This window comes from the organism of the source record quoted next, unplaced genomic scaffold (genome assembly GCF_019419815.1).
Source record: "Pyrus x bretschneideri cultivar Hongxiangsu unplaced genomic scaffold, Pyrus_bretschneideri_v1 Contig13, whole genome shotgun sequence".
Lineage (NCBI taxonomy): Eukaryota > Viridiplantae > Streptophyta > Magnoliopsida > Rosales > Rosaceae > Pyrus > Pyrus x bretschneideri.
Window position 1 is genome coordinate 4,525,266 of NW_025999424.1, and position 125,935 is coordinate 4,651,200.

Below are 125,935 nucleotides of genomic sequence, written 5' to 3' on the forward strand. Positions count from 1 at the left end.
AAGAAAACATACTAACAATCTTCAGTGCTAGGTGTTACGACAAAACCTAGTGTTTGGCCGGCGTTGCTTGAATGACTCAAAAGTTCAAAACACAATCAGGGAAGGGGCGAGAAATCTCCGGGAGAAGGGGTGAAGGGATACCCGTTATAAAGCATCCCTTCACCTTTGCTTCTCACAGGGAAAGAAAGCTTTTCCATACAATTTTGTATCTCTTCCCTGGCTGGACAAGTCTTATTCGTAGCTGAAAACCTAAAACCGGTGCGTCTCTTACCTATCTTTACTTCCATAGCAGAACATAAGGCAAGTTCGATGTCCTCTTTTATTGCTGATGATTTTCAGATGAAGCGAGGAAACGTCTTCGATCAGCTCCAGAAAATGACTAGCATTGTAGACAAATCAAAGTTTAGGAGTTCGGCATCTTACTCCCTACATAAACATTCGCCACTGCTTCTCCCGCAACCTCTTAAAGAAGACCAAGAGCTTCAAAAGCATATCTGGAAAATATAAGGGACGCTAAAGACTTTTGCAAGAAGTAAGCATTCAACAGAGATGTAATAGCCATACATGTTATCATAAGAAAAGAAAAAGGAAGAAAATCCTGGAAACTTCAATACCATTGATTTTATTTTCCAGCACCAGAACAGTTGAAAATACTTCCATGAATCATTAGAATATTAGAGGAGCAAAAGAAATATTCAAAGCCAAAATTTTTTGAACAAACGCTCTGCTACACTATCCTCGCGAAATACATTACAAGATACAGTCTAACAAAGCCTAAGCAACCCCCGCGGAGGGTGCACCACGTTCTCCAGATTTAGCAGAATAGAATAGATCTAAAACATCAGCATGGTTGCGGATGTAGCCTGGGCATTTGGAAAGGAAATTTTGTGCTTCACTGAGCCGTCCAGCCTTGAAATAGGCTTCAAATACATTGAGAAAGACAGTGGTCGATGGAAATCGCTTTGACGTCATCGCCTTCAGAAAAGCTAAAGCATCATCACCTGTTCCAGACTTTGATACATACTCAACGAATGGATCTATAAAAGGAGGAAATCCGTGGTTTTTCATAATACCCAGAATATTCAGAGCATCTTTAAATCCACCCTGAACCATTAATTGACTGATCAACAATTTGTATGTGGTATGCCATGGCTCGAGCTGCCTTTCATTGACCGAATTGTTGAGTAACTTGTATGCATCTATTGCCCTGTTCTTCCTGCAATACGCATTTACCAATAAATCAAAAGCATAACCAGCAGAGGCAGCCCCCTCTTTCTCAAGCATCTTTCGGAAACAATCGGAAGCCTTGTCGAGAGCACCAGCTACACAGTGACCCTCAATTAAGGATGACCATATCTTGTAATCCGAACTACGCCCAGAAGCTTCCATATTACTAATAAATTCACTTGTTGCCCCCTTTTTGCCAGCACTACTAAGCCGGAATGCAATCCTACTCTGCAAACCACCACTAGCTACAAGCCCACCTTCCTCCATTGCTTTGAAAACCTTATTGCACTCTCCATATCTACCAACACCATTCAGAGACTTAAGGACTGCATTCAGCATTGAATCTGTCAACACATTCCCGTTATCTGCAAAAATCCTCACAACTCTAGAAAATAGACCCATATCCAGCTGCTTAGCACCTGCTATTTTCCTCAACAGAAAGGTACAACAATGCACCGAAGGTTTATTTGAACCAGCCATTGCGAACTCATACAAGTCCACAGCATCCTTCATCATTTTCCTCTTACAAAATCGACCTAAAACTTTAACATATGTCTCCTGCTCCAGTTCATACCCATTGCTCCTCATTTCATCAACAACTTTCCAAAACCTATCTATGCAATCTTCCCTTCCCAATACCCTTGCCATAGCATTATAAGTCCGTTGATCATGTTTCAACAACCCACTCTCCTCCATCCACCGAAAAAAAATCAGTGCTTTTGCCGGCTCTGTACTAAGATTTTCCAACACCATTTTAACCATATCGCTAGAATACACCATACTCAAATCCCGTATTTGCCTCTCAATATCATCACTCCACACCTCATTTCTAACAATCTTACACACTCTCGAACAAATCTTATCCGGGGAATTGTCAGTAGACCCCGATGCAAACAACGCTCTCAATTTCTCAGCATCACCGTCCAACCCATCCTTCTCAAACTTTTCCAACGCTTTATCCTGCACCCATTTCGACACACCATACCCTTTCTTCTTCATAACATCAACCAAATCCCAAAACTCATTCACAAGCCCATTAACCCCCAAAACACTCAGCATCGAATTATACGACTTGGAGCTCAATCTCTCACCTTCAAACGACAAAACCCAATCGAAAAACCTCCTTGCCACATCAGGGCTCGACTCGAGGCTCTTCAAAACCTTCAACACCAACTCATGGCTAATTACAACATTGTTCGACTCCAATTCTTTCCTAATCTCATCCGAACCCCTAGGACTAGCGAAAATATCAGCTATAACTCCTTGATCGGAGTCCTTAAGCTCGAGTGCGGGCTCAGATGAGAGGCTGCGGGACAAGGGGTTTCTAGGGTTTATCGATTTTGCGAATCGGGAATTGAAAATGGGCAGCGAAGGTGAAAGCTTTGGGTCGAGAGTGTCAGTGTGGAACGAAGTGAAAAAGCTACGTGAATGGAGATTGGGTTGGGAGTTTACCTGAGAGTACGACGGCTTTATGAATTCGTGCGGCGGAGGGCGGCGGTGAGGTCGGAGGAGAAGCAAACGCCATTGCTGTCTCATCGCTTGGATCAGGGTTTTCCGGCCGAGGTAGCGACGATGGATGGATTTGCGCCTGTGACAGATTAGGGTTTTTGGAAGAGTGTACTCTTGATAGAATTGTGGAGTTTGTTAAATACCAAAAATAACCTCGTTTAGTTTTCAATTGCCACTCACATCGGTGACTAAAAAATGAGCCTCAATTTTTTAAATTGGCCAAAATGGTCCATGTGAAATTTTATTTATTGAACTGTGACAAAATCAAATATGGATCACATATTAAAAAGTTGAAATTAAAAAATTAGGTTAAATTGTAGCAAAAGTCTCTAGTCTATAACACGAGTTTAATTTTCATTCCTAAACTCTATTAATAGTTTCTTCAGTCCTTGAATTACGTCATTTGTTGTATTAGTAGTCTTTTTCATTAAGTTCGTCAACTTTTCTGTTAAGTTAAATGATAAAATAGAAATTCAAAAATATCTCGTGACATTTTCACACTTTGCGCTTATGATCAAAACTCCTTAAGAATTCACTAAATGATTTTAGTTTAAGTGATTTTTTTTTTGGCAGAGGTGGCCTCATCTGGTGATTTATAATAGAAGCGGTTCCCATTTGAAACTCTTCAACTACCAAGACTTAGATAGATAACCAACTGACCAGAAGCAATATTGTTTACTTGTCCAAATTGAATGTGTTGCTGAATCATTTGAATCTACGGTCCCAGTGATGTTTACGTATCCAAATTGAAGATGTCATCAGTTATCAACATAGTGTTGGTTACTTATCTAAACTGAAGATGTGTTGACGGAAGGGTTAGGTTAGTTAGTATTTTTCTTAGGTGAAAAGGGTTTCACGTAGAGCAAGGGTTTTCGCGTAGAGCGTTTGAGTTGAAGGACTTTTCATGTTGCAGAATCTCGTATATTTATACAATGGTTTCCAAGATAAACAACTTTGCCAAGGTAGAGTCCTAATGAGACTGTGTTTGCACGGCATTTACCTAAATATTCTCCCCTTATCTCTTTAATTCCATTTTAGCCAAGACTTCATCTTCATACAGTCTCGGCCTCTTTAGTTCCAACAAAAATTCTGAACTTTATCCTTTTATGGGAATGAATTAATCTTATTTGATCAATAATGAATTCCGAAATTCAAAATTTTGTAAATAGGCCGCAAGGAATTTTGAGAAGGAACTCCTCCTTAACTCTAATGAGCCAAGCTCTTTTCTTTTTTCAAATAAATTAAATATTTTTTTCTATATGAAAAGACCACTATACCCTTAAATTTGGTGGAAGCGAAGATAGATTTGATGGAAGGACCATTCATGCAGGTCATGGTTAAGTTAGAGGATGGTACAAACTAATATGAGAGTTCAGAGACGAAAATTAAATATGAGGTAAAGTTCAAGGACCTTTGCTACCACGTACCCTAATTGATTAGTTATTATATGGTTTTGATCATTTAAATATCAATTGCACAGCAAAAACATCACATAAATTAATCATTTAGCAAATAAAATCTATATTTTATTGTTTCAGCCAAAATCAGCCACCAGATTAGCCAGTGACTTTGCCAACTTTTTATAGACAACCTTCAATCTTAGTAGTTAGTTGAAGACATGAATTTTTGTTGCTGTAGTATTTGCTTAATTCATTGTGTTTGGTCCCAATTTATTGGTTTCTGACTTTCACAGTTTCACTCATGAAAAAAGGGGCATAAGGTTTCAGTTTTAATATTTTACGTACTGAAGTTTTAGAGTTTGTTTTACAAATCATAAGAATATGTAGTTTAATTCATAGGGGTGTGTAAACTTAAAAAAAAAATGATATTAAATTGTTCATTTTTTTCATTTTCTGGGTTTCTAGCCTCACAATTCTTCACTCAATTTCAATTAATTGAAGATAGCTTTGAGGTTTCAATTAATAAAATTTATTTGTACCATCCAGCTTTCTATCTTCTAAATATCTTTGCATATTTAGAAAACTATTTCACAAGGTGAATCCAGCCACCCAACTTTGAATATCCTAACTTTGTCCCTGCTTGTGTCACGTAAGTCATTCTCCTTAAGGTGACTTAATTCTTAAACATATTTTATGTCAAATCTTAAACCTTGTAAAACACATGTTTAAAAAGAATATTTATATAGAAGTGGCAGAACTGCAGATGTACCCTTCACATAAGGAAGAGGATCCTCTCCTGAGCGCACAGGATGGGAATCTTTCTGACCACGAAATCTGGGCCGTTCAAATTTAATTTAACGGTTATAATTATTATAACTTTTAGAGGACCCCCTGTTTGGAGCCGTTGGATTAATTTTGAACGGTCCGGATTTCGTGGTCAGGAGAATCTTCTTCCTTCACATAAAGCACATAACTCAACATGAATGAAACAAAATACATCACTTATCACCCTTTCGTCGCTTGTAGGGCCGTCTATTTTTGAGGTCTTGTGTGAAATTTGTAAAATGGGCCCTCTTTAAGATAGTTTTAAATTTTAAAAAAGTATGATAATGTATTGTCACTAGAAAACATTCACTTAAATTAAAACAAAGCCACTTAATACTACGATCAAATGGTATTCATCTTCACTTGTATGTGAGAGGTCTTATGTTCAATTCTCGCCAAAAGCGAATTTGAACCACATTATTGTTAGCCTATTGTGGGACTTAACCCACTCCCACACCCTCTTAGCGTAGATAATATCGTTTATTCAACAACAACAAAAAATAAAAACAAATTTTAGCACTCACTGATTGTATGTTTACAAATGTCCTTAATGATAAATAAAAAGAACTACAAACAAGAACCTTCACTAAATAATCAAAAGCAGTTTTATCTTAAACAACCAAACATGAAGAAAAAAAAAACATCATACCTCTAACTTTAAAGTTCACTTGAATATATAACATTGTTATATTATAAAATTAAGAAATTATCGCTTTTCAGGGTGTTATTATTGACACTCAAAAAATCTCATTGTACTCCAAGTTCTTATGTTTAGAACGAAAAAAAAAAAAAAATTTATGAAGAGTGCACAATGAGGTTTAAAGTGCTAACAAAAGCAATTTTTAAATATAAAACATTATTACGTAATATTAAATAGCAAAAATTTAAGGGATCCTCCAATTTGAAAACCTGTGCGATTGCACATTTTACTCTCTCTCAACGCCCCCCTCTGATCGCTTGATTGCCGTTAAATTGACTTTTATAAGCAAAACACCACTGCTTTTTAGCAACACTTTAATTATTTTAATTATCTTAATATCATGAAATAATATAAAAGTGAGGATTAAAATAATAGTAAAAGATGAAGATATAATTCTAAAAAACCATCACATAATGATGAAAAGTTCATGAATTAATTGGGTGAGAACTACAACGAACGGAGCCACCCTACGTTCTTCAAAAGAGAGACAAACATTAACAAAAGAAAAAAGAAACGAAAACCGAACAAGTGTGAAGCACACACCCAACTGAGAGCTCGACAACTTCCCTGCAACTGAGACGCCGAGGGGCTAAAGCTCTCTTTGTTGCAAACAAGAAATTAAAAACAAACCACTAAAAATGCTGTCGAAGAAGAGGCTCCATAGTTCCCTAAGACCCAAAAAGTTCAAGAACTAAATGCGAAAACGCTTCATTTGTTCATGCCGGTGGCGTTCTTGACTGCATCGGCAGCTCCCTGTGCCTTGGCCTGCATGTTCTGGCCAGCATCCTGCATTGTTTCCTTGGCAGACTGGGCGGCATTGTTAGCCTTGTCCATCATTCCACTGGCCTTCTCCTGTCAAATCCCAAATCATCCAATACAACACGCACACCTCAATCTCAATGCACAATCAATATTAAAGCAAAAGAAAACGTAACGAAAAACTGTTATTGACGCTCCAAAATAGTCGATCATGCACTAGAATCATAAGAACAAAGAAGAAACGAGTGCAGTATATATGACTATTTTAAAACGCTAGCAACATTTTAAAACGAAAAATGGAGATGAGTGAGGGTTACCTGAGCTTGGCCCTTGGCCTCTCCAGCGTGGTAGCTCATCTTCTGGGAGTTGTCAGCCATTTTCTTCTTGTTGGAAATTGGAGTAAAAAAACACTTTGAAATCGATTGAAGTTCTTAGAGATGGTAGTTGATTTGCTTGATGATGAAATACATACAGTCGGATAGGTTTATATAGGGTTTTGGACCAGCTGAATGCTCGACACGTGTGATGCCAAGCGTAAGTCACTCCCGGACTTCCTCCGAGTATTGATAAGGGGACCAACCACGTGTCGCGTTATTACTTGGGATGGGCCTTTTGACCAGGAAGCTGTTTATCTCCAGTGGTAGTTGCTAAACTTTTATCCCAAAGGGATCAATATACCACTAATTTTTTTTTTTTTTCAAAAAAGAAAATAGTTGTATTGATATATATTTTGATAATAATTTCATCAATGGGAGATTAAAAAACCAGACTTCAGTTTATCAACCCACCTCTTTTATTACAAAAATTCACTATTGTCTCTTAGTACGTCATTCGTGTAATTGTCACGTGATGCATAATTGTCAATAAAATCACGTCAAAACCCATCAAATATTAATAATTACAGTTTCAAATTGTCCTAAGTTTCCAATTCATAGAAACATAAGCTAAGGTTCTCTAAAACTTAAATGAGAACATTTCAATTTTCAAACAAATACATGAATGTCTAATCAAAAGACGAATTACATAAAATTATGTTACACAAATACGTCTTTAAAAAAAAATCTTTCAACGTGAATGATCGTGTCACTTCACTTAAAGTGCTAACAAAAGCAATTTTTAAAAAGAATTGTTATTAGCACTCCAAAAATATCATTCTACACTTCAAACTTTCTATATTAAGAAAGAAAAATACACTTGTGAGGAATGTAGAATAAGATTTTTAGAATGCCAATAACACTTCCATTTTTAAATATATAACTTATTACATAATGTTAAATGGAAAAAATTTAGGCGGCCCTTCAAATTTGGAATCCTATGTTATTGCACATTTCGCTTCCCCCTCAACGCCACCACTAGTCGTTTGATTGCCGTTAAATTGACTTTTATAAGCAAAATACCACTGCTTTATAGCAATATTTTAATTATCTTAATATCATGATATAATATAAAAGTGAGGATTAAAATAAAAGTAAAAGATGAAGATATAATTCTAAAAAACCATCACATAATGATGAAAAGTTTATGAATTAATTGGGTGAGAACTACAACGAACGGAGCCACTCTACGTTCTTCAAAGGAGAGAGACAAACATTAACAAAAGAAAAAAGAAATGAAAACCGAACAAGTGTGAAGCACACACCCAACTGAGAGCTCGACAACTTCTCAGCAACTGAGACGCCGAGGGGCTAAAGCTCCCTTTGTTACAAACTAGAAATTAAAAACAAACCACTAAAAAAGCTGTCGAAGAAGAGGCTCCAAAGTTCCCTAAGACCCAAAAAGTTCTAGAACTAAATGCGAAAACGCTTCATTTGTTCATGCCGGTGGCGTTCTTGACTGCATCGGCAGCTCCCTGTGCCTTGGCCTGCATGTTCTGGCCAGCATCCTGCATTGTTTCCTTGGCAGACTGGGCGGCATTGTTAGCCTTGTCCATCATTCCACTGGCCTTCTCCTGTCAAATCCCAAATCGTCCAATACAACGAACACACCTCAATCTCAATGCACAATCAATATTAAAGCAAAAGAAAACGTAACGAAAGATTGTTATTGACACTCCAAAATAGTCGATCATGCACTAGAATCATAAGAACAAAGAAGAAACGAGTGCAGTATATATGACTATTTTACAACGCTAGCAACATTTCAAAACGAAAAATGGAGATGAGTGAGGGTTACCTGAGCTTGGCCCTTGGCCTCTCCAGCTTGGTAGCTCATCTTCTGGGAGTTGTCAGCCATTTTCGTCTAGTTGGAAATTGGAGAAAAAATACACTTAGAAATCGATTGAAGTTCTTAGAGATGGTAGTTGATTTGCTTGATAATGAAACTCACAGTCGGATAGGTTTATATAGGGTTTTGGAGAAGCTGAATGCTCGACACGTGTGATGCCACGCGTAAGTCACTCCCGGACTTCCTCCGAGTCATTGATCAGGGGACCAACCACGTGTCGCGTTATTACTTGGGATGGGCCTTTTGACCAGGAAGCTGTTTATCTCCAGTGGTAGTTGCTAAACTTTTATCCCAAAGGGATCAATATGCCACTAATTTTTTTTTTTTTTTCAAAAAAGAAAATAGTTGTATTGATATATATTTTGATAATAATTTCATCAATGGGAGATTAACAAACCAGACTTCAGTTTATCAACACACCTTTTTTATTACAAAAATTCACCATTGTCTCTTAGTACGTCATTCGTGTAATTATCATATGATGTATAATTGTCAATAAAATCAGGTCAAAACCCATCAAATATTAATACTTATAGTTTCAAATTGTCCTAAGTTTCCAATTCATAGAAACATAAGCTAAGGTTCTCTAAAACTTAAATGAGAACATTTCAATTTTCAAACAAATACATGAATGTCTAATCAAAAGACGAATTATATAAAATTATGTTACACGAATACGTCTTTAAAAAAAATCTTTCAACGTGAATGATCGTGTTACTTCACTTAAAGTGCTAACAAAAATAATTTTTAAAATGAATTGTTATTAGCATTCCAAAAATCTCATTTTACACTCCAAACTTTCTATATTAAGAAAGAAAAATACACTTGTGAGGAGTGTAGAATGAGATTTTTGGAATGACAATAACACTTCATTTTTTAAATATAGAACATTATTACATAATGTTAAATGGCAAAAATTTAGACGCCCCTTCAAATTTGGAACCCTATATTATTGCACATTTCACTTCCCCTCAACGCCACCACTAGTCGTTTGATTGCCGTTAAATTAACTTTTATAAGCAAAATACCACTGCTTTATAGCAATATTTTAATTATTTTAATTATCTTAATATCATGATATAATATAAAAGTGAGGATTAAAATAAAAGTAAAAGATGAAGATATAATATAATTCTAAAAAATCATCACATAATGATGAAAAGTTCATGAATTAATTGGGTGAGAACTACAACGAACGGAGCCACTCTACGTTCTTCAAAGGAGAGAGACAAACATTAACAAAAGAAAAAAGAAATGAAAACCGAACAAGTGTGAAGCACACACCCAACTGAGAGCTCGACAACTTCTCAGCAACTGAGACGCCGAGGGGCTAAGGCTCCCTTTGTTACAAACTAGAAATTAAAAACAAACCACTAAAAAAGCTGTCGAAGAAGAGGCTCCAAAGTTCCCTAAGACCCAAAAAGTTCTAGAACTAAATGCGAAAACGCTTCATTTGTTCATGCCGGTGGCGTTCTTGACTGCATCGGCAGCTCCCTGTGCCTTGGCCTGCATGTTCTGGCCAGCATCCTGCATTGTTTCCTTGGCAGACTGGGCGGCATTGTTAGCCTTGTCCATCATTCCACTGGCCTTCTCCTGTCAAATCCCATATCGTCCAATACAACAAACACACCTCAATCTCAATGCACAATCAATATTAAAGCAAAAGAAAACGTAACGAAAGATTGTTATTGACGCTCCAAAATAGTCGATCGTGCACTAGAATCATAAGAACAAAGAAGAAACGAGTGCAGTATATATGACTATTTTACAACGCTAGCAACATTTCAAAACGAAAAATGGAGATGAGTGAGGGTTACCTGAGCTTGGCCCTTGGCCTCTCCAGCTTGGTAGCTCATCTTCTGGGAGTTGTCAGCCATTTTCGTCTAGTTGGAAATTGGAGAAAAAATACACTTAGAAATCGATTGAAGTTCTTAGAGATGGTAGTTGATTTGCTTGATGATGAAATACTCACAGTCGGATAGGTTTATATAGGGTTTTGGAGCAGCTGAATGCTCGACACGTGTGATGCTACGCGTAAGTACTCCCGGACTTCCTCCGAGTCATTGATCTGGGGACCAACCACGTGTCGCGTTATTACTTGGGATGGGCCTTTTGACCAGGAAGCTGTTTATCTCCAGTGGTAGTTGCTAAACTTTTATCCCAAAGGGATCAATATACCACTAATTTTTTTTTTTTTTTCAAAAAAGAAAATAGTTGTATTGATATATATTTTGACGATAATTTCATCGATGGGAGATTAAAAAACCAGACTTCAGTTTATCAACACACATCTTTTATTACAAAAATTCACCAGTGGCTCTTAGTACGTCATTCATGTAATTATCACGTGATGCATAATTGTCAATAAAACCGCGTCAAAGCCCATCAAATATTAATACTTACAGTTTCAAATTGTCCTAAGTTTCCAATTCATAGGAACATAAGCTAAGGTTCTCTAAAACTTAAATGAGAACAATTCAATTTTCAAACAAATACATGAATGTCTAATCAAAACACGAGTTACATAAAATTGTGTTACACGAATACGTCTTTAAAAAAATCTTTCAACGTGAATGATCGGGTCACTTCACTTAAGAATCTAAAAACGCAAAAATATCACACTCGACCCCTTTATAGTGGGCCCAGTCGGCCCATCCACCCCCTCATGCAATCAAACTTGAAAAACTTTTGGAAAATAGAAAATAAAGGGCAGAGAGTAAACTTGAAAAATATTATGGGAGTCCCTGATATTTTCAAAATTTACACTACAAGCACGTTAAATTTATCAATTTATATTCCCGCCACACCCACCAGAAAAAAGCCACCCTAAACCCACCCTCAACCCGCCGCTGGAGCAGCCTCCTTCTCCCTCTTCATTCCATTCGTGCAATCACCGGAGCTCCAAAGTTTTCAACTTTCTGTATATTTTTGTTCGTTCTTCTCCGCCCAAAAAACCCTTTTCTTCTTCTTCTTCTTCTTCTTCTTCTTCTTCTGCATTAGTTTCCAGCAGATTTACAGATAAGAAGAGAAAGGAGTCTGAGGAGTAGGAAAGTCGGGTACTTGAGATAATTGGGAACCGGGTTCGATACAACCCGAAACGATCACGGCTTTCTAATCTGCACACAGAGTCAGTGAAAAAGATGGGAACGAAGGACAAGAAGAAGACCCATAAGAACAAGAAGGTTGCCCAGCCAACTTTGGAGCTTGTTGAAAAGGGTTTGTCACTTTTCATATAATCAATAAAGTTATATTTTTTTCTTACCCGTTTAGTTTGCTTCTAACTTGGGTTTTTGATATTTTTTTGGAATTAAATTTCTGGGTGGTTTGAACCTAAAAACTAATTGTTGAGAAAATTTGATTTCGATGATGAATAATATGATATAAAATAGATGCTATATACTTTGGGAAATTGAAAAACTATGCATTTAAAATGTAGTGGATGTATGTATAATTGTTCAATGTTCATCATCATGGAGGCAAAATCCTATTTGATAATTGGATTTGGCAGAATTTGGCTCCCTGTATCTGTATTGATACGGCGAAGAGTTTTACCAAGTTGTGATTTTGTTGTTTTTATCTGTTTCCAGATAAAAAATTAGGATCTGCCGAGATTAGAAAGAGAAAAAGGGCAAAGGAAAGCGATGCTGATTCTCGAAGGTTGTTCAAGTCTTTATTGAAGGTACATTGGATTTATGTTTCTCATGTGTTAGGTACATTGTTAGGGCTATAGATTTGGATTGAACTCAATGTTCTCCGTTTGCTTTTGTTGTTTCAGTAGACAATTCAGCCAAACCAGCCAAAGATAAGAAAAAGGCAAAACTAACGAATAAAAGGAAAATAAAGAATGCGAAGAACTATGAAGCTATGGAAGGCAAGAATGATTATCCAAATACGGACACTGATGACAATTTTTATGAAATAAATGGTAAGTTGCTTCTAGTTGGGTAGCATTACACTGTAATAGTTTTCAGGGGAACCACAGTTATTGTGTAATTTGTTAATAGTGTCCTGGTGCATTCAAGTACCTTTTTGGGGGTGAATATTGAAAATTTACAAATTGCCAAAATCTTTGCCTGTCTGTGTTTTGTTTTGCTTTATTTGTAAGTCGGAGTTGTTTTCTTGTTTTCTTTTTCTCTAACCTAAGGTCTCTGCTTCCAATTTTCTCTCTCAAGCTGTATGGAAATGCATTTATGCTTTTGAAGTGTCGACCATAGAATCCTTTCCTGCTTTTAACTTAATTAAAAGAATTTTCTTTCTATTAGATGATGGAGTTGCGGATCAGAGCCCATTTGAAACTCAGGAAGAGATTGAAATTGGTGAAGTGCTCACTAAGGCTGGTAAGGAACCAAAATTGGAAATTATGAATAAGTGGCAGCTTTTGTTTGATCTGAGCAGAGTCATTGGATGAAATTTTTATTGCAATCACTTATAAGGTCAAGTGCTCATTGAGGTTCTCCTTTTATTGTAGGTAAGTCAAAGAAAGCTAAGAAAAAGAAAAAGAAGGATCGTAATTCGTTAGAGTTGGTGAAGTCACCTGAAAAGGAAGTAGAAGCTGGTCAGGAGAACAGCTCAAAAGGGATATCAGGTATGATTCTTGAATTTGAAACATCGCTTTGTATCCGAGTTATCACTATTTCATTGCAATCAGTACTTTTCTACTTTTAGTAATGATAAATTGTCAATGTAGGTGTACCCAAGAAGGCTTCAAGAAAGAAAAAGAAGGATCTTGATTCGTCAAATTCTAAGAAGACACTGGAAAGGGAAGTAGAAGCCGATCAGGCTGATGTTTTCCTTATTTCTTCTGGGGATGAGGACTCTGCGAAAGGAATGAAAAGTATGAATTACTGAATTCAAACTACTCGTTGGTGTATATTTTCATATTCTAAAGCCAACAAACCTATTAATAAGTAAATACCTATTGATGATAAGCTTAAAATTATTTGATTTTACAAAATTCAACATATCTGATATTAATTTCCCTTTTTTACACTGTACTCCTCTTATTGAGATTTTCTGAATCCTCAGAATGGATTATGGAATACCATCAAAGTAGACCTGGGTTAAAGGTACTGCAGCAAAGAATTGATCAGTTTATGGTTGAACATGATGAAAAACTGGAACAGGTAATTTTCCTCTTCCATGCTACAAATACCATGCAACTGGAGTATTCAAACCAGCCGTTTGGACCTTCGCTCTTTATAACACTGTTCATACTGTCTTAAATGACATATTTGTACATGCTTGAAGATCTATAAAAACCGGTTTCGTGTATGTTGCGCCATCTATAAACACATATGGTATTAGCTGATGGGCTTTGTTTTTCCTTGTTTTGAAATTTGGCCCGCATGCTTATTCTTCATGGAAGTATGCTACATATTCCTGCCTCTGATCTCTCTTCACATTTGCCCATGTAATGTGGGAATGTATAATCTATATTTTATTGGTGTTGTGTGGTTCGTGTATGTCCATCTGTTTATATTCACTGTGCGTAACTTTCCAGTTGATCAAATGTGTACTAGTTCACATATATGCATGGCACATGCAGGAAAAGAAAGAGAAAGAAGCCCGTGCTGCAGATGGAGGATGGACAGTTGTCGTACATCATAAAGGAAGGAAGAAGACCACGGATACTGAGAGTGGAATTACAGTAGGATCTGTTGCCCAGGCTGCTTTGGAGGACAAGGTGGCCAAGAAGAAGCGCACAGAAGTTGCTGGGCTAGATTTTTACCGGTTCCAAAGGAAAGAAGCTCAGAGAAACGGTATGTTAATCTTACATATAAAGTTTATCTTGTGTTAACCTGAAAAACGACACCACGTTGGTGAAAATGTTGCATATGCTGAAAAGCACTCCAATTATGAGCATGCAGTGGCATATTACATATGTTTATGTTGTCGTTTCCGATGAATTTTATTTTCATAATTTACACACGAAATAGTTTTGATTTTGAGAATAGTATCATATGTATTCTTGTTGTTTAAAGTTGTGCAAATACAGCAAAGCGCTAATAAGATATGTCCCTGCAGAAATTATGATGCTCCAGAGCAAATTTGAGCAAGATAAAAAGCGGATACAGCAGTTAAGAGCGGCTAGGAAGTTTCGACCTTACTGAACGCCTGAAAGTTTGTACGAAGAAAAGCCAGGAATCTATTGTTCTTATTCATAATGTTGAGACATGAGTAGTAGTAGGCATGTTGCGTAACAGTTTTGCACCCTGTATTTATTTTTCCGCTTGTTTCATCAAACGTAATTGATATCCATGGCGATTCTTTTTCTACCAGAGAATCCACATTCTTCATACATTAAGCTACGGATTATCATCGAATGGCAACGACATATTCGCTATTTTTAGACAAATTGGCCTCTGCTCCCTTTTTCTGTCTTCCTTGATGCCTTTCGGCTTTCCTTTTTAGGTCAAATCTGGCGTTCCTTGGATTTGTACAAATCGAATGCCCAATGCCCAACAAATTTCTACCCAAAACAAGAAGCTTAGTAGCGAGGATGCTTCCTTGAGGAAGAGACAGTTAGTCCTCACCCGTTTATATTCGTTTCGTGTACATCTTATGTTTATCTTCGTTTCATGTTCATGTCAACCCAAAGATCGTCCGTTTTTTAGACCTAAGTCATTTTCGAAACGTATACGTTCATGAATAAATGTACATCACTGAATTTACTATCACCGTGACGTCTCTGGCCATTAATATGATATGATTCACATATGAACATGTGATGATGATGATCCTTTGATTCATATTCTTTTCTAGTTGGAAGAACAAAAGGTGCTAAACCAATGCTACATAAATAGCATAATCCATGGTCATAACACAAAGAAATTATATAGATAATAACATTCATCTTATAGAGGTAAAAAAGTAGATCAACAAAGACTCCTGGCATCCAGGAAGTCCGAGAACGACAACGGATCTCGGCTGCCACCCGAGATCCGGTTTATTGACAATATCAGAAACTAAAACTGCAGCGACACAGCAGGCTGCATATCATAATACTAATACCCTACTATAATTGCAACATAACCCCCCTGTCACATTTGTTTTTTCTTTTATTTATTACTACTAAAAACACGAACAATAGAACGCTAGATCTCGGCCAGATCTATCTCTTCAACTTCCTCGTCCTTCTCGTCCTTCTCGTCCTCGCTCCAGCAGCACTTCAGAATCGACCTTGGAGACTGCGAACCAGAATTATCCTTGACAAAGCTGTGGCAGACGACTGCACCACCCAGGCCTAGACCCTCATAGCTGCTTCCTCCGCAGCAGTATCCCTTTAAGTCCAGAGGGCCCTTAGCATCAAGATCTTCACCTGCGGTGCTGGTGGTGTGCAAGGCTATGGAGAACTCAGCTGGTTTGAAGCAATCCAGAACCCTGTAAAGCAGCTGGGTCAAGTTCACATCATTGAAATTATATCCCACCGTTTCAAAGCTAGCGTAGCTGAAACCGTCTTCTGGTGTCACGTGGATCGTAGAAACTGCATTGCCTTCAATTGAGTTCATGGAGTAACCGCAAGGTTCGAACTCAAAGTCGCATATATCGGATTGTGGGAGGATCTTCCTGATGCCAGATTCTTCTGTCATTCCAGCAGCTGAACTTGCGTCGGATTTGTAAAACACAGAAGCCCTCTTCCTGTCTAGACCGGTCATGCACATCTCCAGAGTGTAGGTTGGGCCTGTGTGGCGTGAACCCCACAATAAGCTTGCCAGCTCCGCCGATGCAGAGTAAATATGCCATTTCTGAGTTTTGTCAGGGCTTCCCATAACATATGCCTTGCTTGCCAAACCAAGCTTTCCAAAATGGCCGTCAAGTACAGCTACCTCCTCCGAAAAGCTACGATGCGGCGAGGGCTGAGCACCAGGAAAGATAAAGCTCCCACGAGAGTACCTCACAGATTTTACAGCTAGAGAGAGGGAGTCAGCCAGCTTGAGGATGGCAGGGATTGATCGAAGCAATTTCGTTGTGCCACAGGTTTTGATGATCACTTTGTAAGGGTACACAAAGAGGCTCGACTCGGATAGAACGTAAGAGTCAAGATCATCATTCGACAGTGAAGAAACAATGGTGCACTCAGCTGGTGTCAGAATCTCATCTATTTGAGCTTTCGATAGAGAACGAAGACCCATGCCTTTAGGGTCAGCAAACAGTCCAGGCTCGAAGAAAGAGACCTCGAGCCTCTTTTCATAGCCTTCAAATCCAATTGCAGAGACCGGTACAGCCATCTCGATTTAAGTAAGCAAATGAGTTGCAGCAGCAGATGAAATGACAAGCGAGGGAACGAGAGAGCGAGAGAAGTAGGGAAAAGAAATAGACTAGAATAACTAGAGTAAGATTGCTGTATTAATGATCGCACGGGGTTATGTTGGGACTTAACACAAGTCAGGATGGCTTCCGAACGCACTGCACACAGAACAATACAGTATAATTTTAGAAGGAAGTCCATACAAAACAATCGAGGAATTACAAGCACCATGAAACACACAGTAAAACTTACGTTAGAGTAAGCAGCTGATCTGAATTTCTTGATTCCACCGTGAGGCCTGACGTCTTCAATGCTGTAACCGAGGGGAGCTTCGTAGAATGATGATTTACTACTACTAGAATCCTTTTTGCCACCCTTTGACTCCATTAGCTCATTCAGTTATTTTCCTACAGAAAGGATTGACCAAAAAGGGATCAAGATCACAAGTAATAACCTTACAAATCCAGGTTAAAGGAGAAATCTATGCAAATTAAATGAGAATCCAACTGCTCATAACAATAAAGAACAATTAGCGTAGACCAACTCTAATAAACCAATTCTGCTAGGAAATTAAATAAAATCATACATCCAAGCACCAAACGGTGCTATAATTATGTACACAAAACAAATCAGTGTTTAAAAAATTAGAATCAAACCAGCATTGTAATTTACCGAACAGGGATAAGGGGTTTATACAAAGCCGAAAAAATATAGTAAGGCAGCAAGATCCCTCAGTGGCAGTAGGCCGTGTCTGAGGAATTCCCAGTCTTGCGGAAGATGGAGTATGCATATGAGATTAAATAAACGACCAAAAATACCGATAATACGCATAGAATCGGCAACTACAATTGCCACCAAACATCGAAAGCGAATAATGCATTCAAGTTCTAAACCAAATCATTACGTTTTCCATGAGAATATAGAATAAACAACCCCAAATCAATGAAATTCAACAACAAAAATAAAACCTTGACCCTAATCAATCAACGAACACAATTTCTTCCTCATATAATCATACCAATAATCAAATCAAACAACGAAATAAACAACCGAGATTAAGGAAACAAACTTACAATTTTTTTTTTTTTTAATAATCCAAACGGAATCTACAATCTCCTTCGAAAAATCCCCTTAAATCTCTATATCAACACCTGAACGCAACAGAAACAAAAAAAAGATCAGATATACATAAAAACGCAAAATTGAATCAGCAAAATCCACAGAATCGAGAACCGAAGGCGAGTAATGGAACCTAATCGTACCTGAAGATTTGAAAAGTGGGACGAAGGAGGCGAAGATTTTAAGGACTCGGCGAAATGCAAACCCTAATTATACCGCACAGAAAACCTAAAACTGACTGAGGTCACGAAAATTTTGGGAGCAGAAAAATCGGTGCTTCGTTGTTTTCGTAAGGGTTGGAAACCCAAGGGACCGTTGCCTTATATCGTCAGAGAGTGCCGTGTGTCGCCACGGAATTTCCCTTTATTTACGGTCATGCCACGCTGTCAATCCGCTTCATGTGGATTTGCTCAAACAACTCGCAACCTCCCGTGATTTTATCATTCGGACGATTCTGCCCTTCCTTGTTTGCGTGGATGGGAAGGTATGGACATTTAGTCGCGGAATCGATGTTTTGAAAAGACTGCGATGCGAAAGCGAAAGCGACGGCGCGAAGAGGTTCGGGAGATTTGAGGGCGGTGATTGGCTGCGGACGAATGCGAGTCGTCGCGACACGTGGTGAAAGGATAAGAAAGTGTGTTTGTGAATTGGCTCCACGTAGTGAGAGAGGGACCAGTGTGACTGCTGTGAGCTGGTTATTTTTGTAGCTTTCGTTCTCGACCCTTCGCGCTTTGTCTTGTATGGCTGCGTGGGCCCGATTCTTACTTTATATCAAAATCAATTGCGATTTAGTCCGTGCGACCTGGACCCCAAAGCAAAAAGAATAGTACTTAGTGCTGCTTTCAAGAATGCTAAAGAAATTCGTTTAAAAGTAAAATTATTCGTAAGTATTTTGACATTTAATGTTTTTTAGTATAATATTTTATAATATTAGTATAAAAATCAACGTTAAACGGTAAGATAGTCGAAAGTACATAGAGAACATTTTCCACCTTACAAGAGTGCCCCCTTGCATTTCTCATCAAAATTTTACGGGTTCATGATATGGATGCCAAGGCCAAGTTTTTGAAAGAATTTGTTTTTGGTCTTTGGCGAATTTGGAAGGTTAGAAACGATATGGTTTTTTTTTTTTTTCGTGGAACGATGTGGAATCCAACGGAGGCTTTGGAGTTGTGGAGGGGGCAGGTGAGTGAGTTTAGGGATGTGATGGTTAAGATTGATAACCAGGGACCGTGGCATCCTGGAAGTATTCCATCGGCAAGGGGCGTGCAGGGAGGTTAGAAGGTCATCTTCAACCGAAGGCTGGTCAGAAGGTTCGTTTTAGCCATCTAGCCCTTCAAGATATTAATATTTTAATAACAGTACATGGTCATATTTGCCTTCGTCTCCAACTGAGAGCCAAAGGGCCATATGACTCTTTTTAGCCCTGTCACAAAAAACCGTCTCCAACCGAGGGCCAAAGGGCCAAACATAATTTATTATTTAAATTTAAAAACTACAACAACTCAAATTCAAATCCAACAACAACTTAAATTTAAAAACGACGAATTAAATTTAAAAACTACAAATTAAATATAAGGGAATGATGAATGAATGATTTAAGTATTTATAGGAAAAAAAATTAGAATTTTTAAGAATTAAAAAAAAAAAGGCCCAAAAAACCTAAAAAAAAAATATTTGAATCCAACGGTAACTGCCACCAGCTAGCCGTTGGATTCAAATTTTAGTTTAAGCATTCATGTCGGTTATAACTGATATGATTGGTGTTTTTTCTGACCAGCACTCCAGCCCTTTGGCCCTTTCAGATTCCGTGGGGCCCTCTCAGATTCCACGAACCCTCTGGCCTAGCCTCGGTTGGAGACGGTTTTTGGGCTATTTTCGGTCATTTGGACCTTTGGTTAAAGATGGCCGAAGAAGCCGGAATTTGGAACTTTGAAAATTAATTGCAATGGTGTTTGGAACTCAAAGACGAGGTTGGGTGGTTTTGGGTGGGTGTTAAGAGACTTTGCTGGGATTTCAAAGCGAGCTAAATTGATTTTTTGTCCTGCCATTGCTGCTGAGTCTGCTGCCGTGAGGGCAGCATTGATGTTTTGTAGAAACAGCGGTTGTACAAAGGTGGAGGTGGAATCTGACTCCCAATCTTGGATTCGTAGGATTATTAGACAGATGGAAAGGGATGCAGTATTAGAAGGGGTGCTGTTTGATATTGAATCTTTAGTTATGCAATTTGATTTTGTTAAGTTTGGGTTCATTCCGCGGGAAGGTAACTTGGCTACTCACGAGATAGCTTCGTTTGCTACCAAGCATGGTGGCGAGTTTCTTTAGGATGAGATTGGTCCGGATTTTTTATTTAATATTCTTGCCGCTGATAAACCTTGTCATTCAGCTTTCATAAATTTCTATCTTTTTGACCAAAAAAAGATAAAAAACTTATTCGGAACATCTCACATGCAATGCAACACCATCCAGTTCAACTCTGTATTCATTTAATTTGGTATTTTAATCAATATAGTTTTTGAAATTAACATAACTCTTTATTATGGTCTTTAACATTTAAAATTGATAAAATTGATTCCTAAATTTTCCATCGTTAATCAATTTAGTTTTTTTTTTTTAATCGTTATTAAATGTTTAATTTTGGAATATAAAGAGGGGCGAATGGTCATCCAATTTTTGTGCCAATGCATGCATCTCTCCTAATATCGTGATTCGGAGGTTAAGCATCTTCTAAATTTCTTTCGTTTCTTGGAAAGCATCTTCTAATTAAACAAATGCATGCAATTAATGCCTACTCACCAACGTAAAAGCAAGTTGAAAAAGTAGTATCACCACCAATGCCAAAGCGTATACACAATTTTAAGTTGGAAAAACTTACATGTGTATCTAATTGTCATTTTAATATTCATGTTTACTCATTTAAATGCTAAGGTGATTCTTTTAAAGTGAGATTCTCTATGAATTATTTGTCACCTAAGGTTTTTGGCACAATATTTATGATGTTAATACGAAAATTGACGTTAAAATATGAAGTGGAAGAGAATCTTTGAAAAGTCACTTTAAAAGAGTCCCATTAACATTTCTTTACCTATTTATATTCTGTCATACTCATGCCATGTTCATGTTTACCTAATTATGTTCATGCTAAATTTGTGCCAAACCACACAAATTTGTGTCAAACCGTACGCTTCTTAGCAAGTAAAGTAATTGAATGCTTGCTTTAAGTCGTGTAACGAGTCGTGGCTAATATTACACTAGGTTGGAGTAGGACATATTCCAACTTCTTTCGAGAAGAGATTCTCTTCGGATCTCTTCCACCAAAGTCACCAGATCAAATAATTCGGAAATTTGAAATTTCATCCCACGATCTAAAATTATTATAACTTTTAAAATTTCAAAACAAGTGGACTGTTGAATGAAATTTTAAAGGTACAGATCACTTGATCCGATAGTTTTGAAGTAACATATTCAGATACGATTTCTTCTCACTTCTTCCCACCTCGAAAGCAGGCTTTGATGCCTCTCGTTCTCTCTCGAGGCAGAAAATGAGGAGGAATCCTGCATGCATGCCAATTGTCAATGGGTGCCGTTAGCATGTGGGTCAAGTAATGCTGTGCAGCTGTGTCTGTCTGTGTATATGAATTCTGAAAACTACTCTTTGGTCTTTTCTGCCACAAGCGCATATTTGGCATCAACTTTGCTTATGCTCGATAAAGAAAGTAAATTATTGTTTTAGGCTTTTAGCTTCTATGATTTAAAAGATTGTGTGTCCCGTCCCGATTGGTATATCTTTTAGGTTTACTCCAACTCTTGAGTAAAACTCACATTTTAAATTCTAAATCTACTCTAATTTGTTCTAATTCTTGAGCCAAATATAAGTTTTAACTCAAAATTTATTTTGGGGCAAGTCGAGGCCAGAATTCCTCCCTAAGTAGTGGGTTGGCCGTCCATACATGTGTATTTTTTTTAGTTTTATGTTTATAAATTCATTGAATCCAATGACTAAGATTTAATATGGTCAAATCCAACGGTTAAAAAAAGTAGATCTAACTGTCCAAATTTAAATTCGACAACTTTAATAATTAAAAGAAAATTGTTCATGTATTTCACATTCAATCATAGTGTTGAGTTTTATAGTGACGATTTAGTGATTTTTTTCTTCTATATTTATTGGAATCTAAATATTTTTAGGTAAAAATGTTCATAAAATTAAATTAGGATAGTCTATATATTTCTATAAGTTACTTTAAGAAAAAAAAAATCCTAAATTCATTCTTTAATCATCTCGAGCTACAAATTTAACCCAGATGGCTTAGAGCAAAAAAAATTGTTTCTGTGTTAAAACTTAAATTTTATGAGTTATAAATTTTAAGTTTTAACTCAAGGGATAAATATGATCTTAGTCTAATCAGAGATATATTTCATTTCCGTCATTGTATGGAGATAAACAGAAGGGGTATTTATTCTTTCTTGTTGTATGGTAGAATTTTTCTTAGTGGGGTGGAAAAATAAAGAAGTGAAATCAACGGCTTAAATCTCTTTAAAGTCGTTTCAAAGAAAATCTAGATTCATTGTAGTTGAGTAGATCAGGGCTTTAATTTGGAAAGTTACGAAATCTACGGATTAGATCACTCAATCAGATTTGATTCGTAATTTCATTTCACTAGATCGATCGGGCTTTAGACTACGGAGCTGCCCTCTTTCACTCTCGGACCGAAGGTCGAATGATGACCCCTAGACTGAGGCCTCATATATTTCAAAATAATCCCGCTCCTTTGTACCGGCCTCGTGCCAAAGGCTTGACAAAAACTCAAAAGCACGGCCTAGCTACGTAGAAGGCCGGTACATAGGAGCCGGGACCCAAAAATCCTTGCAAACATCGTCAGTAAAATTTAAAACAGGAGTTCATGTGGATGATGGAATAGCTGCAGCCAAGATTAATGCAAGAATTACAAGATTTATACACTTCCTTTAGGTTTTCTCATCTTAATATACGTTAACAAATCTTCACATCTAACAACGTTTGAGCTTGTAACATGAATAGGGGAGTTCATAAACAAGGACGCAACTATCAAACAACGATCGATGCCAAGTTGTCAATGATACATTCTTCTGGACAATAGCTGCAATGCCGGAAAGATGATGAATGACATGTTAATTTATATGGCGCTCCGATGAGATGAGCACAACCTTCATTCCAACCGCTTCTCACTCTCTGGCAACTGACCTCCCTTTCCATTCTTCTTCTCGTACTCCTGCCTCGTTTCCTCCAAACCCCTTGATACCTAGTGAGATCATCGAAAGACATTTGAGTGTGAATGATGCAGCAAATTACAATATTGGAACTTCAACCATCAACGAAACAAGAAATTATGATGATAGAAGCAACGAAATGGATATGGAGAAAAACCTTGATTGAGTAAGCCAATGGAAGTAAAGTATCCGGATTCATTGCATTGTCAGGGAAGTTACGCAAAGCATGAATAAGTTTCTCGAAGGGTAATTTTATCTGTCAAAAACAAGCAGGAAAACAGAGTATGAGAAGGCAATAGTTCTAGTTATCATGGTGCGGAGCAGACAGCCGTCCTGATGCACTCACCAAGTCGTCGTGGCAATACTTTAATAAGGCTAAACCAACTTTGAAAACGATTCTAACACCCTGTGAAAAATACAAACTGATTTATTTTAGAATAGACTCCAACCACCAATTGTAATTCGAAAGAGAGGATGCAAGACATTAAAAATCACTAACCTCGTAGAGAAAGACATCCCAAATTCGAAGAGCCAAATGGAACGGGAAAGAGTAGGAGAAAACGGTTATGAACCACTGGCTTGCATACATGCTTGGATTTATCATTTCTTGAGTAAAATGCTCTCCCAGCTTTGGCAAGTGCTCCTTTACTAACTGGTCAAACTGAAAAAGGTATTGTTGTACCAGTGGTAGCCCTACCTACATGACAAGCATAAACTAACATTTCTAAGAGCACCGAAGCCATTTTATCCTTTTCTCGGCCTTCAATATAACAAACGAACAAACTAGGGATAACCCATATAGATAAGAATGAAAGTGAACAAGGTGATCAAAACCACAAATAGATATGAGGCATACTTAAGACAACAACAAAAACATCATAACAGAATTAGAGCTCCAGAAAGCTCAGAAAGCCACCAAATAATATAAGAAAATCCTTCACGTAAAACAAAGGTGTAGGCACTGGAAACAACAGATAAAGTATAACGAAGGTGTAGGCTCTATGCTCAGATTGCGTGTCCCTTGAAAAGAAAGAAAAACATGGATAAAACTTTAATTTGCATGAAGAGAAACCAATGCGCTTTGCAAGTAGCCTAGAAGACAAAAATAAATTATAATAAAAGATAAAATAAAGGCCCGCCACCCTAGAGCATAAGGTTATAGTTTCGAAACCTAGTATATATTACAACATACTGAGTTAACAACAATTAATCCTTCTAGCAATATACTCCTTCCGAAACTCGCAAGTTTACGTTAAAGTCTCACCCCAATTAATTGTAATTTACCACCTAAATCAATTTGACCAATTGCTTTATCTGATAACATCAGTTTCTTTTGTTTTTGCTGTTGCTTTTGACTATAGAAAATGGACCAGATGATAAAATAGCAGCTCTAACATTCTTCTTTTTAGGTAAAGTAATGGCGGGCCTGATTACATCTAATTAGTCTACAAACCGCCAAAGATAAGATCAAGATGTTCATATAGAGTAAGAGCTATACCTGATATAAACCTTCCATTGGTGCATGAACTGCTCCTTTTAGTAACGCAACTAATAACCAAAATGCATCCTCTTCACTCATATAAAGAAGTAAAAGACCAGCCAGAAATCCCATTCCCTGCATTCTTTTAACCATTTAAAATTATCCAGTGTCTGACATAAACTAAGTGCAAGAGCAAACAAAAAGACAGTGTCAAACCTGAACATATCCAACTTCTCTGTCAAAGACAGAGTATGCCTTCAAAACATTGTAGAGGGACCTTTGACCAGGGCCGTGTCTCTGCTGGAAGAAAACATGTGAAGGGAAGGTTCGCGAAATATCTCGAATTATATCCAGCTCTGAAGCTGACGTCTCATAAATCACTAATTGCTGCAACAACCACACCACTTCTTAGTTTAATACTATGGGTGAGTGTACACAAAGAAAGAAGAGCATAAGATGATAGACCAACTTGGGATGCAAAAAGAATAATCACAAATAAGGAAGAGCAGTGTAATTAAATTTGTCTAGCCACAATCAACCTCACCTAAATAATCCCAGACCACGTAGTTATCCATTTTCTACACTAACGACTCAAACGGTATATCTTTAAATTCAACTAACATGAACCCAGCTAATGCATGAAGTGCTCAAGGTGGAAAGATCTTAAGCCTATTGCTTGAACATTGACTTTTGGCATTACTTTTCAGTGCTGGTCAACATCAAACCATGTCAAAGACTGGCAGCAGGTTTGGAACACTGTAAGATAGGAATGATAACTTCGGAAGTATTTTTTCTACAACCCTTTGCTACATTTTAACTAGCAACACCACCAGGTACGCATCAAGGTAAACTCAGTTCATAATCTATATAAAAAAATTTCGCTTCAGAAAATTGTGATTCTCCAACTGGAGCCCACTTAGAAAAAGGTTTAACATAAGGTTTGGTTCATAGCTCATATTAGAGATGAATCTGCATAAAACATTTTACTTTGCCAAAGTGCCATGTCAAACTTCTGTAATTCGCTAGGATTTTGGCAGCGGTGGTCTTCATTATAAACTGCTAAAGCATTTAGCTTTTCATTAAAGAACAGCATTTTAATATATTTTCCAACCCCAGATTTACCAGATGGTTCAGATGAAGCCACATAACATTTATTATGCGTTTCAAATGATTGACTATGTCATCCCCAGTGAACCATCTGATTTGGTACACAGTACCTTCTGTCATGGGTTGATATTTAATATAATACTAAAGCGTAAGTATTCTATAGCAGAAGTAAACAAAAAGGGGGGATCCTTCCCTTATGAGCAAAACAGAGAATCATTTCTTGCAAACTCATAAAGCAATGACATAAAGATATAACTACTGATAATAATATGTACCTCGTAAACCCCAGGGTTCATCAGCAACAGATCCCGACTTCCAGAGATCAACTGCCAAACGAGACCTCTTAAACAATCAGGAATTCCTTTCCTTATTCTCCTTTTAACAACAGTGAGGTTTTCTCCTAATATAATGTTTCCAATCACTCCCTCCCACCCCAATCATCTTCCTCCATTTTCTAACTCTTCTTTCCTCTCTGAAAAAGGTGAAGAGCCACGATATACGATTAGCTTGAATGAAATGTTAATTTGCTCGAATCTCATATTCATTAAGTGAACTTTTTATGACCAAATACAAATGGTAAAGCAGAAAACAATATATTGGTAAGCTTACCTATCATATTCAAAGGCTGACCTGCTCTTGGTTAAACCTTCAGGTGAAATTTCTGGCTTTAAGAAGCCAAATCTGTCCAATCTCAGTGGAGGAACTGGACCTGGCTCATGGTCATCATCTTCTTCTAGTTTGTTTTCCATTCCACTATCTCAAAGAATCTCTTGCACGCCACATTGCATTGTTTCCTTGATCAATTTCGTGGACCAAATAGACCGGCAACACTGAAAGAGGTGAAATGAAGGAAAAATGATACTGCTTACAATCACAAAAATCTACCACAAATACACGAATACAAGCAAACCCACTCCATAAACATTAAAAAGCATACCAACGAAAACTTGTGGTAGGCCTTTAGCCATTAATATAACAGCAACCTATTGCTGTCGAATTGCTAAGAAGACTCGCAAGTTAGACGGCTCTAAAAGTATCAACTGAAAATAATCTATCGAACCATTTGGCAGATAACTTCCATTAGTAAACAAATATGACATACCCTTTAGCTTTTAAATATGGTACAACAGCTGAAGAGACAACAATGTATATGGACAGAAACTGGGTAGCATATCAGGAGAAACAACAAAGACGCGCACATAAGAAGATGATCTAGCAAATGATACCACAATACAACAAGAGGAATATTATCACCCCATCGAACAATCACAACACAAGTTTGCTCCCAACCTATCATTTAACATATAATCCAAACGAGTCTGTTAGGTTTCTAAAGATTTATGGTGACCCACCCTTGAATATAATATAAGGGTGGAGATAAAAGCACTAAATGCATATTCATTTATTCTCCAGCCTTGATATTAAATCCAAAGGTGCGTGACCATACATTCCTTGGTCACTTGGTGACAAAGAGACCATTCTGAAATCCAAGCACAACAAAAATCTCATCTGGACAAACAAAAGCATACCCAATACCAGGAAAATAAATCAAATTCAGAACCAAACCAAAACAAAAACAAATCAGATGGGCAGAGTGGAAGATAATCAAACATCCACCAATCTCCATAGAACCACCAATCTCTAAACGCAATGAGGAAAAAAAAAAAATCAAAAACCCAAATCGAAACCACAGTCAAAAGCAGGAAAAATTGAATACCCACCTGGGAAATTGGATAAATTTGATGGGTTTTCTTCTGCTCGTTCTTCTGCTCGTTAAAGTTGCTTCCTTTTCTCTCAAATGGCGGCTGTTTCTTCAGCTGCTTCCAATCAATGAGATTCAGACAGAGGAGGGTCTAAGAATGGTAGTTTGTGTCATCCACCAAAACCAAATGGAGCTTTACGCGTGTTTGCATTGTGAGCGAAAGAGTGCGTCCTCTCTTTCTCTCTCTCTCTCTCTCTCACTAGGATCAAAATATCATCGGATACGATTGACTGATATTTCTACATCCACCATAAATTCAGGAAGTATTGATGCCTCGGCGTCAACGGACTGTGACGCACACGGAACCGACTTGAACGACGCCGTTTAGTGAACCTGAAGCGCGATGGCGGCGTTTTGGAGTCCTCGCTTAATGGCAAACCAACGACAACAGAACGCGTGGTTTGTTAGATATCACCCGACATCAATATATCCGTCGTTTGTTGGCAGCTGCCCCGGTTTCGAAATGATTTTGCGATGTTTTTTGAATGATTTATTGGAAGATTATTTCTTGTTAGCATTATAGTTTCGTACTAATGTAAAATTCATCGTTTTACTTCGAACTTATTTGATAAATTAGACTAATAACATTAATTAAATAAAATGACAAGAATGTAAGTTTGCAGCTCAGTTAATAAAAAACTTTCACCTCATCCTTTCTAGCTCCCGAGTTCAATCCAACCTTCATGGGCATGTGTAAATTGAAAGAAACCTATAGGATGAAAATGTAAGAACACAAACCCTTAGGATGAAAGTGAATATCATACTAAAATATGGGGACTACTAGTCCAACTTAGTAAAAAAAAAAAAAAAAAAAAAAATCCTTGCACAGCCATACCCAAAGGTAGCGACCAAAAGTACCAATCACAGCACATAACATGTAATAATATAGGGGTTATCGTGAAGTTTGCGCCACCTTTAATATTTTCGTCTCAATTTCATATCTAAAATTACAATTTGGTCCAAAAAAACTAATCTGACTGTTAAGTCCTTCATTATAAAATGACATGGCAGACCTTTAGCCCCAACAAAAAATTTAAAATTAATCAAAAATGTTTTTCTATACAAAGAAAAAACATAAATATTGAAAAGTTAAAAATTATCACTCTTTCTTTTCCCCATTATAATGGAGACCTTGTTTTGGACTTCAAAATCGTACTAATGTGGAATCCATCATTTTATTTTGAACTTATTTGATAAATTGGACTAATAACGTTAATTAAATAAAATTACCAGAGTGTAAGATTTGTAGCTCATATAATTAAAAACATTCACTTCATCTTTTCTAGCTCCCGGATTCAATTCTACTTTCATGGGCGTGTGTAAATTGAAAAAAAAAAAAAAAAAAAAAAACTATAGGATGAAAATGTAAGAAAACAAACCCTTAGGATGAAAGTGAATATCATACTAAAATATGGGGACTACTAGTCCAACTTAGTAAAAAAAAGTTGAATCTTGTGCAGCCATACCCAAAGGTAGAGAAACAAAAGAACCAATCACAGCACATAACATGTAATAATATAGGGGTTATCGTGAAGTTTACACCACCCTTAATATTTTCGTCTCAATTTCATATCTAAAATTACGATTTGCTCCAAAAAACTAATATAATTGTTAAGTCCTTCATTGTAAAATGACATGGCAAACCTTTGGCCCCAACAAAAAATTTAAAATTAATCAAAAATGTTTTTCTATACAAAGAAAAAAACATAAATATTGAAAAGTTAAAAATTAAATATAAGAGAAAAATAGTTTCTCTACCACTCTTATAAATATTGAAAAATTAAAAATTAAAATATAAGAAAAAATATTTTCTCTACCACTCTCATTCTCTCACGTGCAACCTCGTGCACGTCATCCGCACCACCAAACTCTCCCCCACCCCACACCAACCCGACCCACTCCAAATCTGCACCAACGCAACCTCCTTTTATCTTTAAGCCGGTGGGTACACCTCTTACCTGCGTCCATCTGCGCGACGAACATGTTTGTGAAGTTCATCTCCGTCATGTTGTAAAAAACGTTGCATTTGGCTTGAACATCTTGTAGCCGAGTGTTGGGTACAAATCTAAAGCGGGTATGTATTGATTAGAAATGGGAATTGGATTTGGTAGTGGAATTTGAGAATCGAAGTGACAACGACTTGGTCGTAGCTAGTCTGAAATCAACATTGGCTTAGTGTGTGCATGGGGCGAGTATGCCTATAGAGTGAGGTGTTCAGATCAAATGGTGGAGATATTAACGACTTTAGAGTTGATGACAGATGTTGTGCTGACTTTCTTAAAAAAAAACGAATGAGAGGAGGGTAAAAAGACCTGGCAATTTATTACACGACCCGTTAACACGACACGTAAACGACACGAAAATAACGGGTTTCGGATCAACACGATAACTAATCGGGTCATTATCGGGTCACACGATAATAACCCGTTAATAACGGGTTCTTAACAGGTTTACACGAAAGTGACACGCGGGTAACCTGTTTCGACACGATAAGAAAATTGCTATTTTGATGATTTTAATTTTTTAAACTACTAAAAAAAAACTTACTATAAAATGCAATAGATATAATGAATATGTATATATTGTTTATTAATTATTATTCTATTATTATTTTATATAAATTTTAAATTTTAAGTTTTATTTATTTATTTATTTTTATAATATATTATAGGCAAAGATTGAGATTAAAAATCATAAAACACATTAAAAATAAAAATATCAAGTAATTTAAAAATACCAAAAACATAAAAAAAATATAATAATTAATTTCCCGCCTAATATTTCAAGAGTTTCATCCATTTCCCACCTAATGTTTGGGAAATTTTGCAACCTATATCCATCCATTTCCCGCCTAATGTTTAACCCAAAGAAAAAAAGTAACCAGCTTTTTTTTTTTTTTTTTTTTTATCTCTTATAACATTTTAACTTGAATAAAAATAAAATACATAATAAAAAAACATAAATGTAATTTTATTATTAAATATCATCACATACTAATTGAAACATAGTCTAATTAACACTTAAAATATATAAATAATTAATATATTTATTCCAAGTCATCAAAACGATAAGATTCACTAACGCTTAAAGTTTATTTATACTTTCATTAAGTATAACATCAATGCGTATCCCATCAAAATGATGAAAGTATGAATAAACTCTTAAGTGTTAGTGAATTTATCGTTTTGACGGGATAAGTATCCTACAAAACTAATTTCAACAATCCAACCGTCAAACTTGTTTATACATGCTTCGAGATCGCATACTCCAAAAATTGCAAAAAACAAACATTCAGAGATGAAGTAATGAGACAAAACTTTTCAATGGTTGTAAACGAAAAATCACGATTTAACGGTTATTTTAACTCCGATTTTGATGACTTTTTACAGCTACACTCCTTGACCTTATATGAATACAATGAATGAATTCGATCTTCAATTTAAAATATTTACACTAGTGTATACCACAAATCTTATGTTATACTTAATGAAAGTATAAATAAACTCTTAAGTGTTAGTTAATGTATCGTTTTGATGGGATACGCATCCTATGAAACTAATTTCAATGATCCAACCGTTAAATTTGTTTATACATGATTCGAGATCACATACACCAAAAATTGCAAAAAAAAAACATTCAGAGATCAAGTAACGAGACAAAACTTTTCGACGGTTATAAACGAAAAATCACGATTTAACGGTTATTATAACTCCGATTTTGATGATATTTTACAGGTACACTCCTTGACCTTATATAAATACAATGAATGAATTCGATCTTCAATTTAAAATATTTACACTAGTGGATACCACAAAATCTTATGTTATACTTGATGAAAGTATAAATAAACTCTTAAGTGTTAGTGAATCTATTGTTTTGATGGGATACACATCTTAGAAACTAATTTCAACGATCCAACCGTCAAACTTGTTTATATATGCTTCAAGATCGCATACGCCAAAAATTGCAAAAAACAAACATTCAGAGATCAAATAATAAGACAAAACTTTTCGACGGTTATAAACAAAAAATCACGATTTAACGGTTATTTTAACTCCGATTTTGATGATTTTTTACAACTATACTCCTTGAACCTAAACAAATACAATGAATGGATTCGATCTTCAATTTAAAATATTTACACTAGTGGATACCACAAAATCTTATGTTATACTTGATGAAGGTATAAATAAACTCTTAAGTGTTAGTGAATCTATCGTTTTGATGTGATATGCATCCTATGAAACTAATTTCAATGATCCAACCGTCAAACTTGTTTATATAAGCTTCGAGATCGCATACGCCAAAAATTGCAAAAAACAAACATTCAGAGATCAAGTAATGAGACAAAACGTTTTGATGGTTATAAACGAAAAATCACGATTTAACAGTTATTGTAACTCCGATTTTGATGATTTTTTACAGCTACACTCCTTGACCCTAAATGAATACAATGAATGAATTCGATCTTCAATTTAAAATATTTACACTAGTGGATACCACAAAATCTTATGTTATACTTGATGAAAGTATAAATAAATTCTTAAGTGTTAGTGAATCTATCGTTTTGATGGGATACGCATCCTACGAAACTAATTTCAACGATCCAACCGTCAAACTTATTTATATATGCTTCAAGATCGTATACGCCAAAAATTGCAAAAAAAAAAACATTTAGAGATCAAGTAACGAGACAAAACTTTTCGATGGTTATAAACGAAAAATTACGATTTAACGGTTATTTTAACTCCGATTTTGATGCTTTTTTACAGCTACACTCATTGACCCTATATGAATACAATGAATGAATTCGATCTTCAATTTAAATTATTTACACTAGTGGATACCATAAAATCTTATGTTATACTTGATGAAAGTATAAATAAGTGTAGATTTTTAAAAATCTCATGAACAATGTTATTATTTAGTGAAAATTAATAATATAATGTGATATATCACACGTAATTAAAACTTACAACTTCTTAGGGGTCTCCAAATTATGTATATATTATTTAGGATATGTTTTACTTTTTTTGGGCAAATATGTTTTCTTTTCATTTTTAATGATTTAAAATATAATTTTCTTACGGTACGGTCGGGTCAATTCCTGTATATTAACGGGTGATTCGGTGGTCAATTCCTGTTTACTTTAACAGGTATTACACCCCCCCGTTAGCTATCGGGTTCAGAAAACCACGAACACAGAAACACGACACGAATGCCGGTTTGTAGTGATAGTCGAAAAATGTAAGTAAAATTTTTCTATTTTATAGTGTTTTTTGTTTAAATATTTTTTTTTGGATTTATGATAATTTTGTTATTGCCCAAATTTTTTTTTTTAGGTATTAGACTTTTATGAATGACAAATCGTAACTTTAGGTTAGAAAGTGAAAGGAAAGAATTAAGGATAATAAAGTGTAAATTTTACAATAAGTTGTAAAGTGAGAATTAACTAATGTGTTAGCAAAACCTTCGAGATAATTTATCTCAGTTCTTAGCAAACTGCTTTCTTCCTTTTTTACTCCTCATTGATGGACCCAACCCACAAAGACTTTCACTTTCATCTCCCATCTTCCAAAAAATCACTAGCAAACACTCTTCCTGCTCCCACAAACTTCCCCTGCTCTGAGAATTGTGAGTTCTAAAGCAGCTCTGACAGGTATATTTTTCTGAATTTTGTTCATTTTTCTTGCCAAATTACACAAATTTATGAGTTTTTCTGTGTTAATTTTGCAATGGTGGTGATAAAGTTAGTGGGTTTTGCTCTGTTGTTTCAGTAGACAAGTGTTTTTGTAGAGAAAAGCATGGCTTCTTGTTTTTCTGTTGTTTCCAATACTGGGTTCTTATCTATCCCCAACAAATTAGAATTTCACGGCGACAAGTCCAAGTCTTTGGGAAGGTTCAGAGGTTGCTGTAGTTCATTTGCTTTTCGTTCCGTGGGTTTTCGTAAATTGCGAAACTTTCAACGTGGGTTGTTCTTGAACAATGAGCTTAGGCCACTGATGAATGGAAACAGTGGAGTTTGGTTAGAGGGATTGAATAGTTGTTGTAAATCTAGACATGGGTTGTGTTGTTACAATAAAATGGAGCCATTTATGAATGCAAATAGCGCGAATAAGCGGGTCCATTTGGGGAAGAAAGGAGACACTAAGTTGAGGTCTTTGAGGAGGAGATTTTCTTTGAGATTGCGCCCGAGGTTGCGGTGGTTAGCTATGAGAATGAAAAGAGTTACAATTCAGTCAGTGTTGAATGGTGTTGGGACTTTCTTGCGAATGAACATGAGAAGAGTGACACTTGTTTCTTTGGTTTCTGCGATATTGGGGCTCTGCTATTTGTTTCTGAAGTTCACAGCTGTGCCCTCTTGGAAAATGGTTCCATATTCAGAATTGATAACAAGCCTTCAAAATGAGTCTGTTACAAAAGTTCTACTTGAAGAGGGGTCTCGTCGGATATATTATAACACAAATTCTCGCGTTGATGGGGGTACCCAATTGTCTGAGGGAGAATTGCCAAGCATTGAAAGTGAGAATGTGGCTGATAAAGTCACAAGTAATGATGGCTCTCGATCTAGTCAAGCACTGAATAGGAATGTATTGAGAAAATTATCACCGACTCAAGCTTCTACGCCTGACTGGCAGTATATGACCAGAAAAGTAGATCATGATGAGAAATTTTTACTTAGTTTGATGAGAGAGAAAGGAATTACATATAGCTCGGCTCCTCAATCAGTTTTGATGTCAATGAGGACTACTTTGATAACTATAATATCTCTGTGGATTCCTTTGATGCCATTGATGTGGCTTCTTTATCGTCAACTTTCTGCTGCTAATAGCCCAGCTAGAAAGCGGCGACCTGATAAGCAGTTGGTTGGATTTGAAGATGTTGAGGGAGTTGATGCTGCGAAATTGGAGCTTATGGAGGTACACATCTCTTCTCTAGAATAGATTAGATATGTTGCATGCTTTATTTCTATGCATTGATACTTTTTTGCATTGCTAACTTGATTATGTAGTTGATAATGAGGTAACTTACTTTTCTTATCTCGGAACTGTGGATATCCTTCACTCTGCTTGCTACAATTATGTACTCCGTGAAAGCTTGGAAGCTTGTGGCTTAAACATTACTGATACAAGTTATAAACACTAGGAAGACATATTTATCAGTTCTTAGATAGAAAGATAGAGCATCACAGCCAAAACAGTGCATCTTTTGCTTGTTGTTGGAATGTTCTGATGTCTGTGAGCTTGAAACACCAAAGGCTTGAACAAAATATATATACTACGGAGAAAGTTGTGCATTTCTGTTAAATATAAAGGCTGGTTCACATCATGAATCGAAATTTGTATCCAGAACAGTGCTGGGAAGGTATCCCAAGGCTTGCAACAAGTCCTATCACACATGGCGATGAGCCTTTCAGGGTGCATATCTTTTATTGAGATATAATCTTGTGGATGTTTCTCGTTTTATTCAGAGGTGTTAGACAAGTAAGTGAATAACATAAGTCTTGTATAACGGGATCTCTTTAAGCTTTATGTCCTTCTAAAGTTTATTATTGCCTCTCAAAACTATGATGTTTGTTACCCTAGTGGATTTTACGACCTGTTTGTATACGTGATTACAAACAAAGGCACTGAAATATATTCTTGTTATTTAATTATTTATACAATTTTCTTCCTTTATTTTCTTGACATCTTTCTTGTTTGTAGATAGTTTTATGCTTGCAAGGAGCTATTAACTACAACAAACTAGGAGCAAAGTTACCCAGAGGGGTATTGCTGGTTGGTCCTCCCGGAACAGGGAAAACATTACTTGCCCGTGCAGTGGCTGGAGAAGCAGGTGTACCATTTTTCAGTGTTTCTGCCAGTGAATTTGTGGAGATGTTTGTTGGAAGAGGAGCAGCTCGCATTAGAGACCTTTTCAATATGGCAAGGAAACATTCACCTTCAATTGTATTCATTGATGAGCTTGATGCAGTTGGAACGAAGCGTGGCAGAAGTTTCAATGATGAGCGTGACCAAACATTGAATCAGGTAATTCAAGGTTCAATTCTGGCTTCAATCCTGCATTTCTCGCATCCATTCAAAGTTTAAGCGGTCACATTCTGAATGTCTTCTGGAATTGTTAGTATATAATTTCATCCGTGGGCCATTATTTGTATTTCCAAACTTTTTGAAAATTGTCAAATCACTGTAGTTGGGAAGACTCTTGTTCTCTCCTGTTTGATTTTGTATGATGGGAAAATAATATTGGTCTCCTTTAAAATCTTGCCAACTTTTCTTGCTTATTTACTGTGCGTTTAGCTTAATACTTTCACCTTCAACCTTAGAACATCGAGTATTTCCCTTAATGTCCTTAGTTTTGTTTTCAATTTTCAAGTCTAAATAGCTATCAAGTATCAACACGTAAAATTAGCTTATTTTTTTATTCTGCTGTTATGTACAATAGTAGAAGGCGGTATTAAGGATAACCACATTATTGTGTCGGTAGATCTTAGATATGGATTTCAGTGGACATCTTGTCATCTGTAATGTATGTTTGAAATTTATTTTAATATCAATTCAATAATGTTTTTTCATCGAATTTTTTTTTCCGTTCTTGTAGTTGCTGACGGAAATGGATGGATTTGAGTCAGACTCGAAGGTGATTGTTGTTGCAGCAACAAACAGGCCCGAAGTACTGGATTCTGCCCTTTGTAGGCCAGGCCGCTTCTCAAGAAAAATAGTTGTAGGAGAACCAGATGAAGAAGGAAGGAGAAAGATATTGGCTGTACATTTGAGAGGAGTTCCTTTGGAGGAAGACACTAATCTTATTTGCAATCTCATTGCTTCACTGACACCAGGTTTTGTAGGTGCTGATCTTGCAAACATCGTCAATGAAGCTGCTTTACTTGCTGCTCGTAGGGGTAGGGTATACAGTACATCCAAATTATCTTTTGGTTTTCTGAAATTGTACACGGATCTCAACTTCCTATCAATCTATGGTCTGTTGCAGGTGGTGAAACTGTGGCCAGAGAAGATGTAATGGAAGCAATTGAAAGAGCAAAATTTGGAATTAATGATAAGCAACTTAGGCCGAGTACAATAAGCAAGGAGCTTGGGAAAATGTTCCCGTGGATGCCTTCTCTGATGGGAAAGAACACAAGGCAAGACGGAGTGCAAGGGCCTCTAGGATATCAAACTCTGAGCTGAGTATGTCCATACATTCTAGTGGTAGTGATATGAATGATACAATACAAATTTTTTACGAGTTAGCAATTTTGATTTATATTTGTTATTATCATCTAATATATAAATTCAATTAATTTGAAATGGTTAGTTTTTGGTATCCCATATATGAAAGCTGAACTTACCATCTATATCCGTGCTCTAAACTTTGTTCCGTCATGATCTGGGGAGTTCAGTGTCATCTATATCCATATGAGTGAAAGTTCATAGCTATAGTCATGTCTTGTCTATAGAAGCTCAAGTTCGTATACAGGAAAAATAGAGCACAGGAGCAAATATCAATTTTAGGTTGACATCAATCGATATTGGTAGAAATGTCCAGATTTGTAGTTCATGGAAAATTGTCAACTTAAAAGATGTTCGACAGCAGTTCATACTGAATCAAATCCTCATCCACGCATATCTATTCCAACTTCAGTGGTCACACTGAAGGCGGAATAAGTAATAGTAACACTAACTTGTCCACATTTTCTTGGTTCCGTTATCTTCATATTTTCGAGAATCATCAGCTGTCTTGATTTTGCAATTTTACATCTTCTGTTCCTTGTACAAGGTTCCATTGTTAAATTGCTCTTGTTTTTTAGTGATGATATTAGATTCTGTGAGACTGTCAAGGTACTGTACATGCATTGATAATTGGCTTTTTATCCAAATGGTCCCTCAGATTTAAAACCGAAAGAAGTGGTCCTTGAGATTATCCACCATCAATCATTTTGGTCATTTCGTGAGAAATCTCCATTAAATGGTATTTTTGTCAAATCAACTCCTCCCCTTGAACTGGTGCTTTTTTCAATTTAAAGAAGATTTTTCATAGAAGGAACAAAATGATTGACAGGTGGACAATCTCAGCGACCACTTCTATCGATTTTAAATCTCAAGGACCAATGTGAGGAGTTATGACAATCTCATGAACCATTTTAAGCTTAAAAGCTTGGATAATTTGATATGTTTATGTAAATCTTGCTTATATCATGGGAATCATGGAATCCATGAAATGATGGTTGGCGGGATGTCATTTTCCAACTAGGATGTATTGCTAATCTTGTCAGCAACCTGAACTAAGAGCAGGCCTATAGTTTCCCAGTTTATTGGAATAATATGTGTGATTTTGACACCCACTAATATGCCGTTTTCTCATGATTTTAAGATTCTCTTGGACTCTCTCATGTCTTTCAACTCAATTTTGTTTCGTTTTCCTGTGTGATAGTGAAATGATACCATGACCGTTTACCAGAAGGCTGAATCTACACGACGAGGCTTCTCAGATACAGGTCCGGCACTGTATGAGAAGCGATATTACTGCAACGAGTTGGACAGCCGATATAGGATCGTACTTGCACTGTCATGAACTTCGAAGAGGCGATCAGGTATCGAGTAGATTCGATGCCAAGATATTGCAAAGCATACCGTGATGATACACATGAACTATGTTTGCAGGTCAGAGGCAGCATTAGGGTTTCATTTTTGGATTCACCCGTACCCATAATATTGGTTGAAGCACATTGCTGTATCATTCCAATGTATTAAACTATGATATCTACAGGATTATAATTATTTGACTTATAATTATTGACAATAAAAAGAATTAAATAAATGGAATATTTTATGGTTTGGAAACTTGAGACCCCACCGCCCATGCGTTCCCCATGTTGATCTGAGAAACGATGTTGATTGATAACCACCGCAAGGCACTCCTAAATGTCTTTGATTGCAAGTATTTGGGAATTTGAGTCAAGGATGTGCTTTTATATTGCAATTTGCAGATTTAGATCATAATGCCTGATCACGTGACCTTTCCGACCACCTTCACAAAATCATGGAATTCATTTATCTCGTGTATTTTAGTTTTGTTCGACTCCATGCTGGTCCCACCCGTGTGAGAAAGGGTAGCCTTACCTAAGTTCCTCTTTAGTTACTCCTAGTTATTCAAACATTGTCCACACATATTGAGTAATTTGGAAGCAACATGAACATTTTATTCATATTCCTTCTGTTGAAGGAAGCCACACGATCGTAAACGCGGTCAATAGGGCGCCGGCGCTTGTGGTGGATTGCCATGGAAGTAGACCTAGGAAGCAAATATGGATCTGTTGCCCAGTAGAACAACCTAATGTAATGTGGAAAACAGAACCCAGATTTCCTAATACCTATATGCACATTTTAATTCAACTAACTTACGAGCAATCCACCACAATTACAGATCATCCTATTTACAAGATTGTTGATGGATCAGCAAGCTTGCTGTTCCACAAAGGCTTTGTTTTCGCGTTAGATGATTGCGGCCTTAAGTCTCCTCATCAGCTCCTCCCTGTATTCAAAGGAAGAGTTCAAACCGGCGTTAGAATAAAACTGATCCTTTACTGACCTTTTACGCTGCGAATATACAAGGTTTTATCCGATTTTGAAATTACCTTGTGAGTCGTCTGTCTTGAGATGAAGCAGATAGGAGTCCCCTGTTCTCTTCAGCCCTCCTCAAGAGGTAAGGCAGCACCAACTGTATCGGTCCGAATGGCATGTACTTGCTCACTTGAAACCCTGAATTTTTCAGACCGAAGGAGAGCGATTCTGCCATTCCGTACAGCTGTGCAAATTCGAGCTTTTGGTGCACCTTCCCTACCCCGATTTCATGTGCCTTTGCCATTGCCAGTCTCCCTACATTTGTATTCAACATTTCACGTCAGACATACTACCGATACAAAACTCTAAACCAATGTAGTGGGCTTTTCTGCAAGTTTTATTTACCTGATTCAACATTATGGGTTGCAAGGACAACTGCATCAGAGCCATTTGCAATCCTCTCGAGCATGAACGAAGCACAATCGTTGTAGCACGCATGCGTGTCCTCAATGCAATCGTGGATAGGAGACTTATAGCCCAAGGAAGAAGCTAATTTTCCTTCACTTGACATATAAGCTCCCCTCACCACTTTGAACCCCATTGAAACGCCCATCTTATCTGCGGCCTTTGTTGCCAGCAACAATCTTTCCTTTGCATCTTTCAAGTAAGCTTGAATCGTCCCGTAAACAATTGCGTTATCATCTTTGTTGTAGATGATCGCAGAGGAGTAGGTCAAGTAATCGATGGCCGGTTGAATTGAAGTGTACTCTGCATCGACGGATAGAGGCACATTGGCTTCTGCGCACTTTTGGGACAGTTTTAGTAGTCTCTGGTGGACTAATTCGAGATCACACTCTTCTTCCGGAGTCAAAGGCTCCGGCTTTTCGAGGGTATGGTAGAGAGGGCTCGATTCGGAGAAAATGGGAAACGTATCGCGCTTCCATGGAAGATTGAAAGACGGATCTTGCTGTTGCCATCTCAGCAAGTCACTCACTCGCCGAAGCAGATTGGTGGGGCAAATTGCAGTAATTTTCACAATGACAAAGCTCACCTGTTACAAGCCAAAACATCACTTTCAGTTTCAGTTACCATCACAAATAAACTTCACGAGCAAGTGGTGAAGAAAAACAAATCGCAACAAGAATTGCTTTGCTTGAAAGTGCTTTTTTGACAAGTCACTGTCAGAATCAAACTCAATTGGCGTACAAAGCTTTCACATGGTTTGCAAATTGCGCTAATCAAGATTCAATTAGTGATAATTGTAAAATTAAAAAGGGCATTGTTATTGACAATCCAAAATTCTCAATCTACATTCCAAACTTTCTATATTTAGAAAGAAAAATACATTTGTGAGAATGTAGAATGAGATTTTTGAAGTGCTAATAACATTTCCCATTAAAAATAATATTAAGAATAGTAAATGGTTGATTGATGTTGGAAGATTTGTCGGCAGCAACTAGGGAGCCAAATCAAATGTAAACAGCCCTGGGCCTAGATGGAAGATTCAAGGTTGGGCAAACAACTTGGTGGTGCATGCAGAGAGGATCCTCACCGGATCATCTTTGTAAGCATCTCATGAATTTCTAATCACATCCGTTTATTATATATCGTACAGTCAATTTTTGTCAGATACTGTTTATATTCAAGTTTAAATAAAAAAAAATTACAATAATTTTTAACGATACAATAAAAGATACAATTAAAGGATGTATTTGAAAATTCTTAGAATCCGGCAAGATCCTCATTCCATGCAACGAACCAAATGGCATAAAGCGAAAGTAGGACCCGCAATCCTACATGTCAACTGTATGGATTCAGACTCGTTCATGTGACATGTCGAAACAATATTAACATTGAGTAACGGAATATTTTAACCATTAAGTCTTGTTATTTTCTTTAAGTAACGGTATTGCAAGAGGGGATGAATTAGCGGTAAAAGTTAGTAATAATGTAGTTTAAATTTGTCTTTTTGATAAAAATCGAATCTAATATTTTTCATTTACACTTAAAAGAATATTACTATAACCATAAATCTTATTTTACATAAGAAAAATCAAATTTTAAAAGAGATTTTTTTAGCATTTCTCGGTTAAAAATAGAAAAGAAAAACAGAATTTCGATATGATCAAAGAAAAGTCAAATCGACTCTTGAATCTTTGATTTTGGAGTGATGTGGAGAACTACTTACCGAAGAAGGTGGCAGGGATTTGGTAGATTCAGCGGTGTCCAAGAAGCCTTGCAAGTTCTTGTCACATGCCTCGTTGTCACCGGCGTACTCCAAAGCGTAAACCAGCATCCCTCTCAGCCCCGCCTCGTTTAGCTCCAGCACCGACTTTCCGGCGGCTACGGCGTCTTCGCCGGCGCAAAAGTGGTCATAAATCGTGGACCGTATCATCCCCAAGATCACGTCTTTGATCAAGGGAGTCTGCATGAGCTTGGAACGCATGACCCACATTCCAACATCCACCATCGGCTCCACCGCCACCATGTGGAGGTTCAACGCCGCCCTCAACAGCCGTGACGTGGAGACCGAGGCAAAGAGCTTGTCCGCGTCATCAAAGCTGGAAAGGCTGGGGTCGGCGTCGATGGTGGTGGCTGTGGGGTGTGGTGCTTTTTCGGCATAGCCGATTGGCTGGGAAATGGCGGATATGGTGGTGGAGGAGGCGGAGTTAAGTGGCCTGACATTTTTCAGGAGTTTTGATGCTACTGGGATTACACGGTTTGCCATTCAATGGTGGGTGTGTGTCTCGAGTAATTCACTAATTCTCTGGCTCTCTTGCTCCTAAATCTCTCCTCTCTCTCTCTCTCTCTCTCTCTCTAGCACTCCCTTCTCTCTCTAGAATTGTTCTTATTCCTGAAGCTTGTTTGAACCGCTGGGGTTCAGTTAATTATATAGGCAGTTCAGAGTTTTTACAGTGAGGTGTGACCTGGTGTCGAGTAAATCCTGTCAGATTGGATCATACGTGGCTCCATGGAATCCTCATCTATTTTTATTTTTATTTTATTTTTTGGGAGAATTTTTCTCAGGTAGAAAGTAGGATCTTTGTTTTTCCTTTCCCTATAATTAGGGTCTAGAAAGATAAGTATGATTGACTTGGCTAGTAACTAGTAGGATTATCAAGTACGAATCCGGATCATCGCCGGATCCTATTTTGATGATTTTAAGAATTCATGAATTATATCTGTTTATTGTACGTTATACGGTTATAAATTATTTTAAATATTTTTATTTAAAATTAAATACAAACGGTACTTAACAAAAACTAATTGCACGATATACGATAAATAGACACAATTTATGAACCGTCAAGATTCTCACTAAGAGGATTAGGAAATGATCCTATTGGACCAAGAACCTAATCCTCGCAATTAAGCTAGTCTTCAATGTAGGTGATTATCTCCATGCGAACTTCATGCAATGTATAAACCTAACTCCATTTTACCTAAATCATAGGAAAGAACTGAAAAAACTTAAATACCTAGCAGCTTGTTCGGCAACAATTTTCAGTTTTATGGCGGACTGAAAACATAAAACAAAATACGTTTTGAGAAGTTTAGAAGGAGAGACTTTGAATACTAACTATTTTTATATGTATTATTTTTTTTTTTTGGAAAATTGGACATAGTATTTCAGGGCCCAAGGCCAAACAAAGATACAAAGAGGTCCACAAACGACATAAGTACAAAACAAAACTAGTGGATCTGAACAGTACACACAAAAGAGCCCAAAACAAGTTTTGGGGCCTAATACAAACATAGACAAAGCTACAGAACTCCCTAGAACCTTGCAATCCCCTCCGTTGCCGGAAATGACGAGAGCCACCATCACAATCCGTCCAACACTTCGACCAAGCAAAGCCCCATGCATTAAGAAACCCAGTGCTCCAACACCGCAGAGCATCCATGCCAGTGCAAACCCACGCCCTGAACCACCAACAAGCAACCACCGCCTAGAAACGAAGAATCTAGTGTCTCCTACAACTTGCAAGAACCCCTGTGCCGATCGCAACCAGTAGATGAAAGAAGCCGGTGGAGAATCCACCGATGACAGTGCCAATAAAGGCAAACAAACAGAAGGTGATGGTGTGTACACCCAAGTAAAAACTCTACGCATCTTCCAAAGGAAACACAGCTGAGTGCTGTGAAGAAAAGAGGTTGCAAATCGGGAAAGAGGAAGCCACAAGGAAGGATGGAGCCCACCCGAATTGGGACTGGAAGGAATTGGGAAAACACAGTAAGAGGGATAGATGAGAGACGTGGAAGTGGAAGGAAAACCAAGGTGAGGGTAGATAGAAACGGAGGAAGGGTGGAAGAAGGAAGAAGAACAAGAAGGGACAGCAAAGGACGGCCACCGACCCTTGTCGGAGCTCGGGCCGGCGGCTAGGGAGAAAAAACGACGATGAAAAAACTCACACACAGAGGTGAGAAAGACTCTCAGAAAGAGAGAATACTTATTTTTCTTAACTATTTTTATTTTCCTAGTTAAAAAGAAACTATAACACGACGTTGACCTCTCTCTCCCCGAAAAAAGAGAGGAGAGGACAAATGAGAGGACGTAAAGCGTTTTTTTTTTATTTTTGTGTGCTTTGGTTTTACAAAATGATATTTTAAACTATTTTAGAGAAAATTGAATTCAAATGCAAAAATGATGGATACACTCGCTAGAACGTCTTACGTATGAGATTTCTCAAATTTTATCATTTATATATACAGCAAAAATGCATGAGCTAAGTTATGAGAAGTAGAGCGATTAAGCCAACCGGCCTAACTGATTTTTATATTCAATTATTCCTTTTCTTAACCAGGCCGTTCATACTTTGTTCAATTATTGTGCTTAGATGAATTATACGTGATAAACTTCATTGATTTGCTACATAACATGTACGAAGGCCAAAAAGGAAGGGCATCTAAATCTCAGCCACTATATTAAATATTTGAACAATTCTTGATCATTACTTACGAATGAGTATGAAATTATATTCAAAATTCTTTGTGCATGAATCACGGATTTTTATGTATATGATATTACTTAAGAATGAATAGGAAATCCTACTCAAAATTTTTATTATTTGAATCACAGAGTTTTATGTACATGATAAAAGCTGTTCATATTATAAATCACTCTGTAAAGATTAAATATGCAAAAATGGAATTAAAACTAAGATGTTTGAGTTAATTTATTGTAGCAAACACATAAACGGTTTGTAATACTTTTACTAATTCTGTTTATCTGTTTTGTACCATTCCATGACTAAACGACATTAATTTTAATTGATTTTTTTTTCAGATGCGATCTTTATGAAGTGATTCTAGTATGAACAGTTCTAATCCTAAAAACGAAGTCCTATGAATTGACAACGAACAATTTTGAATAGGAACTCCTACTCATTCTTTAAGTAGCCAAACATTATATTCTTACCCAAGTTATCGTGCGAAATAATCTCATCACAACTTAACTGCACATTGCACGTATAAATGAGAAATTTCAAATATGATTTTAATTAATGACGAATTTTGTACTTAATTATTACTAACTTATTGTGTAATTTTGCCAAACCACCCCGGGGTCATCCCAAGTACCGTTGTCATATTAAAATAAAAAATATTATGAACAGCATAACTTGCCTCTTTGCCGTTCATATTTCGTGTATATAACAGATTAAAAATTATATTCCAACAAAACAGAGGAGGAGCCAGCTTCAACTCTCTCTGACTTATCTGTCATATGCAACTCGGAAAATGACTGCCACTGTTTCAGTATCCGTTGGAGGCTTCTAAATTGTTCTTATGGGGCCATTTGAAACCCTCAAAAGTTGTATTGTACTGGTTTTTTTCCACCTTAAATACTTAAAGATTAGTTTTGTATATAAATCCCATTATGTATCTATCACAAGAAGCAAGAAAACAAAACCCCACTTAAATATCAAATCATTTTGTTTAAATGTATTTTAAGATTTCATCCAACCTCTCAACCTCTCGCTTTCCCATATCAATACAATTATTATTTTTTAATACAAAATCAAATATATAAATATATATAATTATTGTTCTTATGAAGCTGGTATAATAAGTTTCTACTCTTACATTCTATTAAGTATCTGAAAGATTTTTCAGTGTGTTCAAAACAAGAGGTGAAACATCACATGATCATATTTATACCATTGAAGGAAAGTGTGTTATTTTTTTAAGTGTCTTGCTAATATATAACATGTTATACATGCACCTTGTTCGAAAATCTCAACGTATCGTATATTAGATTAATTAGTAGCTCCTAGATTATTGGGTAATGATAAAACGTCCACGTCCACGTCAGCGTTTCGTGTCCTCCATCATCTTTCTCTATCTTGCACGTAATCGGAGATTCGGAGAGACGAAGAAAAATGTCCTGAAATGAAAGTTTCAAAGCCAGTCTAATGCACTACTACTCATATTATCTAAGTTAAGCACTTGCACAATTCATTAAGATCTCGTTTGACACGTAATGTTAAAGTTTCAAAGACAATCTATTAAATCAGCACTCACACAATTTACTAGTCTCATTTTGCATGCTGTATAAAGTATTGAATAAGAATAATAATACGAAAGCGGTTGTTTGGTGCACTTTCATACTAAAAACCCACCCGCTTAATTGACTGGTCCACCAAATTTTATAAGGCTAATACAAGATAATTAGAACCCGAAAAGCTAGTATAATTAGTCTGGGGGCTAACCGAAAAGAAGGTCGTTCTCTCTTCGGTTTCACGCATCTGCTCCTTGACGAATCATCTCCATCTTGACGAGGCCGTAACGACTTCTCAGCCACTCCGCGAAACTACCATCACCTACGTCGTCAAGAACAATAAGGGAGGAACCCACTCCAGAGAATCGATCAAGCAAGAATTATTTCATTTCTTTTACCAAAATCGCTCAATTTCCATTCGAATTGTAGAGTGTGAATTTATCATGCAAGAATGCAACTTTTTTCTCTCCCTCCTCTCTGAGCCCAACTACTTGTAAGCACATGCAATGTCCCATTTTCTTATCAACGTGAGATTCATTCTCAATATGCCTCATCATGTGTGACGAATGTATAAGTCTAACACGTGGACAACACAACATGGTGACGTAGAGTACGAGTGGCCGTTTGGCTTCACATGGAAACAATATGCTCTGATACCATGAAAAAAGTTGAGGTTCCACAATAAAATTAATTGGCAATACGAGGAGTAGCTCAACTACTTATAAGCACATGCAAAGTCTTTCATCTCATCAACATGAGATTCATTCTCAACAATCAGTACCTCAATTTTCTTTTTCGTTTTTACAATTTCTTTGATTAGTATTCTTCTCTCTTTGGGTTGTTTAATTGACTGTATAATTTAGGTTGAATACAAATTAGGCAAGATTTTTCTGCATTTTACGGCAAACGTTTTTAATTTATTTTTTCCAGAATCCCTTAAGGCAAGTTTTTAGGGATGAAAATTAAATTTGAAATAGAAAATATATAAAAAAAAAACACTAGATATGGCTTGCCATGTTCTGTTCATGTGCGTGTTGGTTTGCTGTAATAGCTTCATATTCATGGCAGGCAGTGTGGGTGGGGCTTTGCTGTGGAAGGAGGTTGTTGCTGGTGTTTATTTATTTATTTTTAAGTTTCCAGTGACCTCTTATCCGGACTGTATAAATAATCAGCCTTTTAAGTTTTAATCTACTCAATGACTGAAAGAATAGTACTCATTATAATCCGATGCACATATTATCTTATCTAATTAAAATAGTGAGTACAACAAACCAACCTAAGTGTTAAGTTTATTACAAAACGTATTGATGCAATCAAAATAGCAAAACCATATAACATTAAAGAGAATTTAACTTAGGTTTTTTATGCCGGAAATATTTTACCTAGCAAAAAATAAGAGTGAGACACTTGAGAAGCACAAATAGGACTTCCTTGTAATCTATGAAGAGACAACCATACTCTCCTGCCTTATTAAAAAAAAATTAAATATAGAGGGAATCGAGCCTTGAATCTGGAACTAAACTAATTTAACTAACCCGAAATGACGCTCTCTCTTGTTTTTGCCATTACTAATTAAATTCTGCATGGAAATGTGATATTTTATTTTACTTTGAAAGCTCCCTATATTCAACTCAACGTCGATAAATTAGCCACAATTTAGCCTGCCTACACAATCCTTTAAATTTGTAACTAATTAGCTTTGTCATGAGAGAATGGCTCAAACCTTAATCAAAGCAACCCTGGTCTTTAGGGTTTAACTCCAAACTTTGCTCAACACGTGTCAAGCAATGAATGGAACCGAAGAAGCTATAAAATCCCATTCACTAACTTCAACATTTCATCATCAAAAAAAAGTTATACGCACTTTTCACCTGCCTCAAATTTTCTTGTGTGTGTTCGTGTAGAAAGAGAATTACTTCATCAAGATGAACCAATCCCAGAACATGAGCCACCAAGCTGGCCAGGCCAAGGGCCAAGCTCAGGTGCGTCTAAAAGCAGCTGTCTAGAAAAGCAATTTGGTTAAAAGTTTGTTGGTCGTTTTGGTGGTTCATGATCATGTGTTTTTGCAATTTTGATATACAGGAAAAGGCCAGTGGCATGATGGACCAAATGAGCAATGCTGCCCAATCTGCCAAGGAATCAGCCCAAGGGGTTTGAACTTCTTATTCTTTTGTTAATTCCACGTACATTATGTCCTTTTTTTTGTTAAGGGATGATTTTGTATGAATTACATGTCAATATCTTCTGTTATTGACATGTTATGTGCAATAACCTCAACACCTTATCGACACTATATTGACAGTCTGTCCCTTAATAAATTACATACGTCTTTGCTTATTACTCGTTACATATGCATGTTGTAATTGCATATGTGTTTTTGCAGGCTGGTCAGCAAATGATGGAGAAGGCTCAGGGAGCAGCTGACTCCGTCAAGGATGCAGTTGGCGCCAACAAAAGAAGCTGAGATGGGGATCTCATCCGTCCAATTCCTCCAAAATTTTGTGTTCCCGTTTTTGTTTTGTGATTCTTTCTTTTTTGGTCGATCTTTTACTTAAACTTGCTGTTTGAAGCAAGAACAAGGTCTGATCATGCAACCACTTACTGTTCAGAGAACATTTTGCTAATAATCTCAGTGATATTGTTTCTCTAGCACCAATGTTTCAGAGTGGTTATTTATTTATTTTTATTCCAAATTGATGTCGAGAATCATTTCTACTTAACTGCAAATCACAATGCAACGCATACAAAAACCCAAGAAAAAAAGACATTTTTGTTGAAACCAACTACATATGGCTTCAAATGTCTTCAAGACGATTAGCAAGTAGAGAAGCAAAAGCCTCCATACAATGTTTTTCCAAAACCAAGCCAACCTCAACACCACCATCACCATTCTTGCTCTCTTGAAAAGGTATCGCTCATGTCCCATCTATCAAAACTATCTCGTGCTTCGTCGGTCTTCCCCATCCGAAATCAGCTGCACCATAAAAATCAAACCGGTGTGAACCGGAAATGGGAATTATTCTATCAGTACTATTGGTCTGCAGTGTGTTGAGTGTTCTTGAAACCCAAGTCTCTGCCCCAGCCAAAAGGGTATTATCCAAACTTTTTATCACTTCACTGATTGCTTTCAAGGCCACAAACAGGCCATCTTCTCCCAATAGGTCATTTGCTTCCACAACTTCTCGATGTGTTGCAACACAATTCCCAAAATAGGTAACCTGGAGAGGAGGGTCTAAGCGTGGCCTGCGGTTCGTGCTAACCGCAAAAATACTTTATTTGTTTTGGTATGGCCTGTTAAATTTTAGGTAGATGGGCCGATGACCCACTCCAACAAAACCGATACTGTCCCCACTTGACCACCTGCTTAATCCATCAAGTGTAGGGTTTTATCACAAAAGGCCTCGGTGTAAGTTAGAGTAGGGTAATTCTATATAAATGACATGTTCTCAAGCCTTCTAGCCAATGTGGGATAGAGACAGTGGAATTCTAACATCCTCTGCCTCACAAAGCAAGCCCATGTATATACGCATGGTAGCGAAAATGTTGACAAATGCAATAATTTCGAATCATGATTAGCTTGTTTCTTCTTTTCCTCCACCATCATAGCTGCCATCACTGAACGTTCTAGCATTTGGATTTTCACGCCTGTGAATTCGACAGTGCCGCGAATTGAGTCTCCTGAACCTTTAACCTCCAGAGGCATTAAGCTTCTATTGTTTGAACCGCCCAATCTTAACTCCACTCGTTTAAGTAGATTGCTTGGAGCCTTGCAGGGTCCTTGATGACCCTTCTGTCATAACTTGGTGAAGGTGGTGATCCTTCTCCTTCCCCTCCTCCATGTTTGCATAGGTAACCCCACAATTTAAAAAATGAAAATGCAGATAAGTCATCTAGGACAACATGGTGCGGGCTGATCCAAACCAACCTAAGTGTTAAGTTTATTACAAAACGTATCGATGCAATCAAAATAGTAAAACCATATAACATGAAAGAGAATTTAACTTAGGTTTTTTATGCCGGACATGTTTTACCTAGCAAAAAATAAGAGTGAAACACTTGAGAAGCACAAATAGGACTTCCTTGTAATCTATGAAGAGACAACCATACTCTCCTGCCTTAAAAAAAAAAAAATATATATATATATATATATATAGAGGGAATATAGCCTTGAATATGGAACTAAACTAATTTATCTAACCCGAAATGACACTCTCTCTTGTTTTTGCCATTACTAATTAAATTCTGCATGGAAATGTGATATTTTATTTTACTTTGAAAGCTCCCTATATTCAACTCAACGTCGATAAATTAGCCATAATTTAGCATGATTACACAATCCTCTAAATTTGTAACTAATTAGCTTTGTCATGAGAGAATGACTCAAACCTTAATCAAAGCAACCCTGGTCTTTAGGGTTTAACTCCAAACTTTGCTCAACACATGTCAAGCAATGAATGGAACTGAAGAAGCTATAAAATCCCACTCACTAACTTCAACATTTCATCATCAAAAAAAAGTTATACGCACTTTTCACCTGCCTCAAATTTTCTTGTGTGTTTGTGTAGAAAGAGAATTACTTCATCAAGATGAACCAATCCCAGAACATGAGCCACCAAGCTGGCCAGGCCAAGGGCCAAGCTCAGGTGCGTCTAAAAGCAGCTGTCTAGAAAAGCAATTTGGTTAAAAGTTTGTTGGTCGTTTTGGTGGTTCATGATCATGTGTTTTTGCAATTTTGATATACAGGAAAAGGCCAGTGGCATGATGGACCAAATGAGCAATGCTGCCCAATCTGCCAAGGAATCAGCCCAAGGGGTTCGAACTTCTTATTCTTTTGTTAATTCCACGTACATTATGTCCTCTTTTTTTTGTTAAGGGATGATTTTGTATGAATTACATGTCAATACTTCTGTTATTGACATGTTATGTGCAATAACATCAACACCTTATCGACACTATATTGACAGTCTGTCCCTTAATAAATTACATACGTCTTTGCTTATTACTCGTTACATATGCATGTTGTAATTGCATATGTGTTTTTGCAGGCTGGTCAGCAAATGATGGAGAAGGCTCAGGGAGCAGCTGACTCCGTCAAGGATGCAGTTGGCGCCAACAAAAGAAGCTGAGATGGGGATCTCATCCATCCAATTCCTACAAAATTTTGTGTTCCCGTTTTTGTTTTGTGATTCTTTCTTTTTTGGTCGATCTTTTACTTAAACTTGCTGTTTGAAGCAAGAACAAGGTCTGATCATGCAACCACTTACTGTTCAGAGAACATTTTGCTAATAATCTCAATGATATTGTTTCTCTAGCACCAATGTTTCAGAGTGGTTATTTATTTATTTTTATTCCAAATTGATGTCGAGAATCATTTCTACTTAACTGCAAATCACAATGCAACGCATACAAAAACCCAAGGAAAAAAAGACATTTTTGTTGAAACCAACTACATATGGCTTCAAATGTCTTCAAGACGATTAGCAAGTAGAGAAGCAAAAGCCTCCATACAATGTTTTTCCAAAACCAAGCCAACCTCAACACCACCATCACCATTCTTGTTTTCTTGAAAAAGTATTGCTTGTCACATCCCAGACCGGGCGGGACCACTTCCCGGGCTCGACTCCACCGTAGCACAATATTGTCCGCTTTGGGCCCCGACCATGCCCTCACAGTTTTGTTCCATGGGAACTCCGAAGTTAAGCGAGTAGCGCGTGTAGAGCATTCCTAGGATGGGTGACCTATCGGGAAGATCCCACGTCGCCCATGGGAATGATCCTTATATGTATATTCCCATCCTTACCTAGCACAAGGCATTTTGGGAGTTCACTGGCTTCGGGTTCCGTAGGAAATCCGAAGTTAAGCGAGAAAGGGGCTAGAGCAATCCCATGATGGGTGACCCACTGGGAAGTTCTCGTGTGAGTTCCCAGAAACAAAATTGTGAGGGTGTGTTGGGGACCCAAAGCGGATAATATCGTGCTACGGTGGATTCGGGCCCTGAAAGTGGTCCCGCCTGGGCTGGGATATGACAATTTGGTATCAGAGCCTAACCCTGGTCGCGTGTGTGCTGACGAGGACGTCAGGCCCCTAAGGGGGTGGATTGTGAGATCCCACATCGCCCAGGGGAGTGATCCTTATATGTATATTCCCATCCCTACCTAGCACGAGGCCTTTTGGGAGCTCACTGGCTTCGGGTTTCATGGGAACTTCGAAGTTAAGCGAGTAGCACATGAGAGCAATCCCATGATGGGTGACCCATTGGGAAGTTGCTCGCGAGTTCCCAAAAACAAAACTGTGAGGGAAAGGTAAGCCCAAAGCGGACAATATCGTGCTACGGTGGTGGAGCGGGCCCGGGAAGTGATCTGCCCCGGGGCGGGATGTGACAATTTGCTATCAGAGCCTAACCCTAGTCGCGTGTATGCCGACGAGGACGTCGGGCCCCTAAGGGGGGTAGATTGTGACATCCTATATCGCCCATGGGAGTGATCCTTATATGTATATTCTCATCTCTACCTAGCATGAGGCCTTTTAGGAGCTCACTGGCTTCGGGTTCCATGGGAACTTCGAAGTTAAGCGAGTATCGCACGAGAGCAATCCCATGATGGGTGACCCATTGGAAAGTTGCTTGTGAGTTCCCAAAAACAAAACCGTGAGGGAATGGTAAGCCTAAAGCGGACAATATCGTGCTACGGTGGTGGAGCGGGCCTGGGAAGTGATCTGCCCCGGGGCGGGATGTGATATTTATGATTAATTTTCATAATGTTTAATATTTTATTTTCAAGTACAATTATTCACTTTCTATATTATTTAGTGATATGTGACATTGAATAAAAATCTTGTTGCTTAAACGAAGTCTATAAAAAGCATATAATACTTACACCCCTTAAAAATTATAGATTTAGAAGCGTTTTAGAACCAGTTTTGTTTTTAGTGTTTGTTTTTACTTATTTTGAAAAGTAAAAACTTGTTTGGTAATTACTTTTGGTTTTTCATAATCAAAAAATAAAAACTATTCTCTTAAGTTTTCAAAATTTATCCTTCAATTTTCAAATAGTGGTATTCAATTTTCAATTTTTAATAATGAAAACTGAAAGTAGTTACCAAACAAATTTACAATTTTAAAAAACCTGAAAACGAAATAGTTTTAAACGACCCTTAACCAACTGTATGAAAAAACTTTCAAAAAAATTTAAAATTCATTATTGAATACCTCAAAACTTTAAAAGTCTTTAAAACTCTACAAGAGTCTTAAGTGAATACACCTCTTAAGTCTGTATATATAGCCAGTAGGGTCCTCACTTAAGCTGTTCACGAAATTAAGCTTCTTTCCATCTCCAATGGCAGAACCAGCCTCAGTCAAAGTAGTTGAGGTTTGTAGCATAGCTTCGAATACCAAGCTCCCCGGACTCCGCCACCCCGGAGGATTTGTCTCTTCCTCTAACCTTCTTTGATATCTGCTGGCTAAGGTTTCCACCACCTCAACTCCTTTCTACAAAATACCTTCACCTGGCCTCAAGACTCCTCCAGACCCCTTCTCAGTTATGTCACAAGCAATGCAATTTCGATCACAATCACTGAATTTGATGCTGATTTTCACCATCTAACTTCAAGCAACAACTTTGACATTAAAGCCAAAAAGCATCATCCTCTTATACCTCAATTGGCAGTGTCTCATAAAAAAGCTGCGGTGTTGGCATTACAAATAACCGTCTTTCCCAATAGTTGTTTTCAATTGGATCAGCCTGCACCATGTTGTCCTAGATGGCTTATCTGCATTTTCATTTTTTTAACTTATAGGGTTACCTATGCAAACATGGAGGAAGGGAAGGAGAAGGATCGCCACCTTCACAAAGTTATGATAGAAAGGTCATCAAGGACCCTGCAGGGCTCCAAGCAATCTACTTAAACGAGTGGTTAAGATTGGCGGTCCAAACAATAGAAGCTTAATGCATTTGGAGGCTAAAGGTTCAAGAGACTCAATTCACGGCACCTTCGAATTCACAGGCGTGAAAATCCAAATGCTAAGACGTTCAGTGATGGCAGTTATGATGGTGGAGGAGAAAAAGAAACAAGCTGATCATGATTCGAAATTATTGCATTTGTCAACATTTTCGCTAACATGCGCTTATACATGGGCTTGCTTTGTGAGGTAGAGGATGTTAGAATTCCTCTGTCTCTGTCCCACATTGGCTAGAAGGCTTGAGAACAAGCCATTTATATAGAATTACCCCACTTTTACTTACACCGAGGCCTTTTGTGATAAAACTCCACACCTGACGGATTGAGCAGGTGGTTAAGTGAGGACATTATCGATGTTGTTAAAGTGGGCCCTCAACCCGTCTACCTGAAATTTAAAATGGTATTAGAGTTAGGAGACGGGCCCGTACATCCACGTGAATGGGTGGGTCCCCTTTGACCCCGCGTAAACTGGTGAGCCCGAACTTGGCTCCACGTAAGCCAAGAGATGCCACTTGAATGGGTGGGTCCCCATTGGCCCCGCGCGAACAGGTGAACCCCGGTTTGGCTCCACATGGTTGCCGATGTGTGGAACTTCACGTGTGACCTATAAAATGAGGTCTTACGTGCGAGGGAGTGTTAGAATTCCTCTGTCTCACATCGGCCAGAAGGCTTAAGAACAAGCATTTATAGAATTACCCCACTCTAACTTACACCGAGATCTTTTGTGATAAAACCCCACACCTGACAGATTGAGCAAGTGATTAAGTGGGGACAGTATCGATGTTGTTAGAGTGGGCCCTCGGCCTGTCTACCTGAAATTTAACAGGTCATACCAAAACAGATAAAGTACTTTTGTCATTAGCACAAACCACAAGCCACGCTTAGACCCTCATCTCCAGGTCATCTATTTTCGGAATTGTGTTGCAATACATCGAGCAGTTGCAGAAACAAAGGACCTATTAGGAGAAGATGACCTGTTTGTGGCCTTGAAAACAATCAGTGAAGTGATAAAAAGTATGGACAAGACCCTTTTAGATGGGGTAGAGACTTAGGTTTCAAGAACGCTCAACACACTACAGACCAGGAGTATTGATAGAATAATTCTCATTTCCGGTTTACACCAGTTTGATTTTTATGCTGCAGCTGATTTCGGATGGGGAAGACCGATGAAGCACGATAGTTTTGATAGATGGGATAGAAGCGATGTGACATCTCACGTCGCCCAGGGGAGTGATCCTTATATGTATTATCCCATCCCTACCTAGCACGAGGCCTTGTGGGAGCTCACTGGCTTTGGGTTTCGTAGAACTCCGAAGTTAAGCGAGAAAGGGGCTAGAGCAATCCCATGATGAGTGATCCACTGGGAAGTTCTCGTGTGAGTTCCCAGAACCCAAAGCGGACAATATCGTGCTACGGTGGAGTCAGGGCCAGGACGAGACCACTTCCTGGGCCCGACTCCATCGTAGCACTGATATTGTCCGCTTTGGGTTCTGGGAACTCACACGAGAACTTCCTAGTGGGTCACCCATCATGGGATTGTTCTAGCCCCCTTCTCGCTTAACTTCGGAATTCCTACGGAACTCGAAGCCAGTGAGCTCCCAAAAGGCCTCGTGCTAGGTAGGGATGAGAATATACATATAAAGATCACTCCCCTAGGCAAAGTGGGATGTTACAATCCACCCCCCTTAGGGGCCCAACGTCCTCGTTGGCACACCATGACGAGGGTTAGGCTCTGATACCAATTGTCACATCCCGTCCGAGACGGATCACTTCCCGGGCCCGCTCCTACCATCGTAGCACGATATTGTCCGCTTTAGGCTTACCATTCCCTCACGGTTTTGTTTTTGGGAATTCATGAGCAACTTCCCAGTAGGTCACCCATCATGGGATTGCTCTCGTGAGCTACTCGCCTAACTTCGAAGTTCCTATGGAACTCGAAGCCAGTGAGCCCCCAAAAAGCCTCGTGCTAGGTAGGGATGGGAATATACATATAAGTATCACTCCCCTGGGCGATGTGGGATGTCACAATCCACCCCTCTTAGGGGCCCGACGTCCTCGTCGGCACACAGAAGACTAGGGTTAGGTTCTGATACCAAATTATCACATCCCGCCCCGGGGCAGATTACTTCCCGGGCTCGCTCCACCACCGTAGCACGATATTGTCCGCTTTGGGCTTGCCATTCCCTCACAGTTTTGTTTTTGGGAACTCGTGAGCAACTTCCCAGTGGGTCACCCATCATGGGATTGCTCTCATACGCTACTTGCTTAACTTTGAAGTTCCCATGGAACCCGAAGCCAGTGAGTTCCCAAAAGGACTCGTGCTAGGTAGGGATGAGAATATACATATAAGGATCACTCCCCTGAACGATGTGGGATGTCACAATAAAGGTTAAAGCTAACATTAAATTATAAGTAACATTGAAGTCAAGTAACATACTTTCCTAGTCTTTGCAAGTTTTCAATGATTTTTATACACATTATAGACTTGTCTTATAGACATGCATAGAACTTTCTATTGAATTTATTGAACTCTACAAGGCATGCCCTCACACAAAAGTCTAATTTTTTTTTTTTTAACTCTATAGAAAAGTCTATAAAATTCTATAAAAGTCAGAGTGTGTAGGGGCATATTACCCAACGTGTTATGTCCCCTTATGGGGACTTACTTGTCCATCCATTTACAATTAACGAATTTTTATTGTTCATACATCGTAATCAAAACCGTTCATTTTTTTATCTTCATCTAAAGATAACATATGCAAAAAGTTATTCAATTTGACATTCATTTGTATACATAAAACAAACTGATAATTTATCATGAGAATGCTACTTGTTATTGAAACTGTTGAATGATTTAACATATATCGATGATCATTAAACGATCTCCAAATTGAATGATTTTTTTGTAGATATAATATTAGATGATGATAAAAAGAATGAGTGATTACCAATATAATGTTCAGACAGTAAAAATTTATTAATCGTAAGTGGAGAACAAATATGTCTTCGTAGAAGGACACAAGCATTATTCTTATATATAACACAAGCATTATTCTTATATATAATTAAACTTACTTTTTTTTTTTTGATCAAGATAAACTTTTCTTTATCAAAGGGTTTAGGAGCGGAGTTGTATGCGTGAGGTTTTATTTTTGTGTTTGTTTGTGTCCTCAATAATAAAAACTAAAGGTTTTTTTTTATTAAAGTATTGTAGAAGCTTTTGATTACAATTCTCTAATTATACGTTTCTTTCTTTGACAAATAATATATAATCTACATTAAATTTATCTAAACTAAAGGGAGTGGAGTTCGAACTTGGGACGCAGAGAGTTGAAGAAGAAGACCTATCTATTAGAGCAATCCACCACTTACCTCTAATCATATGTCACTATTAGGGATGGCAACAGTTCGGTTTGGGGACGGAAATGCTATATCCATCCCCATAACCATGAAAATTAACCATATCCATAACCGCAAATTAACCATTGGGAATTATCCATAACCATATCCACCGGGTAACGGATTTTCAATTGGTTATCGGTTATATCCATCTTCGTCAAAAAACAAAAAAAAATTATATTCATCAAATTGACGCATTATAAATTTGAGTAGATACTAATTCCGTCATTAAATAGCAACATCCAATTACAAAAAACATAACAATATATTTGAAGTTGTTTATGATAACATGCATCAATTTCTTGACAGTGAGACTCTTAAAGAGAGATGAATTGATAAACTTGTAACATTTGATAATTGATATATAAAACGATTCAATGAATTAATTTGATTGAGTATAACAATAAGAGTATTGAATTAATGAGGTTGTTGGTATGCCCCATGCATGATGTTTGGTGCATAATAAAAATAGTATAGGGTTTGATGCATGCATAATGAATTAATATAGGGAAGGTAAAATTATATTATATATCAAATATATATATATATATATATATATAATATTCGGGTTGGATTTGGGGATGGATATGGATTAGGGACCCCTATAACCATATCCAAAACCATAACCAAATAAAGTTCACAGTTTTTCCCCATATCCATACCATACCCGAATTTTCATATTCAAATCTAATCCATTCGGATGGTTATCCACGGTTGTCGGGTTTAACGGTTAGAATTGTCATCCCTAGTCACTATGCCCCTTAGGGAAAAGACAACGTTATTCAAGAAAGGAACCCGTATCCTATCATACATGACATGAAAATTTAGAGAAATCATTCATTGAGATATTTTTCGATGTACTTGCAACACAACGGATACATCATGTGTCATAATATAAGTACAAAGAAACGAAAAAAAAAAAAAAATATATATATATATATATATATAACTGCTCTTCAGTTATATTATGACACGTGGTGTACCTGTTTATATTCCGTGTATATAGAAAAACTTCTCTCATTTATATCCCTTAGATTCGCTTTTGAATTCCATTTTTTTGTCTATCTAAGTTGTTCCTTACAAATTGTAAGTTACAATCAGATGAAAAAAATGTTGTTTTACATCAACAACACTACAATTTTTTGTGTTAAAACACGAGAAGGTAAGTTTAGATGAAAAATATACAATATGTTGTACTGAAATTATTTTTATTTATTTAGTTATATAAACTCAGCGATAATACTTGTACCAAAAACGAAGAAATATAAACTCATTGAAAACTTCATGACCTACTATGAATCCACCACAAAAGATTACTGAGGGAGTTTCCATCGTCGAAACCAGTCAAGCTCTTAATCTTCTCCAAAGCGCCTGCTTTGTCGTATAACCCTTGTAATGCATACACAAACCCTTTCCAGGCTTCCGTGACTCCCGTTCTACCGAGCGCTGGCAATGCCCAATTCACCAGCTCGCTAGGAAAGCCAGTATCGGAGAACAACACCTCAGTGATTGGTGAAATAGGCATCACTTGAATTCCAAGTCTAATTTCTTTTGCCTCTGCAGCAGCAAACCAAAGTCCGCTGTCTCTCTTGGTCGACCATAGAACTCCCACTACCCGATTATCTTTTGCAAAATCTTGCTCGTAAGTTTGATTCTCTCCTCCCTCTCTCACATGCCACCACATTTGCGCTGCCTGAATTTCCAATGTGGTAAACAATGAACCGGTGGCCTCAAGTTGCGGATCATTATACGCTTTCCCCATCAAAGCAGCTGCATAGTAAGCATTGACTGCCTCACTCGTGCTCTCTTGATTCCTCCCATCTGCGAATTCCGTCACTCCTCCTGCCCACGAGTGCAATTTATAAAGATCAAAACATCTCAGACGCGTATAATTTGGATTTGATTGCTTGTCCTTGTTGAGATAATCTGCCAGGAGCGAATAAGCTTGAGCCTTGTACTTCTCGCCCCATGCAGGGTCAATCTTTGCTAGCACTGAAATACCATAAACAAAGTACCCCAGGTGGTAATGGTGATCGGAATAAAGACCAAACCCAAAATCGGCACCTTTATCAGTTGATCCTTGTTTGGTAACAAGTCCACCCCACTTTTTATCATGCAAAAATCCATTGCCGCTAAAAGTACCATCCAGCCACGGCTGGATTTTCTCTGTCAAGAATGTCCTAATTGCCGGGATCACATCGGGACAAGCTACCTCCTCGGCAATCAAAGCCAGCCTTGCTGCTTTAGCAACTAGTTTCCCATAAAAATATGATGCAGCAGATAATTCTGTTGAACTAAGTGCGTCTACATCTCGACGAAGCGCAGAAATGATTTCAGGGAACAAATCTATTTTGACACCTCCAATAGAATTCCAAGTGACCGGAATAGGTTTCGAGTTTAAAACCCACGTATCGCCAACAACGCCAACCAAATTGCCATCAATGCTTTTGTATTTAAAATCTTGCAAAACAGTAGCATTTGACAGAAGCATAAGATGGAGAGGATGAGCTACAATGAGCAAATCTCCACCTGTCTTTTCCCATTTATATGTCAAAGTATTGGAGTTTTCGAGCACAGCTGCCCCAGAAGTTGGGTAAGAAGAACTGAATTGGTCAAGAATTGCCTCGGATTTGGGATTAGCATCTGGCATAACAGCAACTCGAATGTTCCCAGAAAAATTGTTAAAAGTTAATGAGGATGCGCCGCTGGCAGTTAAATCAGTTGGGGAGGATGTGTATATTAGCCATGTCTGACCGTTGCCAAGCTTGATGATGAACTTGGTGTTTGAGCCACTTGCGGATGATGACGATACAATTGTATGAGAGGTTGATATAGAAACCGGTGTGGGTTGAGAAACAATGCATGTGAGATAGGGGCTTCCACGGATGAGGAAGAAGCGGAGGTTGGAGGAGGGAAAGTCCAATGTCACACTAAGATCATTGAAGTCGGAGACTACATGGTGGTCGTTGTTTGGATCTGGGATGGTGGTGGTTTTCGAGCCAGATATGGTGAGGTCGGGTTGAAACGGAGTTGTGGATATGACGGTAGAGGTGTAGGAGAAAGACGGGTAAGCAAGAGATAGGGAGGAGTTGGATGATTTCATGGTGTAGGGATGGATATACTCAGGTTGGTCACCATTGTTGAGAACAAAGTTTTGGAAGAAAGAGTTGGTAGGGAGTGGAGATGAGAGGAGGTTTGGGGCGAAGAAGGTTGAAGGGTCGGGGAGGATGGTGGATTGAGCTTCCGGGAAGAGGAATGATTGGGAGGTGGCCTGCGGAATCAACACGGAAAAACAGACTGCATACACAACGAGAGCAAGAGAGCAAATGTTTGCCATGATTTGGTCGTAAAATTGCTGTGAATAAACGCATTTCAATCGGCCCTTTAATCATAGCCTGGTTCGGATGTGTTTCCATTTTTTAAGGGTTTCCATGTTTACGTGGGGAAGTTGAGAAAATCTTGTAAGATTTTTGCTTTTCTGAGCAATAATATCGGTTTTGGTACCTCCTCGTTTTGAAAACATAGGAAACTTTTTAAGGTTGTTTTGATTTCCGAATGGAATTTGATACCGATCCTCGGCTTAGTTTTTCTCGGGTCTTCTTGCCTTTTATATTTAGCAGCCACCTTATCTAAATTATATCCATAGGATAGGAAATTAAATTTTCCCAAATCTGTCTGATATTCTTCCTCATACTTCAAATATCATACCTTTATTGCATGCAAACATTTTGAGAGTGTGATTCTCTTCTCTCCAAATTCTTCTCCCTTCTAATCCCCTCTTACTTGAAAGATCGCAATTAAGCCACATCAATATCTTTTGTTGACTTCTTTATAGAAAGAGAAAGATAAAAAAGAAAGTGATTGAGGGGACTGTAAGTATCGGAATATAGAAGGGGGAGAATCCTACTCTAATAATTTGGGTCCATACACATTTTTTCGTGCTGTCATGATACCAATGAATCTTGTTTTGCATAACCATGGCCCCCAGATTAAATTACAACCGTCCGTTTTCAAACAAAAAATTGAGTTCTAGTATACATTGTAAAGTAGAAAATGATATATTTTGAAACCTAAGATAAGATTTCTATTTAATTACACCCTCAAAAACCCTAATATTTTGTCATCGTTTATCTTCTTCTCCAAAAACGTAGTTCATATTCTTCCTCCGACAAAAAAGTTCTATTGGAAATTTTCTCATGGAATTATATTAAAGCTGTCCTTTGAAGGAGTAAAGTCTGATCATGTAATCACTTACTGTTTAGTGAACATAAGCTAATGATTTCACTTGTTTTCTACTATAGCACCAATGTTTCAAGAGTGTTTGATATTTTTCAATCAGAAGACTGGACTTTTTTATGAATGTCTCAATGATAAATAGCACGTCATTTATTTTTTATGTGCAAATGAATCAGAACTCATTTCTACTTAATTGCAAATCATAGTGTGATACATAAAAACAACGAAGACTGAAGACACTCGTCTTCAAGACCTTTAACAAGTAGAGAAGCAAAAGCCTCCATGTAATGTTTTTTCAGTACCAACCCAACCTCAACACCACAATCACCATTGTTGCTATCTTGAAAAGATATCCTGGATGTCGCATCTGTCGTGGGGATTATTCTTCAGCACGGGGCTGCAGTGTATTGAACATTCTTGACACCTGTCCACCTCCAAAAGGGTTTTCTTCAAAGTTTTTATCACGGCACTAGTTGCATTCAAGGCCACAAACATCCCCGTCTTCGCCCAATAGGTATTTTGTTTTTGCAATTGCTTGATGTCTTTCGATGCAAATCCCGAAGTAGGTTGGCGGTAGAAGAGGGTCTAAGCACGCTGGCAGTCCACATGAATGATGAAAAATACTCTCTCTGTTCTGGTCTCCTCATACTTGACTAAGAAACCCATGTATTGTTGTGCTCTGGCCAGTCAGTGTGAAACCAAATTCAGATTATTTCACCAAAATACAAACTCACAGTTGAACAGTTTAAAAAACAAGAAATAATGACACTAAGAGAATTACAAGGTTCAGCAAAATCCTGCCTATGTCCCCGGAGAGATATTGCTATTCACTATGAGAATAACTAGTACAAGATACACTTGAGTTAAATCGACATAACCCAAACCCCAATCCCTTGTACACTCACAAAATTTTCCCAAGAGTCTCACTCTACCCCAAGAGTTTCTCACTCTCACCCTCTATTTTCTCTCCTTTGTGTTCTCCTCCGGATGCACACACTTGCAGAACTATTTCTCCATTTGTGTTCTCCTCCGGATGCACACACCCTTTTCTATACCTAGCCTATAGAGTACAACTTTTTCTCCATTTGCCATTTAATGCATAGAAAATAAAACATGCACAATTGCATGCAAGCAAACACAAAGTCAAGACTTGCTTGCTTCCAACTTTGCTTGTGGCAGTCACCATGTCTTCTCTTGAAACAAGACTTCCATGCCACAACCAAAAGCCAAACACAAAGTCATAAATGGCTGTTGCCATTTCCTTGTAGCATTCATAAAGTTACACTATCAAAATTGTTGCCAACATAAGTATATGAGCCAAACACAACATGTATAGGCACATGTTAGTGAAAATGTCGACAAATGCAATAGTTTTGAATGATCAGCTTGTTTCTTATTCGTTGCCATCACAGTCCTCATCACTGACCGCCTTAACATTTCAAATTTTGCGCGAGTGTATTCGAAGGTGCCTCAAATTGAGTCTCCTGGACCTGTAACCCCAAAGGCATTAAGCTTCTATTGTTTGGACCATCCAATCTCAACCACTCGTTTGAGTAGATTTCTTGGAGTCCGGTAGGGTCCTTAATGACCTTCCTATAGTAATTTGGCAATGGTGGCGGTCCTCTCCTTCTCCTCCACCATGTTTGCATAGGTGACCCCAAATTTGGAAAAAAAAAAAAAAAAAAAAAAAAGATTGCAGGTAAGCCCTCAAGGACGGCATGGTGCATGGCTAATCTAATCGAAAAACCGCCTTTGGGAAAGGCGGGTATTTGCCACCAAATTTTTCACACTGCCAGTTGGGGAACAAGAGGGTGGTACTCTTTGGCTTCAATGTCAAAGTTGTTACCTGAAATTAGAAGGTGGAAATCAGCACCAGACTCAGTGATTGTGAGCGAAATTGCGTCGCCTTTGATATAATTGAGACGGGGTTTGAGGGACAAAATGTTGGATGGTGGCGGAAAACGAGTTTTAAGTTTCAGAAGTATGGAATCGAAGAAGTGTGATGTGTCAAATGAAGGCATTTCGTTAAGAAAAGGCTTTGAGAAGGTGGAAACTTTAGCCAGCGGAGGTCAAAGAAGGTGAGAGGAAGAGACAGATCCTCCGGGTGGGTGGAGTTCGGTTGCGAGATTGGTTTCGGAACTACACTTCAAACCTCAACTACTTTGACCGAGCCTGGTTTTGCCATCGGAGATGGAAAAGAAGCTCATTTTAGTATGTAGTTTGAGTAAGTACACCAGATAAATTTTTTAGTGTGACCGGTACACGAGATGATACACCATGTGTCACTATATAAATGGTGGGATATGTGTGCTAAAAAGTTAATAACTTAAAAAATTAAATTTCCCACCACTTATATAAAAACACGTGTTGTACCCTCTGTTAACAGTTCTGGACGATTTGAGGTAACCAAGATCATCACTTCATTTCATCAATATTAGTTTTGGTAATTTATATTTTTATTTGTTTGAGCAATTAATTACCTACAAATCCAATTAAATTTTCACACAAAAACTTCAATTTTGTTTTAGTTTTAATATTTGGGGTTGGTAATTTATATCATTGCTTTAATTTCTGCAGGAATTCTGCCCTGCTGGTTTTGGAAATCCCAAGTCATACTTCAACATTTCAGCGATGACATTATTGAATCTGCCTTCAATGTAAGTTACAACTCTTAATTTTTGTTCTTTGCCCTTTACTTGATTTACTTTGTTCACATAAATTAATTAGGCTCTAATTTACAACTTTTAATTATTTGATCAGACCCCAAGAAAAGAGCTAAGAGCAGGACTTTAGACAACAAGGGGGCAAACAAAGGGGTCAAGGCATAGTCATGAGCTCCCCAAAAGAGCACCTTGAGGCACTATTTGGCTGATCACCTAGGATTGGTACCTTTAACCACTGCGCATGTATAGTTTCTTTTTATATTACCTTGAATTGATGACAAATAATGTTTTTTTTCTCTGTCACGATTCTTTGTGGTTCCATGATTTCCAGCATCTACAATGCCATCTCTGTCATAATTAATTCATTTACACTTGCCTTCTATAAAATGGAATCCACGTTATGAAAATTGCCTTCGCTATAAGAGTGTAAATTGTCAGGTTTTTTTTTATATTTTGGAGAATGGCTATTTTTCAAACTGGTTAATTACACAAGAAATTAACAACTTTTGGCCAACTAACCTTATTTTAATGCTTTAATACGCTACTTCCCTGTTTCCAATCCTGCTTAAGTATTGAAGAATGACTATTCTTGCATAGTTGTATTGAACAGAAGCTATCCTCAGAGTAGCACCTGAGAATTGGAGGCGATCCCATCGGAGGCCATTTGCACCTAATGATTCTCAATTTCTTGAGTGCACCAGTAAGTCATTTATCTTCATTTCTCATTGACATTTGTTTTCCTTGATAACATAGTTGACAGTGCTTTTAGCCTGTTATTATAATTACTGTTAACAATTACTCTTAGAGAGAGAGATGGATATACCAACTCATGCATTTTTAAGGAGTACTATAACAGCATTATTGGAATTGGATAACAATATTTGCTATAACTTTGGTAAGGAATCGGTTCATAGTGTGGGGTTCATGGATTTGGATTTGGCATTCTCTGATATTAACCAAGGAGTGGAAATTTTGATTGGTTTGACAGGTAATTTGGGTATGCTGTTTATATTCAACATTTTATAATTATGAGAGAAACCGAGATCATTGTATTATATGTTTTATTAGCATTCAACATTTATAATTGTGAACCATCTTTGTCTGTTTATCAATTTATTTTTTATGGTTTTCAGTTTCCTAAATGAAGTTTGATGTGTATGGAATATCACAATTTATCTTCATTTGCATTCTTGCATTTGAACTTGCAAGTCAGTTTATGCTAAATGCTATTTAATAATTTAGAGAAAACGTTTCAATTGATTGTCATGCAATGCAGTTTCAAACTTGATGATTTAGAATTAGCTTATCAATCTTCCATACAATTTCTAATTCCGCAGCAATGCGTGGGCATCAATTTCTAGTTATATATACTAAAACTCAATTTATGGGTTACATTTGATCTATAGTGTGCGGACGGATTTGCCCCTCATTTTCTTCAGTGTTTTCTGATTTTGATGTGATTTTATAGTGGGGTGGCGATTTTGCCCTTGGTTGGTCATTGTGGAAAGCTTTTCTACTGCTTCTAGTAGAGATACTTGGTCTCTCCAGCTCTCTCAAAAAACCCGGAACCAAAAATCTCTCTCAATTCCAGCAGCCACCGCCACCACTCAGACGCCCCTAAAGGTAGATTTCTTCTCTCTTGCTTACATATGGAATCTTGAAAATCCTCGTTGATATCGTTTGATTTCTACACAGCTCTCGGCCAACCAAGCTCACTCATTTGGGCTTCCACGCCCACCCAACAAAACCCCTAATAACAATCACAACAATCCATAGAGGGGTTATGAACATCATCAACTCGCCCAGCACCTCCACTATAGTGGGTCGTCTCAGAATCTCCATAAAAGAGCATCTATATATATATATATATTGGGAAGTGTATTGACATTCCAAAAATCTCATTCAATCATAAGTGTATATTTATTTCTCAATATAGAAAGTTTGTAGTGTAGAATGAGATTTTTGGAGTGCTAATAACAATTCATTTTTTTTGGAAACGGAAAATTTCAAGCTCTCTCTCGCTCTCCTTGGTTGCTGACAGAAACAGATGCTAAAGGGAATCAGGAGATCAAAACTTGATTGGTAATCTGCAAATCCATGAGGTGCGTTTTTTCGAATTTTCAAATTTTATTAGTTTGAACTTTTGGTGTTTTGAGGAAATTTCTGTGATTATTTGGTTGTGAAATTTAGGATTTTGGCAACATGGGTTGGTCCAAATCTGATTAGGGAGGGCTCTTTGATCAAAAGGGAGCTGTTTTTCTGTACATTTGAGAGAACCCAGAAGGTAGGATTTGATTATTGTGGACAAGTTAATATGTGTTGCAGCTGCTTTGTTGCTTCGGTTGCTGAGAGGAAAAGGAAATCTGGTTCTGGTTCTGGTCGATTTGGCCATGATCTTGATGGTACAGACACGGTTAAATGTTCCCACTTTCTGGTTTTGTTATTTTTTTACCTCCGTACTGTGGTTTTTTTTTTTTTTCATGTGATTCTGCCGGATCATCATTGTTATTGTGATTGATTGATTGTTTTGTGTGTTGCATAGAGAATGTGCTGGAAAATATCAAGGCTTTCTCCTACAATGAATTAAGATCCGCGACTTTCATCCGAGTAGTAAGATAGGTCGAGGCGGTTTTGGAACTGTATACAAGGTACTCAAGATTATGCATTTGTTTTTATTATTTATATTGGGAAGTTTGCACCAGTTATAGAGAATTCTTGATATCTGTGGTTCGAAAGATGTTTCAATTCCAAATTTGCTGCAATGACTAATGAGTTGGCAGCCTCAAAACATCAAGCAATTGGGTTTGCGTTTTAAGAACACTTCAAGTTCTATCCGCATGTTTTTTTACACATAGATGCAATGTTTGGTCAGGTACCAAGTATAATAAAGCATTTATAAAAGGATGATTACCCTTTTTTTTTACATTTTTTAAGATCTTATAAATCTTTTCCTACATCTATGCATTTGTTTTTCTCAGTTCACAATTTAGCACAACGAGAGTATATTTCTGTTTACTATAAGATGTGAATTCTAACCTTTATTCATACATGCAGGCTAAGAATTGTGGTTAGCTTAGAGGAAAATGTGAGATTAGCAATTTGAAGAGTCTACTTTCTCCTCGTATGTTTGCTTTAACATGTGTAAGTTGTAATTATTATTTTTCTCTTCATGGCGTACTTAAAATTTGTAGATCAGCATATATTTGTTTTTGACATTTCTTATTAAATGTATTTGAAAACTAACTGAAGAAAGTATCCAATTTTTTAGCAATTAAAAAAAATCACCTCAATAATTACAGTTTTATTCCAATTTCTAAGCAAGGGGAAAAAACCTCTGAAGTTTCAATGAAGAGAGTCGGAAGTTCTGAATAGTATATTTGTTTAAATGGGATTGTAAATATGAATGTACATATTTATACAAGTAAATAGAGATGTAAACATTGTTGTTAGTGTGTCTAAACAGAATTGTAAACCTGCAGCAACGCGGGCTCTTTTGCTAGTATGCAACTAGATGTGATGACGTGCACACTGATAATGTTCAGTATAGTGCATCTTCAAAGGAGATGTCAAAATTGCCATGTAGGCATACAACAGTAAAATATGGCAGCAAACTCTCTCCAACCGAGCTTTCAATTTCTTAGGTGGCGCTGAGTCATTTGAAGACAAAGTCTTTTGTTGTCAAATTTGACAGCAGATGTTAAATTTATTAAATAATATTTTAATAGATTAATATAATATACAATAAATGTTATTATGTTTTTTAAATATTTGATTGGTCGCAGTAATCATTGGACTTCACAAAAAGATAAAAAGTTTATGAAATAACATTATTATTTAACATATCAGGTGGAGCAAAATATTATACAAAATGTCAAATTGTCACATAAGCTATTAACTATCATGTTTAAAATTTGACATCTCTTTAGAGATGTTCTTAGCTGTAGGATAATAAAAAAAGGTTACAAGAGTTACAAAATATGAAAAGCTACTTCATCTTAATTTCCTAGTAACAACAAATAATGACAATTATAATTAATTTGTTTAAATATTAAAAGTGCACTAACACCAACTCAAGGGAAGGTTAGTATCTTACTCAAAATCAATTGAAAATAGGTGGAGAAATTCAAGATCTTTTAAGCACTTAAAGAAAAAGAATTCTAGTATTGGATACTCAAAACAATTCAATTGATATAGGATGTTCCTTTTGGGTTCCCGTTTTTGTTCTGTGACTCTTTTTTTTTTGGTTGATCTTTCTTAAACTTGACATTTGAAGCAAAAACAGGGTCTGATCGTATAATCAACGACTGTTCAGAGAATATTATGCTAATAATTTCAATGATTTTTCTCTAGCACCAAAGTTTCTTCAGAGTGTTTATTCATTTTTTTTTATTAGAAATGAAACTTTGCAAATCACATGACGACACATAAATTAAACTAAGAAAAAAAAATGAAATTTGCGTAGAAACAAACTTTAGTAGTATGCTACTGCATGTGGGTTAAATTTTCTTCAAGGCCTTTAGCAAATAGAGAAGCGAAAGCCTCCATGTAATGTTTTTTCAAAACCAACCCGGCCTCAACTCCACCATCACCATTCTTGCTTTCTTGAAAAGACATTGTCCCTGTCTTATCTATCGAAACTAACTCGTGCTTTGTTGGTCTTTCCCATCCGAAATCAGCTGCATCATAAAACTCAAACCGGGGTGAACCATCAGCGGGAATTATTCTGTCGGCATTAGGCTGCAGTGTATTGAACATTCTTGATACCCAAGTCTCTGCCCCCTCCAAAAGGGTCTTGTCCAAACTTTTTATCACGTCGCGAATTGCTTTCAAGGCCACAAGCATCCCATCTTCTCCCAATAGGTCTTTTGTTTCCGCAACTGCTAGATGTCCTGCGATGCAGTTCCCGAAATAAGTTGGCGGTAAAGGAGGGTCTAAGCGTGACCGGCAGTCCACAGGAATGATGAAAAATACTCTCTCTGTTTTGGTCTCCTCAGCCTTGACTAAGCAAACCCATGTATAGGCGCATGTTAGCGAAAATGTTGATAAATGAAATAGTTTTGAATGATCACCTTGCTCCTTATTCTTTGTCATCATAGTCCTCATCGCTAACCGCCTTAAGGTTTCGATTTTTGCATGCGTGAACTCGAAGGTGGCTTGAATTGAGTCTCCTGGACGTTTAACCTCCAAAGGCAGTAAGCTTCTATTGTTTGGACCACCCAATCTTAACCAGTCATTTGAGTAGATTTCATGGAGCCCCGCTGGGTCATTGATGACCTTTCTATCGTAACTTGGCAAAGGTGGTGGTACTCCTTCTTCTCCTCCTCCATGTTTGCATAGGTGACCCCAAATTTTGAAAAACAAGAGTGCAGATAAGCCATCAGAGGCAGCATGGTGCATAGCTGATCCAATCGAAAAACCGCCCTTGGAAAAGACGGTTATTTGCAATGCCAGCACCGCAACTTTTTCATGAGACATTGCCAGTTGGGGTACAAGAGAATGGTACTCTTTGACTTCAATGTCAAAGTTGTTGGTTGAAATTAGATGGTGGAAATCAGCATCAGACTCAGCGATTGTTAGCATAATTGTGTTGCCTTTGAGATAACTGAGAAAGGGTTCGGGGGAGTCTAAAGGCCAGGTGAGGTTTCCTGCTAGTGGTACAAAATGTTGGAGGGTGGCGGAAAGCGAGGTTTTGAGCTTTGGAAGTATGGAATCGAAGAAATGTGATGCGTTGAATGAAGACATTTCGTAGAAGAAAAGGCTTTGAGAAGGTGGAAACCTTAGCCAATGGAGGTCAAAAAAGGTGAGAGGAAGAGACAGATCCTCCAGGTGGGCAGAGTCTGGCCCTGAACTTGGTTTCGGAGCTACACTGCAAACCTCAACTACTTTGACTGAGCTTGGTTTTGCCATTGGAGATGAAAAAGAAGCTTAATTTTGTGTGCAGTTTAAGTGAGGACATGATGGCTATAAGAGCACCTCCACCATGCTAAATAGCCCAATGGTCAGGCTTCCCCACCAACCCACTAGCGGCAACATTTTACGGACTGTTGGATTTCCAACAGTAAATTTTTTTTTTAAAACCTTATAATTTTGATGTTTAAAATTTGACATCTCCTTTGGAGATGCTTTTAGCTATCATGTCTCATCTTCTTCTTACACGTTCTATGCCCCACTAGAATTCTCCACAGGAGTGATCCATTGTTTTCTTTGTACACACTTAATGGTGCCTACTTTGAGACCGCAAACTCATGTAATATGGTTGATGGAGTAGGTGGTCGGCTTAAAAATCATAAATTCATACGGCCCTAGCAATTAAAACCATGTCCTGATGGTCCAAAAGAAGATAGTCATCAGAAAATCATGACAACCGATTTTAAATGAAGCTCTGGAAGTTAAAACTTGAAATGCAAAATTAAAAATTAAAAAAAAACAAAAAAAATTGTTAACGGGTGAAGCGGGTTAAACAAGTAACCTATTAGATTAACAAGTTGTGTTCGGGTGACCCGTTAATTTAAGAGATCAGGTTAAAACCGATCCAAACTCACTAAATCCGACTTGTTTATAGGTCTACCAACAATTAAGTTAAAAATTATGCATTGTTGAAGATAGTCATTAATTGACGTCCCTTGATCATAGCTCGTATACTTGTATTCCAACGACCTAGTGGCCAAGCAGCCGTAATTAGTTGAGTGTTCAGCTTTGGTCCTGCACCCTAACCGAGGTTCCGAAACCAAACCACATACAGCTTAGAAACAAGAACTGGAAGCGTAAGCGACCCGTTTGGACTAATTACGCTAGTAGAAGTCTCGTGGTCGTCGGCGTCTCCATGGTAGATTTTTATTCTAATGGCCTTGTTTTATTGACACAAAATGTTAAATGGCAGTACACCCTAACATTTAGTTGTTGCCATTATAGTCACACCAATAAAATCTGCAACGAAATTAATGGAAGGTGTGATGACTTGCACACTGATTATGTTCAGCTTAGCTGTCATGTACCATCTCCTTCTTAAACGTTCTACGCACCACTGGAATTCTCCACCAGAGTAATCAGACATTGTTTTGTTTATACACACTGAATGGTGCCTACTTTGAGACAACAAACTCGGGTAATATGGTTGATGGAGTAGGTGATCGGCTTAAAAATCATAAATTCATATGGCCCTAGCAATGAAAACAGAACAAGTCAATTTTTGGAGGCTTCGTCAAGCGTGGTCCACAATCTCTCCATTTTATAAAGGCAGAGTATACTGTACACGATGCAGTGTGTGGTGGAGTTATTGATAATTTTCCATTTTATCGAGCATATGTGAAGAAAAAAAAGCAACGAAAGTAAAAAGGAAACAAAGTAAGTCTAACTAAAATGATATAAAATTATTGTATGGGGATACAATTATACTCAAACATAACACGGTAAATATACTTTATAGAACTTTCATAAAAAGAGTTTGAACTAAGTTTATTTTAATAAAAAATCATGTCGTAACTTTATTTAGGTCTAATTGGATAAATGGCTTTCGTGGTGATAGAGTATTCGGAAGATCACTCATATGGTAAAAAAATTCAGATTTAAATCCTTGTAGTGAAGTCCATTAGAAATTAAGCCCAAAATTAAAATTTATGTTAGCTTCTTCGTTAAGTTCCTTTTTTCTTTTTCAATTAGAGGGAATTCGCTTCAAAGTTTGTCAATTCTAGAATGCCAGAAAGTATTACTAGCTGCAAAGCCAGGTGGAGAATCTTTGCCTGAGGGTCTTCTGTGGCTACTTCTAACCAGGAAGGTATTGGTGTTGGTGCTGGGGATAACTTTGGTGTTGGTGCTAGGGATAACTTCGGTGTTGGTGGTGACAACAGCTTCGGCACCCCTGAAGCTCCATTTGGAGAGAACAAACCTGGCTTTGGCCTGGATGATACATTGGAAGGAATCGATAGGGACAACGATGAAACGGGTGACTTCGCCAAAAGGACCTGATTATAATTATTAGATTTCAGGGGCAAATTTAGTTTGCTTCTCCGGCAGTGCTACAGCCATCTAATCTTCCCTTCCCCGTCTCTCATAACTATTTTATTTCATTTCATTTTATGTCATATTTGTCTGTCACAAACTTCATGCACCTTTCTGTGCGCTTTGTTAATGGAGGAACTTGAATTGTCCAAATAATTGTTAAAAAAAATAAAAATAAAAAATAAACAAGAAAGGTACCTAGCAAAGAGAGTAGATGCATGATCCAAGGAACTGAGGACTCGTGCCGTGGTTTCAGATTATGCGTATAAGGCCATTGATGCTCTGCCTATTACAGCACATTCAATGACCCAGTTTACCACTTTTCTTATGGCCCTCCAGAGTGAATCCCAAAGGGCATATGAAAAGCGGATACATAAATCAAAGTAACAGGAAGCCAACTTTTGAGGATTCACTTAGCTTGATTGGACAACTGCCATTAGTAGCTGCCTATATTTATCAAGAATTTTCAAGGATGGAAAAGTAAAAGCCATTTCTCTGGATTATGGTGCAAGTTTCAGTTTCTTTGGTTTTAGTTGAAAATTGTTACAGGAAACCTCAAAACACACACTCTTGAGCATTTTTCTGTACTTGGAAGAAATTTTGAAGCGAAATGGGGCACGGTGTTTTGCTGCTCTATTAATAAACACTAGCATATGGGCACACACAAAGTGTGTGAGAAATTTTTTTTATTTTTGTTTTTGAAATAGAAGGAGAGAGGAAGAGAGTAATACAGAATGTGGGAGTAGGAAGTTTTTTTTTTTTTTTTTTAATTAGAAATATGTTAGGATTATATGTAAGTGAGGTTTTGAAAAAAAAAATAGTAAAATTTGGTTGTGTGAAATTACATTTATGCCCCATATTTCTTATTCATGTTATGTTTTAATTAGAGGGTTAAACTGGTAATTTCATAAGATTTTGGTTAACAATGAGTGTTTTATTAATTAGTAGAGATATTGGAGCTATTCAAATAAAAAAAACAGTGCAAACACATGGAGGCAACAATCAAGTTGATTTCAAACTTTCGTTGGGTGCTTCGTAACTGGCAGTGGCAGTGGAGGAAATTTGGTCGTTGAGTGTGGAGCCATGGCTAATGAAGTTAACGGAGAATTAACGGAAATTTTGTTTTTGGGCTTAAAATCCTAACGAACTTCACCACAGGGTTTTAAATTCGAGTTTTTTTTTAACACGGAGGCTTCCTTCCGAATACTCTATCACCACAAGGACCTTTATCCAATTAGGCCCTTTATTTAATGAAAAAAAAAACTTAAATTTTAATGAAAAACTCTTAAATTTAACAAAAAGGACAAAAGAACTTAATTTAATGAAAAAAAACATAATTTTAATATTAAAAAAAAATTTGACGCGCAGACCCGCACGACCTCATACAAACTGTTTATGAAACTTTCTACACTGTTTATAAAACTTAGAACACCGTTTATGAAACTTACTACACTGTTTATGAAACTTAAAGGTACTACACTGTTTATGAAATTTAACAGCACTACACTATTTTTGAAACTTAACGATACTATATTGTTTATGAAACTTAACGGTACTATATTCCTCTCTCTCCTCTTCTTGAATTTTCTTGGCACATTCTCACCTTCCAAACACATTTTCTTCTTCTAATTTTCTTCGATACTCATCAAATTTTCTTTGTATCTCTTCAATTTCTTAACTTTCTACACCAATTACTTAATTTTCTTCAATTGTCCTCCCATTTGCGGCTTCCTCTTCTCCTCCACCCACAATCTTAACTTTCTACACCATGTGTTATTATGTAAATGGTGAGAAATTTATTTTTTAACAAAAAATCTCACCACTTGTATAGAGATGTGGTGTATCATCCCGTGTTCCGAACACATTGAAAAATCTCTCGTCAGCTTGACTACTATTGGGAAACGACACTACAGAAATAAAACTGAGAAATGTAATTCACTTTGAAATCTTTTCTTATACCAAGCAAAATAATAATAATAATAATAATAATAATAATGTCTTAATGGATGTGTGGTGGGGTGTATGCGCTGATGTGGTGTTTTTTATGTTTTTATTTTATTTTGTTATTTTGTCATAATCATTAAATAAAGTTAGTAAATTTCTTTTGATTAAAATGCAAAGATTTGAATCTCTTTTTATTGATTTTTCTTATACTTTATCCATCGTTTTATGTGAGCAAGATATAAAACAGAAATGTTTTATTTTAAAAATATAATAATAATAATAATAATAATGTCTTAATGGATATGTGGTGGGGTGTATGCGCTGATGTGGTGTTTTTTATGTTTTTATTTTATTTTGTTATTTTGTCATAATCATTAAATAAAGTTAGTAAATTTCTTTTGATTAAAATGCAAAGATTTGAATCTCTTTTTATTGATTTTTCTTATACTTTATCCATCGTTTTATGTGAGCAAGATATAAAACAGAAATGTTTTATTTTAAAAATATATTAATAAAAATAAAATTTCACAGATTTTTAGGATGCATTAGTTTTATTGCTCGAAAAGGAAAATCAAATGCACATATTGTAATTTAAAATAAGATAATAATCACACGCGATGGTGTTTAAGTCGAGAATCTGATACGAAATATTTTTCTAAGGATAGTACTACCCTTAGGGTATTATTATTATTGTTGCTGTTCATCAGAAGAACAGAAGGGAAATCGAATGGGGTGGAAGGCAGCATACGGCGTCGTATTTGTCGAGGGAGAGAAGGTGGATGGGGCAGCCTCTGCGCTCGGCGACGTCCAAGGCGTTTCCGGTTTGGGTGGCGTAGAGTATGAGTAGTTTCTTCATCGGTCTGTCTCCTCCATCTCTCTCTCTAGAAGTCCAAAGCTAAAGAAGCTGCTCTGTAGGTTGGAAGGAGAGGAAAAGAGTTTCATACCGTGCCTTCGTCTGTGCAGGAGTGAGAATGAAACGGTGTCGTCCGTCCTTTGGGGTCAAGTTAACCTATTTCTAATTTTTTGAGTCGTACGCTACGGTGGACTCGATTTTAATGCTCTCGCAAAGTTGGGTTCATACATGAATTTGAGTTGTATAGTTAAGGGGGAGATCTCACGTTTAGAAGATATAAAATTTATGTTTGAACTCTAAAAATTGACAATTCCATATTTGTTGTAAAATCGACGATGTGTGTACAGTGGAATAAATAAAACAAGACACAAAATTTACGAGGTTCCTCTACAGTCAGTGTGACTGGAGTACGTCCTCGGGCAGTAGTGGTGCTTTCATTATAATTGGAATAATAGGAGTACAAAGATAACTCTGTATTCTCTCCTCTCCTCTTCCTCTCTTTCTTTTTCTGCTCTCTATTCGAAGCATACAGAGTGCTCTATTTATAGAGCAACTCCAAGCACACATCTTTGACAAATGATCTCCACATATCAATATTTTGCCAAGGTTTTCAACCCTTTGGCAATGTTTTCAATGTTGTGGCAGGTATTCAATACTGTGGGCATTCATTACCCACTAGTATTTTCAACACTCCCCCTTGGATGCCCACATATCAACATTAGTTGCCTCGTTAAAATCTTGATCTATTTTGGATGCTTCCCCTTGATGAGTATCTCCCCCTGATTTCAAATTCTTTAGGCTGATCATTGATCCTGCTGCTTTAGTCTTTTAGCGGTGATAGTTGCCGAATGAGGTGTTTCACTTGTTGTTAACTTTCCACAGACTTGTTCTTGAACTGGGTTAGAGGGTCTTCTGCTAGACTTCCTCCAAAGGTCTGAATTTACCTATTTTATCTGGAGCTGAATTTGATTCAAGGGTGGTGGACACTTGATCTTGAATGAAATTGGACCATGAGGAACTTCATGTGATAAGTGATCTTAGACTTTGTCGGGGATAAACTGACATGTGTTTGTTGTGGTTGTCTCCACATGCTTCAATGTATCATTTTCACTTGCCTTACTTGCTCCCCTTGCAGAAGTGGTATTTTCCTTATGCAGGTTTGGCATCTTCTCTTGTAGTATTTGTCCTCTGATACAGGAGTGGAATGCAAACCTTGTATTTGAATGGACCATCACTTCTTGGTGGCAGCGAAAGTTTGAGTGGAGGTTCCGACATATTGCTTTCTCTGTCCTTGTCTTGGCAGGTAAGAACAAGGACAAAGGAAAGGACAGGGAGATTGCATGATATGAGATACTCTTGCTCTCGTCCCTGATGATATGAGATACTCTTACTCTGGTGTGACTTGTTTGTAGAGATATTCTCAGAGAGGAAGAAAACTGAGTATTTCGAGATACTTTGTGAAAGATGCATTCTCGGAAATGAGGAAGAGTTAGATATTTTTCAGTTCTGCCTTGCCGTGGAGGACAGAGGTTGACATATATATGGATTTCCCAATAGCAGGTAGTAGTGCTGTGCCTTTACTCTTGTCAGCAACTGTGGTGTAATTAGAACAGTAAGATTCACGCGTTTTCAACTTTATCAGAGATCTTTGACAAAGTTGCACGTGATATCCAAGAGCTGAGATTGCGTCTGAGAAATGTTGACAGACGTCATGCAGGGAAATCCAGCTTTTGAGATTCGAAAATCGGTGTCTCTTCGATTTTTGAATAAGTGGTCCTGTTGTCCCTCCTTTTATAGAGATATCAATTTTGTTCAGTAACACTCAGAAAATTGTTGTCTGCAGAAATTTCCCTTTCTTGCACTTCTGAGATTTTATCTAACTTCCTTCATCATTTTTGAAAATGGCTTGCCCATCTAACATTTGTTTAGATTTGAGTCTCAGGATTGATACAGACGAGCAGCGTCAGGATAACATTTGGCGCCCGTCCTTCTCAACTTCTAATGGTCCTCTTACGGTTGGGGACTCTGTGATGCAGAATAACATAACTGCTACAGTGGTAGCCAGGAATCTTCTCACTCCAAAGGACAACAGAATCCTTTCAAACCGGTATGATGAGGCGGCCGTTCAAGACTCATTGGCTCTCAGTGTTCAATGTGCGGGCTCTGTATCCAATATGGGCCAGCGTCTACTTGCTCGAACTCACCAAGTTGAATCATTAATGGCTGAGGTGGCAAGTCTTAGACAAGAGATTAGAGGGCTCAAGCATGAGAATAGAGTGTTACACATGCTTTCAAATAATTACTCTACGAGCATGAAAAGAAAGCTCGACCAGCTACTAGAATCCGAAGGTCGGACTCAAAATGACAATCGGGGGTTCGAGTCTTTATTCCAAAGACATCCATTGTCATAGCTGTCTGGAGTTCCACCAAGTATTGAGACTCCAAATAATCAACTTCTGGTGTTTTCCCCTTCTGGGGTACTTCCGAGTACTGAGGCTTCACATGAGTAACCTTTGTGAAGGTTCCCTTCTGTTTGTTTGTTTTAACTCATGTGTATGTAATTTCTCGGAGATATTAATATATAAGCTTTATTTCATTCAGTGTATTGTGTTAAATACAATAAAGCATATATTTCACTAAGATGTGGTACTTCTGGACCAAATATCAATTTATCTTTACCCTCGCGAAGATAAATGATTATTCTTAGTTTCTAAATCATTTGAGTATTCAACTCATAATCTTCAATCCATATGATTCTTTAATGTCGTAAACATCATGGATAAGATTCGTGTTGGCATATTGTTCGATTCTGCAGTTCGAGACAATATTTCTCTCAACACTTTATAATCTTTCTTGACTCTTCAGGAGTCCCAATTTAATATTATCAACTCTTGCAAGAGATTTTAGTATGTTGCAACAATACCATAATGAAAATACTCACTAAGGTAATTTATACCATCCATTGGTATTGAGTACATATTTTATGCTTTACCCTTCTGGGGCTTACTTCAAGCAATTTGAATCCTTCAGGGATTTTCTACACTTCATGACACATTTTCTTTTAGAATTTATACAGAGCAATTCGCTTCCATGTATATTTGAGGGATTTACTCATGGAGATATGATGTGGGCGACTCATAACCCTTCGTATATAATTCTCCATTCATATGAACTCCTTTACAACCTTGTGTCATATCATGTGAGTGTATTTCACAGTATTACAAATGCCCATATGTAACCTTCTAGGTTCAACATCTTTTGGCTATTTGTATTGTATTCAAGTATATAGGTCTATTTTTCCACGTTCTTACAAAATTGTAATGGATTTGCCTTTATCCATTTTGGCCCATAATTTTGTTGATGGAAAAAGAACGGGACTCAATATCACCACAGCTCATTGATGAATTTAGTAGCTACTTGTAAAAACCAAAATTACCATTGGTTATCATCAATTTGTGATCCCATATTCTCATGTGCATGCGCATGCATAAAAACTTTTGGGATATCCATTGCCTCTTCAAGGGCATTACACTATCTCTTCCAGGATAGTTATAATTTAGAGAATGTGGATCATAACCTCCTCTTGAGCGTTATAGAGCTTGAATTTTAATCTCTACTTCGAGAGTTGAGTCATTGGAACTTATATATCTATCATGCTTCATGCATGAGACATCAATATTTCCATGTCCGCGGAGTGACCTTTTCGGGACAAGTATCCTTGCAACAACTGTTATGCGTCTGGCATGTGACAGTTATGCAATAGTTCAGTAGTGTCATATTCTTCTTCTTTCGAAGGACTGAACCTTTTGAGTCTGAGGATCTGCCACGCTTCAGGCGTGTAACAGATAAATCATTTGCTGCCATATTATTTTGTTCAACAGGGACATTAATTCTTGTAGGCACATTTGCAGCAAGCATATGTGATTTTATCACTTTCGTTGCATCATTAAATGCATCTAGCATTTGATTTGCATATCGTTGCATCATTCAATTATTCTCACTTTGTTTGTATATTGATTGCTTCATGAATCAAAATACGACAAATTCTCTTCGTTCTTCTAGAACGGTTTTTTCTCATCATTCTTCTGGAATGATATTTGCTCATCGTTCTTCTGAAACAAAGTTATTTTCTCCCCCTAGCGGCGGGAAAATTGTCTTATCAAAATGACAGTCCGCAAACCACGCGGTAAATATATCCCCAGTCAAGGGTTTTAAATATTGAATGATAGATGATGTTCAACATCAATGCCTAATCCGCAATGATGCTTCATTTCAGTATGTTGTAGCAGTGCAATAGGCACATAGATAACACAACCAAAAACTCGTAAATATATAATGTTTGGCTGGTTCCCAAACACGAGTTGTACTGAGAAGTATTGATGGTTGTCAACAGGTCTCAACCAAATCAATAATGCATCATGTAAAATGACATGTCCCATGTAGAAACTTTGGCAATTTCATTTTCATCAGCAGAATGCGGGTAATTAATTTCATTCGCTTGATAAATGCTTCTGCTAAACCATTTTTAAGTATGGACATAAGGAACTTCTGGTCCTTATTTAATAGTCTGTAGATTGAGACTCTTATAGCTTTTATTGCAATTAAGTTGAGGCACTGCGACACTTCAAACTTAAGGTACTTATCAAAGAACTTCATGTCTTGATCTTGAGGATCAAGGGACTTCATGCCCGATCTTTTTGTTTGATGGAACTTCAGGTCCAATCATTTTTATATGATGAGGATCAAGAAACTGCAGGTTCTGATCTGATCAAGGAACTTCGGGTCCAGTATGTACTCATCGTAACAAAAAGAAGTACAATAAATTAAAGCAATATACGGTAATTCCAGCCATAATGAATAAATTGCATTTAAGTAAATAAAGCTTGTGACAAGGGCTTTAATTCAGCACCATTCACATAAATCAAAACTTAAAGCAGTAGGCGGTAAAACCGTCCATGATAAATAAATTGCTTTAAAGTAAATAGAACTTGTGAAAGGGTTTTAAACCAACACCAATTCACATAAATAACAAGAAGTATCATACCTCCTTTTATTTATTGTTTTTCTTTCTTTTGTCAGCATTTATTCAAACTTTACTTTTCTTATTTCTGTAGCATGGTGCCATGCACCAACAGAAACCATTTATATCATTTTGACTAAATGGTGTCATGCACCATTCTGCACCATTCAAATCCTTTTTAAATATATATTTTTTTAGGTTGCAGTCAACATCCTTTTTTTTTTTTCTTTTCTTCTTTTCACATGTGCCTTGCCATTCCATCAATCCCCCTTTTCTATTATTTTTCTTCCTTCTCTGTCTCTGCCAGTCTCGAAACACAAGGCCAGCTGGGTAGTTATGAAGGTTGCTCAACTTCAATTCAATCCAAAAGGCTACTAGAGACTGGCGTTGTTCTTGCATGACCCAGGGAACATGTCATCGTTAAGCAAGAACCTCCTTACAGAGACATAGATGACAGTGGGGTTGACAGAGGCACAAGAGAGGGAGGCCTGTGTGGATTCATTCTTGCCATCACCATCTCAAACAACCAAGTATTCATGGGAGTTCTCAAGATCCGTCGAAAACAAGGTGATCTGGGTTTCCAAGTCTGATGAGATTCTTCTGGATCTCTGGAAACCAGTTGTCAAGTACGAGTTTTCTCATCTCGTGACGACTTCAGGTCGTAAATTTCAATTCTCACCGGAATTCGGTGGGGCGCTTCTGGCGCAGTGGGAGAGACGAAAAATGGACATACCTTTTATTCTGTGATATTTTAGATGACGGAGGTGAGAGGTGGATAGTGCTTCATCGGATTTATGGCGTTGTGCTTTCCACTGACATAAGAGCTTTTCGTGCTGATAACGTGTTGTAAAATCGACGATGTGTGTACAGTGGAATAAATAAAACAAGACACAAAATTTACGAGGTTCCTCTACAGTCAGTGTGACTGGAGTACGTCCTCGGGCAGTAGTGGTGCTTTCATTATAATTGGAATAATAGGAGTACAAAGATAACTCTGTATTCTCTCCTCTCCTCTTCCTCTCTTTCTTTTTCTGCTCTCTATTCGAAGCATACAGAGTGCTCTATTTATAGAGCAACTCCAAGCACACATCTTTGACAAATGATCTCCACATATCAATATTTTGCCAAGGTTTTCAACCCTTTGGCAATGTTTTCAATGTTGTGGCAGGTATTCAATACTGTGGGCATTCATTACCCACTAGTATTTTCAACAATATTAAATTTTAAAAGTTAAATTTGACCAATGCTTTATACATTGATATTACGAGATAAGGATTTGGGGCAACATAGTGGGTCAATCATAATTATGAATCAAACTCGTCATCTATGGTAATCTAACTTTTTTGATCTATGGTGATCTAACTTAAAATCTCTTTATAAATGGCTAAACAATCTCTATTGTATGGTAATATTATCATGTTGTGAGTGCCAGTAATGACATCGTTTTATTTCATGATATGGTAATATTATCTTTATTGTATCACTAGTAGGAAAAACACTATGCGCGACGTAGGGACCTTCGTCATGCAAAGTCAAAAATCGTTGCCTAAGGGTTTGTGCGACGCAACCTTTGTCGCACGCTAACCGTCGTGCCAAGGTAGTGACAATAAAGTTTGCACAACGAAGAAGTAACATGCGTCGCGCAAAGTCACTTTGAACGATGCACGTCCTGCGTTGTGCAAAGTGGCCTTGAGCGACACACGTCCTCCGTCGCGCAAAGAGGGTTTGCGTGACTCACGTCCTGCGCCGCGCAAAGTGGCTTTGCATGACACATGACATGCGTCCCGCAAACCCTTTTATTTTGTTTTGGGCAAAAATAATTTTTTTTTTTAATTTTTGATAAGTATTGTAATTAAATTCTAAAGAATAATTAATTAACCAAGCAAAAGTATTTAATTATAAAATATATGAAAATGTACATACAAGATGTCCTACAAGTGAACTAGGTTTAATACATCAGGCTACTGGGTATCGGCAGGGCGAGATGGCTCTGAGGTCGAAGGTGAAACAAGATGAGGTGCTGGTAGCGAGATTTGGAGGTTGGACATTTGTATGGCTTGTACAAGGTTCTCACCATCCCGGCATAGGTCCTCATCTGCTCACCTTAGGCCCTCAGTTGCGCCCTCATCTACTCTTCCTGGATCGCAAGCTGACCCTTTAGGGAACAAAGAGAACAAAGAAGGTTTTACCTCATTCAAAAGAGAATCTGAATCACACTGGCGAATTGAGCACAATTGGTTCGTATATCTTGATTCTGAACTAAGGGACAGAGCAACATTAGGATGAAGCAGAGTTTCAGCGAACAGAAGCATTAAGATAAGTGTTTGCAACAAAAAATAAAAAATAAAAAATTGACTTCGTAAATGAATACATGAAAAGGTAAATGGAGAAAATTCATTTTATGACTACAAATAGTTGCTTTCATATGCAGATGTATGCATGCCAACTGTCCATGGGATGCCGATTCCTAAAGGAAATAGTAGTTCTGATAGATAGCCATCATTGGGCATTTGGATGGAAAACAAATGAAATGCTGAAGCACATCGTTGAAAGGTGAGCGTTTCAAACAGATTATATGTGATTTTCTGGATAGAGTATCAGCAGCAATCTCAAGAACTCATTGTCAGATATCAAAATAATGAGTTATGCTGATCTTAAGAACTATTTTGGTTTAAAAAAAAAAAAACATTTTATTTTTTGAACAAGAAAGTGTTCTAAACTTTCCTTTATATGTAATAGAGTTCATATTACAAATTATACATGCTGAACATGACTTTTTTGGTCAGATGCAGAATAACTTCAAAAGTTTGAAATACTTTAGCCGACAGAAACAGAAAATTCTTTTTGATGTTTATATAACTATAAACCTACTGTTGAGAAAATTACAAGAAAATTATAATATTTTTATGAAAAACACTTAGACAATTAGGTTGAGGCGCATGTATCTCGCTTTTTTTAAGAAGATTCAAGTCCACTACAGTTTGACAAAAGTCCACAAACCGGTGCAATGATATCTCTTAACTTGTCCCCTCCAGAATACAACAACCCAACTGAATTGTTGTGTGACTAAAACCTATCTGCACAAAAAAGGAAAAGTGTAAAGCTCCACCACACATACACCCTTCTTTGGCCAATAAGTCAAAATAGAAAAGATGGAGAATGAAGAATAATTGTTGTAGAGGAAATTGCTAGTGGGATAATAAAAAAAAGGTTACAAGAGTTACAAAATATGAAAAGCTACTTCATCTTAATTTCCTAGTAACAACAAATAATGACAACCATCTTAATTTTCCAACAACAACAAATAATGACAATGATAATTAATTTGTTTAATATTAAAAATGCACTAACACCAACTCAAGAGAAGGCTAGTATCTTACTCAAAATCAATTGAAAATAGGTGGAGAAATTCAAGATCTTTTAAGCACTTAAAGAAAAAAAATTCTAGTATTGGATACTCAAAACAATTCAATTGATATAGTATGTTCCCTTTGTGTTCCCGTTTTTGTTTTATGATTCTTTGTTTTTTGTTTGATCTTTCTTAAACTTGACATTTGAAGCAAGAACAGGGTCTAATCGTATGATCATTGTTTGTTCAGAGAATATTATGCTAATAATTTCAATGATTTTTCTCTAGCACCAAAGTTTCTTCAGAGTGTTTATTCATTTTTTTATTACAAATGAAACTTTGCAAATCACATGACGACACATAAATTAAACTGAGAAAAAAAAAATGAAATTTGTGTAGAAACAAACTTTAGTAGTATATTACTGCATGCGGCTTAAATTTTCTTCAAGACCTTTAGCAAATAGAGAAGCAAAAGCCTCCATGTAATGTTTTTTCAAAACCAACCCGACCTCAACTCCACCATCACCATTCTTGTTCTCTTGAAAAGACATCGTCCCTGTCCTATCTATCAAAACTAACTCGTGCTTCGTTGGTCTTCCCCATCCGAAATCAGTTGCATCATAAAACTCAAATCGGGGTGAACCGGCAGCGGGAATTAATCTATCAGCATTGAGCTGCAGTGTATTGAACATTCTCGATACCTAAGTCTCTGCCCCCTCCAAAAGGGTCTTGTCCAAACTTTTTATCACGTCACTAATTGCTTTCAAGGCCACAAACATCCTATCTTCTCATAATAGGTCATTTGTTTCCGTAACTGCTAGATGTGATGTGATGCAGTTCCCAAAATAAGTTAGCGGTAGAGGAAGGTCTAAGCGTGACCGGCAATCCACAAGAATGATGAAAAATACTTTCTCTGTTTTGGTCTTCTCAGCCCTGACTAAGCAAACGCTAGTTGCGACTTCGTCTAATTATGCTGAGATTCTCGCCCTACATGAAGCATCACGTGAGTGTTTTTGGCTGAGAGAAGTTATGGGACATATTCAAAGCACTAGTGGTCTTACATCAGTCGTTGACTTTCCTACGACGATCTTTGAAGACAATGCAGCATGTATCGAGCAGCTAAAGAAGGGATACATCAAGGGAGACAACACCAAGCACATTGCGCCGAAGTTCTTTTACTCACACCAACAGTAGCAACATCAGAACATTGAAATCAAGCAAATCTGTTCCCAAAACAACTTGGCCTATCTCTTTACCAAGTCATTGCCCAAGTTTACATTTCAGAAGCTCATCCAAGGAATCGGTATGCATAAATTATCCGAGTTGAATCACCTCTAGTTCTCTTATTTGGAAGTTGTGTTTAACTTAGGGGAAGTATCTAGAAGTATACTCAAATGATCTTAATGTACTCTGTTTCCCTACGATTAGGAGCATTTTTCCCACTGGGTTTTTGCTACCTAACTAGGTTTTAATGAGGCACCCATCCCGGGATGATTATACTCCGTTGAGTTCACTACCTTCGTCCAGTTTGACGAGCGTTGCTAACAATTGCTGAGTCTGATGCTGATTTCCACTGTCTAATTTCAAGCAACAACTTTGACATGGAAGCCAAAGAGTACCATCCTCTTGTACCCCAACTAGCAATGTCTCATGAAAAAGCTGTGGTGCTGGCATTGCAAATAAATGTCTTTTCCAAGGGTGGTTTTTCGATTGGATCAGCTATTCACCATGATGTCTCTGATGGCTTATCTGCACTCTTGTTTTTCAAAATTTGAGGTCACCTATGCAAACATGGAGGAGGAAAAGAAGGAGGACCACCACCTTTGTCAAGTTACGATAGAAAGGTCATAAAGAACCCAGTCGGGCTCCAAGAAATCTACTAAAAAGAATGGTTAAGATTGGGTGGTCTAAACAATAGAAGTTTACTGCCTTTGGAGGTTAAACGTCCAGGAGACTCAATTCAAGGCACCTTCGAGTTCACGCGCGCGAAAATCGAAACCTTAAGGCGGTCAGTGATGAGGACTATGATGACGAAGACCCCCTCCAAATGGGTATTGTCCAAACTTTTTATCACATCGCTAATTGCTTTCAAGGCCACAAACATCCCATCTTCTCCCAATAGGTCATTTGTTTCCGCAACTGCTAGATGTGCTGCGATGCAGTTCCCGAAATAAGTTGGCGGTAGAGGAGGGTCTAAGCGTGACCGGCAGTCCACAGGAATGATGAAAAATACTCTCTTTGTTTTGGTCGCCTCAGCCCTGACTAAGCAAACCCATGTATAGGCGAATGTTAGCGAAAATGTTGATAAATGAAATAGTTTTGAATGGTCAGCTTGCTCCTTATTCTTTGTCATCATAGTCCTCATCACTGATCGCCTTAAGGTTTCAATTTTCACGCGTGTGAACTCGAAGGTGCCTTGAATTGAGTCTCCTGGACGTTTAACCTCCATAGGCAGTAAGCTTTTATTGTTTGGACCACCCAATCTTAACCAGTCGTTTGAGTAGATTTCTTGGAGCCCGGTTGGGTCCTTGGTGACCTTTCTATTGTAACTTGGCAAAGGTGGTAGTACTCCTTCTTCTCCTCCTCCATGTTTACATAGGTGACCCCAAATTTTGAAAAACAAGAGTGCATATAAGCCATCAGAGGCAGCATGGTGCATAGCTGATCCAATCGAAAAACCGCCATTGGAAAAGACGGTTATTTGCAATGCCAGCACCGCAGCTTTTTCATGAGACATTGCCAGTTGGGGTACAAGAGGATGGTACTCTTTGACTTCAATGTCAAAGTTGTTGCTTGAAATTAGACGGTGGAAATCAACATCAGACTCAGCGATTATTAGCATAATTGCTTTGCCTTTGAGATAACTGAGAAAGGGTTCGGGGAAGTCTAGAGGCCAGGTGAGGTTTCCTGCTAGAGGTACAAAATGTTAGAAGGTGGCGGAAAGTGAGGTTTTGAGCTTCGGAAGTATGGAATCGAAGAAATGTGATGTGTTGAATGAAGGCATTTCATAGAAGAAAAGGCTTTGAGAGGGTGGAAACCTTAGCCAATGGAGGTCAAAAAAGGTGAGAGGAAGAGACAGATCCTCCGGGTGGGCAGAGTTTGGCCCCGAACTTGGTTTCGAAGCTACACTGCAAACCTCAACTACTTTGACCGAGCCTGGTTTTGCCATTGGAGATGAAAAAAGAAGCTTAATTTTGTGTGCAGTTTAAGTGAGGACATGATGGCTATAAGAGCACCTCCAACATGCTAAATAGCCCGATGGTCAGGCTTCCCCACCAACCCACTGGCGGCAACATTTTACGGACCGTTGGATTTCCAACAGTAAAGTTTTTTTTAAAACCTTATAATTTTGATGTTTAAAATTTGACATCTCTTTTGGAGATGCTCTTAGCTGTCATGTCCCATCTTCTTCTTACACGTTCTACGCCCCACTAGAATTCTCCACAGGAGTGATCAGACATTGTTTTCTTTGTACACACTTAATGGTGCCTACTTTGAGACCACAAACTCATGTAATATGGTTGATGGAGTAGGTGGTCGGCTTAAAAATCATAAATTCATACGGCCCTAGGAATTAAAACCATGTCCTGATGGTCCAAAAGAAGATAGTCATCAGAAAATCATGACAAACGGTTTGAAATGAAGCTCTGGAAGTTAATACTTGAAATGCAAAATTAAAAATTAAAAAAAAAAAAAATTGTTAACGGGTGAAGCGGGTTAAACATGTAACCTATTAGATTAACAAGTTGTGTTCGGGTGACCTGTTAATTTAAGGGATCGGGCTAAAACCGATCCAAACTCACTAAATCCGACTTGTTTATAGGTCTACCAACAATTAAGTTAAAAATTATGCATTGTTGAAGATAGTAATTAATTGACGTCCCTTGATCATAGCTCGTATACTTGTATTCCAACGACCTAGTGGCCAAGCAGCCGTAATTAGTTGAGCGTTCAGCTTTGGTCCTGCACCCTAGCCGAGGTTCCGAAACCAAACCACATACAGCTTAGAAACAAGAACTGGAAGCGTAAGGGACGCGTTTGGACTAATTATGCTAGTAGAAGTCTCGTGGTCCTCGGCGTCTCCATGGTAGATTTTTATTCTAATGTCCTTGTTTTATTGACACAAAATGTTAAATGGCAGTACACCCTAACATTTAGTTGTTGCCATTATAGTCACACCAATCAAATCTGCAACGAAATTAATGGAAGGTGTGATGACTTGCACACTGGTGATGTTCAGCTTAGCTGTCATGTCCCATCTCCTTCTTAAATGTTCTACGCACCACTGGAATTCTCCACCAGAGTAATCAGACATTGTTTTGTTTATACACACTGAATGGTGCCTACTTTGAGACAACAAAATCGGGTAGTATGGTTGATGGAGTAGGTGATCCGGCTTAAAAATCATAAATTCATATGGCCCTAGCAATGAAAACAGAACAAGTCAATTTTTGGGAGGCTTCGTCAAGCATGGTCCACAATCTCTCCATTTTATAAAGGCAACGAAAGTAAAATGGAAACAAAGTAAGTCTAACTAAAATGATATAAAATTATTAGATGGGGATACAATTATACTCAAACTTAACACGGTAAATATACTTTATAGAACTTTCATAAAAAGAGTTTGGACTAAGTTTATTTTAATAAAAATCATGTCGTAACTTTATTTAGGTCTAATTGGATAAATGGCCCTCGTGGTGATAGAGTATATGGAAAATCACCCATATGGTAAAACAATTCAAATTTAAATCCTGTAGTGAAGTCCATTAGAAATTAAGCCCAAAATTAAAATTTATGTTAGCTTCTTCGTTAAGTTCCTTTTTTCTTTTTCAATTAGAGGGAATTCGCTTCAGAGTTTGTCAATTCTAGAATGCCAGAAAGTATTACTAGCTGCAAAGCCAGGTGGATAACGTTAGCCTGAGGGTCTTCTTTTGCTACTTCTAACCAGGAAGGTATTGGTGTTGGTGCTGGGGATAACTTCGGTGTTGGTGCTGGGGATAACTTCGGTGTTGGTGGTGACAACAGCTTCGGCACCCCTGATGCTCCATTTGGAGAGAACAAACCTGGCTTTGGCCTGGATGATACATTGGAAGGAATCGATAGGGATGACGATGAAACGGGTGACTTCACCAAAAGGACCTGATTATAATTATTAGATTTCAGGGGCAAATTTAGTTTGCTTCTCCGGTAGTGCTACAACCATCTAATCTTCCCTTCCCCGTCTCTCATAACTATTTTATTTCATTTCATTTTATGTCATATTTGTCTGTCACAAACTTTCATGCACCTTTCTGTGCGCTTTGTTAATGGAGGAACTTGAATTGTCCAAATAATTGTTAAAAAAAATAAAAATAAAAAATAAACAAGAAAGGTACCTAGCAAAGAGAGTAGATGCATGATCCAAGGAACTGAGGACTCGTGCCGTGGTTTCAGATTATGCGTATAAGGCCATTGATGCTCTGCCTATTACAGCACATTCAATGACCCAGTTTACCACTTTTCTTATGGCCCTCCAGAGTGAATCCCAAAGGGCATAAGAAAAGCGGATACATAAATCAAAGTTACAGGGAGCCAACTTTTGAGGATTCACTTAGCTTGATTGGACAACTGCCATTAGTAGCTGCCTATATTTATCAAGAATTTTCAAGAATGGAAAAGTAAAAGCCATTTCTCTGGATTATGGTGCAAGTTTCAGTTTCTTTGGTTTTAGATGAAAATTGTTACAGGAAACCTCAAAGGGGTGTGCTATCCACACATCCCTTTTTACTTCTCACACATCCTTTGTTAATTTTTGTCCGTTGATTTTCTTCAATTTATCCGATCTGACGATCGAAAACCAAAAAAGTGTGGAAGAAGTAAAAAGGGTTGTGTAGATATCACACCCCAACCTCAAAACACACACTCTTGAGCATTTTTCTGTACTTGGAAGAAATTTTGAAGTGAAATGGGGCAGGGTGTTTTACTGCTCTATTAATAAACACTAGCATATGGGCACACACAAAGTGTGTGAGAAATTTTTTTTTTTTTTTTTTTTGAAATAGAAGGAGAGAGGAAGAGAGTAATACAGAATGTGGGAGTGGGAAGTTTTTTTTTTTTTTTTTTAATTAGAAATATGTTAGGATTACATGTAAGCGAGACTTTGAAAAAAAAAACAGCAAAATTTGGTTGTGTGAAATTACATTTCTGCCCCATATTTCTTATTCATGTTATGTTTTAATTAGAGGGTTAAACTGGTAATTTTATAGGATTTTGGTTGACAATGAGTGTTTTATTAATTAGTAGAGATATTGGAGCTATTCAAATAAAAAAACAGTGCAAACACATGGAGGCAACAATCAAGTTGATTTCAAACTTTCGTTGGGTGCTTCGTAACTGGCAATGGCAGTGGAGGAAATTTGGTCGTTGAGTGTGGAGCCATGGCTAATGAAGTTAACGGAGAATTAACGGAAATTTTGTTTTGGGGCTTAAAATCCTAACGAACTTCACCACAGGGTTTTAAATCCAAGTTTTTTTTAACCACGAAGGCTTCCTTCCGAATACTCTATCACCACAAAGACCTTTATCCAATTAGGCCCTTTATTTAATGAAAAAAAACTTAAATTTAATGAAAAACTCTTAAATTTAACAAAGAGGACAAAAGAACTTAATTTAATGAAAAAAAACATAATTTTAATATTAAAAAAATTTTGACGCGCGGACCCACACGACCTCACACAAACTGTTTATGAAACTTTTTACACTGTTTATGAAACTTAGAACACTGTTTATGAAACTTACTACAATGTTTATGAAACTTAAAGGTATTACACTGTTTATGAAATTTAACAGTACTACACTGTTTTTGAAACTTAACGATACTATACTGTTTATGAAATTTAACGGTACTATATTCCTCTCTCTCTCTCTCCTCTTCTTGAATTTTCTTGGCACATTCTCACCTTCCAAACACATTTTCTTCTTCTAATTTTCTTCGATACTCATTAAATTTTCTTTGTATCTCTTCAATTTCTTAACTTTCTACACCAATTACTTAATTTTCTTCAATTGTCCGCCCATTTGCGCCTTCCTCTTCTCCTCCACCTACAATCTTAACTTTCTACAGCACGTGTTATTATGTAAGTGGTGGGAAATTTTATTTTTTAACACAAAAATCTCACCACTTGTATAGAGATGTGGTGTATCATCCCGTGTTCCGAACATATTGAAAAATCTCTCGTCAGCTTGACTACTATTGGGAAACGACACTACAAAAATAAAACTGAGAAATGTAATTCAATTTGAAATCTTTTCTTATAATAAGCAAAATAATAATAATAATAATAACGTCTGGATGTGTGGCGGGGTGTATGCACTGATGTGGTGTTTTTTATGTTTTTATTTTAAAATATTATTTTGTTCTAATCATTAAATAAAGTTAGTAAATTTCTTTTGATTAAAATGCAAAGATTTGAAGCTCTTTTTATTGATTTTCTTATACTTTATCCATTGTTTTATGTGAGCAAGATATAAAACAGAAATGTTTTATTTTAAAAATATATTAATAAAAATAAAATTTCACAGATTTTTAGGATGCATTAGTTTTATTGCTCGGAAAGGAAAATCAAATGCACGTATTGTAATTTAAAATAAGATAATAATCACACGCGATGGTGTTTAGGTCGAGAATATGATACGAAATATTTTTCTAAGGATAGTACTACCCTTAGGGTATTATTATTATTGTTGTTGTTCATCAGAAGAACAGAAGGGAAATCGAATGGGGTGGAAGGCAGCATACGGCGTCGTATTTGTCGAGGGAGAGAAGGTGGATGGGGCAGCCTCTGCGCTCGGCGACGTCCAAGGCGTTTCCGGTTTGGGTGGCGTAGAGTATGAGTAGTTTCTTCATCGGTCTGTCTCCTCCATCTCTCTCTCTAGAAGTCCAAAGCTAAAGAAGCTGCTCTGTAGGTTGGAAGGAGAGGAAAAGAGTTTCATACCGTGCCTTCGTCTGTGCAGGAGTGAGAATGAAACGGTGTCGTCCGTCCTTTGGGGTTAAGTTAACCTACTTCTAATTTTTTGAGTCGTAAGTTGCAGTGGACTCGATTTTAATGCTCTCGCAAAGTTCGGTTCATATATGAATTTGAGTTATATAGTTAAGGGGGAGATCTCACGTTTAGAAGATATAAAATTTATGTTTGAACTCTAAAAATTGACAATTCCATATTAAATTTTAAAAGTTAAATTTGACCAATGTTTTATACACTGATATTACAAGATAAGGATTTGGGGCAACATAGTGGGTCAATCATAGTTATGAATCAAACTCGTCATCTATGGTAATCTAACTTGAGATCTCTTTATAAATGGCTAAACAATCTCTGTTGTATGGTAATATTATCATGTTATGAGTGCCAGTAATGACATCGTTTGATTTCATGATATGGTAATATTATCTTTATTGTATGGTAATATTATCATGTCGTGTGTGTCGGTAAAAAGGGATCGAATGCCAGACCATAACGCCCATACTTACGCTTGGACTTGGACTGCGGCAATCGATCTTCTTCTAGACATGGTGGGAGTTTTAGTGTTTCTCCCCTAATAGGATTGGCTACGAGTAATGGTCTCGACTTTTTAAAGCAAAGCAAACCGCATGAAACAAACTATAGATCGTATCTGTCTTCAAACGTTGGCAACATGATTAATCTATAACCGTTATAAATCATAATATGAGCCTCTGTTTGTAGGACACTTTGCAAGTTGAATAGTGATTTTACAGGCACTCCCAGAAGGATTTTGGAGGAGGATTTCTTTTGGGAAATCCATCAACTACGTTGTATTTTTGCTGTGTGATGAGTCCACGTTATACCATATATTTTACCCTAATTTTAATTATTTATTGGTTATTTTGGTATAATTTTGATACTTTGAATTATATTTCCAATGTATGACATTCGACTTCCTCTTGAAGTATTCAAACGGATGAACTTTGGAGTGATTCCAATTGGAGGATGTTTGTTAGTCTTTCAACATGTTCGTATCAAAGTTTTAGACTTTTATATCAAGCGGTTTAATTATGGCGATTAAATAAAGAAGCAGCGTGTAGTGTTGGCAAATTGGGCTGCAGAGCTTATTTGTGACTTTTGGGCTGGAAGATGATGGATTGTGGATTTGGGTTCTTCTTAGAACTTGAAGAGGAGGTCCTAATATTTAGTTTGAGTCATTTTGGACCTGTTTTGGAGCTCTGAAGATTCAGAAACGTGGCTATTTCTGTGCTGGGTAGATTTCATAGTCAGAATAGGAATGTAATTTATAGTTATCCTTTTGTTATTTTATTTCCTAGTTTTATTCTAAGACCTTTTAGGGTTTTATATTTTAGTAATATAAATAAAGATATTTAGCCATTAGGATTTTAGGAGGGAGAAGGAGGCGCATTATTTTGGAGAACTTCAGACTTTTTATCTATAAGGTGTTTTCAATCATTTTTCTATTTAATGATATTTTCTTTAGTTTTTATTATGATTGTTCATAGTTAAGTTCTTTTGCTAGGGCGATGCCTTTGAGCCGTTGCATGAATATTTGATTTTATTAATTTGCTTATGAATGGATGCATGTTTACGTTGAATTATTAATCACTGCAGTTAAACGATTTAATTGTCTTAGTGATTTGCGACCATTAGGGTTTTTAGACAAGTAATTTGATGCAATTTCTGTTGGAACATCACCTTGAAATTGAGGAGGGCTTCTTGTGATTAGTAATTGTAAGTTTACTTAAGGCAAACATCATGCTCTTAAGGGTTGCATGGTTTTTCAAAGGGTTTTCACAAAACTTAATGAGTCTTGCATGTTTATATTTGATTTGAACATCATAAACGGGTTGCATGTTAAATATACGTTTTCGCTTGAACATCACGAGGAAAATATGTATTAGGAAAGCCTAACCTTCAAAGCATGTATGTAGAAATTCATAAGTAATTGATAAATTGCGTAGGATTGTTAATGGTGACGGCAGAACCCTAGTGTTTAAATTGTTTTCCAAAACTATTTTCTTTTGTTTTCTTTACTTTGCCAATTTATTTAATATTTTTAATTAAATTCGTTTTTAATATTTTAGGTCATAAAATTAACCTCTTCCAAACTTTGTTTTCAAATAATTAATTAAGATTTGGTATTTACATAAATTATTCATTCAATCCAACGACCTTGCTTGAGCCGTTTATACTACAACAACCTTGTTCTCTTGCAAGTATTTTTAAGTGTTTTTATCACTACTTTTGCAGGTGGTAAAAATCCTATCACTATGGTTCTGCATTGTGGTTCTCTTGGTCCTCCGTGTCTCCATAGTTCAGTGTGGTTCTCTTGGTCCTCCGTGTCTCCATAGTCCAGCGCTTCGTTCTCTTGGTCCTCGGCATCTCCATGGGTTCTAGATTACCTGCTTAATCAAACAAATTAAAGATTCAACTCCCAACCTCACGCGTACGTATGATAAAGTACACCGAAACTAAACAGGAGAGGAAGGCAGGCAAGTGTGTCGTAGGATTGAAGAGTTGCCTTTATGTAGAGTCTACAGAGAGGTATCAGGATATCTTTTACTACATGGGATAGGACTTTGCCTTTACTACTTGAATTTGAGTTAACGAAACTGGAGTGGATTTGATTGCTAAACCTCACTTCTAAACCAATTGGGAATTTATAATTAAGAAGTTTCACAACATAAGGGGTAAATTGTTTTTAACATTTTACGTTTCTGCTTATGTCTCTCCAACTTAACATATGAAATACATATGGAATACCACTTGTAACTAAAATTTGTTACGAGTTATATGTGTAAAAATTAGTGCAAAAATAATAGTTTTTGTCCCACATCGACGAACTCCATAAATAATACCACCTATAACTCTTATATTTACTCCACTTTAGAGATTAATGAATATGTCAAAAATTCCTCAAATATTGTTTTATATATTTGATATTTTCCATATTTAATTCAACTTGGCATTAGAGCAGTTCGCTCTTGGTGACTTGTGTGCCTTAAATTTGTGTTCACTTATTTTTCTTAGTGCCATGCCCTAATTGTTCAATTAGGGTTTGTGTTGTCGTGATTTGTTTTGTTCAAGATTAAAAAAATAAAAAAAAATTGCCACGAAAAAAAATGACGACACTACCAATGAACAATGATCTGCTATAGTGCCAATGAACAAGAATTATGCTACAGTACTCTGACTTTATCACTGGTCTATGCTCTATTTGTCCATGACGTAAGTGCAATCTTTGTTGGTAACTGTTCCACTCACTTCTACCCCACGTATTGTTATTTTCAAGATCTTAAAACTCAGAAGATAATGAGTCATGGTGAAAGAATTGGGTGTTTGTATATTTTGACTATGGAGTATACAGTTCTTTCATATTCAAGTAATTATCAAGTTCTAAGTAGTAAATAAATAATATCGGGACAGAATATCACACAAACAAACATTGTTTATCGACAAAAAGATAGAGCCTATATACAAACATTGTCTTAGTAACTAACTCAAAATAGAAATTCACAAAAAAGAAAACTCAAAAATATAAATTGAAGTTGGAATTTTCTTTTAGGATGGAATGCACATAGATCATTGTCAAGTTGAAAGCGCATACATAATTGGCCAAATAGAAAGTGCATACATTGGCTTCTCTTTACAAGTTTCTTAAAAAATAGCAAATTCAAACCTAAGTAAAGATAACATGGGAATTCAAAACAAATTTTTCTGCTTCCCTTCAAATATTCCCCTTCCAAAAGTAGAAATTGATAAATCTACAAGCAACGGAAATTGCATTCATATGAAGGAGGCAACTAGAACACCGGCTAGCAAAATGCTTGGAATGACAATCGATGATTTCCCATCAAGACTAACGTAAAGGCCACAAGAAAAGACATTCATCATGATGGCGATAGATAAAAAGAGGGTGAAAAGGCCTATTATCATTTTTGTGGGCAAGGATTTGTGGAAATCATCTTGTGAATAATGTGACGTGAAAATGCCTAAAAACATGATAACCGAGGTTATTGAAGAAAAAACCGAGATTGCATTTGAAAGTATAAAAGTTGTGAATACCTTAGGAAGACATGTAAGACTTGTCTTTTCATCATTTCCACCAAGAATTGTGAATGTTGTAGTAAACATTATGGTGACATTAAGAGCACCTATAACTGTACAAGAAGTTATTGTTTCCTTCATTAACTTCTCTGCCTCTTTCTCCAATTCTTTGTGATTCTCTGTAAATATTTTTGGTGGTGTCTTATTATCTATGTTTGTAGATTTACAATCTTTGGAATCTGCAATACTCTCCATCCCCTGCATTTTTTGCGACAAAATTATTTATGGACGTGACTTTGGAATCTTTATCTCTTCATATAAATCGTTGAAATTTTGTTGTTTGAGACACCACATAACCCAAAGTCAATAGTTAAGCACATAGGATGACATTACAATACATAGTTAAATAATAATATTTCCCTTTTTAATTTCAATTTTTCCATGTTATGCTTCTGCATGTCGACAAATTTCTGTTTTTATTTTTTATTTTTAAAGAGAGTAATTTATGCATTCTCTCTCTTCTTTTTTTTTTTTTTAATTTGAAATTGAATAAATAAACTAACAAAAACATGTGAATGAGCAGAAAAAATGTGAGTAAAATTATAGTCCCAAAAATATATAGAAACGACATATAGGCAAAATATTTCATAAATATAAGCGTATATAAATAGATAAACAGATAAATAGTCACCTTAAACCATTGTAGTTCTATTTGCATTTGCAAAGCTGCACCTTGAATGTGATCAATTGGTGACAATGGAGTAATCCTTGCTACCATGTGTAGCATATTATTGAGAATGCGATCTTTATTCCCCACTATTCCTTTTAGTTCATCCAATTGATTGAGGCCATATTTATCTTGTTCTTGGAGCAACTCACATGTTAGATTGTAAACATTATACTGACGGCATTCAGCGGCAATTTAAAACAGGCTCTGACATTTTTTGTTCCTAACTCTAAATATGGGATATGAAGAATGTCTAAGCAGGTGAGTAATATACTTCGCATACGCTCATTATGCTGTCACGCATAGTGCTTCTTTCAATTTCTCTATTTGATAATTACTCATATCTGTTTTGTTCCTCACTGCTTTACACATAATAGGTAAAAACTGATAGACCCTCTCATGCACCAATTTCATCTTATATATACGATTGATTCTTAAGTTCATTAAAAATTTATTTAAAAATAATATTGACTATTAATAAAACTATCATTAAAAAAAAAATTCAATTAACAATATAAATGTGTATGTGGCCCACCCAAAAGTGTCCGGAGATTCGTCCCTAGTTTTCGGAATAAACCCATTCCTGCATTACAAGTCAAATTCGATCAAAACACACCAAAAAAAAAAAAAAAAAAAAAAGGAGAATTACAAGTAACACCATTTCCCTCCCATCAGTTATTTTTCCATTAGCTGAAGGATTTTTACCATTAGTTGAATTTTACCTTATGCTGTCGGTCTTATTACCTTTATTTTTCATTTCCATTTTAATTTATTTCCCTTCCTTTCCTTTTCTTTTTGTCGCTTTCTCTCTCTCTCCTCCCTCCCGTACCTCTCACTCCCTCACTTCCCTTTCACGCTACAACAACAGCGCCGCCGTCCACCGGTCACCAACGACCGTCAAATTCTACCTTCACAATCCTCTTTCCGTCCTCTTTTCAAACCCCAAGATAGTTTCTACAAATTCGTTGCCGAATTTCCTCGATTTCAGATATAAGAAAGGGTGACCGCGGGATTTCCGGCTAATCCTGCCGAAATTGGAGCTCGACCCAAGAGGTAAAAATGATCCACTCCTCGTGGGATGTCCTCCAATCGAAAATCAAAGCTTTAATTTTGAATTTTAATTCCATTTTGTGTATGCATATGGAAGATTGGGGAGGAGGAAGGTGAATCAAGGTTGTTTCCAAGATCGACCGAGAAGAATGGAAGGTTGTGGGTGAAATAAAGGTGAAATCCGAGAAAAATCCTTATTCTATTTCGGTTTTAAAGGGTACTATAATCTGCCCATTTAGTTTATGTTTTGTGGTTTAAGAATTTTGCTAATTCAATGTGACCATACTTAAATTGCATTGCATGACTCTAGCTAACATTCTATCTGCTGATATCATGAATACAACCCTAAGTAGGAAATATGGAATAAAGATGTTGATATATTTTTGTAGTAGCATTGGCATGGCATTAACAAAAACCAAATTGGATAGCAGACATGTAAATTACCTGAGTAGATGAGATGATGCCTTTTATTATCTTTTTGTTCTGCGTGAGGCCCTTGATCAACATTTATATGACTATCCTTGTAGATGGAAGGGAGTGGTTTTATGCGTATACCTATCAAGATAAGAATACAAGCCCAATCATTAATTCAATGAAATATTCCTCTCAAGCAAGATTTTGACTTTCGGTTGTGTTTGTCGTGTTCGTATCGTTTTTGTGTGAAACGGTCTAAACTCTGTTAACTTAATGGGTTTTTAAATGTTCTAACAAATCGAGGTAATGTTTGGGCAAGTAAATTAATATTTCAGCAATCTTGATATTCAGAATCATGACAATTTAACAAAAATTTTAGTAAAAATTAAACTAAAGATAAAGAATATCAAGATTGTCATGATTTAATTAAAGTTGAGGAACCATTGCTACAATTAACTTTAGATTCTATTCGTGTTTCACTAAGCTCCCATATTTTGCTTTCAAGTTCAAACCTTTATCCAAATGGAGGAGAATAAAGTGGCAGAGAGTAAGTGAGCTTCCGCCACAACCAATTTGCTCTGCAAATTTCTCAGTGAAATCTGAATCACAAAAAAAAAGCAATAATCTTTCTCTGGGCTTCTTCTTCTAGTTAGTGGGGCCCAATCAAAATTGCCATTGAATCAATCTCAGAGGTAAAACAATTAAATTCTTGTTGTTTTGCATTATTGCATGCACTTATTGATTTGTTTCTGATTCCCTTATTAATATTATTATTGATTTATAATCATTTTTTTATTATGTTTAGAGCTTTGGATTGATAGGAGATGGTATTTATTAACTGCTTGATCAAATTTTTGAAGCTCTAGTTGTATCTGGAGAGATCAATTGGATTGTGGAGAATTGGGTAAATTTTGTGCTCATGTTTTATTTTACCAGTGCCAACCAGCTTAAAAATGGTTTCTTGTTGCATTTCTTTATCTTTAGCTTGACTAAAATTTATGTTAAATTGTCATGATTCTGAATATCAAGACTGGTGAAATCTTAATTTACTTGCCCAAACATTACCTTGATTTGTTAGAACAGTTTCGACCTCGATGTATTTAGAGCTAACTTGTTAGTAGGGAATACCACTGCCATTTCCATTTTTTTTAGACACGGTGTAGAAATTTTTGTAATGGTGCTTCTTCTGGTATATTTGGTTGCAGAGGTGGGAACGTCTAGTGATTCTGGTCTTTAGCGGAATTGGACCGCAACGAAAGCAGGAGCAAATAAACAAATCGAAAGCAGTTTTACTTTGTTCCTTGTACATTGTCAAATCTTTCCCTTTGTGTAAAACGAGTGTGTAGCATATTAGTAGACATGGGTCATTCTCAGCAGCCAAAAAGAAGAGTGGCATTTTTGTTGATTGATGGTGTGGGAGACGTGTCAATACCAAGGTTTGGGTTTAAGACTCCTCTTCAGGCAGCAAAAGTACCCAATTTGGATGCCATTGCATCTGCTGGAGTTAGCGGTCTGATGGACCCTGTTGAAGTTGGTTTGGGTTGTGGAAGTGACACAGCTCACCTTTCTCTATTGGGTTATGACCCTAGGGTATATTATCGTGGCCGAGGCGCATTTGAGTCCATGGGTGCTGGTTTGGCAATGTCGCCTGGTGATATTGCATTTAAGGTGAGTATGTATGTTTCTTTGTAAAATGGTATCGATGTTATAATTGTTTTCACATTATGATCCTGGATGAGCTGCTTCAAAACTTTCAACATTTTCCTTTGGTTCTGTTATTTCTGGAAGACCAGGCTGTTTCCCATATTAATCGTTGCTATTTTGTTTATCTTTAGTCTAATTTTGCAACCTTGGATGAAAAAACTGGAATAGTCATCAGTAGGAGGGCTGACAGACACTTTGAGGAAGAAGGGCCCATACTGTGTGCAGCACTTGATGGAATGAAGCTGCCGTCTTATCCCGAATATGAAGTCAGAGTCAGGTGCAAATGTTCATTATAAATGCTGTCGGGTTCTTGTTTACTTGCTTCTATAAACACACCTCCGTTATGAGAAAGTGGATTATTTATCAAAATCGTCCTACAACTTAATTCTTTCTAATGCTTATGCTTGAAAACTTTTAATGCCGTAGATTCAAACTGACAAAGAATCATTTGCTACAGGTATGCAACAGAACATAGATGTGGAGTGGTTGTAAAAGGACCAAGGCTAAGTGGAAATATATCAGGAACAGATCCATTGAAGGACAACCGTTTACTTTTGCAAGCTGAAGCTCTAGACGGCACTGATGAGGCAAGGCACACAGCTAAAGTTGTTAACGAGTTATCCAAGGAAATATCACGTATTCTTGTTGCTCATCCACTGAATGCAAAGCGGGCTGCTGAAGGGAAGAACATAGCTAATCTTGTCCTTTTACGAGGTTGTGGTATTCGGATTGAGGTTTGTTGTCTCAAACCTTACTTGATTTATTCAAGGAAATATAACCCTGAGCCTAGGAGAAATGTTGGTCGTCCAAGACCTCAACCCTTAAGCTTACATTTATGTCTATATTTCTTCATTTCTACATCACATGTTTCAGGTTCCTCCCTTTGAGAAAAAACACGGGTTACGACCTTGCATGGTAGCTCCCACAAAAATCATTGCTGGACTGGGCTTATCTCTTGGCATTGATATCCTAGAAGCTCCTGGAGCAACCGGAGACTACCGAACACTTCTAACCTCCAAAGCAACTGCGATAGCTAAGGCACTCTCAGCTCCTCTACAGTCTTGCCCCAATGTGTTTGTACCAGGGGAAGATGAGCACAAACCAGGCCAACCAGATGGCTACGATTTTGGGTTCCTTCACGTTAAGGTCAATAATGTTCTCAGATTCTTCTACTCTTTGTTTTTCTACCTTGTCACATGCAACTATTGTTCCTGCCTACTGAAGCATTTGCATCATAAATAATTACTTTACTGAAATTACATGGTAAATTGATGGCAAGAAAATGATTGTTTGTCTGTAATTTTTTAATGTCCGATGGTTTGCTTCTTTAGTTTCTGGTCAGGTAGTTCACTTTCATTAATGGAAAAGGAAATCTCTGTTTTGTTTTGCATCGCAGGCTATTGATGATGCGGGCCACGACAAGGCAACCCTCTTCAAAGTGAAAGCAATGGAAGCCGTAGATCGAGCTCTAGGGCAGCTGGCCAGGCTTCTTTGGGAGGCCGAATCAACTGGAAATTTTGAGTACTTTCTTTGCATCACTGGAGACCACTCTACCCCAGTTGAATATGGAGACCACAGCTTTGAGCCAGTTCCATTCACAATATGTTCGTTGAAAGATTTTGTGGGTGTTGTAGGCGCAGAAACCATTTTGGGAAGCTCTCTTGATCCATTTCCTCTTCCAACTGTAAAAGATGGTGAACAACTTACCGAAGATGTGAAGATGGAACAAGGGGAGAGAATCAAACAGCCTCAAGCTTACAGTGGCGATTCGGTTTTTGAGTTTAACGAGATAGCTGCAGCGAGGGGATGTCTTGGGCGTTTCCCCGGTGGAGAGATGATGGGTGTAATAAAGAAGTATCTTGAGCTAAGTGCATGAGCTGCTCTAGTTGGAAAGTTGTACTTCCATATTTAGCACTAATTGTGTGCCCTAATAAGGTTTATCTTAATTGGAAAATGGTTACCAATTACAGTTTGAATTTGAAAGCTCCTTCTGTTTTACGAGAATTAAGTCACAATGTACAGTACGGTAATGATTTTCACACTCCATTTTTCACTCTATGTGTTCGTTTCTGTTTTTCTAGCCCTTAGATTGAAAAAAGAGGGGAGCGGAGAAGAAGAAAACGGGATTGTGAAAATCACGACCCTTGAAATAAGTTGGTGCCAAGGGTTTTCCTTTTTGACTTCTTTCATCTGTGCATGTATTAAAAGCACTAAAATTTAAAGTGAGTTGTATTACAAATATGGCACCAAACAACTTCATTCCTTAATTCGTAAGGAAAAAAGTCGATTAAATTTGAAAAGCCACTCATAACTCACAGACACACAAAGATGTGTATGTGACAAGGCCCTTTTCCACTCTTTCCATTCATCCACTTGATGCTATTACAGATGAAGATGCAGAAGCACACGACGCGTCTTGCTGGGGCTTATGCAAGCGCAGAAAGGTGTCGAAACTGCCGTACCCACAAGACAAGATACTGACCATCGTTTACACGTCGGAGTTTCAAGAAGCAACGAAGATTAAGGTCTGTTTCGTCCCGCTTTGTCCCAGCTCTCGAGCAATGGTGGGAAGAGATCTACTCTTGTGGGAAGGTTAACCATGAAGGGAACGTTGTGAATGTGAGCGTAGACGTGCAAAGGGAAGTGGCTCTGGTATCGCCGTGCAAGTCGCAAAGGATGATATGAACGGGCGTACCGGGTTCACCTGGTTCAAAGCTCGTAATCCATACGGCCAGAAAGTGGTTAGCGTAGGCTTGAGCTCGGCAATTGTTGAAAATATGAGATGGGTGCTGGAGGCAGAAGCGAGGATTAGTGGGGGTGATGAAACGGATGTCAGAGTAGAGAAGGCAGACGAGATCACAAGTGCAAACGGGTGGAGGAAGTTTGGGTGCTTTGTGTTGGTGGGGAGCTTCCCCTTGCGGAGACGAAAAGTCGGTGGATCATCGCATGTATTCTCTTTACTGTTCGGCTGAAGGATGTAAATTTCCAACGCCAAGAAACTAATCTAGTGGAATTCAAGCAATGGAATGAAGGACGAAGTACAAAGTTACGATATTTTCAAAACCACGAACAGAATTTGTCATACATTCCATAACGACAACACATTACACAGGTACTTGAAAATTATAACAAACCGAAAAACACACTGCGCATCTCAAACTTAGATGCGATAATATGCAAATAACAAGGACTCCGATGATAGACAGGATTGTGCAGAGACTTGAACGAAGCAGCTCAGAAACCGTGAATCTTGATGTGGTCCTTCTTCACAATGCCAGCCTGTAGAAAAGATAAAAAGAAACTGAGAAACGATACTTATAATAATTAAGCAAACAGATTAATAACCTGTCGGATAACCTGTCGAATCGACCTATAGAACATTTAACATTATTATTAAGTGGAGGGTGACTACCTGGACTAGGAAGGCAGATACGTTCTTTCGTTGATCACCTTGAAGTTGAATGACCTGCATATGACCAACGATACAGTACTTAGAATACAATTACAGAATGCTATCGGACAATATTACGTTATCGGTTTAACAATTAAACACGCACCTGCCCTTGCTCTGGATCCTGGACAACTGTACCATTGCAACAAAATTCCTTCTTAAGGTCCTTGAGGATTTTGTTGTAGCTAAATTCCTTCTTCAGTCCCTGCACGGTTGTCAGGCTTTTCCTACCGTTTCTTTGCTGAACACGAATGTGTACATAATCTTTTGTCCCAGCACCTGAATCCTCAGCATTTGCCTCAGCAAACGGATCTATAAAAATATCAACATTCAAATTAGATTTAATCAGATTTCATAGTGCATAAACCGGACACGTGATCCAATGTCTGATGGCTTCATGGTCATAGAAATTGTAACCAATCCAAATATTTAGTTTTTCAAAACAACCATTTTGGGTTAGTTTGGTTCGGTTTCTTTGGTGGATCAGGCTAGTTGTGCTGTTGAATAGTACTTGTTGACTTAGGCATTGACATGGATTAAAAACCAGTGCGCATCCACAGAAGCATTTCAATCACGTTTTACAGTGCAAAAACCAGAAACTGAACCGATGTCCGATTCACTCATGTTCACAAAAATGATACCTAACCAAACCATTTAGTGTCAGAAAACAACCAATTTCAGGGCAGTTTGGCTTGGTTTCTTAAGATGGATGAGATACGTTGGGATGCTGAACAACTCCAGCGGAAACTAAACATCGCATCGAAACTACATCTACCAAATACACCGGCCTAAAAAATTGGAATCTTTAAAAACGATAATTATGCATCTATGCATCAAAGTCTTCAATCACTAAACCACATAATCTTAAACGAATTTGAATACGGTATCGAGCAAGTGCAGCACGCATACAAACATATACGAATGCCTTCTCCAACGAAAAATTAAACATACCGAATGCAGTAGGAATTTGTACGTCGAGCTCAGACATGAACCTTGGCTATTGACTAAGAAGGCCTTGCAACCAGAAATCTTATACCTGGATCACACAAAATTGAAAATCTCAAATTGTCATCCTCGCAAAAGCACCTCAAGAATAAAATTTAATTAAAACTCGAATCTTTTTGCAAGTAATTTAATAAAAATGACTCCTTTTTCCAAATTAATCTGCAGAAATTAATGATTAAATATCCTAAATAACAAATTGGGTTCTTTGTCAGAATCAAACTTTATCTTACAACAATTCCGTTCAAAAAACAAAAGCCCTAAACTTTGGATCGTAAATATTAAAAAGATTTGAGATTCAATCATCAAAACCCTAACCAAGATGAAAACACAATCCCTAAACATCGTCGGAATAAAAGGGCGAATTACCTGATCAGACGATTAGGAATTGGAATTGGGTAGGTGGTGACAGCAAAACCCCTAACTTCAAAGCTGGATGAGGTTTGATTCTCTGTCCGCCTCTCTCTCTCTCTCTCTCTCTCTCTCTCTAATTGAAAGCTGTTTGGGAAGTGGGAACAAAGAAAAGTGAATGGAAAATTGGGGAGGTAAAGGTGGGGCCTACTTGGTTGGGTCGGTTGCGCGCTAACTTCACGTTTTTCTTTTAGCGTATATATTTCGTACGTTGTCGGCTAAATAGCATCTCCAATAAAAGCCCTAAAATCATTTTAAATTCTATTTTAAAGAGTTAAATTAAAACCTTTATCTTCATAAAGAAGAATGGCTTTTAAATTACCAAAAACATTTTTTTGTGAACTTATTTTTAAAATAAATCTTGAGTGAAGATGCAAGTGAAATTTGAAAAAGATTTGAAGTGCTTCTTACAAGAAGCATCACTTATGTTCTTTTGGAACACAAAACATTTTTTTTAAAAGTGTTTTCAATCACTCGCTGAAGTGATACAATGCAGCCTCGTATGCAGCACAAAACAACACAAAGTAAAAAAAAAAAACTAACTAATCCGATAATGGAACCATCAACCAACAAGTCTTCATGATGAGGACAAAACCACTTATGGAGAGATTTATAGCAGTCATAAGAAGACGAAACGCCATAAATCATACCAGGTAAGGCGGCTTAGTCATGATATTGGCGGAGTAGCGCACAACTACAATGGAAAACGAGCAGTAGGATATGGCTTAGACCTGCCACAACCATAAATCCTAACCTAAATCACAAGTAAAGCTAAAAATAAGAGGTTATATTATGGGTCTAGGAAGAAGCTCCAATAAAAATTGGAGGGTTGTCAGAAAAAAAAAAAAAAAAAAAAAAAACGGTGGGAAAGAGAGGGGAAGTTGAGCGCCCGGGGTACTGGTGAAAAAGATGAGATGTACATATGGGGTTAGGCGGAGGTGCAAGAGACATGGGGGGCAGAGGGAAAAAAAAGGGTCACTGGTTAAGGGAGGAGAAAGAGATGCAACAGAAACGTATGAGTGCAGGGTGAAATTGAAGAAGGAGATGACGGGAAGAGAAAAGGGGTGGAGGAGGCTGCCGTCGACCCCAAGCCAGAGCAAGGAGCCCGTGACTGCAGCGAGAAAGCTAAGTTTTGGGTTTGAGGTGAGAGGATAAGGTCTGCACCCTAGGAGGAGTACCCGAATACGAGCCCTTATACAATGGGGTCGTCAGATCGGATAAATTGAACAACATAAAAAAACATAAATTAATAAGAGATGTGTGAAAAGTAAAAAATGATGTGTGAATAGCACATCCTTATACAATAACAAAGTGAGCAATTACTCTTCAAATTTATGGAGTCGCTATTTTATTGCTAAATGTTAAAAAATTAATTAAACTTAATGATAGATCCATGAACCAGGGAGAAAAGGAAGAGAAAGAATGTGTTTCTTAAAAAGAGTAATGTCAGAGATACCAAAGTTTTAATCAAAATTTTGTAAAGCAAATAATATGGTTGTTGATGATTGAATTATTAGTCAAGTGCTGATTAACGTGCTTATTTTCCATTTATGATACATAATTTGGTTTACAAATTTGGCCTCTCTTACATTTTTGTTTTTAAGAATAATATTAAAGAGACCAAAATTTTAAACCAAATGATATGTAACCAATAAAAATAAGCACGTTAATTGACACTTAGTTAATAATCCAATAATCTATAACCACACCATTTGATTTGCAAATTTGGTTTCCCTAACATTACTCTTTTTTTAAGGGTAATGCTAAGGAGACCAATTTCGAAACTAAATTTTGGAAACCAAATGTTGTGGTCGTTAATGATGGAATTATTACTTAAATGTTGATTAACGTGTTTATTTTCTATTGGTGATACATCATTTGGTTTGCAAATTTAGTTTAAAATTTTAGTTTTCCTAACATTATTAATAATAAAAAATATGCAAAGTTTGTTTATATAGAGAGTACTCTTAGAGATAAAAAGTTAAGCAGAAAGTTAAACAGAGTAGCTAAAATAATTCTTTTAACATTGTTCTAGTTTAAGAAAAATTTAGAGCTTCTCTTGAAGATGCTCTAAGATCAAGTGTGTGTGTGTGTGTGAGAGAGTAGGGTAGAATTTCAATGCACCCACATGAAATTTGAGTTTTTTTTTAATTTATTTATTAACAAATAATACTATTTACATTAAAAAAAAGATAAATTTAATTTCACAATAAACTAGTAATAATATGGTTCAATTATGTATACATGTGGCATTTTATTACAGTGGTGAAAATGTATTGAACTTTTGCATGATAGTGTGGGTTTAAACTCTATCGTTAATTAATCTAATATTTAATCTAACAAAATCTAACGTTTGACAAAATAATAAAAAAAACTATTCATAACGACTTGGAAAATTAGAAAAGGTGGCCTTTTTCGAAACTCAAAAAACTATTCCCGACGTATTGGAAAATTAAAAAAGGTGCCCTTTTTCGGATAATGATCCCCGTTGGATCCTTACCCTAGAGATTTCGTGATCTCATTCGTTCATCATATATCATGCGGTCAAAAATCATTTCAAAATATAAAATTAAATTTAAATAATATTTAACGAAAACTGATTGCATGATATACGATAAACGGATGAGATCACTTGAACCCTAAAAAAAGGATCCGGCTTTTCCGCCTTTTTCTTACAAGAAGCCGGGCGGCGCCTTCCAACGTCAAAGTCAAATTTAATTCATACAACCAAGGCTATTATTATATTCTTCCACTACCTGCAAAAAAAAAAAAAAAAAAAAATTGGACTTTATGTTTTTCAATCTCCCGAATTTCTGAGTCAAAACCCTAATCTCAATCCTCCTAATGTTCTCACTACTTTTACTTCAGTGTTTGCATAGCTAAGATTCCTGAACTTCCAGGAAAGTATGGCCACTCAAAGTCTCTTCACTGCAAATTCAATTCACACTAAACCTTCATCATCCCCACACACTAAAGGTAAACTCTTGAGTACTTTTGGTTTCTGGGATTCGAATTTCAGCTGATTTTCAACTACTTGATTGATAAACAAAAGTTATGGCTGCTAAAAATTAATCTGAAGTTATGTTACTGCTGAAAATATGGAATCTTTGCATGGATTTGTGGAAAAATCATATATTGGATCGGTGATTCGACTGTATGAAGATTATTTTTTGTAGAAACGATATTCGACTTTTATGCTTATACAACGCACGCTTTATGACTAATCAAACATAAAAATGGAATGAGCTAAATTTCATCGACCTTTCAGCGGTTGAGTTAACTCTAGTGTTATTAACGATGTTTCAGTATTGCTTCCTTGGTATTTCCTCTAACTACTTGTATTTCTTCAGTTGAGAAGAAATGGCTTGGATTTATTGCACTTGATAGAAAGCCTATGCATCTGAGGCTTTCAAATGGCTGTAGAGCAAGAGCATCTCTCAATGCCGATTCGAAGTCAGTTGAAATCCCTCGACAGTGGTATAACTTGATTGCAGACCTTCCTGTAAAACCACCTCCTCCATTGCATCCCAAGACTTTTGAACCGATTAAACCTGAAGATCTGTCTCCACTATTTCCCGATGAGTTGATTAAGCAGGAGGCAAGCAACGAAAGATTCATAGATATCCCAGATGAAGTTCGTGATGTATACAAGCTTTGGCGCCCATCACCTCTCATTAGGTTTGTTGAGCTAGCATGCCTAACAACTTCGTTTTTTCTGTAACTTATTCTTCCTGTAAAATTGTTGGAAGTGTCTTATCATTTCAGTTGTATATAGGGCCAAGAGGTTGGAGAAGCTTCTTGACACACCCGCCAGAATTTACTACAAGTATGAAGGTGTCAGCCCGGCTGGATCACACAAGCCCAACTCTGCAGTTCCACAAGTGTGGTATAATGCACAAGAAGGAATCAAGAAGATCGTGACAGAAACGGGAGCTGGCCAATGGGGAAGTGCTTTGGCTTTTGCTTGCACCTTATTTGACGTTGAGTGTGAGGTAACAAAACCTTAACCTTTAAATTGCCTTTTTGCATACTCACACACCGAAGCACGCATATGAATTTTATGATGCCACTCACATTATTCTTGCCTGGCGTCAAAATTGGTTCAAGCAAAACATATTGAGTTATGCCATACTTCTCTGCCAAAACATTAGTTTTCATCATTATAATTCATGCATGTCTCACTTATTCTAAGTATTTATAGGTGTGGCAAGTGCGTGCATCTTTTGATCAGAAACCATATCGCAGATTGATGATGCAAACTTGGGGTGCAAAGGTATACCCATCTCCATCCACCCTGACCGAAGCAGGTAGAAAAATCCTTCAAATGGATCCATCCAGCCCTGGAAGTTTGGGAATAGCTATTTCTGAAGCCGTGGAGATTGCAGCTATGAATGGTGATACTAAATACTGTCTAGGAAGTGTTCTCAACCATGTTTTGCTTCACCAGACAGTAATAGGAGAGGAGTGTCTAAAACAAATGGAGGCGATAGGTGAAGTCCCGGATGTTATCATAGGATGTACTGGTGGAGGATCCAATTTTGCAGGGCTCAGTTTCCCATTCATCAGGGAGAAGCTGAAAGGGAAAATGAACCCTGTAATTAGAGCAGTTGAACCTGCAGCATGTCCTTCGTTAACTAAAGGCGTATACGCATATGATTATGGCGATACAGCGGGGATGACTCCACTAATGAAGATGCATACGCTTGGGCACGACTTCATCCCTGACCCAATTCATGCTGGTAATTACTTACTGGCTCTCTCAGAGCTTTATCAACTCATTGAAATTTACTTCTTCATGTTCAACATTGCCTATTTATTAAACAGGGGGATTGCGCTATCATGGTATGTCACCGTTAATTTCACACGTCTACGAACTGGGTTACATGGAAGCAATTTCAATTCCCCAGATTGAGTGCTTTCAAGGTAATTTAACTTTACTTTCCATGGTATAAGAACTAACTTTGGAGCTATGAATATGGAAAGTGATTGTTGCACACCCCTTTCTCCTCACGTAACTTCTTGGTATTTATTGCGTTCGGATTGAATACTGAAGAACAACAAAGGGACATGGATGTTTAAAAGGAGAAAAAGATTGTGCGGAAATCACTTCCCATGAATATATGCTTGGCGTGTCGTAGTGAAGTTATAGAATTGGATTATGGTTCAAACTTTTGTGTGTTCCATTGCAGGTGCTATAAAATTTGCTAGAACCGAAGGATTGATACCAGCGCCAGAGCCAACACATGCCATAGCTGCCACCATCAGGGAAGCTCAGAAATGTCGAGAGACCGGAGAAGCCAAAGTGATTCTCACAGCAATGTGTGGGCATGGACATTTTGATTTGCCAGCTTATGAGAAGTATCTGCAAGGAAATCTGGTGGATTTGTCATTTGAAGAGGAGAAGATTCAAGCATCATTGGCTAGTGTTCCTAAAGTAGGTGGCTGAGGCTACCAACAAGTAAAAATCCTGCATTGGATGTAATTTGGCATGCATCGAATGTTGTTAACAACGAGGGAACTTCAAACTTTTTTTATTATTGAAAAGAGAAGGATAAATGTTTCCAAAAAAAAAAAAAAAAAAAAAAAAAAAGAAGGATAACTTGTCACGTACAATATATGTATCAGATCTCATCAAACTGGAGGATATTCGAACTTCAAACTTCTTCCAGTATTTTTCTTTTCAAGAGGTATTTATCAATTTACTCCCTAAACTTGTAAGGATTGGTCAATTTCCTCTTTTAACTTTAATTTTGACCAATTTCCCCCCTCAACTCTTATAAATAGTCAATTTCTCCCCTTAACTTTAATTTTGGCCAATTTCCCTCTCAATTCTCATAATTAGTTAATTTACACCCTACTATTAATTTTTTTAATTTTTCATCTATTCTTCCGTTAAGTAGATATCAGTATTATTGCCTTTAAAGGACGAAAAAGTCATTTTCCATACACCTTCTATCTTCTTCCTTTTCTTCGAACTTTTTCTTGTTCTTCCTTTTCTCCAAGCTGAGCCCGTGACAGCTGCCAACGCCTCCCTCCTCCGCTGTTTGCAGCCCAGTCCATTTGATATGCTGCTTTTGCAGTTTGCAGCTGCCCACACCCCGTTGCCTCCTCCCTCTACCTCATCTACCTCTGTTAAGGTGTAGGGAAACCTACTTAACGGGAAAATGACAGTAGGGTACAAATTGAATTTTTTTTGCCCTTTAAAGGCAGTCATGCAGATACCTACTTAATGGAAGAATAGATAGAAAATTAAAAAAATTAAGAATAGAGTGCAAATTGACTAATTATGAGAGTTGAGAGGGAGAATTGACTAATTATGAGAGTTGAGGTGGAAAATTGGGCAAAATTAAAGTTAAGGGAGAAAATTAACCAATGATCATAAATTCAAAAGGTAAATTGATGAATACCTCTTTTTTCAGTATCAATACTAGATTTGATCAAACTTGAGAATATTTTGAACTACTGTAACTTGTAAACAAAGAAATTTGCTTTTCAGTGCAATGGGTGTGCACTGGCTCAACTTACTGACTCCACATCTGACAGAGGACTAAAATTTTATAGTGGGAATCATTTGAAGCCCATTGGACCATCTAACAATTTTGGGAAGATAATTTGTCCCTTCAAATTTAGGGTAGGCTTTTTATTTTAATTTTTTGTTGATCAAGTGTGCAAGAAAAATTGGGTAGAATTTTCGCCCTTCTATTCTCATCCCTTTTGTTCCTTTCCTCTTCCATATTATTTTTTATCTCATTATTTTTATAAAAAAAAAATTAATATAAGACGTTGACGTGATTAAATCGTAACTGTTTAAATAAGAGGAAAATGAATGAAGGAAATATTAGAATAGGAGGGAATCATTCTTCCAAAAAAATACAATGTTTTTCACACGTATTTTCCCTTTGCACGTAATCTTGTTAACTTTTGAGTATTGTTTTTGCACTAATTTATTCTATTTCAGGGACAAAATTAAAAAAAAAAAAAGCTGTGAAAAGTAAAAGGGGTGCTAAAAAAAAGTTGCACAGGAGGTGATCTTCGCTTCTTGCTTCGTATAATCATTCTCTCTCTACTCTCTCACTAGGGCAGAGCAACAGAGCACGAAAGGCACTTCAATTTTCGCCACAGAAGACCAAATTTTCTGTCAACCATTCATCAAGTAAGTATCACTTTCCCACTGGTTAATTTTTTCTTTCCCCAAATTTTCTCGAAAGCCAATCACTTTTAGGTCTGAATCGGAAACTTCACTTTGGGCGTGAGATTGGACGGATTCGAAATCAAGATCGATAACAGAAAGAAACCCGATTGTTGAAGCAAACCAATTTTATAAATTCAAAGCAAAATGTTTGCGATTCTCATTGTGTGGTTTTGATTGTGCAGAAAAGTTTGTAATTTGTTAGGAAAGTTAGGGTGAATTCGGGAAAAATGGGAAGCAAAGGTCGAATTCCGCCGGCTCACATGCGTCGGCCGCTCTCCGGACCGGACCCATTTGGCCCGGGGATGCGGCCGCCCCATGGCGCCTATCCTCCGTTTGATATGTTGCCTCCTCCACAAGTTATGGAGCAGAAGCTGGCTGCACAACATGTGGAGATGCAGAGGCTTGTGGTGGAGAACCAGAGGCTCGCCGCCACCCACGGAAACCTGAGGCAAGAGCTGGCGGGTGCCCAACATGAGTTGCAGATATTACATGCCCAGATAGGAGCTATCAAGTCTGAGAGAGAACAGCAGATGAGTAGCCTTGTAGATAGTATAGCTAAGATGGAAGCTGACCTGAAGTCGGCTGAGCCTGTTAAGGCGGAGCTACAGAACTCTCGAGCCGAGGCCCAGAGCTTGGTTGTTTCGAGGCAAGAACTCATCACCAAAGTGCAACAACTCGGGCAGGATCTTCAGAGGACTCATGCAGATGTGCAGCAGATTCCAGCTTTGGTTGCACAGCTTGATGGACTGAGGCAGGAATATCAGCTATGCAGGTTCGTGCTTATGTTCTATGTTTTTGTAACTTCAAACTTCAATGCTTGTTGCGTATTTTCCGTTTTGAAAAACCGTTCGACATTTTCTGTTGGTTGGAATTGTGCAGGGATACATATGACTATGAAAAGAGATTATACAGCAGCCACCTTGAATCACTTCAGGTCATGGAGAAGAACTATGTTACCATGGCTAGGGAGGTGGAAAAGCTCCGAGCAGAGTTACTGAATAATTCTAATGTTGATCGTAGAACTGGTAAATTTACTTCATTTTGTATTCGAGGACATTTGGATACCCTTGTTTATTGTTTACCTTGACCTTTAAATGCATTGTGGTTGGCTTCTCTGCGGCAATGAAATGTAGGTGCCCCATATTATGGAACCCCGGGAAATAATGAGAACGAGGCTACTGGGCAGGCTATGGGACAAAATGCTTTTGAAGATAGCTATGGTGTTCAACAGGTATGCGATCTTTCCACATCTTGCCTTTTGTTAGCTTTTCATCTTATTCTTTTCGTTTATCCCTTACCATGTTAGTTGTTGAAGTCCCAGTTGTTTCAACTGGGATTGGCTGTTTGCAAGAGTATAGTGTGTGTTGGTGACATCAATGGCTTATTTGTCCACATGCTATTAACACAAGACTACTGCTTACCAATCAAAATAGATTATCATTATGTCAATACCACTGAAGCCTTTATGAAAATACTTCAAGCTCAGTTTTTCATTTTATGAATCATTAGTGCATGGATGCTAGAAATTGTGACAGTGGTTGTCAAAAATCTTTTATTTTTGCTTGCATTTTTCCCCAAAGTTATTCCTTGCCAGAAAGTAAATTAGAGTTAAAAGTATCTTTAGGAAAAGAATACGCAGGTGACAATCATACTGTGTTTTACCACTCCCTTTCTATTGGAACACCAATACAACTTCAAATTAGCCGCAAAAATCAAATATTAAATTCAGTTCTGTATATCCATAGCCTTCGCTCTCTCAAAGCCAAACTGATAAGAATTTTGGTTGGGAATCTCGGTTGCACGTAACTTGAGTAAAATTAGTACTATAGTAGGTGATTTGAAAAATAATCAAGGTATGGCCTGTAAAACCTTGTTGAATGTGGCTGCTGATAAACTCTTAAGAAGTCTTGCTGTCCTGCTCAAATCATATGTTTTCAGTTGAAACATATTTTCCTCACTGCCTCTAGAGTGATGCAAATGAATACTTATACGCTGTTCCACTGTATAATGTATATCAGGGACGTGTCCCCTTCCCTCCTGCTACGGCTGCGGCTGCGCTGTTGCTGCTGGTGCTGGCGGTGCTGCTGCCACAGGGACTCCTCCATTAGTTGGAGCTCAATCTGGACCTCTTGCAAGGACTGGTTATGATGCACCAAGAGGGCCTGGTTATGATCCTTCAGGAGGACCTGCTCATGATGCACAGAGAGGACCTGCTTATGATTCACAGAGAGGGCCTGCTTATGATCCACAGAGAGGACCCGCTTATGACGCACAGAGACCTGGATATGATGTACAGAGACCGGGTTATGAAGTGCAAAGAGTGCCTGGTTATGATCCAACCCGGGGTGTCAACTATGATACACAGTCTAGAGCTGCTGGTGGTGGTCCTCAAGGACATATGCCCACAGGCAATGTGCATTATGGTTCTGCAACAACACCACCAGCTCGTGGTGGGAGTGGGTACGAGGCACCACCACCTCGAGGACTGGGAGGGGGAAACCCTGTTCGAAGATGAGCTCAAGTCATCGAACCAAAAAATTCTCCAGAAATAGGGTAGTAGTTAGGATATCCAAAATTTCTCAAAATTTCCTCTGAATCTCCAATCATCTGCTACCTTGAATAACATGTATTTGTTGGGGCCTTTTCTGGTCTTCGGCTTTTTTCTTCGATTTTTCGTTTATGGTTGGGGAACAAAAATTAACCGGGGTATTCTGCCATTAGTTGTGACACAGGCAACCGGATACGGTTTGTATTAGATATTCAAATGAGAAGAAAGATGTTTGCAGTCACACCTTAGTCTTTCCAGTTTCTACAATCATTCATGTTTGAGCAACTAAATTGGATCCAAACGAGAAGGGGAGCACAGATACTGCATGAAATCAAATGTACGTTAATGCCAAAAAGGGAAGTCAAATGTATAACAGAACTCTGTTTTTCCGAGCCATATACCACAAATATGGGTTAGGTCAGCTTGCCACGATAGTGTTTGGACCACCTTCCACCGGGGTTCAAATCGCTCACTCCCATAGATCGGGCTTCCGGCTATTGATGGCCAGTGACATGGTTAATTGCTTAAAGCCTAAAAAACACTATAAGATCTATCAAAATTCTTCACTTTTTAAAATAATTTAAAACCAAATCTCTGTTAAATACAGAGTCTTATGTACTACTATAAAATCTTGAATAAATACAATTAAATTTCTGTGCAGTTTTATAAACTTCTCAAAAATTTTAAATGAATATTCATGAACTTCTTAAAAATCTTGATTAAATACCTCATAATTTAAAAACTCTTTTAAAAGATTTTTGTTTTTTTTATTAGCACCCCATATAATGTTGAATGCATCATGCATTAAAGTTTAATATTAAATGACTTGTGTACCTTATTATGCAATGACAAATTTGACTTTATTAGGTTTTAAATATTAAAAAAAAGTTCTAAATAAACCACAAATCACTTTTAACGTATTATTTATTTTCTTCAACTATCAAAACCCTTCCACCCAGCATTGTTGAAGAAAACCCTAACTAACGAACCTACAAACATGTTGATTGAGAAAAATTATTTTTGACAAATGAAACACAAAATCAATATTTTTGAAAACTTCACATGAGGTAAACCAAGAGAGTGCGACATGCGAGTATCATTTAGAGAATGCATCCCAAAGAAAGACAATTATTGGCGGATATGACATATTGAAATAGAACCAAAGAATCTGGTCTTTTCCAGCCATATATACTATTAACTCGGTAACACAATGGCACAATAACACACCTAAAAAAGATGACGAAAAAAAAGAAGAAGAGGAAGAAAGATTTCCAATCAAAATTACGAAATATTTATTAATACAAAAATGTTGATTGAGAAAATCTTTCAAATATAGCAGAAAAATCACTTAAATAAACTTAAATACCCTAAAAATTAAAACCAAATAACAAAACCCTATTGAATCATAATTTCAAAAAAAAATAAGAGACCACTATGTCAGAGGGTTCCCTGCCAATACCAATGAAACCAAAGATCTTAGTATAACTGAAATCTTGAAGGCTACTGACAATTTCATTGGTTTTGGATATTGGCTGATTTCATTGGTATTGGCTGGGAATCCTATGACATCGTGGTCTCTCATTTTTCCTAAATTCTGATTCAATAGGGTTTTGTTATTTGGTTTTAATTTTGAAGGTATTTAAGTCTATTTAAGTGGTTTTTCTGCTACATTTGAAATATTTTATAAAAAAAATGACATTAATGAAAGGGGTTTTTTGAAATAGGTCCAAAATAACTAAAAATTGGACATATTTCAAAAGTCAAAAGTCACTAAAAATTGGACCTATTTCAAAAGGTAGTCTATAAAATTGGACCTATTTCAAAATTTCCCTTAATGACATTAGGCGTTAAATTTTGGCTACTATTGATAAATACTCAAATAGCACACAAGTTTAGAAAGATGAAAATGGATGCACTTCATAGAAGGTTCCTCCCCCATGGACATAGGGGCTTTAAGATATTTACAGGTCTAGACACCTTATAATTTACCCACAAATTTGGAGATACAATTCAATCTCATGGACAGAAAGCAGCAACTCTGCAAAATTTTCAGTTCGAAAAAGAAAACGAAATGAGATAAAAACCAGTGTTTGTAAATGTGAGTGAAATGGTGATTAGTGACAAACCTTGGCACTGTCATTGGAACCCTGCTTCCTTGCATCATGGTAAGGGCTGGTTTGGTATTGCTGTGCTTTGAAAAAAATTGTTTTTGCTATGCTGTGAGAATAAGCTCATTTTTACTGTTTCACATTTTTAGCTTTTTTTTTCACTTAAAACTGTGAAAATAAGCTGTTTTTAAGTGTTTACCTAACACTTTTTTGAGCTCAGTTTTTTTTTATACTCACTTTTTGTAAAAACACCTCAATACCAAACCAGTACTAAGTCGGCTAAGAAGGAGTACCTGGTAAGTTCTGATAAAAGTTAGGGAATTGTTATTAGCATTCCAAAAATCTTATTCTACACTTCTCACAAGTGTATTTTTCTTTATAATTGTAGAAAGTTTGCAGTGCCAAATAAGATTTTTGGAGTGCTAATAATAATTTCTAAAAGTTATAATATTAATTATTCTTATAAGATTAAGTTCATCCAAACTGAGAGGATAATGATTTTGATTCGTTCGAGTAATTAGCCTGAAAGTGATAATTATTACTGCTAATCATTATCCTAGAAGTAATTAACCTAGGAAGAGCTGGGTAGCTAGATTCATTTTATCAAAATTAAAAATAAGTACAATAAGCTTTGAAGAATGTCACATGTATAAAAAATGTAAGGTGTATGTTTAAAATGTGGGGTGTGAGATTATTATGAGTAAGTATGTGGGGGTCTATGAAGATAATTTCTAATTGAAAAAGTAAATCTGAGGTGTATTAAGTATGCGGAGTTTATTTAACAATATGTGAAGTGTTAATATAATAAATCATTTAAAAATTTTATGAACTCTTTGTTTTTTTTTTTTTTTTTTGGAACAAACAGTAATATCTACACTAAGGGTAGGGATAGGCTTAGCCTCACAATGGACTAGCAATAATGTGGTATTCCTCCTCACTTGTACGTGAGAGGTCTTAGGTTTGAATCTCGTGGATGACGAATTTAATATCAAATTAGGTTGCTCATTGTGTCGCTTAGCCAAACTCCCCTTCCTCTTGTTAATTAATTAGGGCCATTTTACTTTTACTAAGTATGTGGGGTTCGACTAAACCACATAATGGGTAGCCTAATTTGATATCAAATTCACTATCCATGAGATTCGAACCTAAAACCTTTCACTTTCAAGAAGAGTAATACCACCAGATCGTAATATTTTTACTAATTTGTTTGTATTTTAATTTTTGTTTTGAAGAAAAAAACAAAATAAATTATAGGACAGGAGCCATTCTTTTGAGCGGCCCATTAAGTAAAGGCAGGGCCGTCATCCGCGGCATTCATAAACGCTTCGCTGCTGCCGAAATTTCAAAATTTTCGAGTTGCCCGCCAAATCATTTTCATTGGCAGAACAACGCCACCGCTTCGCCTCCCCCAATCTCCCAGTCAATCTCTCTCTCTCTTTCTCTCTCTCTCTCTCTCAACTTCAATTAAGCTCAATTAAATGCATATTAGTATGATTATACCATTAGGATTCTTCTGAAGCTTCGTCAAGATCTAGTAATTCTAAAACCAGTAGATTTGGCTCGAAACTGTGTCGTTTTAAAAAGACCCAGTTTTTTAAGTGGTTGTTTGTTTGTGTATTTGCAGAGGCCATGGGATCACCGATTCAGGGCATGGAATCCGTGATCGCGACCGTGAGCGGGTACCATGGGTCTGAGCGGTTCAACCTCATCAAGCTCATTTCTCGCGCCGGTGCGAGCTATGTCGGCGCGATGTCTCGATCGACCACTCACTTGGTTGGTTTTCTTCGAACCCGTTTCGATGTATTTTCTGTTCTAATTAGGCAATGTGATTGTATTTTGTGTTTATGGAGGCGTGTTGTTAATATTGGGTGATTAGGTGTGTTGGAAATTCGAAGGGAGGAAGTACGAACTGGCTAACAAGTTTGACATGAAAGTTGTCAACCACCGGTGGATTGAGGAGTGCATAAAGCAAGGAAAAAGAGTACCTGAGCGTCCTTACACTTTGAGATGGTATGGAAAAATTGCTTGACTTCCCCTTATTTTACATAATAATAGTAAGATTACATCTGGGTTGTTAGTATTTTTTAAGTTTAAGGTGTAAAAATGATTGCTTTCTTTGAAATTGAGACTCTGAATGGTGACGTGGTAGCTTCAGTGAGCTAATTAGGTGTCAACATTTCTTGGTTTGGGAACTCTTAGGTGTTAGCAATTAGGTGATTAAATCTGGGATTTAGCTGTTTGATAAATTGAGGTATTACTCTCGGATTAGTCCATCTTGTTGCTTGCCGCTGCCTAATTTATATTTTTGACTTGCAAAGTAGATTTGTAATCAGGGACATACACTTCTTGGGTTTCAATTCTTTGCAGTGGACAGGAAGTCGGACCCTTACTCTTAGAACCTCCACCTGTTGTTACAGTGGATGAGTCATTGAAAAAATGGAATGCGCTTTCGGACAAATCAAATGGTTGTGATGACTTGGTAAAAATTATTGATTCGGACTGTGGAGCTTCTCGCCGTCATCTTTTGGCTGAATCACGTCTTTTGGATGAGGTAGCTTCTGTAAAAATCTGTCTTTATCCCTCACACTCTTATTCTATGATAATGCTGTCTTGCATGTATGCTTGCAGAATTCCTTTGTTGAAGCATTTCAGTTTTTCTCAGTTTGACAGACATGGAGGATCTGACTGTGCTTTTTCTATGTGAATTTTCTGTAGAATTTGTTTCGTGCATTTAAAGAAAACAGCAGTTCTCATAAGGCAAAGCAGAAACATGATGGACGGAATTCGAAGCAAGAACTGCGATCAAGTAGCAGGCACTGTCTTGAAGATCCTCCTCTAACTATATCACTTAGAAGGGAGGTAATCGATTGAACTGAATTTTTGTGTCCCTTTTTTTACTTTATTTTTTCGTTCTTTTGCCTCTGGTGGTCTTCCGTTGTATACGTCTGTGGATAAGTTTTATGCATATAGAAAATTAAGCTTCGCTTTTCTAAGTAATGTTCTATAAGCGTTTAAATTTTCAAAATCGGATAATTGTGATTAATCACTGCCATGATGCAATCTTAACGTCATTGTGTCTTTTACTCGCAGGAGAAGGTTCAAGAGTCTTCCACCCATTTGGTGAGAGCTAAAAGAAACATTTTCAGTGGTAAGGAAAGCAGCATGGCTGGAACTTCACGTAAAGGAAGGAAGCTTATAAAAAAGAATATTGATAGACATATGGTAGAATCGGAACTCTCAGAGTATGATCAAGAGTGCCACCCAACCAGATTTCAGAGTACATGTAATGATGTAATCACAGTCCTTTCTGATGATTCAGATGAAGAAAGAAATGATAATATACTGGAAACTGAAAGAGATACTGATAATGGCTTGTGCATTGGAAGAAGAATCAGAAATGGTCTGAAAGGTGTTGAGGAGGCTGATCGGAATCACCCATCTTCTTCCAAGCATCCAAATATTTCAGTTGAGGATGAACCAACTGCTCTGGAGGAAACTCCCCGAGATGAATGGTTTGAAGTTGAGAACTCAAAAGAGGAATCTGAAAGCAGATTTGAGACTGAAGCTGCCACCAAAATTCCTTCGATGGAGTTATCATGTGTAATATGCTGGACAGAATATAGTTCAATTCGAGGAATTTTGCCGTGTGGTCATCGATTCTGTTACTCATGCATTGAAAACTGGGCTGGTCATATGGTACGTGTTCTTGTTCACTAACAATTGTATAATTTCTGATTGTTCAAAAATTTTAAATATTCTCTGCGTTTACCCAAATTGAAATACTTTTCCTTATTCTGGTTTCAAAGATTGTTAACCTTCCCATGAACTCACCTTGATTTAGTGTTTTTCTCTTCTTTGTTGATATTATTTGAGGACACGGAATTCATAAGTCGTTTATGGTGTGTGCAGAGTTCAAAGAGAAAGAATTCAACTTGCCCCTTATGCAAGGCTAGTTTTACAAGCATTACCAAGGTTGATGATGCAGACATGATTGATCAGAAAATATACTCCCAAACCATTCCATCTGCCCCGAAAATGGACATACCAGTGCCTACTTACCGAGGACCACCCAATTTTTCTGCTCCGGTATGTAAATCTCCTTGTTTTATTGTTAAAACTTTATTAGACATTGTCTGAGTGCTAGTAGTAAAGTGCACATTTTAGGCCTGCCTACAATGCTTATTTGTGTATGAGGTTTCAATCTGTTCAATTTAATGCCTTTCCAGAAGAATTCAATCTCCATTCTTCAATATCAGGCAATTTTAGTGTTTGTAAATGGATCATTGGACTCTGCCTTTTGGCCTGTTTTTGTTTTGAATGAACTGATGTTTTTGACCGAAATGAAAAAGCGTTTATGATGCATTTTTATAATAACATGCTTTGATGATTTTAAGCCATCTTAATTTAAACATGGACGAAGAGTGCAAAAACACGCTAGTACGATCAGGTTGACATGAAAAATCAAAGGAAAAGATTACAAAAATCTGGAAAGTTCATAAGATCTTGATTTTCTACCTTACCAAATGACAATATCTATCTCCCAACTTACTTAAAAAATTTCTTTATCCTCTGTTTGGACATGTCTCTTCTTGAAGTCGATAGAAAAGTCATTCCCTACATTTCCGATAGCTATGCCAACATTATGTGTCTCCAAATTAGAAATTCTATCTGGATAATCTGGAAATGTGTGGGGTGTGCGAGACCTGCTTGGATTGTCAAAGAAATGTATGTGCAAGTGTTTGCCTTTAGAGCTCTTTTGCATTTACTCTTCCACTGCTTACTCTTACTAAAACTTTTAAAGTGTTCGTTCTCGTCATTGTATCATTAAATCTTTTGCTGATTTGGTTGTCTGGGTGCTTAATCGAGCCTTTTCTTTTTATTCTCTTCTGGTGATAAACAGTCCATGTCGGCAACTGCTTGTTCTGTATGTCGTCAGCGGGAACCTGTAGATCTTCTGTTCAGTTGTGACGTCTGCCGCATTCGGTGCATCCATAACTTCTGCCTGGACCCTCCTTTGTTTCCATGGACATGCATTCACTGCAAGGACCTCCGAAGGCTCTACCTTCACAGCTATTGATATGCGTCTCCGAAAATATAAAACATCAAGAAGGCCTCAATCCTTAATTGAGTTATGAAAATGCAGATGTGCTTGTGAACTAGTATTTTCACAAGGGGGCTTAAAAAGTCATCAGAATTGGTGGTGAGTGTTCTTTATATCTACTATTCTAATAGTCTATACTCTTTCGCCGAGCATTCGATATTAACGTCGATAGGCTATGAGATCTTTTTGTCTTTTTATAGTTTGAATTTTAATGTGTTTTTAATTGACATTAACCGTTGTCAGAGAAGCGATGTTAATTTTTCTATTTTATTTTTAACACCTTCAATGGCAAAAAAACACGAATGAAAAGCAAAAGTTAGCATCTTACACATTGTTGAATACACCTCGCATTAAAATTCATTATTAACACCGCAAATTGTTAACCGCACCTCAAATCATATTCAATGTGTATTGTATTTTTCTTTAAAGCTTTGCTTCTTAGAGGTTGTCTAGTCAATGTTGACCCCATGAAAAATGCAATAGGAATGGGAGGAACAATTTTCTTGCGCTGGGATGCTTCATATTCATGTTTGTGATTATTCATCCGTATTCGTTTGATGTTTGAAGACAGAAACCTCGCGTTTGTGGAATATCAAATGAAATCTCACGTTTGTCATGAATATTCGTGTGTTTTTGTCATTTGCCAGAAATTTATTGTGGTAGAAAACAACATTTATGATGTTTGAGTCGTGTGAATTTGTCATAAATATTCATGTGTTTCACATTTATATGTGGTCCAATATCACCTATGATTTATTCATTCACCTATTAGGAAAAAAAGATGAAGAAAATCTTTTTAGAGCCTATCTCTGTGTGATATTTTGTGTGGACAACATTTGCCCTATACGTAGTGAGAAAATACAGGTAATGCTACACTTACTATATTTTATAGGCTTTGTATTCAAAATAGTTCCTGAGATTTGCATAACTATCATTTTGGTCCTTGAGATTTAAAATCGATAAAAGTGGTTATTAAGATTGTCCATCATCTATCATTTTAGTCATTCTGTTAAAAAGCTCCATTAAGTTTGAGGGTATTTTTGTAAAATCAAACTCCACTTGTTTTTCACCCTTTTTGACTCATCTCTCGTCTTTTCTACCAAAGTCCTCATGTCTCTCGTCAATTCGTCCTTGGTAGTCGACAAAGAAAAAGGAAAAAGTGATTAGGGTTTCTGAATTGGGGTTTTGGGTGACAAAGATTCGTTTGGTGTAAAACTAAGATTGAAAATTAGAAATCGGTAAGGAATCTTTGAACCATCCATTTCATTATATTCAAGTGTGCATACTATACAATTTCTTTCCAAAAATTAACGAAAGGGAAAAAGTCAAGTATCGTTTGCGATGATTTACTTGAGTTCGACGCCAAATTGTTTTTAATAATAGTTGAAGAGTTGATTTCACTGCCAAAATGAGCAACATATGAGTATTTTTTTAGAGAAATGAGAGAAAAATGGTGAAAAAGCATGTGGAGAATTTAATTTTGGCTAAAAAGCCTATTTTGTATAGAGTAGTACTATGTTTACCATTTATTTGTACCTTCATTTGTACCATCTCTCTAATAGATATAGGACTCACCAACACACATGGGTTCTATCAGTGTTAGAGAGATGATAAAAAATAGATGGTTTATGTCACTATTAGAGAGATGCCACAATATAAATGGTAAGAATAATATTTTTGTTTTTTATCACATTTGTACAACTTTTTAATAGAAGTATGGCCCACTAGCACATGTGGGTTCTATTTCTATTAGACGTATGATACAAATGTAGTATGAAAAATGTAGAGATGCTTTTCAAAAAATGTGGTATGAAAAAATGTGGTAAGAGTAGTAGTTTTGAGAAAGTTAGGCGCCATTGAAAATGTCAAGTTGCTTTTCAAAAAGGTGATACAAATATGAAATGAAAAATATAGTAAAAATCGTATTTAAAAAAAATAATAATGTGGAGTTGATCTTAAAAAAAATAAGGGTAAATTACATAAAACTACCTCAATTATTGGGTCATTAACAGTTTCATACCTCGTCTTTAAAAAGTTTCAATGTTATATCTTATCTTCGAATTTGTTGCAATGTCATACCTTCTGTTAGTTGTCTGTCAATTCCTCTATTAAATGAGATGGGGCCCAATTTTTATTAAAAAAATTATTAAAATATAATTGACCCTTAAAAAAAATAAAAAAAACCCCAAATCACCATCTTCTCGGACCCCCCCTTCCCTACAACCTAGATCCTGTCTTCCCCAAACCTACCCCTTTCTTCCCCCTCCCGTCTTCCCCAAACCCACCGCGCACCCATCCTCCACCTCCTCCTCCGTCCCTTCCCTCAAATCCTTCAAAGCCTCCCTCCTCTATGACTTCTTTGAGAGTGGCTCTGCCACCCCCAACTTCCTCCCCTACCGCCACCTCTCCTCCTCCTCCTGGCGCTGCTCCCTTCAATCCAAAGACGCCGTCACCTTCCAGTGTCGGAGTTTTAGGAGCAAGGAAAGGAAAATGGGGTGGGCCCGGAGAAGAGGACGAGAATGAGGATGAAGAGGTCGAGGGTGGCTGACGGCAAGTGCTTGCAGAGGAGGGTGCAATTAGGGTTTGGGGGTTGCATAGGAGGAGGAAGAGGATGACGTGGGTGTGAGTGGTTTTGGATTTGGGTTGCAGGAAAAAGGGGGGGGGGGGGTCAGGGAAGATGGGTTGTAGGGTGGGTGCGAAGGAGGAGGTGGAGGATGGGTGCGATGTGGGTTTGGGGAAGACGGGATATGGATTGCAGGGAAGGGGGGGTCGGGAAGATGTGACATTGCAACAAATTCGAATTTAACGTATAACATTGAAACTTTTAAAAGATAAAGTATGAAACTGTTAATGACCTAATAGTTAAAGTAATTTTATGTAATTTACCCAAAATATAATAATGTTAGGGGCCATCGAAATGTACAGTGCATGATGTCGACCATCAAATTAATTAAAGCCTTCAGTTTTCATGGGCAAACAATTTGCCACGCCAAGACGACTTTACTTTCGGTCTCTTTGTCTTCTATCATTCGTCTTATTCCGCGACCTAATTCTGTTGTGTTCTTCTTAATCTTACTCACAACAACTTATAAATGTAGAAAAGAGAATGAACAAAATTACCCAAACTTAACCAAACACCAATGCTTTTTATCATGTGGCTCCATGTTGGAGGTGATGTAATAACATGGCATTTCTTCCACATTGTGTTGTGTAGTGTACATATATAGTAGTGGGTTGTAGAAGAAGATGCAAAAAATGCATGAGGATAAAAAAAGAAAAAATGCTATTTTTATTATCTATTTATATCATTATCTGTATTATCTTTTTAATAAAGATGAGACTCACGTGTGTTAGTAGATGCTACTTTATTAGAAAGATGGTACAAATGATGATACAAATAGATGTTAAGTATAACGATACTCTAAAAAAAAACCCTTACAAAATGCATGGAAGGAAATTGCTCAATTTTAACTACCCCTTCCTACATCATCCCACAATTGAAATTATAAGGGATAAATTAAAAACCATGCTGATTTTGACATCAATTTTTACTTTTATTTATTGTTTTTCATGAAAAATGATAGCAGATCTGGGTGTAAGCAAGTTGACTAAATATTTTAGCTTCATCCATATTGCACTTTGTCACTCACAATGGCGATCTAGGTTCAGTATTTGTTAATGAATTCCATAGAAAGGGAAAGGGAAACTTAAATTGGAGACTTAAGTGCCCACTAGAAAAAAAATAAATTTGTCTAGGATAATACTTGCATTCCTCCTGTCCCTTTCCTCCTTTAGGGGATGAGCTCATTCTCACACTTACAAATAACGTATCTATATTGTGAAAATTTTATAATCGGAATTGTTCAATCTCTTAATCTTTATTTGAAGATCTTGTTTACAAAAAACCATTTGAATTTGAGATTGTTTAGTCATCTAAATGTATCAAAATAAATCAGCAGTGTAGGTATCAAGTAGCATATTCATGACAAACCGTTGATTTATCTGTTACACTTGGATGACTAAAAAATCTTCAATTCAAATGATTTTTTTGAATGGATGATCTTCAAAGAGAGATTAAGGGATTGAATGATTCTGATTATGAAGTTTTTACGGTGAAGATACTTTATTTGCAAGTGGAGAGAATGAGCTCATTGCCTAAGCAAGTATTATCCAATTGTCTATTAATAAGTAATAAAGGCTATGACATCTATAATCAACCAATTGTCTATTAATAAGGAATAAAGACTTTTTGATATCTATAATCAATAACCAAAAGAAAAAAAAAAATCACAATGTTTCTTCGTTAGATTAGAATAAACAATGCTTAGTTGCTCAGCTTAGACGTATACAGAAAAAGAAAAGAACAAAATAGAGGGCAATGAACAACCTCTCTCCAAAAATTGTAATCTTGGTAAAATTCACACCTTGTGTTCTTGATATGGCAATATTGTGTATATGGTTGTGAGCGATTGTGTTTGTGTGTGTGTGTGAAGAGTGAGGAAGAGAGAGATACACTGTAAGAACCAAGAAGAGAAGACCCCAAATTCATCACCTTTTATTCTATTGAACGAAGAGGCTAAGTTACCCAACACAAGGAGGAAATCATTAGCTTTGGTATTTTTGATGTCTAAAATATATACAATCAAAAAGCAAAAGTTTTGGACTTGGGAGAATCTGCAACTTGCATAGTCTTTTCAATGAGCTTTCTGGCCTTCTTGCTCCTTATTTCAACTCTCATGCTCTCACTCTTTTCGATCTTGTCGTAAGGCTTCTTATTCACCTTCAAAGACCTGAACTTGGATTTCAAGTTCACCACCAACCTCTCCAATCCCAACATCACCATGTCTCCGCTAAACCTGCAGATTTCAAACCCAACTCCAGCTAGAACCCAGCAAAATTCGGGAACCGAAATACGGAGACCTGTTTTTTTTTTCTGGCAAAGGAAAAGCTTGAAAGGTTGAGACTTGAGGGTGAAAATTTAAAGGAAAGTTTGAGGCCTTGGGAGAAAGTTAGAGAGACCTACCAAAGAGAGGAGTTGAAGAATAGAGTTTTCATGGAGGAAGTTTGGAAAGAACCAAGTGAGAGAG

General features: G+C 37.2%; 18 protein-coding genes, 1 long non-coding RNA gene and 4 pseudogenes across 25 annotated transcripts; 10 read left to right on the forward strand and 13 right to left on the reverse strand.

Annotated features, from left to right (window-relative positions):
- Nucleotides 1-599: 599 nt before the first annotated feature.
- On the reverse strand, nucleotides 600-2,791 carry LOC103962703 (pentatricopeptide repeat-containing protein At3g02490, mitochondrial). The gene has a single exon (XM_009375456.3). It carries the CDS (start codon nucleotides 2,761-2,763, stop codon nucleotides 775-777), a length of 1,989 nt encoding a protein of 662 aa, XP_009373731.2. The 5' UTR covers nucleotides 2,764-2,791; the 3' UTR covers nucleotides 600-774.
- Nucleotides 2,792-6,072: 3,281 nt separating this feature from the next.
- Nucleotides 6,073-6,875, reverse strand: LOC103962697 (stress-induced protein KIN2-like). The gene is made up of 2 exons (XM_018651277.2): nucleotides 6,738-6,875; nucleotides 6,073-6,513 (listed from the first exon to the last, which is right to left on the reverse strand). Exons 1-2 carry the CDS (start codon nucleotides 6,795-6,797, stop codon nucleotides 6,370-6,372), a joined length of 204 nt encoding a protein of 67 aa, XP_018506793.1. The 5' UTR covers nucleotides 6,798-6,875; the 3' UTR covers nucleotides 6,073-6,369.
- Nucleotides 6,876-7,907: 1,032 nt separating this feature from the next.
- On the reverse strand, nucleotides 7,908-8,731 carry LOC103962698 (stress-induced protein KIN2-like). The gene is made up of 2 exons (XM_009375450.2): nucleotides 8,593-8,731; nucleotides 7,908-8,368 (listed from the first exon to the last, which is right to left on the reverse strand). The coding sequence occupies exons 1-2, from the start codon at nucleotides 8,650-8,652 to the stop codon at nucleotides 8,225-8,227; spliced, it is 204 nt and encodes a 67-aa protein (XP_009373725.1). The 5' UTR covers nucleotides 8,653-8,731; the 3' UTR covers nucleotides 7,908-8,224.
- A 1,041-nt stretch (nucleotides 8,732-9,772) lies between these two features.
- Nucleotides 9,773-10,620, reverse strand: LOC103962699 (stress-induced protein KIN2-like). The gene is made up of 2 exons (XM_048578670.1): nucleotides 10,461-10,620; nucleotides 9,773-10,236 (listed from the first exon to the last, which is right to left on the reverse strand). Exons 1-2 carry the CDS (start codon nucleotides 10,518-10,520, stop codon nucleotides 10,093-10,095), a joined length of 204 nt encoding a protein of 67 aa, XP_048434627.1. The 5' UTR covers nucleotides 10,521-10,620; the 3' UTR covers nucleotides 9,773-10,092.
- An 830-nt stretch (nucleotides 10,621-11,450) lies between these two features.
- On the forward strand, nucleotides 11,451-14,926 carry LOC103962700 (ribosomal RNA-processing protein 7 homolog A). 2 transcript variants are annotated; one of them, XM_009375453.3, is made up of 9 exons: nucleotides 11,451-11,859; nucleotides 12,231-12,322; nucleotides 12,422-12,568; nucleotides 12,906-12,980; nucleotides 13,112-13,228; nucleotides 13,331-13,477; nucleotides 13,669-13,766; nucleotides 14,189-14,402; nucleotides 14,668-14,926. In XM_009375453.3, the coding sequence occupies exons 3-9, from the start codon at nucleotides 12,508-12,510 to the stop codon at nucleotides 14,751-14,753; spliced, it is 798 nt and encodes a 265-aa protein (XP_009373728.2). In that variant the 5' UTR covers nucleotides 11,451-11,859; nucleotides 12,231-12,322; nucleotides 12,422-12,507; the 3' UTR covers nucleotides 14,754-14,926. The 2 variants fall into 2 exon arrangements, with proteins under 2 accessions (XP_009373728.2, XP_009373727.2); XM_009375452.3 differs by having other exon boundaries at nucleotides 11,452-11,859; nucleotides 12,419-12,568.
- A 535-nt stretch (nucleotides 14,927-15,461) lies between these two features.
- Nucleotides 15,462-18,385, reverse strand: LOC103962701 (S-adenosylmethionine decarboxylase proenzyme). The gene is made up of 4 exons (XM_009375454.3): nucleotides 18,154-18,385; nucleotides 17,965-18,042; nucleotides 17,144-17,298; nucleotides 15,462-17,049 (listed from the first exon to the last, which is right to left on the reverse strand). Exon 4 carries the CDS (start codon nucleotides 16,869-16,871, stop codon nucleotides 15,738-15,740), a length of 1,134 nt encoding a protein of 377 aa, XP_009373729.2. The 5' UTR covers nucleotides 16,872-17,049; nucleotides 17,144-17,298; nucleotides 17,965-18,042; nucleotides 18,154-18,385; the 3' UTR covers nucleotides 15,462-15,737.
- A 4,539-nt stretch (nucleotides 18,386-22,924) lies between these two features.
- LOC103962696 (EVI5-like protein) lies at nucleotides 22,925-27,971 on the reverse strand. Its single transcript, XM_048579053.1, is given in 10 exon segments — nucleotides 22,925-23,292; nucleotides 23,418-23,516; nucleotides 23,607-23,666; nucleotides 23,760-23,957; nucleotides 24,759-24,875; nucleotides 24,957-25,127; nucleotides 26,123-26,233; nucleotides 26,235-26,319; nucleotides 26,457-26,677; nucleotides 27,569-27,971. Coding segments are annotated over 9 exon segments (1,074 nt in total). The 5' UTR covers nucleotides 26,597-26,677; nucleotides 27,569-27,971; the 3' UTR covers nucleotides 22,925-23,199.
- A 5,127-nt stretch (nucleotides 27,972-33,098) lies between these two features.
- On the forward strand, nucleotides 33,099-38,450 carry LOC103962695 (probable inactive ATP-dependent zinc metalloprotease FTSHI 3, chloroplastic). Of its 2 annotated transcripts, none has more exons than XM_048579054.1 (6): nucleotides 33,099-33,268; nucleotides 33,387-34,529; nucleotides 35,316-35,639; nucleotides 36,211-36,511; nucleotides 36,601-36,797; nucleotides 38,041-38,450. In XM_048579054.1, the coding sequence occupies exons 2-5, from the start codon at nucleotides 33,414-33,416 to the stop codon at nucleotides 36,795-36,797; spliced, it is 1,938 nt and encodes a 645-aa protein (XP_048435011.1). In that variant the 5' UTR covers nucleotides 33,099-33,268; nucleotides 33,387-33,413; the 3' UTR covers nucleotides 38,041-38,450. The 2 variants fall into 2 exon arrangements, with proteins under 2 accessions (XP_048435011.1, XP_048435012.1); XM_048579055.1 differs by having other exon boundaries at nucleotides 33,390-34,529.
- Nucleotides 38,451-39,098: 648 nt separating this feature from the next.
- Nucleotides 39,099-42,263, reverse strand: LOC103962694 (proline dehydrogenase 2, mitochondrial-like). The gene is made up of 4 exons (XM_009375442.3): nucleotides 41,359-42,263; nucleotides 39,576-40,221; nucleotides 39,245-39,485; nucleotides 39,099-39,141 (listed from the first exon to the last, which is right to left on the reverse strand). Exons 1-4 carry the CDS (start codon nucleotides 41,896-41,898, stop codon nucleotides 39,102-39,104), a joined length of 1,467 nt encoding a protein of 488 aa, XP_009373717.2. The 5' UTR covers nucleotides 41,899-42,263; the 3' UTR covers nucleotides 39,099-39,101.
- A 5,249-nt stretch (nucleotides 42,264-47,512) lies between these two features.
- On the forward strand, nucleotides 47,513-48,302 carry LOC103962693 (stress-induced protein KIN2-like). The gene is made up of 3 exons (XM_009375441.3): nucleotides 47,513-47,651; nucleotides 47,752-47,820; nucleotides 48,053-48,302. Exons 1-3 carry the CDS (start codon nucleotides 47,595-47,597, stop codon nucleotides 48,131-48,133), a joined length of 207 nt encoding a protein of 68 aa, XP_009373716.1. The 5' UTR covers nucleotides 47,513-47,594; the 3' UTR covers nucleotides 48,134-48,302.
- A 162-nt stretch (nucleotides 48,303-48,464) lies between these two features.
- LOC108868337 lies at nucleotides 48,465-49,944 on the reverse strand (annotated as a pseudogene).
- Nucleotides 49,945-50,163: 219 nt separating this feature from the next.
- Nucleotides 50,164-51,016, forward strand: LOC103960305 (stress-induced protein KIN2-like). Its single transcript, XM_009372760.3, has 3 exons — nucleotides 50,164-50,312; nucleotides 50,413-50,481; nucleotides 50,715-51,016. Exons 1-3 carry the CDS (start codon nucleotides 50,256-50,258, stop codon nucleotides 50,793-50,795), a joined length of 207 nt encoding a protein of 68 aa, XP_009371035.1. The 5' UTR covers nucleotides 50,164-50,255; the 3' UTR covers nucleotides 50,796-51,016.
- A 1,987-nt stretch (nucleotides 51,017-53,003) lies between these two features.
- Nucleotides 53,004-54,859, forward strand: LOC108868157 (annotated as a pseudogene).
- Nucleotides 54,860-55,621: 762 nt separating this feature from the next.
- Nucleotides 55,622-63,445, reverse strand: LOC125474694 (annotated as a pseudogene).
- LOC103960335 (probable endo-1,3(4)-beta-glucanase ARB_01444) lies at nucleotides 58,307-60,361 on the reverse strand. The gene has a single exon (XM_018650639.2). The coding sequence runs from the start codon at nucleotides 60,359-60,361 to the stop codon at nucleotides 58,307-58,309; it is 2,055 nt and encodes a 684-aa protein (XP_018506155.2).
- A 1,968-nt stretch (nucleotides 63,446-65,413) lies between the features above and the next one.
- LOC103962692 lies at nucleotides 65,414-67,227 on the forward strand. Of its 2 annotated transcripts, XR_007256253.1 has the most exons (6): nucleotides 65,414-65,546; nucleotides 65,619-65,742; nucleotides 65,965-66,025; nucleotides 66,114-66,325; nucleotides 66,466-66,571; nucleotides 66,978-67,227. It is a non-coding gene; the product is annotated as an uncharacterized LOC103962692 (long non-coding RNA). The 2 variants fall into 2 exon arrangements; XR_007256252.1 differs by having other exon boundaries at nucleotides 65,619-66,025.
- A 1,157-nt stretch (nucleotides 67,228-68,384) lies between these two features.
- LOC103962760 (phenolic glucoside malonyltransferase 2-like) lies at nucleotides 68,385-69,990 on the reverse strand. The gene has a single exon (XM_048579056.1). It carries the CDS (start codon nucleotides 69,828-69,830, stop codon nucleotides 68,406-68,408), a length of 1,425 nt encoding a protein of 474 aa, XP_048435013.1. The 5' UTR covers nucleotides 69,831-69,990; the 3' UTR covers nucleotides 68,385-68,405.
- Nucleotides 69,991-83,364: 13,374 nt separating this feature from the next.
- LOC103960333 lies at nucleotides 83,365-86,356 on the reverse strand (annotated as a pseudogene).
- A 10,264-nt stretch (nucleotides 86,357-96,620) lies between these two features.
- LOC103962691 (probable 2,3-bisphosphoglycerate-independent phosphoglycerate mutase) lies at nucleotides 96,621-101,088 on the forward strand. 2 transcript variants are annotated; one of them, XM_048579058.1, is made up of 7 exons: nucleotides 96,621-96,920; nucleotides 97,015-97,134; nucleotides 98,537-98,999; nucleotides 99,167-99,312; nucleotides 99,493-99,769; nucleotides 99,909-100,181; nucleotides 100,432-101,088. In XM_048579058.1, exons 3-7 carry the CDS (start codon nucleotides 98,691-98,693, stop codon nucleotides 100,909-100,911), a joined length of 1,485 nt encoding a protein of 494 aa, XP_048435015.1. In that variant the 5' UTR covers nucleotides 96,621-96,920; nucleotides 97,015-97,134; nucleotides 98,537-98,690; the 3' UTR covers nucleotides 100,912-101,088. The 2 variants fall into 2 exon arrangements, with proteins under 2 accessions (XP_048435015.1, XP_009373714.2); XM_009375439.3 differs by having other exon boundaries at nucleotides 97,015-97,091.
- Nucleotides 101,089-102,062: 974 nt separating this feature from the next.
- On the reverse strand, nucleotides 102,063-104,022 carry LOC103960302 (protein translation factor SUI1 homolog). Its single transcript, XM_009372756.3, has 5 exons — nucleotides 103,858-104,022; nucleotides 103,438-103,522; nucleotides 102,593-102,798; nucleotides 102,448-102,501; nucleotides 102,063-102,314 (listed from the first exon to the last, which is right to left on the reverse strand). Exons 2-5 carry the CDS (start codon nucleotides 103,472-103,474, stop codon nucleotides 102,270-102,272), a joined length of 342 nt encoding a protein of 113 aa, XP_009371031.1. The 5' UTR covers nucleotides 103,475-103,522; nucleotides 103,858-104,022; the 3' UTR covers nucleotides 102,063-102,269.
- A 2,619-nt stretch (nucleotides 104,023-106,641) lies between these two features.
- Nucleotides 106,642-109,628, forward strand: LOC103962689 (tryptophan synthase beta chain 2). 2 transcript variants are annotated; one of them, XM_009375436.3, is made up of 6 exons: nucleotides 106,642-106,875; nucleotides 107,250-107,577; nucleotides 107,675-107,891; nucleotides 108,101-108,638; nucleotides 108,724-108,822; nucleotides 109,089-109,628. In XM_009375436.3, the coding sequence occupies exons 1-6, from the start codon at nucleotides 106,806-106,808 to the stop codon at nucleotides 109,343-109,345; spliced, it is 1,509 nt and encodes a 502-aa protein (XP_009373711.2). In that variant the 5' UTR covers nucleotides 106,642-106,805; the 3' UTR covers nucleotides 109,346-109,628. The 2 variants fall into 2 exon arrangements, with proteins under 2 accessions (XP_009373711.2, XP_048435014.1); XM_048579057.1 differs by lacking the exon at nucleotides 106,642-106,875 and adding an exon at nucleotides 106,915-107,053.
- A 1,258-nt stretch (nucleotides 109,629-110,886) lies between these two features.
- On the forward strand, nucleotides 110,887-113,880 carry LOC103962688 (protein FLX-like 2). The gene is given in 6 exon segments (XM_009375435.3): nucleotides 110,887-111,052; nucleotides 111,274-111,863; nucleotides 111,971-112,116; nucleotides 112,225-112,322; nucleotides 113,110-113,142; nucleotides 113,145-113,880. Coding segments are annotated over 5 exon segments (1,284 nt in total). The 5' UTR covers nucleotides 110,887-111,052; nucleotides 111,274-111,318; the 3' UTR covers nucleotides 113,607-113,880.
- A 3,165-nt stretch (nucleotides 113,881-117,045) lies between these two features.
- Nucleotides 117,046-121,118, forward strand: LOC103960332 (E3 ubiquitin-protein ligase rnf8). Of its 2 annotated transcripts, none has more exons than XM_048578671.1 (8): nucleotides 117,046-117,166; nucleotides 117,372-117,520; nucleotides 117,624-117,757; nucleotides 118,115-118,298; nucleotides 118,463-118,606; nucleotides 118,838-119,443; nucleotides 119,657-119,833; nucleotides 120,648-121,118. In XM_048578671.1, exons 2-8 carry the CDS (start codon nucleotides 117,377-117,379, stop codon nucleotides 120,822-120,824), a joined length of 1,566 nt encoding a protein of 521 aa, XP_048434628.1. In that variant the 5' UTR covers nucleotides 117,046-117,166; nucleotides 117,372-117,376; the 3' UTR covers nucleotides 120,825-121,118. The 2 variants fall into 2 exon arrangements, with proteins under 2 accessions (XP_048434628.1, XP_048434629.1); XM_048578672.1 differs by having other exon boundaries at nucleotides 117,143-117,281.
- Nucleotides 121,119-125,935: the final 4,817 nt, after the last annotated feature.

Coding starts and splice junctions, on each gene's coding strand:
- LOC103962703 (XM_009375456.3), bottom strand. CDS start 2,763: ATGAGACAGCAATGGCGTTTGCTTCTCCTCCGACCTCACCGCCGCCCT.
- LOC103962697 (XM_018651277.2), bottom strand. CDS start 6,797: ATGGCTGACAACTCCCAGAAGATGAGCTACCACGCTGGAGAGGCCAAG. Junction 6,514..6,737: donor AGGCCAAGGGCCAAGCTCAG/GTAACCCTCACT, acceptor GGGATTTGACAG/GAGAAGGCCAGTGGAATGAT.
- LOC103962698 (XM_009375450.2), bottom strand. CDS start 8,652: ATGGCTGACAACTCCCAGAAGATGAGCTACCAAGCTGGAGAGGCCAAG. Junction 8,369..8,592: donor AGGCCAAGGGCCAAGCTCAG/GTAACCCTCACT, acceptor GGGATTTGACAG/GAGAAGGCCAGTGGAATGAT.
- LOC103962699 (XM_048578670.1), bottom strand. CDS start 10,520: ATGGCTGACAACTCCCAGAAGATGAGCTACCAAGCTGGAGAGGCCAAG. Junction 10,237..10,460: donor AGGCCAAGGGCCAAGCTCAG/GTAACCCTCACT, acceptor GGGATTTGACAG/GAGAAGGCCAGTGGAATGAT.
- LOC103962700 (XM_009375453.3), top strand. CDS start 12,508: ATGGAAGGCAAGAATGATTATCCAAATACGGACACTGATGACAATTTT. Junction 13,767..14,188: donor ATGATGAAAAACTGGAACAG/GTAATTTTCCTC, acceptor TGGCACATGCAG/GAAAAGAAAGAGAAAGAAGC. Junction 14,403..14,667: donor GAAAGAAGCTCAGAGAAACG/GTATGTTAATCT, acceptor ATGTCCCTGCAG/AAATTATGATGCTCCAGAGC.
- LOC103962701 (XM_009375454.3), bottom strand. CDS start 16,871: ATGGCTGTACCGGTCTCTGCAATTGGATTTGAAGGCTATGAAAAGAGG.
- LOC103962695 (XM_048579054.1), top strand. CDS start 33,414: ATGGCTTCTTGTTTTTCTGTTGTTTCCAATACTGGGTTCTTATCTATC. Junction 34,530..35,315: donor CGAAATTGGAGCTTATGGAG/GTACACATCTCT, acceptor TCTTGTTTGTAG/ATAGTTTTATGCTTGCAAGG. Junction 36,512..36,600: donor TTTACTTGCTGCTCGTAGGG/GTAGGGTATACA, acceptor GGTCTGTTGCAG/GTGGTGAAACTGTGGCCAGA.
- LOC103962694 (XM_009375442.3), bottom strand. CDS start 41,898: ATGGCAAACCGTGTAATCCCAGTAGCATCAAAACTCCTGAAAAATGTC. Junction 40,222..41,358: donor AATCCCTGCCACCTTCTTCG/GTAAGTAGTTCT, acceptor GGCTTGTAACAG/GTGAGCTTTGTCATTGTGAA. Junction 39,486..39,575: donor AACCCATAATGTTGAATCAG/GTAAATAAAACT, acceptor ATACAAATGTAG/GGAGACTGGCAATGGCAAAG.
- LOC103962693 (XM_009375441.3), top strand. CDS start 47,595: ATGAACCAATCCCAGAACATGAGCCACCAAGCTGGCCAGGCCAAGGGC. Junction 47,652..47,751: donor AGGCCAAGGGCCAAGCTCAG/GTGCGTCTAAAA, acceptor TTTGATATACAG/GAAAAGGCCAGTGGCATGAT. Junction 47,821..48,052: donor CCAAGGAATCAGCCCAAGGG/GTTTGAACTTCT, acceptor GTGTTTTTGCAG/GCTGGTCAGCAAATGATGGA.
- LOC103960305 (XM_009372760.3), top strand. CDS start 50,256: ATGAACCAATCCCAGAACATGAGCCACCAAGCTGGCCAGGCCAAGGGC. Junction 50,313..50,412: donor AGGCCAAGGGCCAAGCTCAG/GTGCGTCTAAAA, acceptor TTTGATATACAG/GAAAAGGCCAGTGGCATGAT. Junction 50,482..50,714: donor CCAAGGAATCAGCCCAAGGG/GTTCGAACTTCT, acceptor GTGTTTTTGCAG/GCTGGTCAGCAAATGATGGA.
- LOC103960335 (XM_018650639.2), bottom strand. CDS start 60,361: ATGGCAAACATTTGCTCTCTTGCTCTCGTTGTGTATGCAGTCTGTTTT.
- LOC103962760 (XM_048579056.1), bottom strand. CDS start 69,830: ATGGCAAAACCAAGCTCAGTCAAAGTAGTTGAGGTTTGCAGTGTAGCT.
- LOC103962691 (XM_048579058.1), top strand. CDS start 98,691: ATGGGTCATTCTCAGCAGCCAAAAAGAAGAGTGGCATTTTTGTTGATT. Junction 99,000..99,166: donor CTGGTGATATTGCATTTAAG/GTGAGTATGTAT, acceptor GTTTATCTTTAG/TCTAATTTTGCAACCTTGGA. Junction 99,313..99,492: donor GAATATGAAGTCAGAGTCAG/GTGCAAATGTTC, acceptor CATTTGCTACAG/GTATGCAACAGAACATAGAT.
- LOC103960302 (XM_009372756.3), bottom strand. CDS start 103,474: ATGTCTGAGCTCGACGTACAAATTCCTACTGCATTCG. Junction 102,799..103,437: donor ACAAATTCCTACTGCATTCG/GTATGTTTAATT, acceptor ATATTTTTATAG/ATCCGTTTGCTGAGGCAAAT. Junction 102,315..102,447: donor TATCTGCCTTCCTAGTCCAG/GTAGTCACCCTC, acceptor TCTTTTCTACAG/GCTGGCATTGTGAAGAAGGA.
- LOC103962689 (XM_009375436.3), top strand. CDS start 106,806: ATGGCCACTCAAAGTCTCTTCACTGCAAATTCAATTCACACTAAACCT. Junction 107,578..107,674: donor CGCCCATCACCTCTCATTAG/GTTTGTTGAGCT, acceptor AGTTGTATATAG/GGCCAAGAGGTTGGAGAAGC. Junction 107,892..108,100: donor TATTTGACGTTGAGTGTGAG/GTAACAAAACCT, acceptor AAGTATTTATAG/GTGTGGCAAGTGCGTGCATC.
- LOC103960332 (XM_048578671.1), top strand. CDS start 117,377: ATGGGATCACCGATTCAGGGCATGGAATCCGTGATCGCGACCGTGAGC. Junction 117,758..118,114: donor CGTCCTTACACTTTGAGATG/GTATGGAAAAAT, acceptor AATTCTTTGCAG/TGGACAGGAAGTCGGACCCT. Junction 119,444..119,656: donor AAAACTGGGCTGGTCATATG/GTACGTGTTCTT, acceptor TGGTGTGTGCAG/AGTTCAAAGAGAAAGAATTC.